At 43.0% G+C, this 144,179-nt stretch overlaps 2 protein-coding genes and 1 long non-coding RNA gene across 3 annotated transcripts; 2 read left to right on the plus strand and 1 right to left on the minus strand.

Moving 5' to 3' along the window:
* Positions 1 to 4,664: 4,664 nt before the first annotated feature.
* LOC144607454 (insulin gene enhancer protein ISL-1-like) lies at positions 4,665 to 34,582 on the plus strand. The gene is made up of 6 exons (XM_078424318.1): positions 4,665 to 4,698; positions 24,695 to 24,884; positions 27,296 to 27,552; positions 29,443 to 29,717; positions 32,795 to 32,920; positions 33,906 to 34,582. The coding sequence occupies exons 1-6, from the start codon at positions 4,665 to 4,667 to the stop codon at positions 34,020 to 34,022; spliced, it is 999 nt and encodes a 332-aa protein (XP_078280444.1). The 3' UTR covers positions 34,023 to 34,582.
* A 3,326-nt stretch (positions 34,583 to 37,908) lies between these two features.
* LOC144607383 (uncharacterized) lies at positions 37,909 to 79,419 on the minus strand. The gene is made up of 5 exons (XR_013549098.1): positions 79,291 to 79,419; positions 55,341 to 55,467; positions 53,004 to 53,089; positions 39,691 to 39,783; positions 37,909 to 38,030 (listed from the first exon to the last, which is right to left on the minus strand). It is a non-coding gene; the product is annotated as an uncharacterized LOC144607383 (long non-coding RNA).
* On the plus strand, positions 78,902 to 116,980 carry bsg (basigin). The gene is made up of 8 exons (XM_078424192.1): positions 78,902 to 79,109; positions 98,975 to 99,152; positions 102,621 to 102,709; positions 106,935 to 107,071; positions 107,728 to 108,001; positions 113,390 to 113,414; positions 113,502 to 113,584; positions 115,332 to 116,980. Exons 1-7 carry the CDS (start codon positions 79,034 to 79,036, stop codon positions 113,560 to 113,562), a joined length of 840 nt encoding a protein of 279 aa, XP_078280318.1. The 5' UTR covers positions 78,902 to 79,033; the 3' UTR covers positions 113,563 to 113,584; positions 115,332 to 116,980.
* The last annotated feature ends 27,199 nt before the right edge of the window (positions 116,981 to 144,179 follow it).

Consider the following 144,179-nt stretch of genomic DNA (forward strand, 5'->3'; position numbering starts at 1 on the left):
GGTCACGGTTTACCTTCACGGTTTTCAGACTCCTGTACCTTCTTCCCAATAACTAGTGAAAGGAGAGTTTGGCCAGAGTTGTCTGGGTCTTTGGTGGTCTTGGATGTTATTGACATAATATAGTGTTTACACCTAAAGGCAGGCCATTCGCTCCAGTGGTTTTCTACCAGGGTGCATGATAACGATCGTTTTCTCCCATTCGTCTTCATCTCACCCAATGAAATCATAGAGTCATAGAGTGATACAGTGTCGAAACCGGCCCTTAGGCCCAACTTGCCCACACCGGCCAACAATGTCCCAGCTACCCTAGTCCCACTTGCCTGCGTTTGGTCCATATCTCTCCAAACCTGTCCTATCCATGTACCTGTCTAACTGTTTCTTAAACGATGGGATAGTCCCAGCCTCAACTGCCTCCTCTGGCAGCTTGTTCCATACACCCACCACCCTTGTGAAAAAGTTACTCCTCGGATTCCTATTAAATCTTTTCCCCTTCACCTTGAACCTATGTCCTCTGGTCCTCGATTCCCCTACTCTGGGCAAAAGACTCTGTGCATCTACCCGATCTATTCCTCTCCTAATTTTGCATACTATAAGATCACCCCTCATCCTCCTGCACTCCATGGAATAGAGACCCAGCCTGCTCAACCTCCGCTTATAGCTCACACCCTCTAGTCCTGGCAATATCCTCATAAATCTTTTCTGAACCCTTTCAAGCTTGACAATTTATTTCCTATAACATGGTGCCCAGAACTGAACACAATATTCTAAATGCGGTCTCACCAACGTCTTATACAACTGCAACATGACCTCCCAACTTCTATACTCAATACTCTGACTGATGAAGGCCAAAATGCCAAAAGCCTTTTTGACCATCTTATCTACCTGCGACACGACCTTCAAGGAACCATGCACCTGTACTCCTAAATCCCTCTGCTCTACAACGCTACCCAGAGGCCTACCATTTACTGTGTAGGTCCTGCCCTTGTTCGACATCCCAAAATGCAACACCTCACACTTCTCTGTATTAAATTCCATCAACCATTCCTCCACCCACCTGGCCAATCAATCCAGATCCTGTTGCAATCGTTCACAACCATCGTCACTAGTTGCAAAACCACTAACTTTTGTATAAAACAAACCTGCTAATCTTGCCCTCCATGTTCTCATCCAAATCATTGATATAGATGAAAACAGTAACAGGCCCAGCACCGAACCCTGAGGCACACCACTAGTCACAGGCCTCCAGTCTGAGAAGCAACCTTCCACCATCACCCTCTGCTTCCTTCCATGGAGCCAATTTGCTATCCATTCGGCTATCTCTCCTTGGATCCCATGCAATTTAACCTGCCAGAGCAGCCTACCATGTGGAACCTTGTTGAACGCCTTACTGAAGTCCATGTACACAACATCTACATCTCTGCCCTCATCAAGCTTTTTGGTCATGTCTTCAAAAAAATCAATCTGATTTGTGAGACATGACCTCCCACGTACAAAACCATGTTGACTGTCCCTAATCAGCCCTTGCCCATCCAAATGCCTGTATATCCTATCTCTCAGAATACTCTCCAGTAACTTACCAACTACAAATGTTAAGCTCACCGGCCTATAGTTCCCAGCATTTTCCCTGCAGCCCTTCTTGAAAAGAGGCACAACATTTCCCTCCCTCCAGTCTTCCGGCACCTCTCCTTTATTTAAGGACGACTCGTAAATTTCAACCAGGGCTCCCGCAATTTCCTCTCTAGTTTCCCGCAATGTCCTTGGATATATCTGATCAGGCCCTGGTGATTTGTCTACCTTCAACATGACAGTACCTTCAGTACTTCTTCGACGGTAACCCTGACTGCTCTCAAGATACTTCCATTGACTGTTCCAATTTCCTCCGTCCTACTGTCTTTCTCCTAGATAAATACAGAGGAGAAATACTCATTTGGGACCTTGCCCATCTCCTGGGGCTCCACACAAAGGTGGCTGCGTTGATTCTTGAGAGGTCCCACTCTCTCTCTAGTTACCCTTTTGCCCCTTTTGTATTTATAAAATCTTTTGGGATTGTCCTTAATGCTACCCGCCAGACCTGGCTCCTGGCCCCTTTTTGCCCTTCTGATTTCCTGTTTTAGTTTACTCCTTAGTTCCCGAAACTCCTCCGGGGATGCACTTGATCCCAGCTGCCTGTACCTGTCCCATGCATCCTTCTTGTTGTTGATTAATGTCTCAATTTCCCTCGTCAGCCAAGCTTCCTTACGTTTGCCTGCTTTGCCTTTCACTCTAATGGGGACGTACACATCCTGACCTTTCTTCAATAGATTTTTAAAAACATCCCACTTGGCCAATATTCCTTTCCCCTCAAATAACCTGCTCCAGTCAACTTGAACGAGACCTTCTCTCATACCCTCAAAGTTGGCATTATCCCAGTTAAGCATTTTAACACGTGGACCCTCTCCATCCCTTTCCATAACTATCTTAAACCTAATCGAGGTCCCAAAAGGCTCCTCCACACACACTTCATTAACTTGCCTTTCCCAATTTCCCAACACTAGTTCCAGCGTTGCCCTCTTATGTGTGGGGGCATCCACATACTGCTTAACAAAACTCTCCTGAACATTTTTGAGGAATTGCACCCCATCTAAACCCTTCACGTTATGATTTTCCCAGTCTATATTGGGAAAGTTAAAATCCTCTACTACAACCTTATTTGACCTGCAGCTGTCTGCAATCTCCCGGCACATTTGTTCTTCTAATTCCCGTGGACAATTCGGGGGTCTGAAGTACAACCCCAACAAGGTGATCATCCCTTTCTTGTTCCTCAGCTCCACCCATATAGCCTTCCTAGACGAACCGTCCGTAATGTCACCTCTGAATACAACCGTGACATCCTCTGTAACCAACCGGCTGCTCCCCCTCACTCTTGAGGATGCCGTGCAGCCGCTGCGAGACGTCTTGGACTGTGGCACTAGGGAGGCAGCTCGCCATCCCGGAGTGTCGCCTGCTGCCGCAGAATCTCCTGTCCACACCTCTGATGATGAAGTCTCCCACCATTGTGGCTCTGCCTGACGTCACTCTTCCCCGTTTAGCCTTGGCATCAGGGTTGGAATCACAGCCCTGGCTATTACACAATCTTGTCGTTTCGTCCGCTCCCAAGAGGGTGTACCTGTTTTCAGTAGGTACAGCCACCGGGGTCTCCTGCACTCCACGTGTGCTCCTCTATCTCATAGTCACCCATCTTCGCTCTTCCAGTATCCTCGGTGTGACAACCTCACTGTAGGTCCTGTCCAGGAAAGGCTCATTTTCCCCGATGGCCCTGACGTCATCCAGCCACTGCTCCAGTTCCCCAACACGTTCATTCAGGAGCTGCACCTGGGCACAATTTCTGCAGGTGTAGTTGTCTATCTTGTAAGGTTGGGAACATTGGCCACCTCTTTGCTCTCTTCGACACACATCACAGAGTAGAAAGTGGCAGAATAGAACAATTGGGAAATTGGAATTAAATACAGAAATATTACAAATGAAGTCCTTCAACAGGATTGATCAGACACCCAGAGCGGTGATTGAAACATGAACTGCAATCTACAGTCAGTGTACCTTCAAGAACTGAGGGTACCATGTGATGCATTATTGTAAGTGCCAATGCTGTTATTTTAAGATTTGGCTGTCTTCAATTTTCTTGATAGGTCTACCCTTGCTATTTACTATTTTAAACAGTAAAACTTAAGATAGACACTAATTGAGGATGAATGTTTTTGTAATGTGCCAGATGATAGTATAATAGCTGGATCGCCCCGACGAGGAAGGCCCACCGCCGGCTACGGGAGTCAAGATTGTCCCGTCAACGGAAGGTTAGAGGCCCCCGGCCGCTGGAGGACAAAGAAGGGGGAGATTGAACTTTTTTTCGCCTTCCATCACAGTGAGGAATGTGGAGGAGTCACTGTGGTGGATGTTCATGTTTAAATGTATTTTGTGTGCCCTATTGCTTTTTATTGTTATGGCAAATGAAGTTCCTCGTATTTTGCAAAAACATACTTGGCTAATAAAGTATTATTGGGATTGGGATTTTGAATAAATTTTCCAGTGAACTGGAAGGGAGTTCAAAGGGAATCATAAACAGAGTTCCACTGAGTTTAGATGGAGTGCAGGAAAAAGATGACTGTGACATTTTGGTCGAAAGTGTCACCTTATAGAAGCGCCCAGCCCACACTCTGGATCCTGGCCCTTGTCACAAACCTTCTGTGCTCCTGATCCCTCGTGTTCCCCTGTCTTCGGCTGCAGTAATGTATGGCTGACTTGCGAAGAGTAGGTCCAAGGATAACGAGGATTTAGTGTAGCAATGAATGAGCCGGACGATGAACATTGGGATTTCTGAACAATCGAGATACTGGATCGTTGGAATGTTGCATTCTTCAAAATCAGGGGGATTATAGGGTTGACAGTTTGGGTGTGTCCCAGCAAGATTTGGACACATGTCTACATTATTGGTGGGCAACAAATAAGACAACCATGACATTATGATGGTCTGGGTGAGCTCATCATGGGAATTTGTGAGTCCAAGAGAGCTGGCCATGGAGATTGGTGGGTCTAGGGAAACTGGCCTTGGGGATTGGTTGGTGAAGCTGGCCATTGGGATTGGTTGGTGAAGCTGGCCATGGGGATTGGTTGGTCTGGGGAAGCCAGCCATGGGGATTGGTTGGTGTGATGAAGCCGGCAATGGTAACTAACAGGTGCGGAGATTAATGAGTTGGGTGAGGCCAGCCACATTCTTCTTCTTCTTAAGCCCTTTGCTCCTCTAGGGAGCATTGGCAATTGACAAATGTCCTCCACCTCACTCGGCCAGCCACATTGGTGTAATAAAAAATTACCATAACTCAAGGCATCTTAAGTAAGGACAACTTGTGCCGCTCTCTCAGTTACCTGCCTGTCTTCAATGCTCCTGCAGTGGGATTAAAAGCATGTTCTCCTGGAAGTTCCCTGAATTGGGTGCCCAAGGGCAGCATGGTTCCAATTCTCCCACAATGCTGCACAAGAAATTGCATTATTGCATGCATCCATGATAAGGAAATTATATCAGATTGGCGGATGTAAATTATGCTTTGGCCAACAATGGGATTTACTCCAAGTTAACTTTAATTTTTAACTGTGTGGCTCTGAGATAACCACTGAACTTCTGACAAGGCGGTGATGTAAAATTACTTGTAAATCCATGGTTATTTTAGGCTTCAACGATAACACGGTAAGTTACATTGAAGGGAATATAAAATAGCGAAGTGTAAATGAAAATCAATGTCAGTTTTGTTTATATGACATTTCAGTTTATCATTTCATGATTTTCATTACTAAAAATAAATTAAAGAGAAGCAGAACAAAAGGTTATAGGAACCTTTAGAGAGTGCACAACGGAAATTCCTCATGTTGCACGGGAGAAGATTAAATAATCCACCTCCTTGTCAACTGGGCTTATGAGCTGATATAATTGATAACGTACCCTCAGTTGCCGCACACAGTACCTTTTTATGAACTTAATTATCGGAATCCTTTGCTGAAAGGTCCTCACTTTGCTCCCAGCTTCAAAATACAAATGAGAGAGAGACATAATGTATCCCGGCAAGTTCTCATCCCCACTGTGACATGGCGTATGTCTAGTGAACGGCTGAGATTAACATGTTTATATTAAGAACTGACAATGATAAAATTAGTGCTGAACAATAATAAGATGAAATGGATCCTCATGCAAAGTGCCTATTTAGCATTTATCTTTATGATAGAAACCAATATTTTATCATATTTAAGTGTAGATCCTTCTGTATTTAATCAGAACACCAGATAAAAGACTAAGGCTCGTAAATTTCACTGCCCAATACTTAAAGTAGTTCCTTAATATTCCTGTCGCTGTTTTTCTCGTAGGCAAATGAGGAAATATAAAAGACCTGCTTTTGACATTGGACTCGCTTGCCATGTTTTCAAAGCCCAAGCCATTATAGACTGGTACAAGCTGTCGGAACAAGTAAAATGATCAGTTGCTTATTTTCTGTATTGTTCTCTAATTACCAGAAGTTGCCTATACTTACCCTACCTGTATGTGTATCTGGGAATTACTTGAATCCCTGAGCTCATCGTCTACAAGTTGGGAGCTGCCTATATTCCACCAAAGTCCTCTTGTGAGATTAAGAAAGCATCAAAAATAATTGCTAATGACACAATTCTGAGCATTAGGTTGTGTAGGAAAATAACTGCAGATGCTGGTACAAATCGAAAGCATCACAAAATGCTGGAGTAACTCAGCGGGTCAGGCAGCATCTCAGGAGAGAAGGAATGGGTAACGTTTCGGGTCGAGACCCTTCTTCAGACTGATGTCAGGGGAGGGGGCAGGACAAAGAAAGGATGTAGTTGGAGACAGGAAGAGAGTGGCTTCAATTCTGTGCATTGATACTAACGGATTATTATTAATTATTAAGTAACAATTATTAATTTAAATAATTATTCATTATAATTAAATATTGAACTACATGCACCTGACTTTATATTGTTGTCTTGCAAAGTGCAGATGCCAAATTATAAGATTTAATTATTTTCGCAATGTTGATAGGAATCAGTGGCAAAAATTAGCAGTTGCTAAACAGTACATGCTAAGTAAATATATGAAACTGCATTATGTGGATTGAATTGCGAATCATCTTATCGAGGAAAATTTTAAACCATAAATTTAAGAAAAAGAGTTGCACATGCTGGTAATCTGAAAAGTATTTTTAAGGCGGAGATTGACAGCAGAATTAAAGTTTCAGTAGGTTTCGGACACTGTCTAAAACTTGAACTATAGCCGCCATTCATAAACCAGAGGACCAAAACCACACCCCAAACTCTGATTATGCATTTCCATGTAGCTTTAACTGAGGTTGTAGCACTGTTGCACAATGAGACCAGAATGTAAAACCTTGTGTAAAGAATGCTGTAGTGACTTTTTTTCAGAGGAGAATGTATAGCAAAAATAATCACTGCATGAAGCTTGGTATCCACACAGTGTTTATCATCATCAGATTACTGATGATTACAGTGGCACAATGATGCAGCTGGTAGAGCTTCTGCCAGAGAGCGTCAGAGACCCGGGTTCGATCCTGACCTGGGGTGCTGGCTGTGTGGAATTTGCTCGTTCTCCCTGTAGGTAACCCACATAGGTTTCCTCTGGTTGCTCCAGTTTCCACCCACATCCCAGACATGAACTAGTGTGAATAGGTGATCGATGGTCGGCGTGGACTTGGTGGGCCAAAGAGCTTCTTTCTGCGCTGTATCGCTAAACTAAAACTAAACTAAACTAATACCGGCTAGAAAAGACACATTTTACCATCAGAAACATGTGATCAGTACCATCATGCATTGTCTACTCGGATGATTCTTACAAAATCTATTTAAATCTTGACAATTCTTGAAGCATGAATAAAATAAACAAAAATGAAATGTTGTGGTACTGTACCTGTTACTCCAATATAGTACTGGTTTACATTGGAAAAATAGAATAACATTTCCCATTCAGAGAAGGTTAAGGACCAGGGTGCACAGATATAATTTTATTTATTTTTTAAATGACAAGGGGGTGTTTGAGGAGAAATTACTTTTATTGCGAGTACTTATAATTCAGAATTCACTGTCTGCGCAAAGGTAAAAACAGAATCAATCACTGCTCTCAAAAGGGAATTTGTTTAGGTACTTAAACACAAATAAATTGCAGGATTGTGAGAGAAGAGGGGAAGAATGAGGCTGATAGGATTTTTCTACCGGGAGCCAACAGATTCAATGAACTAAATGGTCTACTTCTTTGTCTGGACAATTCCATGACAGTATTAAATATTTGGTGTGGAATCTTTTAGCAAAATGGATCATTCTATAATTTTAATTTGGTAGGTCATCTTACTTTTCAATGTACAATTCTGAGAACTCTAACTTTTACATAAATGTATACTTGCCCTCCTGTTTGTCTTTGTATTGTGCTCTAAATTTAATAAGAGGATCTGCTGAAAAAATGCAATCCTTCTCTGGGTTTGCAAGGACTTCCCCGCCCCTTACAGTTTCACTAATCAAGAGGCGGGACACGGCTATCGACTCTGCAATACCCCACTGAATGAAAGTGAATCAGGAAGACAGATAGTGAAAGACAGAGGTTTTCAAAATACTCTGGTATTATTCCGTCAACGTCAGCAAGGTAACCATCGGCCTCTCAGAACACCAGAGTACCAGCTTCAATGACAACTTCACCTGATACCAGAGAGGCCATACAGGATCTCAACTTAGGGAAACTGGGAAAACCTTCTAAAAGTAAGATGCGCTTTTTTTGTTTTCAAAACTGCCATTATTTTATTGCAAACTGTTTTTAAAATGTGGATCTAAATACAGACAGCTCGATTTTTTAGATACAGCAGGCTATATTTTGTACATAGATAACACGAGAGAGAGAGAGTATTTTAGATGTGTTCTGCTAACAAGTATTCTCTCGGACAAATGCATAAGTTTTTTCTAACTGTTCTCAATATCCACCGGTCATAAATATGTTTTAGAAATGTTCTATGAATCTCAATACTCATATTTCTTGATCCTGATGATGGTTAAATCTACATATAGTCTTCACCAGGGAGTTATCTCATTTATGTGCATTCAGAATCTGAAGGTAGGAAGTTGTAACAATAAAGGCTGAGTAATTTTATAAATAATATTTTTCTACAAAATACATATTGTACTAATCTGGGAGTGTTGGTAGGTTAGCAGTCTTTTTTTTAGAGAGTTAGATATTAGTTATTCAGTCATGTCAATAAGATTGGAGGAAATATTTATTACTTTGCATCGACATAACATCCTGCAACATATTAATTTATCTTTATGCATTATGATCTATTTCTTTTGAAAAACATTTTTTTGCTCTACAGAAATCACCAAATCTGCTGCTAAATGTTAAATATGTTTAAAGATCTATTTCACCACAAAATATTATTATATTTTTATGTTCCAGAGAAATCACCAAAAATGCTACTGAATGTTAAATGTGTTTAAAAATCTATTTCATTCCAAAAAAATTATAATATTTTTATGTTCCAGAGAAATCATCAAAAATGCAACTGAATGTTAAATGTGTTTAAAGTTTGTCAATATTAGATTGACAGGATGATAATTATTTGTTTAGAACATATTATAAAATTCATTGGTAGACACAAAATAACTCCGCGGGTCAGGCAGCATCTCTGGTGAGAAGGAATGCCTTATAGAATTCATTGATTTGTTTTGTGAGATTGAGTTTTGTGACTCTACCTTTCAAAGTATACACACAAGATGACCCATCAAACATCTGATCGGCTTGTTCGTGTGATAAATGACTAATTTAATTTCTATAAGATCTGGTTCAAGGTACACTGGTCAGAAATTATCCAAATCTAAGAACTTAAGCTGCACCTCCAAGTATTAAAATCCTAAATAGCTTAAATAGCATGACAACTTCACAGTGCAACAAAATCCAAAATACACACTGTTAAAACTAAAACTAAGATCATTGCCACCCTGCCAATGTTGTTCCTCTTTTTTATCTTTCTGAATTATTGACAATAATTCAATCAATTCTGCTGAGTGGTTTTACTGAATGTGATTTTAAAAAAATGTATGTACAGTACATGGCAAGGGAGATATGCAGAAGGTAAATTAGATGAAGCTAAAAACCACTGTCAATTGTCAAGTCAAGAGTGATTATCATATGTACCACTCGAGGAACAATGAAATTCTTACTGGCTGCAGCTTAAAAGGCCTGTAAATGCAATAGTACATAAATGTATAATAATCAATAATACAAGAAAGTAATAACGGTAATGCCAGGTAACATAATAATACAAAACATGGGCAGGGAGGTGGGGGGAGGTGTGTGTGTGTGGGGTGGGGGAGGTGTGTGTGTGAATGTGTGGGGTGTGGGGGGGGGTGCAGTTCTATGAGGATATTGTCTTCCTTGGGACATAAAGACTTGGACATTTTCAGCACATAGTGGGAACCCTTGAGCTCAACATGCCCATTCCAACCAAAAACGATTGTACTCATGTTTATTCCACTTCCCAGTTCTCAGTCCATATCCTTATAAACTTTCACATTTGAAGTGCTCACCTGATTGTTCATACAATACAATAGAATACAATATACAATACAATATCCTTTATTGTCATTGTACAAGTACAACGAGATTTTGAATGTCGCTTCCATATCGATGCTAACAAATCAGATATATAAATAAATCACGGCGAACATGAAAACAACAAAAATGGGGGGGGGGGGAAGGAAAAAAAAGGGGGGAACGAGGTAAAGTGCAAAAAAAGGTTCATGCAGGGGTCAGTTGTGCCAGATGACCCTGGGGACAGAGACAGGTCATGGTGGGCTCTCAGCAGGACCGATTCAGAGCAGCTATAGCTCTCGGGATAAAGCTGTTCCTTAGTCTGGAGGTGCGGGCGTAGAAGGCTTTGTAACGTTTGCCAGATGGAAGTAGTTCAGACGGTGGCATGGGTGTGTGGAGTCCTTGTAGATGCTGGTGGCTTTCCTGAGGCAGCGTGCCTTGTAGTTGTCCTCCAGGGCTGGCAGCTGTGTCCCAATGATCCTCTGTGCTCTGCCAACGACCCGCTGAAGAGCTCTCCTGTCCGCTACCGTACAGCTGAGATACCACACATAGAAGCCATACGTCAGAATGCTCTCTATGGTGCAGCGGTAGAAGGTCGTCAGAAGCTGTTGTGGCAGGCTGACCTTTTTAGCGTTCTCAGGAAAAACAGCCGTTGCTGTGCTTTTTTGACTAGCGCAGTGGTGTTGGTGGACCATGTGAAGTCATGTGAAATGTGTGTGCCCAGAAACCTGAAGCTGGACACTCTCACCACTTCATCCCCGTTGATGAGGACTGGAGCGTATTCCTCATTATGTGACCTTCTGAAGTTGATAATTAGCTCCTTGGTCTTAGTTGTGTTCAGGGACAGGTTGTTCTCTGAGCACCAGCTCGTCAGGTTCTGCACCTCCGCTCTGTAGGCTGATTCGTCACCTTTGGAGATCAGCCCGACCACCGTTGTGACATCCGCAAATTTGACGATGATGTTGGTAGCGAATGCAGGGACACAGTCGTGTGTGAAGAGGGAGTAGAGGATGGGGCTCAGTACACAACCCTGCAGTGTGCCGGTACTCAGGGTGGTGGTGGAGGACAGGTGGAGGCCCATTTTCACTGCCTGAGGGCGCTCCGTCAGGAAATTCAGGATCCAGTTGCATTTTTGCGAGCTGAGGCCTAGCTGGTGGAGTTTGGAGCTGAGCTTGGTGGGGATGACTGTGTTGAAGGCAGAGCTATAGTCTATGAATAGCATCCTCACCTCTCTCCAGGTGAGTCAGGACGGTATGAAGAGCTAGAGAGATGGCGTCCTTTGTGGATCTATTTGCTCTATTTGCTGTGATGAGTGTTCTTGCCTCCACTATACTTTTAGGCTGTTTGGATGATAAAAATAAGCTCATTTAAGTTCTATAAAACCTGTGTCTTCTAGTTATTGACTTCTCTGCCAAGGATTAGAGATCAATCCTGCCCAGTCCGGATAATCTCTCTATAGTCTCCTTTATTCCAGCCTTTTTGGTCTCTGCTCATAACTAGAGTTCACCCGCCCTGCAGTACCATTGTAAGTTATTCTTGCACCACTTCTAGTGCTACCACTTCCTTCCCGTAGCGTGGTGACCTAAGCCATATGTACAACTCCAGCTGTGACCTAGTTTGTGTTATAAAGTTCCCGCCTGACTTCTTTGGTCTCACACCCTAATATCTTCTTTTCTACTCCAGTCTTTGTCACTTACTCCACCTTCACCTGTATCCATCAATCACTTTCCCCACCCCCCTCTCTTTTGCAGCTTTCTGCCCCCCAACTCCATCACTCTGATGAAGTGTCCTGACTTCAACTGTCATCCCTCCACAGATGCTGCCCGACTCGCTGAGTCCCTGCAGCATTTTTGTTTTTTGCTCAAGATTCCAGCATTTGCAATTTTCTATGTCTCCCTTCCAAGTCTTGTATTCCCTGCCTCAGGTAATAAAGGCAAATGTCCCAAATCCTTCACCAACTTACAAACTTGTTCTGTTAATTTCAGGGATCAGTGGACACCCAGTGGAGATTGCACTGTTTACTTAAAAAAAACTATAGTATTAGAGCATTTATCAGGCAATCCCTTACCTGTTGGCCCTCTTGAAATGCATAACTTTACACTTCTTCAGATTGAATTCCATTTGCAATGCCATTTGGATGTAATTTATTTTTTGAATAAAAATATTAAGGTAGAAATCAATATTAATACTAGCTTTGATGGTAGTTTGCACTAATTTAAATTTATGTTTGCCACAACAAAAGAACTGACAGGCACATAATGTCCCATGAAGCAGTATAATACTTTGCAGTATTATAGATCAAGATTAATAACGATCGTACTGACATATTATTATGCATTGAAATGTATACATTCGGTGAACTGCATACAGTCACTGATGACTGAATTACTGTCCGTATGGCCACATGACGTGTTTTTATTTGCAATCTGGTTTGAGACTGAATACATGAGCTGAATCTTTCATCTATATACTAAAACTCTTGTTTGTTTGTTTGTTCCTGAACTACAGCCAAAACGGTACACGATATCACAACAATTTTAGACCCACCTTACTCACCGTCGACCCTTTGATGCTAATGGAAGAAGTTTCATTGAAATCGATGTTATATTTTTTAAGTTATTCACATTTTCAAGTTTAAATCTATCTCCCAGGGAGGGACGGGGGTTGGAGGGAGGGAGGGGGTGGAGGGAGGGGGGAGGAGGGAGGATAAGGGGGATTGAGGGGGATGGTGGGGGAGGGGGAAGGGGGGAGGGGAGGTAGGGGAGGGTGAGGAGGGGGTGAGGGAGGGGAGAGGGAGAGGGGAAGGAGAGGGTGCTGCACCAATGCAGGAGAGGTTTGGGCCCAATGGGTCCACTTGGTCTAATTACAGTTAGTTTTGGATTCAGTAGATAAAGACTGCAGTACAATCTCTATAAGAACAGCAGCACTATTGTGAATGTGGACAGATGCATTACAATTTACTCAAGAGCCTTTTTGCTGTTGTCTAACATTAACTGAAGAATGCACATAACATGAACGTGTTACAGATATTAACTATGAAGCTGAACTCAAGGATTTCTCTCGTGCCTGAAAATATCTTAGTGATTTTGAACCATTTATTTCCATTCATGTTCTTTATAGGATAACAAATATGTCAATTTGTGAAATGGTTTATGTGACAATAATCAGTGTCTAAAGAAGCTTGTTTAATTTAGTTTAGTTTAGTTCAGAGATACAGCATGGAAACAGGCCCTTTGGCCCAATGAGTCCACGCCAACCATCGATCCCTCAGGACGGCCGACTTGGGGCTACTCACTATCCCGCGGTCTAGGCTTAAGCTCAGGGGTGACCGCGCTTTTGCGGTTGCAGCTCCTAGACTGTGGAACAGCATCCCTCTCCCCATCAGAACTGCCCCCTCCATCGACTTCTTTAAGTCCAGGCTCAAAACCTATTTCTACTCCCTAGCGTTTGAGGCCCTCTGAGGGGGCGCTGTGAACTGTTTATGTATGTGCTGTTATGTTTGTGTGCCATTGTATGTTCGTTCTTATTACCTGAACTGATGTACAGCACTTTGGTCAACGTGGGTTGTTTTTAAATGTGCTATACAAATAAAATTGACTTGACTTGACTTGACACACTAGTTCTGGTCGGTGCGGATCTCGAAAACTAACCTAAAAAATGCTATCCCATTTTTGCATTCAGTCCCTAAACATTCAAGGCAAATTTACAGAGGCCAATTAACCAAGAAACCCACTTGTCTTTGAGTATGCGGGAGGAAACTGGAGCACACGGAGGAAACCCACGTTGTCATAGGGAGAATGTGCAAATCCCACACAGAGAGGATCCGAGATCAGGATCGAACCTGGGTCTCTGGTGTTGTGCTGCCCAATGTTCAAATGTATTGTAATTGTAGGTTTTTAATTTTATTCAAAAGAAAGAAAAGCAAACTTTAGAAATATTTTAAAAATCAGAAAATGCTGGAAATAATCAGTAGAATGAGCAGATGCTGTGGAGAGCAACAGAATTACCATTTTTATTATATATTTGTGCTGCTTTAAACTGTGTCTGAACGTAGTCATTGAGGCTCATTGATAACACTTTGAGCTTTCAGTTACATGGTTGTGGATTCATTTTATGACCGAGTGAGCATATAATCTGAATTGAACTAAAAGAAAACCATGGAGGATTAAATTGATGGCACATTTGTTCTCTTTGACACATGTTTCTTCATGACGTTCTTCAAAAAATAGCTAGTGATTTTGGTCAATATTCTATCCTATGCTCATCCCTTAAATTAAAAAAAAGATAAGCTTGCCAACATCTCAGTGCTATTTTGTTGTCCACCACTTCATTCCCTTTCTCAAGTAAAAAACAGGAACTCAACAGATCAGACAACATCTATGGAGAGAATGGACAGATAATGTTTCAGATCAGGAACTTTCTTCTGTCTGAAGAAGGGTCGCAGACTGTAACGTCGTTTGTCCATTCTCTCCACAGATGTTGCCTGGCCCATTGTGTTCCCCAGCACTTTTTTCTTCCAAGATTCCAACATCTGCAGTTTCTTGTGTTTTGATTCCCTTTCTCCCTACATTACAACAGTAATATAATTATAATAGTAATAGTAACTACATTTCAAATGATACTTAATTGTTTATAAATAATTTATTGCATGGAATCATAGATTTTACAACACAGAGTGGAGATTATTTAACCTACTGTGTCTACTCTGACTAAAAAAAAGTTGTTTAAACTATACCTCTTTGCAGCTATTTGCTAAAATGAAATAATACTCAGTTTAAAACTAATTAAAATCATTCATTCTTGAGATTGACACGAGTAACTGCTCAAAATAAGTAACAATTGAAATTTTCAATTTTAACAAAAAAGGAAAATAGCCATAGAAAATTAGTGTTTCATTCTTTCACATTCATAAAGTTATGTGTTCGCAATATATTAATCAAGCATCTTGGTTTAACATTGCATCTTTCAATATGTGAGTATTGCCTCTAGGAATACTGACCAATTGCATGTGTTTATGGATACATAACAGACCAGTTCATGACGCAACGATTTGCTGCCTTACAGTGCCAGAGACCCAAGTTCGATCCTGACTACGGGTGCTGCCTGTACGGAGTTTGTACGTTCTCCCCATGACCACGTGGGTTTTCTCCAGGAGTTCCGGTTTCCTCCCACATTCCAAAGTCGTACAAGTTTGTAGGTTAATTGGCTTTGGTAAGAATTGTAAATAGCCCCTAGTGTTCTCAAAATCTCTGTAAAGCGTCTTTGAGTATATGAAAAGCGCTATATAAATAAAATGTATTATTATTATTATTAGTGTGTTGGATAGTGTTAGTGTATGGGGATCACTGGTCGGTGCAGACTCGGTGGGCTGAAGGGCTTGTTTCCAAGCTGTATCTCTAAAACTAAACTAAAACTACTGAGGTGATAAGACTTGCACAGTAAAAGAGCAGGTAGCCGAGAAAAACTTTCATTGCTATCATTATAAACTTGGTTGCAATATATCATAAGAACAAAATATTTATGTGTTTAACTTTTTTTAATAACTGGAAATGCCTCATTTTGAATAGCAACATCTTGAATGATACAAGAAATAGTAATAGAATTATGTAAACTCGATGAACAATTTAATAATTCTAGCAGATGACACACGAGCAGCTACTCACAAATACTTGAAAGTTATATTTCTGGAAAGTTATAGTCTGGATACTGACTTGAATTATTCAGTGTTAGATTTCATCAGGTGCACTTTCCATGCTGGAAGCTCAATACAGTCAGCACCTTATCATAATTATACTGGGGTATAGTGAGTGAAATGAATATTTCCTCAAAATCTCCAACCCTCCTTCACAATGTTCAACATATAGTTAACAAAATAACTTAAAATAATTCAAAAATAAAATGAAGAAAATAGGGATAATTAGAATGGAATTTTCCGCGATCGTTCCACTTCAAGATTCCTCTGACTTTCATAAATCATTTGATTGAAACATTGTATTCTACCACCACCTATCCATCTATCTGCATTGAAACAGAAATATGAAGGATGGGTTGTGGGCAGTGATGTGATATAATAAATATCTCTGCAAGTCATGCTGGCTGGATAACTCAGAATTAAAAATGTCACAGAGTATTATGACCGGCCTTATGAATGAGGAGATTTGTCATATTAGCCTGTTGGTCGGGATTTATTTGACATGGGTAAGCTATGGAGGAAGTGAAATCTTGAACAAGACATCAGAATCACAAAACATTTTCCTGATGACACCGACCAAAGTATTGATTGATTTAAAAAAAAACGCAAGTTAACTTGATAAATTGAGATGAACAAGTTCACTCTACCCAACATATCCATCCAAAAGGATGCAAGAATTCTTAACAACCAATCCATCTAAAATGATAGCCTGTGCAACTCCAGAAGTCAAATCTATATATTCATACTTTCTTTTGTGAAGAAAGACTTGTTGACTTAAGTCCCAATTTCTTTTTCCCTGTTTTGAACTTATAACATTCATATCATTTTCACTTCTAGCCATTGCCATTTACTCCACCCATCTGCCATTTAAATCCGTCTCATCTACATCCACCTATTACTTGCCAGGCTCAGGCCTGCCCCAGCCTTTCTTTTTCGGCTGTCTCCCTCCCTACTCCAATCAGTCTGAAAATGGGTCCCAACCACGTAGCGTGGTTTGTCCATTCCCTCACAGATGCTGCCTGGCCCGCTGAGTTCCTCCAACTCTTTGTGGTTTGTCCAAGATTCCAGCACCTGTAGTTTCTTGTGCCTCCATGTTATCATTATCATGATTCACTTTGAAGCAAGCATTTCAGGTGTATCTTTCTCTAATGTTCACTAAATCTCAACATTGGCATCGTTTACTTTCTTCCTTAGTAAGATGACAAATCAAAGTTTCTCAACTCCTTTCTTAAAAAGAGAATCAACTTTGGGTTTCTCTGGGCTGCCTTAAGGACTTGAACACCTCTACTGTCCACAGATAGCCACAGTGGCAAATAGTTCTCAAGTTATAATCTGACCAGACAACTATACGTCTTCATTTCTTCTGAATTGGATTCGATATTTTTACAATATATTTAAACATTCTGTCTGCTTTATTAATTGCTACTACACTGATAACAACATTGAACATCAGGCTCGTGTAAGGGCAGCGCAGTGGAGCAACTGGTAGAGCTGCTGCCGCATAGTGCCAGAGACCCGAGTTCGATCCTGACCTCAGGCTCTATGTGTGCGGCCTTTGTACGTTCTTCCTGTGACCGTGTGTGCTTTGTGCGGGTGCTTTGGTTTCCTCCTCCAACTCAAAGACAGGTATGCTTGGAGGTTAATTGCGCTCTAAATTGCCGCTAGAATGCAGGGAGTGGATACAAAAGTGGGATAACATAGAACTAGTAAGAACAAGTCAATTGTCAATAGTCAATAGTCAATTTATTTGTCACATAAACATAAATGTGCACTGAAATGAAAGATTACCCACAGTCCAACAATAAGACCAATAAAAATAAGCAATAAAAAATATGCAATAACACACAATCATAAACCAACACCAAACAAAAAGAAACATCCATCACAGTGAGTCTCCTCCAGTCACCTCCTCACTGTGATGGAAGGCTAGAATGTCTTTTCTCTTCCCCTGTCGTCTTCTCCCGCGGTCAGGCTGTTTGAAGTTGCCATGTCGGGGCGGTCATGGCTCCCAACATTGAAGCCCCCGCCGGGCAGAGAAAATCCCGCGGCCGGTGAAAGGTCCGCGGCGGGCCGACCCAAGCCCCACGATTCGGGGTGGGCGAAGACGCTGCCGCTGCCGGGGCTCCCGATGTCGGCCCCCACCCAGGGGCCTGCGAGCTTCTGACATCCACGCGGCCCGCGGCCGAAGAAGCTTCAGGAGACAAGTGATTGATGGTCGGCATCGTCTCAGTGGGCTGAAAGGCCCGTTTCCATGCTGTATCTTTCAATCAATCAATTAATTAAATGAATCAATAAACCACCAATATCTCTTTCAACCAAGTCATAATAATAACTTAATAATAATAACTTTATTTGTATAGCACTTTTCATACAATTGAACACATCCCAAAGTGCTTTCCACAAAAACACAGGTCTAAACAAAAATACAATTTAAAACAGTAAGGACAGTTAATAGCATAAAAAGCACAGATTTATATAAAAATATAAAATATAATATTGAGAGTGTAAAAGAACAAAAAACAAAAACACTGAGGTCAAATACAGAGTCCCGGATACTATATGAGAACACAAGCTTTATGCTGAGATAAATACAGCACAAGAGAATAAAGGTAATTTTTACAATGTCATCAGAAGTAAAGTCAGTTAAAAGCTTAAATTGAAAAGTTTTTAGCTGCCGTTTAAAAATGTCAGCTGAGTGGGCGTCTCTCATAGCCTTGGGTAGGGTATTCCACAGCTAGGGGGTGTCTCTCATAGCCCTGGGTAGGGTATTCCACAGCTAGGGGGCGTCTCTCATCGCCCTGGGTAGGGTATTCCACAGCTAGGGGGCGTCTCTCATAGCCCTGGGTAGGGTATTCCACAGCTAGGGGGCGTCTCTCATAGCCCTGGGTAGGGTATTCCACAGCTAGGGGGCATCTCTCATCGCCCTGGGTGGGGTATTCCACAGCTAGGGGGCGTCTCTCATAGCCCTGGGTAGGGTATTCTACAGCTAGGGGACGTAATTGAAAAAGGCTGCTTCACCAATTTTCTTATTGCTGCGGCATTGAGAGGCTAACAAGCCGGCATCAGAAGACCTGAGCGCTCGAGTAGGGGCATAGGGAAGGAGGGACTCTGTAAAATATGCTGCTCCGAAGCCATTTAGAGCTTTATAGACAAGAAGGAGGACTTTATAGTCTATCCTGGATCTCACAGGGAGCCAATGAAGAGAGTATAATACTCGGGTTATATGTTCCCTTTTCTTGGTGTTTGTTAAAAGCCGGGCTGCGGCATTTTGAATTAGCTGTAAAGACTCCAAAGGGCGCCTAAACAACTTTACAAACACGTCAAAAAACACGCAGTAATGGTCAGAAACAGTCAAATCAGACACCAAGATGTTATCAATTTTTAACCCTCGGGATATCACCAGATCCAGTGTATTTCGTATAAGATTATTCAGGGGTTGGACACGTTAGAGGCAGGAAACATGTTCCCAATGTTGGGGGAGTCCAGAACAAGGGACCACAGTTTAAGAATATGGGGTAGGCCATTTAGAACTGAGATGAGGAAAAACTTTTTCAGTCAGAGAGTTGTGAATCTGTGGAATTCTCTGCCTCAGAAGGCAGTGGAGGCCAATTCTCTGAATGCATTCAAGAGAGAGCTAGATAGAGCTCTTAAGGATAGCAGAGTCAGGGGGTATGGGGAGAAGGCAGGAACGGGGTACTGATTGAGAATGATCAGCCATGATCACATTGAATGGTGGTGCTGGCTCGATGGGCCGAATGGCCTCCTCCTGCACCTATTGACTATTGTCTATTGTCTATTGCCATGTTTGTGAGTGGCCTCATTTACATGTTGAGTAAAGTCAAGGGTGTCAAGTAAGCTCAGAAACTCTGTCATCTTGGGGTCTGTGCTTACATGAATGTTAAAATCTCCATTTAAAATCACTCTGTCATATCTCATTATGAGCAGTGAAATCAATTCAGAGAATTCTATATGGAATAAGGACAACTGCCTGGGTGGTCTGTAAAGTGTTGGAGTGAGCAGAGTTTCATCTGTTTTAAGGTTAATGGCAAGATTTTCAAAAGACCAGAATCTCCCAAGGTCAACAACTGGTGCACATTAAATCTTTTGTAAAAATCACAGCTATACCCCCACCCTTCCACTTCTCCTGACAGATTGGAGGAAATTATAGTTAGGCGGGCAAGCTTCAATAAGTGTTGACGCTCCATCAATCTTCAACCGTGTCTCCACCAAAAACATATAATGTAGATTATTACCAGATATGATATCATTGATGATAAAAGTCTTGTTGGTTAATGATCTAACATTGAGCAGACCCATTTTATACTGTTTCATGCAAGTGATTTCAGATTGTGGGGAAGAGGTTATCGCAGTTGATTTTTTTTATTGGCACTAGATTTAATCTATCCACAGTGTGCAGAGATCTATTTAAAATGGATCTCGGTGTAATCCTTACGGGGATAGTAATTGGTTGTCCAGAGAGTCTATGTGAAATTGAGAAAGAACTACATCTGAAACATGAGCGAGCTGGGCAGAGATTTTTTGCCAGGGCAGAGGGAGAGGGAGTGTTTGTGGGCTGTGGACTGTGGCCGTAGGTATGTCCAGATCATGGCCAGCTTGTGGGGACAAGTTCATTAGTCAGTCAAGTGGGGTCATATGCACTGTGTGTAATAGATTATGAGACAGCTTTCATGAGCCAAGTCTGTTAGGGTGAATGCCGTCTTTCATAAAAAGCGCAGGATTTCCCCAGAAGAGATTAAAATTGGTGACAAAAAGAAAGCTGTTTGAGCTGCAAAATATCTGCGACCACCTGTGGAAATGTAAAATCCTGCAAAGGCGCAATTTCCATGATTAAAAGTGTGAATTGGTCCTGAGACAAAAATATGTTTCTCTGAGTCCTTCAATAAGTTTAAAATGGAGACGAAATCGCGTTTCAGTTGCCCGGATTGTTCCTGGGTTGTGTCATTTGTGCCCACATGGATAATGACATTTTTCACATCTGGATATTTATCAAGAAGGCTCGGAATCTGCGTTAAGACGTCCAAGACTTTAGCTCCAGGGAAAGAGGAAGTTACAGCTGAATTCACCCTGACGCTTTTCGTAATGGAGTCACCAATTATAAGTGACGTCGGAGGAGGGGGCGAAGGATTTGGGCCCACTGCTGCTGAAGATGTCGTTGGATGACCCCTCTTCGTGGGGGGAGGCCTTCTCTTGAGTCCTGCTGGAACCACAACCTGAGAGGCACCTCCTGTGGGAGGGGGCGGACGCCTTTGGGCCTTCGCTGGAGCTGCAACGTGGAAGGCTGAAGCCGTGGCGAGGGGGGGGGGGAGACTGCCCGGGATCGCCACCGAGGCTACAGGTGGGGATGCAATGGACAACTCCGGACGGGCAGGGCCAGCAAGAGGCACCGGAGCATAATCGGCGGGTGCGATGCATGCCTGGTTGCAGATGGCAGATCCAGGAGAGATGAGCCAGGAGGAACAGTATGGCTATGCAGTGATGGGAGTTCATGCTCACCCAGGATGTTAAATCCATCGCTTAGAGAGTTTGCGATGGTGGGAGGCGAGAGGGCCGTCTTCCACATTGCTTTCCTCTACAGACTACAGACCACGGCTTTGATGGACAAGGTGCAGAGCTGGTCATAGCCCTGGGTCTGGCTCCATGCTGTGTCCAGGGCCAAGGGGCTTTGTTCTGTAGTGGATGGTGCAGTAGAACACGGGACAGTAGAGCCCGACTCCTCAGCACCAGTAGTGGGTCCAGCAGGACCTAAGGCCACTAGGGGGTCGAGGAATTTTTCATTCTCGCGTAGGACGGATAATCTGCTGCGATTTTCTTACTCAGGCAGACACAGCTGTCACATGCAGACGTAGAGGGGAGTGGGGGCATGATGAAGTAGAGTGATCCATTGATGTCTGGCTCGGCCTCCACGCCGCTCCCGCTCACTCTCTGGGTCCACGGGTTGACCTTGGGCGACGGAGCTTCAACGGACTCCATCCTGCAGGTGCTGGCGGTCCGCGGCTCCGTCCCCGGCCTGCCCCGTGGGCTGATGCCCGGCGTCGGGCCCAGGCTGTGTGGCAGGCCCGGGGCTTGGCATGCCCCCCTCACTGGCTCCACGAGTCCACCTCGGGCGGCGGCGCTACCATCAGGCTCTTGGTGGTGCCCTGCGTGTCGGTGGGCTCTGGGGCTGGACCGGCGGCGCGGTGAGGAGGCGGCGGCAGACTCTACGCCTGCTGTACCTGTTGCCGGGAGCGGAGCCGCCTGAGGATGATGTCTGTCATTTGACAAACATTGACAGCCATACCATTATTTCATACCCATTTGCATGGTATTTATGACCCTAAATTTGCAGTAATCTTCATTTGATCCATGGATTTCCTTATTTTGACCAAATTTTGACCCAGATTAAAATTCCCTTTCCAAGTATCTATACATTAAATCACTTTACAGAAAGGTTTACTTTCAATTTGTTGATCCCAATTAGAAAGCCATTTGAAATCATATGATAAGTGATATGCCAGTAGATTTTCAATAATTATTTTCATTAATTAAGGGAATGTAAAGAAGAATGACCTTGCATTCATAAAGCTCTGTTCACATTCTCTGAATGTTCCATGCACTTCGTAGCTGATGAATTATGGTTGAATTCATCATCATTACTGTAAGAAAACCCTGAAATTAATTTGCACTTTTTCTTTCAAGTTTATTAACTACAATACCTCACTAATGAAGATATTTAACACATTTGTTAGGTAATTAGAGAAATTAGCAAAAGTGCCATTATCTGCCTTGAGTGTTCCCGCTGCTCCACTGATTGTCCACCTACACTGCCTCGGCTAAACATAATATCCATCTGGCCTTCTATTACTGGTTGTGAATCATTGCAGCTATAGTAAAATAAATTTGACTTGACTTGACTTGACTTGACCAATGCACATCCATTTAGTTTAGTTTAGAGATAAACAGGAAGTAGGCCCTTCGGCCCATCGAGTCCACACCGACCAGCAATCCCTGCACATTAACAGCATCCTACACACACCAGGGACACTTTGCACTTATACAAAAGCCAATTAATCTCCAAAACTGTACATCTTTGGAGTGTGGGAGGAAACCAAAGATCTCGGAGAAAACCCACGTGGTCACGGGGAGAACATACAAACACCATACAGACAGCACCCGTAGTCGGGATCGAACCCAGGTCACCGGCGCTGCAAGCGCTGTAAAGCAGCAACCCTACCGCTGCGCCACCGTGCCGCACCTTATGTGAAATGTTTAAAGTTTCTGTCTCCACAAATGCTGCCTGGCTTACTGAATATTTCCGTCATTTTCCTTTTTAATTTCAGATTTCCGGCATCTGCATTTTTAATGCTTTTTTTAGTGCAGCTATGATAATGGGCATAATATCACTCTTAGTTGTCATTGATACCATGTATGTTTCTTCTGTGCCGCACCACTAGAATCAACAGTTTATCATATCACCTACACCTTAGTGTTTCCATGTCATTCTGCTTCCACGCATATTGACCCAGAACTAAGTCAAGTACTAACGCCACATGATCCTCCCTGCCGCCACAGTGAAGTTCTATGGTTCGATCAGCAAAGGTTTTTTTGGGCAAGATATCAGAGCAAGCCACCACCTCAGGTAAAAATACTTTCATGCCACTTGAAGAGGTGCAGCGAATTTCTTCCAATGTCCAACCAAAATGTATTCCTCAACTTTTAAGGTACAAAGAGAGAGCCAGCCACTTGATGCAATGCCAACTTAGGGGTTTGCAAAATGACAATGTCAAAAGAAATTAATGTACAAGTAAGAATTTAATTGGTATCACAAAATGCTGGAGTAACTCAGCAGGTCAGGCAGCATCTCAGGAGAGAAGGAATGGGTGACGTTTCGGGTTGAGACCCTTCCTCAGACTGAATATTTTCCTACACAGTAAGAATTTCATTGTTCTGTTTGGGACATATGACAATTAAATACTCTTGACTCTTGACTCTACTGTGATTCAAGCAGACTTGAGGAAAAACTTTTTCATTCAGAGAGTTGTAAATCTGTGGAATTCTCTGCCGTGGAGGCCAATTCTCTGGATGCTTTCAAGACAGAGCTAGATTGAGCTCTTAAAGATATGGGGAGAAGGCAGGAACGGGGTACTGATTGTGAATGATCAGCCCTGATCACATTGAAGGGCGGTGCTGGCTCGAAGGGCCGAATATCCTGCACCTATTGTCTATTGTCTAGTGACTTTGGAAGATTTAAACCACCTTTCTTTCTCAGGTATTTACTCATTATTTCACTCATAAAATTCAGACTGACTGTGCATTCTGTGCTTTGACCATTATGGTTTCGATGTTGAGTCAATTTCTTATTCTTTTTTACTACAGTTGAACAAGCCAGTTAACACAATAACACAGATAGATGTAATAATAATCCAATAAATCAATAACAATGATACGAGGCAACCATAATAGTGCACAATCGAAGACTGTAGTGCAAACCAAACTACAGTCGGATTTCTTCTGATTTCATCTGCTAAGTTTAGCTTAGTTTAGCGATACAGCATGGAAACAGGCCCATCGACCCGCCGAGTCTGCTCCAACCAATGATTACCTGCACACTAGTTCTTTCCTACATACTGGGAACAATTTACATAAGCCAATTAATCCACAAACATGCATGTCTTTGGAATGAGGGAGGAAACCGGAGCAACCGGAGAAAACCCACACGGTCACAGGGAGAACAAGCAAACTCTATATAGACAGTTCCCGTAGTCAGGATTGAACCCAGGTCTTGCTGTAAAGCAGCAGCTCTACAGCTGCGCCACTGTGCCACCCTTAATGCCTCATTTGGTTGGTTAATATCCAGTCTAAATTCATTATGGTTTTTATCTGGGTTGCAGAGGATGTCCCACTGTCTACCTGTAGGGGCTGTAGTAAACACATTACCGACCCATACATTCTGAGAGTCAACCCTGACCAGGAGTGGCATGCAGCCTGTCTCAAGTGTGTGGAGTGTAACCAGAATCTGGACGAGAGCTGTACTTGCTTCATCAAGGAGGGAAAGATATACTGCAAGACTGACTACTTCAGGTGAGCAATAACATTTGTCCCATCCTTGCTGTCGTTCATATATATGTGTTAAATACTAGTTAGAATGCCATCTGCTTCACAGAGAAGTCAAAATCAAATATAGTCTAAATGGAAATAATGTGAAGACACAAAGAACTGCAGATGCTGATTTACAAAAAAAAGACGCAAAGTGCTGGAGTAACTCAATGGGTCAGGCATCATCTTAATTTATTTATTCACAAAATGCTGGAGTAACTCAGCAGGTCAGGCAGCATCTCGGGAGAGAAGGAATGGGTGACGTTTCGGGTCGAGACCCTTCATCAGTCTGAAGAAGGGTCTCGACCCGAAACGTCACCCATTCCTTCTCTCCCGAGATGCTGCCTGACCTGCTGAGTTACTCCAGCATTTTGTGAATAAATCGATTTGTACCAGCTTCTACAGGCATCATCTTAGAGGTTTAGGTAGCTTCCCTGTGCCCCACCTGTATTTGCGCCCTTTTCTTGCCTTCCCCCTCCACCCATATTCCTTCGTCTGGCTTCGTACCATATTCTCATCTCATACTTTTTGTCTTTCCATCCCAAATCCAATGAAAATCCACCTTCGCCTCTATCCACCTTTCTCTCACAAGGCTTTGACCTGCCCGCACCTCCCCTCCAGTTTCTCCCCACCTCCCTCCCCCCTACCACCAACTACAATCAGTTTGAATTTTTGTACAGTATTCTCACTATCCTGTAGGTTAGTGCTATCTATGGGGGTGATTGCTGATCGGCATGGGCTCGGTGGACCGAAAGGCCTGTTTCCACGCTGTATCTATAAAGTCTAAAGGCTAAGCATTGGTAAATAGGTCGAACATACTGAGTTATAACACAATAGAAGAAGTGCTCTATTACCTGAAATCGCATCAACATATACTTCTTTATGTAGGTAAGTAAATATTGCTGCTTCGATTAGTGTTTACTCCTCAGCAGTCAACTATGGTACTCGAAAAAATTATTGGCCTACACTACTGCAAAATAACAGTAACTACACAGCCATGCAACATCTATTTCTTTTCAGCTATTTAATCGGTTTGATACCCATAATCAATATTTCTATGATTCCCAATGACCATGTGATATTTTGTGCAGCTCGATCTTGTTCATCTGAACCAATTTATCAATGCCCATCGTTATCTTGTACATGTCAATAAGGTCACATCTCATCCTCCTCAGCTCCAAAGAAACAAGTCTCAGCCTATTCAACCTCTTCCTATAATTCATGCCCACAAGCCCAGGCAACATCCTGGTTGCAAAGGGTGCAGTGAGGTTTTATGAGGGAGCTGCCAGGAGGCAAGGACTTGAACTATTGAGAGAGGTTGGGCAGGCTAGGACTTTATTCTTTGGAGAGCAGAGGTTGAGGAGTGATCTTATGGAGATGTATAAAATAGTCAGGGGAATAAATAGGGTGCATGCAGAGGTTGGAGCATCATGAACTAGAGGATATAGGTTTAATAGACAATAGACAATAGGTGCAGGAGGAGGCCATTCGGCCCTTCGAGCCAGCACCACCATTCAATGTGATCATGGCTGATCATTCTCAATCAGTACCCCGTTCCTGCCTTCTCCCCATACCCCCTGACTCCGCTATCCTTAAGAGCTCTATCTAGTTCTCTCTTGAATGCATTCAGAGAATTGGCCTCCACTGCCTTCTGAGGCAGAGAATTCCACCGATTCACAACTCTCTGACTGAAAAGGTTTTTCCTCATCTCAGTTCTAAATGGCCTACCCCTTATTCTTAAACTGTGGCTCTTGTTCTGGACTCCCCCAACATTGGGAACATGTTTCCTGCCTCTAACGTGTCCAACCCCTTAATAATCTTATACGTTCGATACGATCCCCTCTCATCCTTCTAAATTCCAGTGTATACAAGCCTAGTCGCTCCAGTCTTTCAACATATGACAGTCCCACCATTCCGGGAATTAATCTAGTAAACCTACGCTGCAGGTGAGAAGGGCAAGATTTAACTGGAACCTACACAGAGGGTGGTGGGTATATGAAACAAGCTGCAAGAGGACTTAGTTGAGGTAGATAGAACATTTAAATGAATGTTATTTATTTAAATAACAACATTTAGAAGATATTTGGGCATCTTTGATAATAAAGGCTTATGGATGATTAAACGTTATTCCCCTATCATGTATCTCTGCAAATAGCTCGATTGTAATCATGTATTGTCTTTCCAGTGGCTGGTTAGCATGCAACAAAAGCTTTTCACTGCACCTCGGTACACGTGCTAATAAACTTAACCGATAGGAAAGATTTAGAGCAATATGGGTCAAATGCAGGCAAACTAGCTTGGATGGGGCATCTTAGTCGAGCTGCACCACAGGACCTGTTTCCATGCTGTATTGCTCTATGATTCTAACAACTTTACTCTCCTGTGTTGTTCCTTAGCAAATTTTCCGTGAGATGCGCTCAGTGTCAGGCGGGACTGTCACCCTTAGACCTGGTCCTAAGGGCTGGAGACCTCACCTATCACCAACGATGTTTCTGCTGTGTGGCCTGCAGTCGGCAGCTCATGCCTGGAGATGAGTTCACGCTGCGATTCGACGGACCATACTGTATTCAGGATGGTGGACTTCAAGATTCCAGCTTTAACCACAAGGGTGTTTTCAGCCCTCGAGCCAACACCAGCAACTTACATCTGTCAGGTCAGTTGATGCTTGCACTCAAATGTTATCATGCAGGTGAACAATAGCATATCTCTTACATTCCTGGAGCAGTATCCAAAGGTATGTGCTGTTCATTAAGAATCTAGTTTAGTTTTGAGTTTAGTTTAGAGATACAGCATTGAAACAGGCCCTTAGGGCTGCCGAGTACATGCCAACCATCGATCACCCATTCACATATGTCCCACGTTATCTCACTTTCTCATCCCCTCCCTAGGGGGAAGTTTGCAGAGGCCAATTAACCTACGAACACGCATGTGTTTGGGATCTGAGAGGAAACCAGAGCACATGGTCACGGGGAGAATATGCAAATTCCATACAAACAGCACCTGAGGTCAGGATTAAACCCAGGTCTCTGGCACTGTGAGGCAGCAGCTCTACTATCTGGCATGAATACAAGAGGCATGTTGAAATCCAACTACGGCAAGGATAACTTAGAATTTAAGTCATTAACTAGAATCATAGTGCTGTGTAGCATGAAAACAGGCCCTTTGGCCCAGGTTGGCCAGGCTGGGCTACACATTTGCCTACATTTGGTCCCTATCTCTCTATTCCCTTCCTATCCATCTATCTACCCAAATGTCTTTTAAAAGTTGTAGTTGTATCTGCTTCTGTAGCTTCCTCTGTTGGCTTATTCAAGATCCAGGCTTCCGCAAGAGTGGAGAAAGTTGTCCAAAGTCTTTTAGCACAGGGTTTCCCCACATTACAAATGACCTGATTTGACCACACAATGAAATGACCACAAAAAATCTCTCATGCACTTTTAAAGCATTTTTTCAAGCTAGAAATATGAATAATAAAATGTTTAATTGTGTTCTTTAATGACTGAATATTGGTATATATTCTGTTCGTTTAATTATGGTTGGTGTGAGGATGATTTTTCAATTAATCTGAAGAGTTATAGCAGGTGTATGTAAAGCGATATATGTTACCATAGAACACTATTGTTTCTGACTTAAAGAGAAATCGGCTTTAGGACAGTACTCAGGAACAGTATCATGACATAAGCTGCGGACTGCCTTTAATGGTGAACATGAAAGTACTACATTGTCATTTACACCACACCTGTGTCACCAATGTTCTCTAGCAAAACCTGGTATTCTGGATTATGTGTGGAGAATTATCAGTCATGGTCTTAATAAATGATTGAACCAGCATGAAGAACCACATGACCTCACACCACCAGAAACCTGGGTTCGTTCTTGACCTCAGATATTGTCTGTGTGGAGTTTGCATATTCTCCCTGTGACCATGTGGGTCTTCTCCAAGTGGTCTATTTTCCTTCCAAGGACATGTACAATACGATACGATACGATAATACTTTATTGTCAGATCAAGTCTAAATTTTTTCTTTCTTCTCAGCAGCTCCACTTGCAACGTCAACAAAGACAAAGAATGTAAGACAAGGATCGAGGATACATATATTCACCATAACATTACAATCACAAATGATGACACATTCAAGACTCTTCAACGTACATTTGATCTGGGATTAAGTTCTATGTTTAGTTTCAGGATTGACTGGTGCACAAAAGAGTGCTTCAGTCTAACCTTATTAAAACATGGTACCCTGTACCTCCGATTTGATGGTAACAATTCGTGTTCACTGTTCAGGACATGTGGGTTTGTAGGGCTTCTTGATCCACACCTAGAGGTCCAACAGTATTAATAAATCTGCCAATAGAATCATAGAGTCATACAGCTGGAAACAGGCCCCTCGGCCCAACTGGTCCAAATGCAGACCAAGGTTCCCCATCTAAGCTCATCCCATTTGCCCGTATTTAGTCCATATCCCTCCGAACATTTCGTTCCCATGCACCTGTCCAAATGGCTGACATTTTTTTTACGTTGAATGTTTCTATATCATGGCAGAAAAACTCAAAGCCCACCAGTCAGCAGCGCATTCTGCAAAACGCTCGGATAAGATAACGCGCATACGGACGGTGCTGAACGAGCAGCAGTTGCTCACGCTGCAGATTTGCTACGCGGCAAACCCGCGGCCGGATGCACTCATGAAGCAGCAACTGATAGAGATGACGGGCCTCAACTCTAGGGTCATCAGGGTCTGGTTTCAGAATAAACGGTGCAAGGACAAAAAGAAGAATGTTTTGCAGAAACACACAGACCAGTGCAACAGGGACAAAGCAGTAAGTGGATCTTGTCTTAAACTGTGTGCCGTGGAAATGTTTGCATTAATATTGTTTTGATTCCCTCTACTTTTCTCCTGGCTCAGATGGAGTTTCAGTCTTCCAATAGCAAAACCAAGTCTGAAGAAGGGTTCCAGCCTGAAACGTCACCCATCCTTTCTCTCCAGAGATTCTGCCTGACCCGCTGAGTTACTCCAGCACTTTATGTCTATCGTTTATTAGTTTAGTTCAGTTTCCTTTAGTTTTGTGTAGTTAGTTTAGTTTAGTATAGGTTAGATATACAGCGTGGACACAAGTTCTATAGCCCATTGAGTCCACACTGACGACCGATCACCCGTTCACACTAGTTCTATGTTGTCCCACTTTCTCATCCACTCCCTACACAAAGGGGCAATTTACAGAGGTCAATTAACCTATAAACCCACACGTCTTTGGAGTTGTGGGAGGAAATCAGAACACCCTGAGGATGCCCACTTGGTCACAGAGAGAACGTGCAAACTCCATACAGACAGCACCTGAGGTCAGGATGGAACCCGGGTCTCTGGCACTGTGAGGCAGTAGCAACACCAGCTGCTCCACAGTGACAATAGACAATAGGTGCAGGAGGAGGCCATTCGGCCCTTCGAGCCAGCACCGCCATTCAATGTGATCATGGCTGATCATTCTCAATCAGTACCCCGTTCCTGCCTTCTCCCCATACCCTCTGACTCCGCTATCCTTAAGAGCTCTATCTAGCTCTCTCTTGAATGCATTAAGAGAATTTGCCTCCACTGCCTTCTGAGGCAGAGAATTCCACCGATTCACAACTCTCTGACTGAAAATGTTTTTCCTCATCTCCGTTCTAAATGGCCTACCCCTTATTCTTAAACTGTGGCCCCTTCTTCTGGACTCCCCCAACATTGGGAACATGTTTCCTGCCTCTAACGTGTCCAACCCCTTAATAATCTTATACGTTTCGATAAGATCCCCTCTCATCCTTCTAAATTCCAGTGTATACAAGCCTAGTCGCTCCAGTCTTTCAACATATGACAGTCCCGCCATTCCGGGAATAAACCTAGTTAACCTACGCTGCACTCCCTCAATAGCAAGAATATCCTTCCTCAAATTTGGAGACCAAAACTGCACACAGTACTCCAGGTACAGCGCTGCCCTGTAACCTTATTCGTCAACCATATTTCTCAGATATGTTGTGGTAAATCAGGTATGTGATCTGTGGTTGCTGCATTGGCCTCATCAGCCACCCCCAGAACCCACAGAACCAACCTGGAAGCAAGTCATTCCCAAACTTGAGACATTACCTGAGAAGCAGAGGATGAGTTGATATTGCTAACTGTATAGAAGAATTGAACATTGTTGGGAGTAATTACAATGGAGCAATCACTTTCCTTCTGCTGTTTCTTAATGGAATGCTTTAAAGCATTTAAAAATAAAAAATAGTTATCGGCTAACTATTGATCAGTGCAGTTTAAGTAAACTGATGGGCAAATGTCTGGTTACGATGCCTCCCTGCTGAGCTGTGGGGCAGCTACAGAACATAAGAACACTGGAGGATAGGGGAGGTGGGGAGGGAGAGGAGGTAGAGAGGGGAGAGGGACTGGGGAGCAGTGAGTGCTCAGGGAGGGTACTGTAGGGAGAGGTTGGGGGTGAGTGGTAGGAAAGGGAGAGGGAGTGGGGAGGAGAAAGGGGGTAGAGAGGAGAAAGTGGGGGGGGGAAGGGAGGGGTTAGGGAGAGAGGGAGTAGGGAGGGGCTGGGGAGCGGAGGGGGTGTGGGAAGGTGAGAGGTTGGAGAGAGAAGAAGGGCTGGGAGGGGGGAAAGAGGGCAGGGAGGGGAGAGGTGTTAGGGATGGTAAATCTTTTGATCTCCTTAATATCCAGAATTTCCGCCCCCCTCTGTGCTGGGAAAGGTTTCTGACTGTCTACCCTATCAATGCTTCTCATAATTTTATATATTTCCATCTGGTCTCTCCTCAACCTCCGGCATTCCAGGGTAAACAATCCAAGCCTGTCTAATCCCTCCCTGTAGCTAATCCAGGCATTGTTCTAGTACACCTCCGAGGTACTCTCTCCAACGCCTCCTCATCCTGCCTGTAATTGGGTGACTAGAACTATCTGTAATATTCCAAATGTGGTAAAGCAAAGGTGCAAAGCTGCACAAAGTAGTCCTAATGTGATCGAACCAAAGTCCTACGAAGCCGCAACATAAGAGACTTCCTGACTCTTAAAGTCAATGACCCAACCAATGAAGACTAGCATTCCAAATCTCTTCTTTGCCACTCTATTTACTTGTGTTGCAACTTTCAGACAGTTGTGGACTTGATCCATATCCAAGATCCCTCTGTACATCAATGCTGTTAAGGGTCTTGCCAATGGTGTTAAGGGTTGAAGAGGAGTGAATGACCTTGTGGCCTTCATTCCCTCTAACAGCCCTTGAGAAAGTGTGTTAACCACAGCCATCCTTCTGGTGAAAGGCATTCCTATAGTGTTGCAGGATCGCAGAATTTTGTTCATGAGAATGGCAATGAAAGAATATCGACATGTTTTACAAGTCAGGATGATGTGTGACTTGGAAGGAAACCTGCAGGCTCCGTGCATGGCGGCACAGTGGCGCAGCGGTAGAGGTATTGCCTTACAACGCTAGAGACCTGGGTTTGATCCTGACTACGGGTGCTGTCTGTGCATAGCTTGTATGTTCTTCCTGTGACCGCATGAGTTTTCTCCTGGTCCTTCAGTTTCTCACACTCCAAAGATGGACAGGTTTGCAGGTTAATTGGCTTCGGTAAAATTGTAAATTATCCCTAGTGTGCGGGATTGTGCTAGTGCATGGGGTGATCGCTGGTCGGCGCGGACCTGGTGGGCGAAGGGTCTGCTTTCACATTGTATCTCCAAAGTTTAAAGTTGGTGATGTTGCCGTAAGCCTGGTGGCCTTTTTCTAGGAGGTAAAGATTGTGAGTTTGCTAGATATTGACAGAGTCATTCTAAACAAATCAGTGCAAATCATTTTTAAAATGTTGTAAATGAGGCATCGCTCCAGTTTTCTTAAGAAAGCTACAGTGCATTTTTCTTTGAATTTTTCAACAGGATATCCGAGGGTTGATTGGAACCTTGATGGTAGCCATGAGTCCACTAACACAGAAAGGTGATTTGCACTGCAGTCCTATTGAGGTTCACACACCATGGGAAGATCTAAAGGACTTTACACAGCAGGTAACCATAACCACAATACCTTTACACTTCCCTTGCCTGATTGTTCCTGGAGCAGGCCTGGTTCTTACGCATTGTGTGCTGAGTAGTCCATGATAAACCAATATCCACAACACTGACCAACTCTCCCCTCCCTCCGGCATGTGAGTGCCCCTCTTCTCAATGGAGATGGAATCGATCCTGACTACGTCCAGCAAAAAGGATTATCAGAGGCAGTGGCACGGATGGTAGGGCTGCTGCCTCCAAACATCAAAGACCCGGCATTGATTCTGAATGTGTGTTGTGTGTGGGGGGTTTACATGTTCTCCCTGTGACTGCATGGGTTTCCTTCAGTTGCTCCAGTTTTCTCATCTATCTGTCTTTCTGTCTGTCTGTCTGTCTGTCTGTCTGTGTATGTCTGTCTCTTTTCTTTCTATCTATCTATCTATCTATCTATCTATCTATCTATCTATCTATCTATCTATCTATCTATCTATCTATCTATCTATCTATCTATCTATCTATCTATCTATCTATCTATCTATCTATCTATCTATCTATCTATCTATCTACCAATCTATCTACCTATCTATCTACCTATCTGTCTGTCTGTATCTGTTTGTCTGTCTCTCTGTCTGTCTGTCTGTCTGTCTGTCTGTCTGTCTGTCTGTCTGTCTGTCTGTCTGTCTGTCTGTCTGTCTGTCTGTCTGTCTGTCTGTCTGTATGTCTGTCTGTCTATTATCAACCAAGAACACTTGCCTTGCACGAGGTGGATGGAAACTTGAATTTTGGAAAATCCTCAAAATTACTAAGTCCTGGCAATCTCCTTGGATCTTACATGGTGATTATCTTCCCATCTTCTCCCTTTTCTCCCAAGATACTTACTCTACATCCTATGCCACTTTTCTTCAGCAATGTAGCAGTATATTATTTTTCATGGACATTTTCTTTCTTTATTTTGAGGATGCTTTGGCCCTATTACAAAATATACTCTTTTTTTTCTCCACAGGCAGCCTTTTCTGGTGGAAGATGCCACTCAAACTGCAGTAGTGGTGAGGTGTCAGCTCCAAGCTCCAAACTTTCAGACACACTGAACAGCGAAGGATCCCAAGCAGCAGGTTTCTGACTTTGTAACCTGTCATTAACCAAGACTTCATTGGAAAACCAACACGAATGACTTTCATAAAGACACAAGAAATTGCAGTTGATGGAATCTCAAGCATAAATGGTGCTGCAGGAACATTAGTTGAGGCAGCACCTGTGGAGTGAAAGGAACAGACAACGTTACGGATCAGGACACAGTCCTGTTTCTATTTCTCATGTTCAGAAAGATGAAGCAAGTTTAGTATTTTTACAGTTGTGGTGAAGCTGCATTTGGGGTATTGCGTTCAGTTTTGGTTACCATGTGGTGTTGGAAAAGTGCCATTGTGGAAGGGCTATTCAGAAGCCTGATAACAGAGGGAAAGAAGTACGTAAGGGTTTCATTGTTATGTTGACCGGCAAATGAACATTGAAATTCTTGCTGCAGGTTTTACAGGCCCATTAACACAACGCAACAAGTAAAGGCCATAAATTACAAGCTGAAGTACTTGGTGTAACCTACAAAAAGTCCATAGAAGGCATAGCTTTAAGATGAAAGGGGCAAAGTTCAAAGGAGATGAGCAGGGGCAAGGTTTTTTACACAGAAAGTGGTGGGTGCCTGGAACACATTGCCAGAGGTGGTGATGGGGGCAGGTATGATAGTGTTGTTTAAGGAGCTATTAGACCGGCACATGGATATCGAGGGACCTGGATCATGTGCAGGCAGATGAGATTAGTTTATCTTGGCATCATGTTCAGCACAGTCATTGTGGGCCACTGGGCCTATTCCTGTGCTGTACCGTTCTTATGTTCTAAATTTAAAATGTGAGAAGAGCAAGAATAGAAGTCATCAAAAAGGAGTTGCACAATTTTTATGTTAATCCAGTTCAGTAAATGCGGTCACTGCAATGATGACCTTAAAGAATTCATATACCACTTCAGCTTTGAATCAGAAGTACATGATTTCGAAAACTTCTCCTTGAATTTCACTAGCAATCATGGTATTAATTGAAACTGGTAACTATGGGCTAATCCCAGATTATGTTATTCTCATTATTTGATTTAATCACATTTTTTTAATTTTTTTAATCCTTTAGAATTGAAATGTTATCAAATATTGTGTAAAAGAAACCACCCACATTTCAGCAGGTTTGCGTAAGATTCCATGTTTTAATTGTGTGCACTCATCCACCAGAGGACATTAATAAGAACGGGAATCAAAGTCCAAGAGGGACCCACGCTACACATTCATAAAACTCATCTGACTCTAGCCAGAGAGTTGAGGTTTCAAGTGAGGCAGGAAATGTAACCGAAACCGTCAGACATTTCAACAAATAAAGAACCAAACCAAGATCAACACATCCCTATTTCAATGGTACTGGGTTACTATTGTCATGTGTATTGAGCTACAGTAAAATGTTTTTGTTTGCATGCAATCCAGTCAAATGAAATCATACTACCCATGACTACAATCAAGCCGCAAGTGCAGCAGGTAGTGCAAAGAATAAAATACCAGAATGCAGAATATAGTGTGATAGCATTTTTGTCTGACAGTTCCAGAGGGAAGGACTAAGGTCCACAATGAGGTAGGTTGGAAGATCACCCTGGCTTATGGGAGGACCATTCAATAGTTTGCTAACAGAGGGGAATAAGCTGTTCCTGAAATCAGTAGAAGGCTTTCAAGCTTTTTTCCCAACGGGAGAGGGGAGAAGCGGGTATGACTGAATGAAAATTGATTATGTTGGCTACTTTTCCAATGTCAACATGAAGTGTGGACGGAGTCAATGATGGGGAGGCTGGTCTGTATGATGGGCTGCACAACATCCACACTCTCTGCTCAAATAACCCTTCACATTTTTATTGAACCATTGAAACACAGATGAAACTATTTCATTTATAAGCAAAAACGTGAAATTAGTTTGGTCAGATGTAATTTTGGTTTCTTGATGAGTGGATTTAGAATGTAGAATGGATTTAGAAGTAAAACATAGAAACCTAGAAGCACAGGCAAAGGGAAGCAGAAGTAGGTTCTTAGGTCATGGAGCCATAAAGACATACAATGTGGAAACAGGCCCTTTGGCCCAACTTCTCCACACCAACCAACATGCCCCTTTTACTCTAGTCCTATCTGCTTGTGTTTGGCACATATCCTTCTAAACCTGAACTATCCATGTACATGTCCAAATGTTTCATAAACTTTGCAATAGTACCTGCCTTAACTACCTCCTCCAGCAGCTCGTTCCATACACCCACCACCCTTTGCATAAACCTTCAGGTCCTTCAGGATCATGGAAGACACTACAACTGATTTCAGGAACACCTTCTTTCCCTCTGTTATCAAATCTCAATACCATACGCCTTGTGGCCTTTTGCATTGGGAAATCTATCTCCTCCTTAAGCTTGATATACAAGGAACTGCAGATGCTCGTTTACACAAAATGATTCACCCTTAAACATATTCAGCCACGTGTCCTCCTGAGCTCCCAGTGGTGGAAAAAGGAAGTTCTGCATCGTTATTCTGACATCACAAGGATACCTCCTTTCAAATTGGTTACCTTTATAAATTATAGACAAAATTAATTACAATCTTTTAATCACAAGAAATGAACAAGGGATAAAACAAAAAATATATATTTTTGCTTCTCACCTAAATTTTGATGATAATATACTTCAAAAAACATTTATTCAAAATTCATCCATTAATAATACATTATTAAATTCTGCATCAATTCAATAGATTCTACTCGTCGTGTACCCTCTAAACCACTATTCTATGTGTTAGAGAGAAAAAAAATTAAGATTCTTGGAACCAAAAGCTGAAGTTTCATTCTTAATAAGGTGACTGATATCACGCTACGGAAGTGAGTCATTCCCAGCTTGAACACGATAGTTACCTCCAGAACAAACCTTTGACCACACATTCTTAACCTCAACCTCTGAAGAGCAGCCTTTTACAGATTCAACACAAACATTTAATTCTTCACTTCAGGAGCCCCTGTGAGATTGCCAATTTACTTCAAATTAGTTTAGTATTACGAATATAAATTAGTTTTATATATTGAATATCACTCCATTGGAACAAAACCCAAATCCTCTGGAGCATGTTACAGTCTTAACAGATAAAAGGGATTAAGAAAAGATCATGTTATGCTGTTTAAAAGTGCCAATTGAGAGAATATGATGCTTAAGATACTCTCATCTCTTTCCTGAAACATCTCCTTGGGATATTTTATGTTCACTTGAGTGAACTGACATTTAATGTCACATTTGATGGATGTCATCCTTGGTGCAACCTTAAAGAGCTTTGGTCAGACCACAATTGGAGCAATGTATGTAGTTCTGGTCGCCTTACTTCAGGAAGGATGTGGTGGCTTCTGGAGAGGGTGCAGAAGTTTACCAGAATGCTGCCTAGATTAGAGGGTATTAGCGATAAAGAGAATTTTAGACAAACTTAGATAGTTTTCCCTGGAATATCAGAGGTGGAGGGGAGACCTGATAGAATAATATAAAATTACGAGAGGCATAGAGAGGGTAAACAGTCAGAATCCTTTTTTTTCCGAGGCTGATGATGCCAAAGACTACAGGGCATAGCTTTAAGGTGAAAGGGGCAAACTTCAAAGCAGATGTGTGGGGTGTGTTTTTTTCCGCAGAGGGTGGTGGGTGTCTGGAATGCGGTGCCAGAAGTGGTGGGGGAGGCAGATATGTTAGTGGCATTTAAGAGTCTTTTAGATAGGCTAAAGTATATATGAGGTTTAGTTTTGTTTAGAGATACAGGCTCGTTGGTCCACCGAGTCTGCACCCACGATCCTCGCACATTAACACTGCCCCACACACACACACTAAGGCCAATTTTTACATTTATACCAAGCCTATTAACCTACAAACCTGTATGTCTCTGGAGTGTGGGAGGAAACTGAAGATCTCAGAGAAAACCCACGCAGGTCATGGGGAGAATGTACAAACTCCGTACAGACAAGCACGTGTCGTCAGGATCGAACCCGGGTCTCTGGCGCTGTAGGGCAGCTGCTCTACCGCTGCACCACTGTGCCGCCCTCTGTGTGGAAATGAGAATTATTTGAAATTTCACTTTAACTTAAAGTTTAACTTAGCATCATGTTCAGCACAGACATTGTGGACGACCAAAACTTCACACATTACTCCAAGTATGGTCTCTCAACAACAACCTGTACAGCTGAATCGTGATGTCCCGACTTTTTAACTCAGTACCCATCTCATTGATGGCAAGTGTTCCAAATAAGGAAAGTAAAGAAGAGGTGGAGTCAGATAAGGAGAGAACAGAAGGAAGGTAAAGCTGCGGTGGCGCAGCGGTAGAGTTGCTGCCTTACAGCGAATGCAGCGCCGGAGACTCAGGTTCGATCCTGACTACGGGCGCCGTCTGTATGGAGTTTGTACATTCTCCCCGTGACCTGCGTGGGTTTTCTCCAAGATCTTCGGTTTCCTCCCACACTCCAAAGACGTGCAGGTTTGTAGGTTAATTGACTAGGTAAATGTAAAAATTGTCCCTGGTGTGTGTAGGATAGTGTTAATGTGCGGGGATCGCTGGGCGGCGCGGACTTGGTGGGCCGAAAGAGCCTGTTTCCACGCTGTACAATCTAAATCTAAAAAATCTAAAGGGAGGAAATGTGGGGAAGGCATGTCTTTACCATCCTATGCTGACTTATTAGTAGAGTGCTGTGAAGACGCTGCACTGGTGGAAGTACCGTCCTTTGGATGAGATAATGAATTAAGGCACTCTCTCAGATGTCTGCATAAGATCCTCTGGAATCCTTATTCAGCAAGGAAGTTCTCCTTCATATCTTGGACAATATTTAACCCTCAATGGATAGTTTGAATCCTCATTCGTAGAGAGCTGAACATTTAATGAATAGGACTTTACTGGAACTAAATGATATTCCCTTTATCATGAATCAGAACTCTGTGGGTAGCTCGGTTGCAATCATGTATTGCCTTTCTGCTGGCTTGTTAGCGCGTAACAAAAGCTTTTCACTGAACCTTGGTACACATGACAATAAACTAAACTGAACTAAATACTTCTCCAATAATCCTGTTGCTACCTGCAGATTATGCTGTGCATATACTTGGCTCTCACGTTTCCTGGACATCAGAAGTATTTAGTTAGTTGTAAAGTCCTTTGGGATTTAATGCAAATACTTTCATTCGTTTTCCCCTCTTATTCCAGAGCCAAAAATGCTCTGGAGAACATTGGTTATCTCAACACAATGCAAGAACTGAGCTTGCCAAATTTCTCCTTTGTAAATCACTAGGCAAAGATTATTTGACTCAGATACATTTTACTTATAGCAACTTTACTTCTTTAGAGATACAGCATGGAAACAGGCCCTTCGGCTCACCAATTCTGTGCCGACCAGTGATCACCCTTTACACTAACACTATCTTACACATTAGGGATAATTTACAATTTATAGAAGCCAATTAACCTACAAACCACTATGTCTTTGGCATGTGGGAGGAAACCTGAGCACCCGGAGAAAACCCACGTGGTCACAGGGCGCATGTACAAACTCCGTACAGACAGCACCCGTAGACAGGATCGAACCCAGGTCTCTGGCGCTTTAAAGCAGCAACTTTACCTCTGTGCCACCCTTGCAAATGAAGCAGGGCAGTTCTTCGACAAAATGAAAAGTTAATCTTTCACACAATATAAAGTTATGTTAGAAAAATTCTGAACTCACAAAGCAGATGACATATTCGCTTCATTTTCCACCATTGGATGATGTGGCTGGAGGTGGAATCTCTTTGAAGGTGATGAAACTGTGGAGAATGATCTGTTGAAAGAGAAGAAAGGGTGAGAACAGAGGTGTGGGAAATGGATCTGACACAGTCAAGGGCTTTGTTAACACTGGTAAAGGAGAAGCCAGGTTTCAACCAGAGAAAGGATCTTTGCTATTTTCTTGGTGCAAGTTAATATTACCCAAATTCTCCTCCAGAGGTCAGTAGCACAATGAAGATCTTGTTGAATGTCAAAGATCTATCTAATTACTTACTTGGCAACACAATTTTAGGCCCGTCCATGGATGCCTTCAGCTTCCTCTGAAAAATGTCAGCGATGTAGATACATCAAGTGTCCACCCCTTATCCAGCAGGAAAGTTAGTGGAATCTCCCCAATAGGCAGGTTAATTCCAAGAAATTATTCCCTGAAAGAAGCCTCTCCCAGAGACAGACACAAAGTGCTGGAGTAACTCAGCAGGTCTATGCAATAGCCAATAACATCAAAGACCCACACCAGCCTAGCCACGCTCTCATTTTGCAACTACCATCAGGAAGAAGGTGCAGGAGCCTGAAAACCATAATCACCAGGTTGAAGAGTAGCTTCTTCCCAGCAATTATCAGGCTCTTAAACACTGCGCAACACTTTCTCAACATCTATGGTCTTTTGTGCAGTATGCCCTTGGTTGCACTACGGACTTTGGATTTGTTTAGAGTTTAGAGATACAGCATGGAAACGGGCCCTTTAGCCCACTGAGTCATGTGACCATCGATCACCCTTACTCTAGTTCTACGCTATCCCATCCTGCACACTAGGGGCAATTTTCAGAAGCCAATTAACCAACAAAGCTGCACATCTTTGGAATGTGGGAGGAAACCAGAGCTCACGGAGGAACCCATGTGGTCACAAGGAGCATGTATAAACTGCACAGACGCACCCATCGTCAGGATCAAATCCATGTCTCTGGCACTTTGAGGCAGCAGCTCTACCGCTGCGCCACTGTGCCCCGACTTGCTCCATTATGGTTACCTCAAATTACTGTTATTGATTCATTGTATTATTGATTATCATATATTTATTTTTGTGCGTTATTGAGTTAACAGGCCTGCAAAGCTGCAGCAGTTAAGAATGTCATTGTTCCGTTGTCGGTTCAGAGGCCAATTAAACTCTCTTGACTTGACTCTTGACTCGACTTGAATCCGTTGTTACCTGCTCCCTCTAGTGGTCAGACTACAACAAAAATAAACGGCTTGTACAAAGATACACATGGGAAATACCAATGAACTACAAGTACTCTATGTACAGATTCCACATGGTGGCCAAAAGGGGAACTTGTAATGTCAAAAAACAGTTGTTACAAAGCCCAAGTACAAAGTCTGTTTTTGCATTCTTTGTTGTTTTTGGTAGGAGCCTTTTTCTTTTCAATTATCTTGGGAGGAGTTGGCTGCGCCTAACGGCTGCGGCTCTCTGGCAGTCTGTTGTCTTTTTTTCTTTTTTTTTTGTTTGTGTCGGTGTTGGGATGGTTTTTGTTTCTGTTTTTGGCTGTGTATGTGTGGTGGGGGTGTGTGGTGGGGGTGTGGGGTGGGGTGGGGGGGTGGGGCGGGGGGAAACCTTTATTTTATTAGGTCTCTTCCCCGGGGCGCGGCTCGGCTGCGGGCCTTAACATTGCCGGCGCAGCTCGGCTGCGGGACGTTTCAGTGCCCGGTGCGGCTCGGCTGCGGGCCTTAACATTGCCGGCGCAGCTCGGCTGCGGGACGTTTCAGTGCCCGGTGCGGCTCGGCTGCGGGCCTTAACATTGCCGGCGCAGCTCGGCCGCGGGACGTTTCAGTGCCCGGTGCGGCTCGGCCGCTGGACTTAACATCGCCCGGTGTGGCCGCGGGACGTTTCAGTGCCCGGTGCGGCTCGGCCGCGGGACGTTTCAATGCCCGGTGCGGCTTGGCCGCTGGACTTAACATCGCCCGGTGTGGCCGCGGGACGTTTCAGTGCCCGGTGCGGCTCGGCCGTTGGACTTAACATCGCCCGGTGTGGCCGCGGGACGTTTCGGTGCCCGGGGCGGCTCGGCCGGAGGGCCTTCCATCCCCTTGCGGGGGCTGTGCGTGTCGTTTGCCTCGGTAGGGGTCGAGCTGCCTGTCCGTGGGTGCGGGGGGAAGAGAGGGGAAGTTTTGTTGCCTCCATCACAGTGAGGGGGTGTTTGGAGTCACTGTGATGGATGTTTGTGTTGGGGTCGGGTGTCCTGTGTTCTTTTCTTTTTTGCTGTATTTTGTGTGACTGCTGAAATTTCGCTCGGTGTTGTGCCGAGTGACAATAAAGTGTTGTTATGTTATGTTATGTTATGTTATCTTTCTCTGTCACATTGCTTTTTTTTGTCTTTTTTGTTTTCTTTTATGTCACAGAGCCATAGAGTCATACATCGTGGGAACAGGCCCAACGGCCAAATCTCCCACACCGACCACCATGTCCCATCTACACTAGTCCCACCTGCCTACGTTTGGCCCATATCCTTCTAAACCTATCCTATCCTGTCTTCTCCCTTCTGGTTCCATGCATCAATGCTGGACCTTGAAAGAAAATATGTCATTAATTTGGAAAGGTTGCAGAAGAGATCACCAGGATGTTTCCTGGGTTTGCGGGCTTGTGTTATAGGGAGAGGTTGGATAGGCTGGGAGTTTCTTCTGAGGAGCATAGGAGGCTGAGGGGTGACCTTAATGAGGTGTACAAGATCATGATGGTCAAGGATAATGTGAATGGCCACAGTCTTTTTTCTCAGGGTAGAGGTTTCTAATACTAAAGGGCTTAGGTTTAAGGAGCAACGTGAAAGATTTAAGAGGGACCTCAGAGGCAATTTTTTCACTCAGAGGGAACTACAGACGTGGAGACAATTATAACCTTTAAAAGACATTTGAACAGATACAGTATATGGATAGCAATGGGCAAATGCAGGCAAATGGGACTAGCTCAGAATGACAATTCAGTCAGCATGGACGTTGGGCTAAAGGGCCTTTTTCCATGACATATAATATCATTACTCAATGATTCAGTGGTGAGCAAAGGGGAAGAAACTAAGGCTTTGATCTTGTTATCTCCACTATCCAACGGTGCAAATGTTGGTCAGTGACAGAATTAGGGTACCACAAATCTGCCCTTGTTACCTCAATAATAAAATGTTTTCATTTATATATCAATTTAATTGCCTTTTCATGAAAATAGAAGCAAGTGGCATTTGAGATGAATGTATTAAATGTTCATATGTTTAAGTTTTTGCTGGAAGTTTTCAATCCTTTTAAATTACATTAAAAAACACAAGGTGCTGGAGTAACTCCGTGGGTCAGGACGTTACTGACCCACATAGTTACTCCAGCACTGTGTGTCTTTTTATGTCATTTAAAAGGATTGAAAACTTCAAGCAAAAACTTGTGTCTTACATAAAAACATGGAGAACATGGATAGGTGACGTTTCGGGTCGGGACCCTTCTTCAGACCATATCCATGTTCTCCATAGATGCTGCCTGAACCACTGAGCTACCCCAGTACTTTGTGTCTTTTTTTGTCTTTTTCTGACTTAGATCGTTTTTTTTTAATGTTACAGCAGCTAATTTGTTCCTAATCATTATTTTAGCTTTTATATTTGTTTTACAGGCAAAGATTTTTATCCAGAGAGGCAATCATCCTCTCGAATCTGCCAAAGATACGTCATCCATAGTTAACTCACAATGTGCTGCCAATCACATTCTCAGTGGGGGGACTTGATTAAAGTGGGACAGGTAGCAAAGGTGACATCTACAAGCTATTTTAGTAGGTGGCTCATGTCGTCTGAATTCTTCAATATCTTCTTTACTTCTTGTATGTTTGAAAGAGCTAAAAGTATAAATGTATAGAAAACTCCATTGAGTGTGAAAATGTGGGTTTTAATTTGTCCCAATTTTGTTGTGGCAAGTAAAAATCTTTCTGATTTAACAATTCAAGCAGAGAATCACAATTCTTGGAAGCATATCATGAAAATTTGGGCACCCACTGAATCAGATTTTTCACAAATAACTTAAATGGCCAGAAATTATATTATCTAGAATCCAGTTATAATAACTGTTCATCCTTGAAATATCTCCATAAAATGTATTTTGAAGAAATCGTACATCATACATCAAAACTGTGAACAATATTAAGAATGTCTTTACTAATCAGTGAAATAGCTTGTGTGACAAATGTTCTCACAATATTAGAAAGAACGAACTGCAGATACGGATTTACAAAAAAAAGACAAAAGTGCTGGAATAACTCAGCAGGTCAGGCAGCATCCTGGATAGGTTGATGTTTTAGGACTGCACTGAATAAGGGTATTGGAGCCGGATTAAAAAGTAGAAAAGATGCAGATAATCTGAAATAGAAACATAAAATGCCAGGGACATTCTGTAGGAGGCAGCATCTGTGGAGACAGAAAAGGTTGATTTTTACATGTCCATGATATTTCATCAGAACATCAAACTGAATTGTTAACCCACAGTTTTACTTAGCCTGCCGATAACAGTGTGTTAACTGGGTGTTTTAGTGTGCAGTTGATAACGATCTTATAATCATAGACAGACCTTCTCACTTTGCCAGACTACTTTTCATATTTGCTATTACTCACAAGTATCATTGTATTACAACTAGGATCAGCATGGTGGCACAGCGGCAGAGTTGCTGCCTTACAGCACCAGAGACCCGGGTTCGAACCTGACTACAGCTGCTGTCTGTATGGAGTATGTACATTCTCAACCGTGACCGCGTGGGTTTTTTCTGGGTGCTCCCTACTCCTCCCACGTTCCAAAGATGTACAGATTTGTAGGTTAATTGTTTTGTTTAGTTTAGTTTAGTTTAGAGATACAGCACGGAAACAGGCCCTTCGGCCCACCGATTCCACTCCGACCAGTGATCCCCGCACACTAACACTATCCTACACAAACTAAGGGCAAATTACATTTATAGCAAGCCAATTAACCTACAAATCTGTACGTCTTTGGAGTGTGGGAGGAAACTGAAGATCTTGGAGAAAACACACGCAGGTCACGGAGAGAACGTACAAAGTCCGTACAGACAGCACCCGCAGTGGGGATAGAACCCGGGTCTCCAAAGCTGCAAGCGCAGCAAGGCAGCAACTCTACCGCTAAGCCACCGTGCCAAATTGGCTTCAATGAAAATTGTAAATTGTTCCTAGTGTGTAGGATAGTGCTAGTGTATGGGGATCGCAGGTCGGTGTGGACTCAGTGGACTGAAGGGCCTGTTTCCACGCTGTATCTCTGAACTAAACTAAACTATTAGCTGAAGTTCGCCCAGCATTCCTTTGTTACAAACTTAAAGACAAGCTTGCTTCTCATATGTGATACTCTATCTCATTTGAAAGATTACATTGAACTTTATTTGGCTGATAGAAGATGAGATTTGTTGGCACTCGAGGGAACAACAGGATCTTATTGGAGACACAAGAGGACACAGTTGCTGGAATCTGGAGCAAAAAAATTAAGTGCTGGAGGAACTCAGTGTGTCAGGCAGCATATGTGGGGGGGGAAAGAATGGTCGACATTTTGGGTTCAAACCCACATCAGTCCTAATGATAATTCTTTTCCCTCCTTAGAAGTGCTTGATCCACTGAGTTCCTCCAGCAGTTTGTTTATGTTCCAGGATGCTCCATATTTCTAAGTCGATATCTCAGAGTTGTAAATCTGTGGAATTCTCCTCCTCAGAAGGCAGTGGAGGCCAATTCTCTGGATGCTTTCAAGAGAGAGTTAGATAGAGCTCTTAATGATAGCGGAGTCAGGGGGTATGGGGAGAGGGCAGGTACGGGGTACTGATTGTGGATGATCAGCCATGATCACATTGAATGGTGGTGCTGGCTCAAAGGGCCGTAGGGCCTATTCCTGCACCTATTGTCTATTTTCTATTGAAAAGCCTCCAGTTTCTCAAACTCAGTTCAAGACTCCTAATGCACGGTCTCAACATGAAACATTGACTGTCCTTCTGCCTCCTCAGATGGTGCCTGACCTGATAGATATAATATCGCGTGAGGCATAGATCCTATGCCTGATAGATCCTGATAGATCCTGAAGAGGTTGGACAAATCTGATTTTTTTTAAATGTTGAAATGAGACCTGATAGACGGGGTGGGACAGTGGCAGAGCGGTAAAGTTGCTACCTGACTGCGCCAGATACTCGGCTTCAATGGTCACTGTCTGTACTGAGTTTGTACGTTTTCTCTGTGACCGCGGTGATTTTTCTCCGGGTGCTCCGGTTTCCTACCGCACGCCAAAGACGTACAGGTTTGTAGGTTAATTGGTTTTGGTAAAATTGTAAATTGTCCCTGGTGTGTAGGACAGTGTTAGTGCACGGGGTGATCGCTGGTCGGCGCGGACTCGATGGGTCGACAGGCCTGTTTCCGCGCTGTATCTCTAAAGTGTAAAAGTCCAAAGTTTATAAAGTTATGTGTGGCATAGATGGGGGAGACAGTCAGAATCTTTTTCCCAGGGTGGAAAATGTCAAATCCTAGAGGATATAACTATAAGGTTAGATATTCAAGGAGATGTGCGGAACAAGTTTCTTTTGCAGAGTGGCAGGTGCCTGGAATGTGGTGGTGGATGCAGATGTGATAGTGGCACTTAAGAGGCTTTTAAATAGGCACATGGATATACAGGGAAATGAGGGAAATGGATCATGTGCAGGCAGTAGGGGTGAGTTTAGTTGGCATCGTATTGGGCATGGACATCATGGGCCACAAGGGGCCTGTTCCTGGGTTGTATTGCTCTATGTTTAATGTAATATTTGGATCAGATAAGCTAGCATATTGCTGAAGCAATGACGTAGAAGGGCGGGCTTCAGATTACTGGGCTACTGGATCTAGTTCTGGTATAGGAGGGACTCTTCAAGGTGGAAAATCTGAATCTCAACAAAGCCATTACACATGTCATGATGGATTAACAAATGTTGCGAGTGAGACTTTAAAGCAAGTTGGCAAATGATGATGAAGAAATACTTAAAAGGAGGAAAGGGGAAAAGAAACAGCAAAGAGTATGGTAGTAAAGGGGCCACAGTTTAAGAATAAGGGGTAGGCCATTTAGAACTGAGATGAGGAAAAACATTTTCAGTCAGTGAGTTGTAAATCTGTGGAATTCTCTGCCTCAGAAGGCAGTGGAGGCCAATTCTCTGAATGCATTCAAGAGAGAGCTAGATAGAGCTCTTAAGGATAGCGGAGTCAGGGGGTATGGGGAGAAGGCAGGAACAGGGTACTGATTGAGAATGATCAGCCATGATCACATTGAATGGCGGTGCTGGCTCGAAGGGCCGAATGGCCTCCTCCTGCACCTATTGTCTATTGTCTATAAAGAACAGTTCCAAAACCACTAGGATCAGACAGGAGGCAATTGTGGCAAGGACTGCATTTTAAGGCCCCAGATAGAGCCGTGAGACAATGGTGGGTTGTATCCTCGGCATGTTTGATGGGAGCATTGTTTAATGAGGCTACATAGCGGCATTTGTGCTTTATACAACGTATTGACTAAAAGACATTTTTGGATTAGCACATCATGTGTGCAAAATGACTGCCGTAAATATAATTGCTGAGCCTCACTCACAAGTCGTCACCTGGAACTAAAATACAATACAATACAATACAATATATCTTTATCGTCATTGTACAGGGGTACAACGAGATTGGGAATGCGCCTCCCATACGATGCAATAATTTAATTAATTTAAACAACAACAACTGAACGAAACAAATTGTAACAGTTTTAAGACAGAATAAAGTGCAAGTAGATCTGTGCCAGATCACTGTGCGTTTTGAATACTGTAGAATACTGTAGAATAAAAAAGAATTGGTTCATACGAGGAGATTTGGGAGCTTGGTATTCCTGAGCTGAGGGTTATATGGGACTGATAGAAAAGGGCAAACTATCAAAGTAGAGTGGAGCCAGGGACCCAAAAAACAGGACCTTTCTGGTTGGAATTGAGGAGATGTGCTATTCACTGTGGGCAACTAACAGCGGGAAGGAGATTGTGTAGGAAAATAACTGCAGATGCTGGTACAAATCGAAGGTATCACAAAATGCTGGTGCAACTCAGCTGGTCAGGCAGCATCTAGGAGAGAGGGAATGGGTGACGTTTTGGGTTGAGACCCTTCTTCAGACTCTGAAGTCTGAAGAAGGGTCTTGACCCGAAACGTCACCCATTCTCTCTCTCCTAGATGCTGCCTGACCTGGGGGAAGGAGATTAAGGGGTAAATGTGTTAATTAGAAGGGAATGCAAGATATGTAATACTGATAAGAAAGGATTTCAATTGTTTTTTTATAGACTGAGATAATAACAGTGCAGAGGGCACAAATAATGGATGTGTGAACAGGAAGAGCCTCGATCAATGTTTGCAACTCAATGAGAAAGGAAGCAATAAAATGGCAGAAAGAAAACCAGAATGTTTCCTGGCTGTTGTTATTCTTGTTATTCTTTTCAGGATGTTTAATATATACTTTTAAACTTACAGCAGACACAAAACACAGCCATGTCCCAAGACAAATAAACTTGACTTGACTTGACTTGAGTATTGAAGAGGACAGTAACAGTCTTCAGTCAACTAGGGCCTGCTGTGGTGCAGCGGTAGAGTTGCTGCCTTACAGCGCCGGAGACCCAGGTTCGATCCTGACTATAGGTGCTTGTCTGTATGGAGTCCATACATTCTCCCCGTGGGTAGGTTTTCTCCGGGTGCTCTAGTTTCCTCCCACACTCCAAAGGAGTACAGGTTTGTAGGTTAATTGGCTTGATGTGATTGTAAATTGTCCCTAGTGTGCGTACAATAGCATTTGTGTGCGGGGATCGCTGGTCGGCGCTGGCTTGGTGTGCCGAAGGGCCAGTTTCCACGATGTATCTCTAAACTAAACTAAACTAAACTATGCATAAGCAAGATGCAATTTTATTTAACACTGCAGAGAAAAGTGATAGGTACTGAAAGGAAACACAAAAGGAGTCAATGAACAGCAATTTGTGGCCAAAAGCCCACAAAGGTATGATATGCTGAACTTTCCTCAGCATTTTATGTTTCTGTGCATCTAAGTATTTCACTATATTTATACAAGCCTCTGGATGCTGCTCTGTGTATTACAATCCATATATTAAACTAATTGCACAACTAGATTGTTAACTTTCAATTCTTACTAATTATGCCATTGTTAGAGTGAGTTATTTGGTCACTTAAAGTCAAATCATTTAGAAAATAACATACAACTTTCAGATGATTTTTAACTTGAGTGATTTATGAGTTATTTGAAGTAAGAAGTTAATGATGGGAAAGCAAATGAACTGTGCTGAATAATTTGTCCTCCGTCGTAATGAGGTCTTCAAAATGCACTGACTCACAGTATCACACTGATTCCACACAATATTCTACATTCGCAAAAATGTTGGCACAGTAGAAACATCACGTGCTATTAGATGATTTGATGGATAATTTGTGAATGGTACAAATCTCATTACATGCATTGAGGAAACTTCCCAGGGAGTCGAGCCATGATGCATTGATGATTCTCTCTTTATGCTGGCACTAATGAATATGCAATGGGGCATACATACCCTTGACCACACAGTTTGAAAGCAATTGGAAATCCTGGCTGCTTCACTGAAGCCAGACTGAACTGTTTTTTGTTCAGATAGTGCAATAATAAAGATTATGATTTAAAAAAAATACGGAACAAACTATGGGCATCTGTTTGGGCATCTGACAATTTGGGCAGCTTACTAATTTTAGGTAACATTTAACAATCCCCCCTCCCCTTTCTCGCCCCACCCTCTCCTTTCATCAACCCCCCTCCCCTGTACCCCACCTAGACTCACACATACTTCTCCCCTCTCCCTCTGTGTCCACCTACATTCCTTCCCCATGCTTTTGTCTCACACCTTTTTTCATCTCTGACCTTTGTCCAACCTTCTGCCTATCAAACCCTCCCCGGCACCTGTGTTCACCTACTACCTGCCTCTTCTCTCTTCTAGCTTTTCTCACCCCGCACCCTCGATCACCCCCCCACCATGGCTTTCTTTGTAGAGTGTCATACAGCCTACACATGCATAGTGAAGTCAATATATTGATATCGTCTTCGTTAATACATTCCAAAGCACAAATGTCGCTTATGTGGCCTTATTAAACAATGCACCCTTCAAGCGTGCACAGGACACAACCCACCAGTGTGTAATGGCTGCAGGACCTTAAATTGTAGTCCTTCCCACAAAGCCTTTGCATTGGTTGCACCAAGCTTCAGTGTGGCCCTTGGCACACAACCTGCACACTGGAATGTGTCAGGCAGCAGCATTCGCTTATGAACATCTCATCACAATGGAAGACCAATGGGTTTCGAGCCGATGATCACCGGCAGCACTATGCTTATCTCGATGTGTGTCTCTGGCAACAAGGTATAGATCAAAATCCTCCGGTACACAGCATCTCGGGACAAACCTTGACAAGAACTTTTCCATCCTTTCTCACACCCTCTTTGCAACCAATGAGGACAGTGTTACTGCTGAGCTTTGGTGATGAGTCATTTTGTCAAGTGGTTTCGAAACCATCCCACAATATGTATTGTGTCCTTCTCCCACACAGCCCAAAGGGCATTTTGTGCTGATCGCTGCCTGGTGGCCATGGTCAAAAACATTTTTCTAAAGGCACTTTTTTGCAAAGAACAAGCAGTGCATCAAAGTCTCAAGGCTTTAGCAACCAAGCTAATCTTAAAGTAGCACCTTCATTTGCAGTTATCATATCATATATATACAGCCGGAAACAGGCCTTTTCGGCCCTCCAAGTCCGTGCCGCCCAGCAATCCCCATACATTAACACTATCCTACACCCACTAGGGACAATTTTTACATTTACCCAGCCAATTAACCTACATACCAGTACGTCTTTGGAGTGTGGGAGGAAACCGAAGATCTCGGAGAAAACCCACGCAGGTCACGGGGAGAACGTACAAACTCCTTACAGTGCAGCACCCGTAGTCAGGATCGAACCTGAGTGTCCGGCGCTGCATTCGCTGTAAAGCAGCAACTCTACCGCTGCGCTACCGTACCGTTAACAGACTTAGCACACTAGACTAGTCAGCTAAAAGGGGAATCTTTTAACGTGAAAGTGATATTATCTGGTGTTGCGCATGAGTGATTCCAGCTAAAGAGAATTAAGAGATTGTCTGTATTCTATACGATAGAAATATTGGGCTTTAGCGTCGTGGTAGATTTGCTGCCTTACAGCGCCAGAGACCTGGGTTCGATCCGGTCTACAGATGGTGGCTGGGGAGCGGAGTTTATGCGTTCACCCTGTGACCACGTACATTTTCTCTGGGTGCTCCAGTTCAAAGGTCTTTTATTGTCATGTGTACCAATTAAGGTACAGTGATATTCGATTTACCATACAACCATACTAAAAAAAGCAATAAGGCACACAGCTACATAAAAGTTAACATAAACATCCACCACGGCGGATTCCCCACATTCCTCACTGTGATGGAAGGCAATAAAGTCTAATTGTCTTCCCTCTTTATTCCCCTGCGGTCAGGGCAGTCGAACCATCCGCAGTCGGGACTATTGGAGCTCCTGCAGCCGGCGATCAAAGCTCCTGCGTCGGGGCGGTCATAGCTCCTGCGGCCTGGAGCTCCCGAAGTCGGTCCCTAACCAGGGACCACCAGCTCCACGATGTCCACAAAGTCCACAAGCTTCCGTGGTTGGAGTTTCCGAAGTCGGTCTCCTGCAGAGGCCGCAAACTCCTCGATGTTAGGCTGCAGTGCGGACGGAGATACAATATGGAAAAAAGTTGCATCTCCGTCGAGGTAAGAGATTTTTAAAAAAATCCCCAAACCCCCCCTTCCCCCAAAAACCCACATATAACAAGCTGAAGAACACTAAAACATACATTTAACACATACTAAAAACAACAAAGAAGGAAAAGGACGAGACAGACTGTTGGCAAGGCAGCCATTACGGGCACCATCTCTCCCATATTCCAAAGACGTGTAGGTTAATTGGCTTCTGTAAACTATCCCATGTGCGTAGGATAGAACTGGTCAATGGGTGATTGCCAGTTGGCATGGACTCGTTTCCATGCTGTACCTCCAAGCTAAGTTAACAAGATATTAGATACACATTTCCAAGAGAGACAATCCTAAAAATAGATGGTTAAATGGGAATCTAAACAGAAACACCAAAAATGGCAAACCCGATGCTGGAAGACAATGGATCCAGATCCAACATGGGTTTCTTTCTAAATGGCACGAGAAGCCATCAGATTGGAAGATTATGTGTGCATATTATGCCACCTACTGCATGGTTAGACTTGCATTGCTTACATGGATGAATATATTATAGGTAAAGCCTGGCATGAACATAGCCACAGATGATAACATTTATATCATAGAAGGATTGGGAAAATTGGCTGTTTTTCATTGACTACAGCTTGGCACTCAATACCAAAATTCCCTCCAATCTCAGGAAACCAGATCTCTTTTCATCTTTTTGCAACTGGATTCTCATCTTCCTCATCGGCAGATCACAATATGTATGAATTTGCAACAATACTTCCTTCTCGATGACCAATAGCACAGGATCACCTCAAGGCTGGATGTTCAGTTCCCAGCTCCACTCACTTTAAACCCATGACTGTGCAACCAGGCACAGTTCCAATGCCTTCATTAAATTTGCCAACTGCACCACAGTTATTGGATGAATAATGAGCAATGATGAGTCAGAGTTTCGGAAGGAGATTGAAAATCTGACTGAATGGTGCCAGAACAACAATCTTGTTCACAACGTGAACAAGGCCAACAATGGGCTGAATGTTGACTTTGTAAGGGTCTGAATCTATGGGTTGGCAGTGGAGAGAATCAACAACTTCAAGTTCCTGGGCCCCGTACACTGAAGCAATCATAAAGAAAGCTCATCAATTTCTCTACTTCGTTAGAAGACTGAGGGTGATTCAGTGTGTCAACGAACACTCTCTTGGTGCACATTAGAGAGCATATTGACTGGTTGCATCATGCCCTGGTTCAGCAACTCAAAACACCCAGGAACAACGAAGATTACAAAAAGTGGTTGACATCACAGGTACTGACCTTCCCGCCATTGAAGGGATTTATAGGAGACACTGCCTCATAAAGGCAGCCAGTATCATCAAAGACGTACACCATCCTGGCCATGCCCTTTTGGGAACCTGGAAACCATGGCCACCATCTTTATGAATAGCCTCTTCCCAACAACCATCAGGCTCGTGAAGACTGCACAACACTAACCTCACCAAAATGTTGCCAGTTTGGCTCGTCAATAGAGTAGGAGCAGCTCAGTGGAATAAGCTGTAATCCTCAGAAATACTTCGGTCCTTATGAAATAAAAACAGAAAATGTTAGAAACACTCAGCAGGTCAGGCATCAAAACGCAGTTAATGTTTCAAATTGAAGACCCTTTAATCTTTAACACTCCTGGTATTAAATTCAGGAAGAGATTTGAGTGTCTTTCTGTGAGATTATGCTGCTTATTCCTGATAGCGAAGTGTGATTTTGGCACAAAGTGTGATAACTACTTGTTGGATCCGGAAGCAAGCAGCGCAAGAACTTACTAAAGTAGGTTTAATGAAGCTTAAAATGGTGAAACGTTAATCCATTGTTACATGCAGAGCAGCCCTCTCACATTCAATGTGGTATTTCTCTACTGGTTTATTTCTTACAGTTAGTATTCAGATTAATGCTGCTACTTTACAAAAGCTACTTCCTATTTTCTTAAAGCTGCATGAAACCAAAATGCTTATTCCAGATCTTTAAAACATCCCTATGGAAAAGCGTCTTAGTGGAGCTTAAAACATCAAACCCCTTTGCTAAAGTACTGGTACGCCTGTATCAACACACAGGACACAGAATGTTTGATTGCATGTTTGAGAAAGTAGGTCATCTCAAGGCAAAGTTCTAACCACAAATGTCAACTGCAATGTGGTGAGTGGAGTAGATCACGCGTGCTGTAAGTGAAGACTAATCGTTGAGGTTAAACATAGAAAATAGGTGCAGGAGGAGGCCATTTGGCCCTTCGAGCCAGCACCGCAAAGGTTGAGTGTTTGAGCAATCAATGATCTTTGTGGAGCTGAGTATCACTGTTATGCATTTACTAATTAAGACATGGGACATCAATTCAACACCTATGGTAATTTGAAGAAGGGTCCTGACCCGAAACATCATCTGTCATTCTAAAGCAGGGTCCTAACCTGAAATGTTGTCCGTCCATTCCCTCCACTAATGCTATCTGACCCGCTGAGTTCCTCCAGCACTTTTTTGCTCAAGATTCCAGCAACTGCAGTTTCTTGTGTCAGCACCTTTGTAATTGGTAGTCAGACATAAACTAAAGCTGCAAACATGTTGCAGCAAAACTACGGGTTACACATTTTCAATGTCTTTTATTTCAAAGATAAATTTTATACCTAAAATAATATGTACAAAAACAAACATAACAATACATGCTTTCTTTACATTCAGAGGGTAATCCAGTATACAGGTCAGTATATTGATAATATCTTCAAGTGAATACATTCAATGTACAAAGCACCAATGCCACTGATGTGGCTTCATTAAACAATGCACCCTTTAAGTGTACACAGGGCACAGCCCATCAGTGTCCAATGGCTCCAGGAGCTTAAGTCAGAGTCCTTCTCACAAAGCTCTTGCGTTGGTTGCACCAAGCTTCAATGTGTCCCCTGGCACACAACCTGCAGCCTGGAATGTGCCAGGTAGCAGCATTTACTTATGGACATCTCATCGCAATGGAAGATCAACATGTTTTGCGCATGCAAAACCATGCCTTTCATGAAGGTGATGAACTTCCGGCAGCACGATATTCATCTCAGTGTGTGCCTCTGTCCTCTGTTACCCAGCTGCTCAGGACAAACCTCGACAAGGCCCTTTGGTCTCTTTCTCACACCCTGCTTGCAACCTATGAGGGCAGAGTGCATTGAGACTCTGGAAGGATGGGATGGTGAGAGTCCCTCTTACTCCCAGACGAGCAAAACTCTTGGTGCTTGCTGATGAACTCTGGCGATGAGGCCTTTTGCCAAGTGGATTTGACATTTGGGAAACAGTCCCACAAGATGCATTGTATTCTTCTCCCGCACAGCTGACAGGACAAGCTATGCTGATCACTGCCTTGTGGACATGGTCACAAGTGTTTCTCTCAAGGCACTTTTCTACAAAGTCTTAAGGTTTCAACAACCAAATCTGCAACCTTCTCTTGCATTTAGCTAAAAGGGCACTCTTTTAATATGAAAGTAATGTTAACTGGTGATGTGCATGGGGCGGTCATTCCAGCTGAGTAAAATTAAGAGATTGACTGTACTCTACACAATAGATATTAAGTGCACAATTCCAGGAGAGAGTAATCTACAAATAGATTGTTAAATGGGAATCTAAAGAGAAACACCAAAAATTGCAACCCTATGCTGGAAGACAATGGCTTGAAAAATAACTATTTCCAACAAGACTAGATCCAGAACTAACATGGGTTTCTTTCTACATGGTATGAGGAGACATCAGATTAGAAGATCATGTGTCCATTTTATGCATGGTTAGACTTGCTTGCTTACATCTACATACCTGGCCATTTTTGTTTGGAGAGAGTGGGTTACAATTGAACGTAAAGTTTCTGATCACCAATTTTAACATCTTCAAATGTTTTTTTCCAAAAGTGACTAAACGGGGATCTTCGGCAGTGCTTCAGTCCCTGTGAATTAAAAACAGAAAATGTTACAGAGATAGTACATTAGAAATAACATCCACGGTAAAAACTGACAATTCCAAGCAAAATTCACTCCAGCTGGGTGAAATATTTCCCAGTGTCATCAGAATCAGAATCAGAATTACCTTTATTGTCATCCAAAAAAACCCCGTCTTTTGGACGAGATTTCGTCACCCACAGTCCAACAATAAGAGCAATAAAATAAGCAATTACACACACAACCACAAACCAACACAAAAAAAAGAAACATCCATCACAGTGAGTCTCCTCCAGTCCCCTCCTCACTGTGATGGAAGACCAGAATGTATTTTCTCTTCCCCTGCCGTCGTCTCCCACGGTCAGGCTGTTGTAGTTGCCACGTTCCAGGCCACGCCGGACGGTGAAAGGTGTCCATGTGCCCATTGACACCATCAGTGTGTGACTCAGCCAATTCTTACTTTAATTACATAAACCGGGATAATCTTTGGTCACGTATTTGGGGAACATAGGTTTCATTCATAAAAGCAAGCCAGAGATAAGTCTTACATCAAAAAAAGATGAAACTGGCAATTGTTCAAAATGCATAGAGCTCGATTGGCAATCATCTCCTACAGGCTGGTAGAAGATGAAAGTGATGTATCTGACCAAACTACACTTCATGGTGATGAGGAGAAAGATTAGGATCACATGTTCCAAGTATGTAATTGTGCACAGGAGTATGAAACTATACTATTTTAACAATTTATCTCAACCATGGTGTCCATTTTTCTGTCAGATGTAAAGCTGGCATTGTGGATCACTTAAATACAGACAGAAGAAACTGCAGATGCTGGTTTACAAAATAAGACACTGAGTGCTGGAGAAACTTAGCAGGGTAAGGCAGCATCTCGGGGGAACATGGATTGGTGATGTTTTGGATTGGGGCCCTTCTTTAGACTGATTAAAGTTAAATGTTGAATGACATTTTTTATCAGTTGAACTAAACAGCTTTAACATCAAAGCATGGGCATGTGAAATCTTGTGACTTTCTTTTTAATTTGCTCTCAGAAAAAATATCCATGGGCCAAGCCCGCATTGCCGTTTGTACAGTTAACCTCTTGATTTAGTGGTCAATTCTTTCAAAAGATGGCTTTGATGAATAATTTGTGGAACAAGAGCAATAAAGTGAGACCAAAACTATAGAAAGCCATTAAATTGAATGCAACTCTTAATGAATGACATGACAGAAAGCTTAGATAGAGTGGATGTGGAGAGGATGTTTCCAGTAGTGGGAGAATCTAGAACCAGAGGGCACAGCCTCAGAATAAAAAGATGTACCCTTAGATTGGAGAAGAGGAGGAATTTCTTTAGCCAGAGGGTGATTAATCTATGGAATTCATTGCCACAGATAGCAGCAGAGTCGAAGTCATTGGGTATTTTTAAATCAGAGATTGATCGGTTCTTGATTAGCAAGGACATCAAAGGTTACAGGGCGAAGGCAGGAGAATGGGGTTGAGAGGGGAACATAGATCTGCCGTGATCGAATGGCGGAGCAGATCCGATGGACAGAATGGCCTAATTCTGCCTCTAAGTGTTATGGTCTCATAGTCTTAATGTAAATACTGATAGTTTATAAAACATTTCATAAACGTACACAAGGTAATAGGTTATCACATCAAAGCCCTTGGCAGAAGGTCACGGAGCGTGCTGGTAATGTTAGAGGTGTGATCGCGACTCAGAATTACATTTGATTGACTTCTTCTGCATATCAAGGGCACGAGATTTTATATCACCTTAACTTGCAAACAAAATAATGGCAGCAATTTAGGGACCCTCTGCTGTGTTGAACTTGTGCAAACACATTACTTTGAGTTGAAGGCACCTTTGGGAAAATGTGCTGGGATACACAAAATTTAAATCAAGCTGCACCAAACTCTATTCACTGTACTCGGGGACCTGACTCATGGAATCATTTAGCGCAGGAGAACACTCAGCCCATTGTGCTAGTGCCAGCTCGTTCAACGAGATACCAATTACTGCAACTAGTCTTCCCTTTCCCCATAACTTGCAATTATTTCCTCTCTTCGACCATGTATCACACATTTAAATTTACAGGCCAAACATTTAAATTCAAAATAATTATTTCACAAAATAATATTCTTCTTTTCTGTCACTGAATCTTTTAAAAATATTTAAAATATGTTACCTATTACAAAGGAATATGCATGAAGAAACATACATACAGAAACAGGGCTGTCATCTTACTGAGTCCATGTCAGCCATTGGACTCAGTCGTCAGTGCGGACTCGGTGGGCCAAAGGACCCGTTTCCATGTGGTATCTCTAAATTGAATTCAATCAGGCACACATTCACACTAATTTTACAATAATTCTATTTATTCTCTCCACATTTCCATCGACTTCCTGCAGATTTTACCACACACTGAAACACTAGGGCAAATTTTGCAGTGGCCATTTAGCCACAAGTCTTTGGGATGTGGGAGGAAATCAGAGCAACTGGAGGAAACCAACATGGTTACAGAGATAATATGTATACTCCACACTGACAGCACCGGACGCAAGACTGAACCCGATCGGCTAGAGTTGTGAGGCAGCATTTCTACCACCACTGTCACTGTACTGCTTCAAAGCATCGAGGATTTGAATTAAAATGCTGGAGTAACTCAGCGGATCAGGCAGCACCTCGGGAGAGAAGGAATGGATGACGTTTCGGGTCGAGACCCTTCATCAGACTGAAGAAGGGTCTCGACCAGAAACGTCACCCATTCCTTCTCTCCTGAGATGCTGCCTGACCCACTGAGTTACTCCAGCATTTAGTGTCTACCTTCGATTTTAACCAGCATCTGCAGTTTTATTCCCCTAAATTGAGCATTTGAATCACTTGTTCTTAATTCAAGGATGGAGGAGGAACAAATCAGCTGCAACCAAGACTAGAGGCAGCATTGACCTGTACATCTGCAGGAGACCCATGAGAAGCACTTTAAGGAAATTAATCGAGCAATTGTGTGCATTATTTAGTATATGAGCTCTGAGTTTATTATTTTTAAACTGCATGAACACATTCTCAAGATCATATTTATTTTGAAACTTTAAAGTAATTAATCTCTCAAAGATTTTGTAGTTGGTATCTTCAACAATCAAGTACAGTGTTCGCTTTTGTATTCAGAGAATTTTGGTATAATTCTGCTTAATTTGTGAGGTGGAAAATGCTGGGATGACCCACATTCTTGTACACAGTTTAGCTGGCAGCCTACGATTATAAAAATACTCTCAATAGCAGGATTTGGTAAATAGTTCAGTCATTGTATTTGTAGGGCATAATTATCAGCAGTGACTATTCTATTCCAGTTCATATCCCCCGGATTCATTAAAAATAATATAAATGCAAAATAGGAACAGGCGTTAAGGACTAGTTAATCTTCCATGGTGCTGCCAACAGGGATGAGGCCAAGGGCAATATTCAGGTCAAGGCAAGATAACTGAACCCAAACCAGGGTACGGGATGAAGCAGAGCGATGGGCGGCAGGGTGATGCAGCTGGTAGAGCTGCTGCCTCACAGAGCCAGAGACACAGGTTCAATCCAGACCTCGGGTGCTGTTGGTGTGGAGTTTGCACATTCTCTTTGTGATCTTGTGGGTTTCCTCTGGGTGCTACGTTTACTCCCACATCCCAAAGACATGCAGGTTTGTAGGTTAATTGGCCTCAATAAATTGCGTCGAGTGTATAGTAGACGAAAAAGTGGGATAACATTAGAACTAGTATGAACAGGTAATCGAAGGTTGGCGTGTGCTCGATGGGCCGAAAGTCATAAGGTCCGAAGTGGATAGGAGTAGAATTAGGCCATTCGGCGCATCAAGTCTACTCCGTCATTCAATCAGGCTGATCTATCTCTCTCTCCTATCCCCATTCTCCTGCCTTCTCCCAATAACCTCTGGGGTCTGTTCCAATTCCGTATCTTTATCTCTAAACTGATATGGTAAGAGGGGGAGTTGAGGGAAATAAGGAGGGCACGTGCTAGGTATGAAGATGGAATGTGGAACATGGAGAGAGTGATAATGGAAGAACACTAACTGGAAGTATATGAAATGGAAGGATACAGGAAATAAGATTGATAGGAAAGATGGTGAAAGAGGAGGGGCAGAATAAAGTTGTAGACACTGATTACTTAAGTATATATTCAGCCTCATAGGATAGGGCATAGGAGTTCTGGAGATCTATAAGACTGCAAATGCTTACGCAGCATTTTTAAAATTCCGGCCTAATCCTTCCTCAATTGTTGAAACATTAACAATACTATGGTGTCTGACACCTGTGCTTTGATATCCTTCAGTTGATTGAGCATAGATCCTGGGAGAAAAAGGACAGGACATAGGGTCCTGATTTGAACCCATCAATTTCTTGCCTGCATCTTAATTATGGCAGTTGCATCTATAACCTTCACCATACTTCTGGCATAACTGGTAAATCAGCTCTCTTTCTTCCTTAGGCTCCAAATTCCACAATCAGCCCCAAATGTCTCACGGCAGGGCATGTTTTGTATTGCTAATTTTTATCCTTTCCCCTCGATCACTGGTTTGTTTGCCTGGCGTTTTGCCTGTTGAGTCTTAGTTTCACTTTGGCCGAAAATGAGATTGCAAATAGAAAGCTATCCATTTAAGTTTATCGCAAACAAGCATTACACAGAACAAAATGACGCCAAAATTTCAATTAAATTGATATTTATTTGGTAAAGAATGGATAAACAGAATAAATATGCTCGTTTACACATGCTCTTTTTTTCTTGGGCAGTTCTTCGAGGATGGGTTGTTTTGACTTCAGTTCTAAGGCTGATGAATTAACATGGCTGTTGTCATTATTAACACAAAAGACACAGAGACAGAGGGGCTTAAAATGATAGGCATGTTTAGGTCCAGGTTTATGATTGTTACCTGTACCGAGGTAAAGCTTTTATTTGTGTGCTATCCAATCAAATCAGGTAATACTATAAATGAATACAAGCAAGCCAAACACAAATACAAAGGGCAGAACAAAGAGAAAGATAACAGAGTGCAGAATATAGTTCTCACCATTGTAGTTTAACATTTCCAGATAAAAAAGTCCAACGTCCACAATGAGGCAGGTTGGAGAATCGGGAATGTACCCTAGTTTATGGAAGGACCGTTCAGAAGTTTACTACAGAACATCTATGCTGAATTTCGGCTCGTTCCTGATGAAGGGACTTGAGGTCTGAGTGACATCCAAATGCTCCTCCATTTTGAGTTGTTATGTACCAGTTATATATTTTCAATGGATGCTTTGAGAATAATTTCTTCTTCACATTGCAGTCCCTTGTCAGAGTATGGGAGTCTGATCTTAGGCTTGCAAATGATATACCTGCCCACTGGAGCCAACTAAGAGTAATTAGAGCCTTAAAGGTGAAGAAGTTGGCATTGTTTTTCTTATCCTGCAAGTGAATTTGGATAATTTTGCAGATACAGCGTTGATGGCACCTCTCTTATGCTCTGAGGTGCCTTGTGTAGAGAGAGTTAAGGATCTCTCAGTTGAGATGCCTGCGGACTCCAGGCACAGCTCTGCAGACTCCTAGCTACAGAAGTTCTCTGACGACTCTGCCATCGTCGGCCTCATCACGGGCGACGACGACAGGGCGTACAGAAAATTGAACAAGGAGTTTGTGGACTGGTGCCAGCAGAACTGCCTCCGGATCAACGCAGGGAAAACCAGGGAGATGGTGGTAGATTTCCGCAGGCGCAGCCAGGTCCCCCCGACACCGGTGAACATCCAGGGAATGGACATCGAGAGGGTGGATTCTTATAAGTACCTGGGTGTCTACCTCAACAATAAACTGGACTGGACTGAAAACACCGATGCACTATACAGAAAGGGCCAGAGAAGACTTTATCTGCTAAGGAGACTCAGGTCCTTTGGAGTGCAGGGGGCACTCCTAAGGACCTTCTACAACATGGTGGTTGCATCGGCCATTTTCTATGGAGTGGTCTGCTGGAGCAACAGCATCTCAGCGGCGGAAGGGAAGAGACTCGACAAGCTGGTCAGGAAGGCCAGCTCTGTCCTGGGTTGCCCCTCGACTCAGTGCAGGTGGTGGGAGAGAGGAGGATGATGGCAAAACTAACATCGCTGCTGGACAACGACTCCCACCCCATGCAGGACACTGTCACTGCACTGAGTAGCTCCTTCAGTGACAAACTCTTTCACCCCAAGTGAACGGTACGGTAGCGCAGCGGTAGAGTTGCTGCTTTACAGCGAATGCAGCGCCGGAGACTCAGGTTCGATCCTGACTACGGGTGCTGCACTGTAAGGAGTTTGTACGTTCTCCCCGTGACCTGCGTGGGTTTACTCCGAGATCTTCGGTTTCCTCCCACACTCCAAAGACGTACAGGTATGTAGGTTAATTGGCTGGGTAAATGTAAAAAATTGTCCCTAGTGGGTGTAGGATAGTGTTAATGTACGGGGATCACTGGGCGGCACGGACTTGGAGGGCCGAAAAGGCCTGTTTCCGGCTGTATATATATGATATGATATGATAAGTGCGTGAAGGAGAGATATAGGAGGTCTTTCCTTCCCGCTGCTGTGAGACTGCACAACCAGCACTGCTCCCAGCAGACGAGTCAACAATAACAGCTAAGAACACACAGAAAACTGATGACAATTTATGTATCTTTTATTTATAATGAATGATCTCTTGCTCTCTTGCTATCCACTTTGCTGCTGTAACACTGTAAATATCCCTGGTGTGGGATGAATAAAGGAATATATTATCACTGCTGTGGTAGATAATAAACCTTGTGCTGGAGCTGACGTTTTTTCAGTTTGTTTTAGTTGCAGGGATACAGTGCGGAAACAGGCCCTTCGCGCCATGAGTCCGCGCCGACCAGCAATCCCCCATACACTAGTACTAACACTAAGCACAATTTACAATTCTTACCGAACCCAATTAACCTACAAACCTGTACGTCTTTGGAGCGTGGGAGGAAACCAGAGCACCCGGGGAAAACCCACGCGGTCACGGGAGGAATGTACAAACTCTGTGTGGACAGCACCCATAGTCAGGATTGAACCTGGGTCTCTGGCGCTGTAAGACAGCAACTCTACTGCTGTGCCAGATAAGGTCTCCAGCTTCCGATGTCCTTCTCCACAAACATACACTGTGCAGCACCGACAACTGCTCAAACAGGACTAAAATCGAGACCGAGTACGCACGTACGATTTACTGATTGGCACTACCCTTGAAAAATGTTGGCTGTGCTGTAAAATGAGCTTTTGTTTACATAATAGGATTGTGCTAATAAGATCCAACACCAAATAGTTTTGAATTCAATTGAGGCCCTGTCCACAACAAGCTGCTAACACATCGAAACTTAACGCGTGCATTGAAATCAGGCCGAGCTGGTTTTGGAGCTCCTTTAAAGGTTGTCATTCTTCTGTGTAATTGTAGTGCTTTAGCTGAGCAAACGATTACACAGTGCAGACTGCACAAGTAAAAATTGTCCTCATTGTATACTTCCCTCCAGCACTGGCTATTATCCCCTACAGTACTACATAGGACCAAGATTGATAGAAAATGCCAACCTTTTCAACTCCCCTTCCCATTCCTATGCTGACCTTAGATAGACACTAAAAGCTGGAGTAACTCAGCGGGACAGTCAGCATCTCTGGAGAGAAGGAATGGGTGACGTTTCGGGTCGAGACCATCCTTCAGACTGGTTAGGGATAAGGGAAACGAGAGATATAGATGATGATGTAGAGAGGTAAAGATCAATGAATGAAAGATGTGCAAAAAAGTAACGATGATAAAGGAAACAGGCCAGTTAGCTGTTTGTTGGATGAAAACAAGAAGCTGGTGTGACTTGGGTGGGGGAGGGATAGAGAGAGAGGGAATGCCGGGGTTACATGAAGTTAGAGAATTCAATATTCATACCACTGGGCTGTAAACTGCCCAAGCGAAATATGAGATGCTATGCCTCCAATTTGCATTTAGCCTCACTCAAGATTCAAGATAGCTTTATTTGACATCCAAATTGGACGAAATTCAGTCACCCACAGTCCAACAATAAAAGCATTAAAATAGGCAGATTACACAATAAAGCATTAAAATAGGCAAATTACACAACCCCAAAAACACACAAAAAAAGAAACATCCATCAAAGAAACATCCATCACAGTGAGTCTCCTCCAGTCCTCTCCTCACTGTGATGGAAGACCACAATGTCTTTTCCCTTCCCCTGCCGTCTTCTCCCGCGGTCAGGTTGTTGTGGTTGCAGGCCGCGCCTGACGGTGGAAGGTCCGCAGCGGGCCGACCCAAGCCCCGCGATCTTCCTCTGACAATGCAGGAGACCTAGGACGGAAAGGTCCGAGTGGGAATGGGAAGGAGAATTAAAGTGTTTAGCAACTGGGAGATCAGGAAGGTTCAGGAGGACTGAGCGAAGGTGTTCAGTGAAATGATCGCCCAGTTTACGTTTGGTCTCGCCGATGTACATCATCTTGAATAACAGATACAGTAGATGAGGTACAGATGACAGACCTCTCTGTCCTAGGTATCCTCCATTGTCAGAGGAAGGCTAAATGCAAATTGGAGGAACAGCATCTCATATTTCACTTGGGCAGTGGTATGAATATTGATTTCTCTAACTTCAAGTAACCCTGGTATTCCCTTTCTCTCTACCCCTCCCCCACCCAAGGCGCACCAGCTTCTCGTTTTCACCCAAGAAACAGCTAACAATGGCCTGTTTCCTTTATCATCGTTACATTTTTGCATATATCTTTCATTCATTGATATTTATCACTCGACATCGTCTATATCTCTCATTTCCCTTATCCCTAACCAGTCTGAAGAAGGGTCTCGACCCAAAACGTCACCCATTCCTTCTCTCTAGAGATGCTGCCTGTCCCACTGAGTTACTCCAGCATTTTGTGAATAAATACCTTCGATTTGTACCAGCATCTGCAGTTATCTTCTTATACTTTCTGTCCTGGGCCTCCTTCATTGCCAGATTGAGGCCATGCGCAAACTGGAGTAACAACACCTCATAGGGCAGCTTACAACCTAATGGTATGAACACTGAATTCTCCAATTTTAGGCAACTATCCTACAAACACCCCCCCCCCCATCCGTTCTCATCAAGTCATAAAGTACCATTGAGCCATTGTAACTGCACAATGACAAACCTGCATGCAGGCAGGTAAGTGCACAGGAATTTACACTTCACTGCATGTGAAGGGGTTATATTGGTGGTGCAGGTGGTTGGGGTGTGAGGACAGAGACAGGTAACACCTATCCCAAAGTAGTCCATACTTTAATATTTTTGGGTTTATTATTGGATTATTGTGGGAGCGACAGGTTTTGTATCTGCTTGCCCCATTTCATCTCCAAGTGATCACAATGAAATATGATGGAGATAAAAACTTCGGGAGAAGAAGCCAAAGTAACTTCTCCCATTTGCAAACAACTGTCAGAGTGAGGCCAAATGCAAATTGGAGGAACAGCAGCTCATAATTTGCTTGGGCAGCCGACAACCTAGTATGAATATTGATTTCACTAACTTCAAGTAACCCTTGCATCCCGCTCTCTCCGTCCCACCCCCACCCTAGTCGTGTTGCTAGTTTCACTGTATGTCCTGCTGAGTTGTCCTGTTATGTTGTCCTGCTGAGTTTCACTGTTTGTATCACTCATTATCACCTTCTCCACAACCAACAATGGACCATTGTGGGCTCCACTTTTCCTTCATCAATGTTGCTGGCTTTAATTTGTCCTTTTACATGTCTTTCATTAATTTGTTCTCTAGACCTTTTCATATCTCTCATTTCCCCCCTCTACCCTGATTCTCAGTCTGAAGAAGGGTCTCGACCAAAAACGTCACCTATTCCTTTTCTCCAGAGAAGCTGCCTGACCCTCTGAGTTACTTCACTGAGTTACTTCAGCTTTTTGTGTATATCTTCTTTTGTTAGAACCGTAGTTGGTACTGAGGTTACACTTGGAACTATGAGCTCTTACCAATCTCCAGCTCTCGCTAATTCACAGTGCCACTCACTTGCTTCAGGGAAGACATTAAAAATAAGGCCTGGCCTGTGAATGACAAGCTCAAGCCTCTTAACAGCAGGAGTCTACCACATGACCCTATTGTACCAACAATGTCTTGCTCCAGATATTCACTATAGCTTCTGCTCTCTAAGCGATTTGATCTATTTTCCACTTGTGGGAGAGTCTAGGACTAGAGGTCATAGCCTCAGAATTAAAGGAAGGAGACGAGGAGGAATTTATTTTGCCAGAGGATGGTGAATCTGTGGAATTCATTACCACAAAAGGCTGTGGAGGCGAAGTTAATGGATATTTTTAAGGCCGAGATTCAGTAGATAGATTCTTGATTAGTACGAGTGTCAGGGGTTATGGGGAGAAGGCAGAAGAATGGGGGAGGAGATAGATCAGCCATGATTGAATGGCGGTGTTGACTTGATGGGCCGAATGCTCCTGTCACTTATGATCTTCTTACCTTATGACTTTATTTGTGTATAACCCAATCCAGAACAAGAGCCACACAGTTGCACGTTGAAAAGCAAAGCTCCCAAGTCAATAATGTAAAGTGACAGTTTCTCAACCATTGCACATTGATTTTCTTATTCCATTTTATAATTTAAGAACATATTTGTTCATATGGAAATTCAAAATTTCCCTCTGCCGAGTCAACTTTTAACCATTGTTAAAGTTACAAAATCAATTTGAACATTAACCAGAGAAATTAATGAAAAAAATTGCTCCTATAATCTCAAAGGAAGATTTTCTATTCCAACAGATTTTTTTAACAACCCTAAGATGTTTTTCATTGATGAATTAATTACTGAACCTGCTAGGGATGAAGCAGACAGATTGTACCCAGTAAGATCCCAGGAACATCAAGAAGATAATGATCAGATAATCTGTTTTTTTAGTGATGTTAATTTGGGAATAAATAGTGGATTGGATCCTGAAGGGAATTCTCATGTTCTCCTGGTTCCAGAGTAATTTACCAGAGCTAACACCTTAGGTTATCGGCGCACCAATCTAAAATTTTTAGTGAATTGAAATATATTACCAGTTATATTGCATCTGAATATTTGATAAAAGTTAATTGAGAGTGTGCGTTCTAAGTAAACCAATTAACTTGAAGATCTATGCCTGGTCACATATATGATCCAGATCTCTATTCTTGAGATTATCAAAGTTTATAAAAATATTTAGAATCAACACAATGGGAATAGAAATAGTTTCTGAGTATGCCTCATTATAAAAGTATGATTTTCTTCTTCACAGCTCACTTAAAATTTCACAAAAAAGATCCATGCTTCCCTCAGTATTACATGACAACAGGACACCTTGAAGATATATGGAAAATAAACATATTCGACGCAGAAGTACAAATATTAATATGCATAAGTACAAGTTGATATTAAATACTATGGAGATGGTACAGAGACTAAATTGAATATTTTGGTCAATAAACTAAAACTCCAGATATGATGCCATTTGTAAATTCCCCAGTCACTAATTGATTATTAATAGCTTGGGCTCCCAAGACAAGATGTACTATAAGACAGCACGAAAAAACTAGAGCGTGGGGTTGAATTCTGTGCTAGAGCAGGTGGCAGAAGTAGGATGAAGAAAATCTACTGTACATATCAGAGTCCAATAACATGCTATCCAAAAAAGGATTTTCATGCCACTTTCAGCAGTACAGTGGTGCAGCTGGTAGAGCTTCTGCCTCGCCGTGCTAGAGACTCAAGTTCGATCCTGACCTCAGGTGCTGTCTGTGTGGAGTTTGCACGTTCTACCTGTGACTGTGTGGGTTCCTTCTGAATGCTCTGGTTTACTCCCACATCCCTCTACTATGTGCAGGTTTGTAGGTTAAATGGCATCCGGAAATTGCTCCCTAGTGCGTAGAGAGTGGATTTGAAAGTGGGATAAGATAGAACTAGCATGAAAGGCTGATTGATGGTTGTCATGGGTGGGCCGTTGGGCCTGTTTTCATGCTGTATCTCTTAGCTAAGCTAAAAGCTTTAAAAGAATTAGAACACGTGACTTATTCCTATGTCTATTCCAATCACCACACAGAGAACCATCATGGGTAAAGAAGTCATTCATTGTTACAGTGCACTACTCTTTTGAACCAAATCCTAAATTGAAGTGACTAAAAACAAGAGGCTTAACTCACTTGCCGATTGTGAGTGACCATGTTGCTAAATTTATCATTACTATTTTAACAATTTATGAGGATTGATGCATCCATCTCATCTAAAACAGGCCATCAATCATCCATCGTGTGGGGGTCGATGCAAAACAATTCCCAAATGCACAGCTCACTCTCTATGCTACTGACCTGAATACTCTATAATATTAGGATGGAGAGAACAGTTCTTATTCAAGCCTTGAATGTCTGCTCTAATTCATTTTGTGAATTAACTAGAATAGGAAAAGAAATGCAAAAGAGCCATTTTATGATTGTTTAAATCTTGATGTTAAATTAGGCAACGCTGGAAAACTTCAAGATCCAGTTGAGTGCATAAATGTACATCAACACAGCTGTATAAGAAAATAACTGCAAATGCTGGTACAAATCAAAGGTATTTATTCACAAAATGCTGGAGTAACTCAGCAGGTCAGGCAGCATCTCGGGAGAGAAGGAATGGGTGACGTTTCGGGTCGAGACCCTTCTTCAGACTGATGTCAGGGGGGCGGGACAAAGGAAGGATATAGGTGGAGACAGGAAGATAGAGGGAGATCTGGGAAGGAGGAGTGGAAGAGAGGGACAGAGGAATTATCTAAAGTTGGAGAAGTCGATGTTCATACCACTGGGCTGCAAGCTGCCCAGGCGAAATATGAGGTGCTGTCCCTCCAATTTCCGGTGGGCCTCACTATGGCACTGGAGGAGGCCCATGACAGAAAGGTCAGACTGGGAATGGGAGGGGGAGTTGAAGTGCTCGGCCACCGGGAGATCAGTTCGGTCAATGCGGACCGAGCGCAGGTGTTGAGCGAAGCGATCGCCGAGCCTCCGCTTGGTTTCGCCGATGTAAATAAGTTGACATCTAGAGCAGCAGATGCAATAGATGAGGTTGGAGGAGGTGCAGGTGAACCTTTGTCTCACCTGGAAAGACTGTTTGGGTCCTTGGATGGAGTTGAGGGGGGAGGTAAAGGGACAGGTGTTGCATCTCTTGCGGTTGCAGGGGAAAGTGAACACTGCTGTATGGTGTGGAATTATCAGTGAGACCTTTTTCAGCTGTGATGTCAAATTAACATGGCATCTGCTCTTTAATTTGGATGCAAAGGTTCCCATGACAAAATGTTGTGAAAAAACAGGGTTTATCCAAAGTTTCCATCCAATATTTATGTTACAAAGAAAATATGTTGGTTGCAAATTGACTGCCACATTTACAGCATTGCCGGATTACGAGACTTCAAGACAATGTTGGCTGCAGAGTGCTTTGGGAAAGACCATTGCTGTGAAAGGTGTCGGAAAGTTGGCATGTTGTAATAAAAATGAACCGCAGACGCTGGTTTGCAAAGGTAACAGGCACAAACTGCAGGAGTAACTCTGCAGGTCTGGCAGCATCTCTGGAGAAAATGGATTGGCGACATTTGGTGTCGGGATCCTTGTTCAGACTCAGAGTCTGAAGAAGGATCTCGAACCAAAAGGTCACCTATCCATTTTCTCCAGAGATGCTACCAGACCGGCTGAGTTACTCCAGCACTTTGTATTTGGAAAGTTGTGTTTACCATGATTTGTCCTGAGCAGGAAGAAACACCCAAACAGAAATATCACATGGAACTGAACTATATATATTTACATAATATATACTTCTAACAGTGCTTGGCATTATCCCTACCGTGCAGTTCAACAATTCTCAAAATACATAAATAGATTTAAAGGAAACAAAGGCTTGAGCGGTGGAGACTGTTTCCTGTGGTCTGACAGCTGTAACAGCATACCATAGGAAGCTATTCAAGTTGTTGTGTGCAAGCAGTGTTTATACTGCCAAATTAAATTGTAATTGTCACCTTCAGATACTTGTTGCCTTGTGTAGTTCTAAATCAACATGTTTTGGACAAATTTAGCAAGGCTACATCAAAGTAGGGCAGAGGAAAAAAAAACAAGAATCCTGAAATTACAATGCACTATTCAGTGTATGAGTTAGTACTTTGAAACTTATCTTTTTGCCCATGCTTTTTGTCATCTGGGCTAATCTCAGTGTGGTTTGATGTCAGATTTTGCCTTTAAACACGCATTGAAAAGCCTAGGGGTAAATTTACAATGGAACAATCACTAAATACATGTGACTGTTAACAGTGAATATATATATTTTTTGATCACCACAATGCCAATAGAATCTTTCTCACTGCAAACCATTGTGTTTGCATTAAATCTAATACTTGGAAAAACCCCATGATGTTGATATAATTATGGTCTTCATTGTAGTTTTCATTGAAACCTTTGTGAACATGATGTGCTCAGTTATTATCTGGGAGGTCAATGAGATCCAGCAGATATTCAACCTTTGTGTGCACACACCCATCTTTCACAATGGTGTTGCTAATGAGCATTTCCTTCAGTTCCGTTCCGTTCAGAGAGTTTAGAGATACAGCATGGAAACAGTTTCTTCGGCCCACCGAGTCCACCCAGATCATCAAACACATGTTCACACGAGTTCTCTGTCGTCCCACTTTCGCATCCACTTTCTATACATTTGTGGCAATTTACAGAGACCCATTAACCTACAAAGCCGCACGTCTTTAGGATGTGGGAAGAAACCGGAGCACTGGCAGCCATGAGGTCATACGGAGAACATGCAAATCCATACAGAACGTACTCAAGGTGTGGATCGTACACGGGTCTCTGGCGTGGTGAGGCAGCAGCTCTACCAGCTATGCCAATGTGCTGCCCTTAAACCCTGAACTATCAAAAAATATAACTAGATTATTTAAATTATATCAATAATTTTCATAAGGAGGGTGGGGGTGGGGTGGGATCCAGAGGCAGGATACTGGTAGGTGATGGGTGGAACTAGATGGGGAGTGGATATAGTGTGGAGAGAGGGGGATAGGAGAGGTGAACAAAGGGAGAAGAAAATAATGTGGATGGGTCAGTGTGCATTGAAGGAGAACTCAGAGGGTGTGAGTTACCTGAAATTGGAAAAGTCATTGCTCACACCATTGCATTGTAAGATATGCAGATGAAATATAAGATTTTGTTCTTCTAATTTGAAGAAATTCAGCCCTTTTGAATGGGGCAAGATGTTTCTTACTACCAATTAAGTATGGTTCATACATGTGTCGTGGGAATTAAAGGTGAAGTATTTCAAACTAAAGATAGCATTTGAAGTATTCAAAGTATTATTGTGATTGATTGTGATTGTGAATAAACTCTATCTTTGCTGTGCTCACATTTAGAACAGTGGTCAGAAGAGGGGGCAGGGCAGAAGCCACATACTTAGCCATCTTTCTCCTGGCACAATTGCTGCAAAACTCCAATAATCTGCTATCTAATTATCTGATAATCCTGAAGGTTTGGCAGTTTACTCCCTGGGGCTCCACCTTCCATGCCCCCTTTAAACTCACCTGCCTTTGCTCCCCATTCACCCTTTAAGCTTACTTTAAACTTACAGGAGTTTATATAGAAAGAAGATTAAAGGTAATATGGGGAAGGGAGAAACAAGTAGAAGAGAAGAAAAAACTTTATAATTATCTTGGTGGAAGGTGAGTAGGAAAGAAAACTGCAGATGCTAGTTTAAATCAGAGGTAGACACAAGATGCTGAAGTAACTCAGCGGGTCAGGCAGCATCTCTGGAGAGAGGGAATGGATGTCGTTTCAGGTCGAGACCCTTCTTCAGACTGTCAGGGGAGGGGGGCGGGCCAAAGATAGGATGTAGTAGGAGACAGGAAGACTAGTGGGAGAACTGGGAAGGGGGAAGGGGGAAGGGAAAGAGAGGGGCAGAAGAACTATCTAAAGTTAAAGAAGTCAATGTTCATACCGCTGGGGTGTAAACTGCCCAAGTGAAATATCAGATACTGTTCCTCCAATTTGCACTGGGCCTCACAAGGTGATGTTAATTTTGCAATACAAAATACAAACGTGAAACTGCAGAAGCCAGTCCATAATTACTCCAACAATAGATTGGATGAGTCTTGATATCCACAGGGATGCTATAAAAAGTAACATCTTGGCCCATTTTCAAGCTCTCATCAAACATGCACTTAATGGCATTGTGATATCAAGAAGGCACGGTAACCATTACCATTACCAAAAGAGGTGATAACAATAGGGCTACAGGGATGTGAACAGTGGAACTGCAGTGATTACTTGAAATTAGAGAAATCAACGTTCATACCGCTTGGGACTTAGGCTGCCCAAGTGAAATATGAGGCTATATATATATTGGCCTGTTTATTATCTCTGGGATCCTACATTCAATACTTGTCCACACCCAGATAAGTGCTGAAAGGACCAATCTCCCCATATGGGTGAGCTGTGATATTACTTTCCGCCCTCTGTACTTATTCCCCTATTATGTGATCATCTTGCAAGGCAGGTTCAGTTACCAACACAGATGCCCAGGTAAATTAACACATTACATTGCTAGCACCATAACAATTTGCAACCAGCATTTTCAGGAAGAGCTGGTCAGTGAGTTCTGGACGAGTCCACATATTCAAGATATCTACATTCCATATAATGCACGATGGACTCATTTTTCGGAACCATGGGCATCGTTATTCTCCATTTATTCTCCATTAACTCACCACCCCACAGTTCATGCTGATTACAACAATCCTTGTATATTAAGTGCCACGTTGAGACTGGAACAGTGGAGAACTAAAAAAAGTTTTGAAAGATACGGTGTGGAAACAGGCCTTCGACCAAGTCCCCGCCGACCTAGCAATACACTAGCTCTATCCGACACACTACGGACAATTTACCGAAACCAATTAACCTACAAACCTGCATGCCGTTGCAATGTGGGAGGAATTTGGAGCACCCAAAGAAAACCCACGTGGTCACAGGGAGAACATACAAACTCCATATGGACAGCACCTGTAGTCAGGATCAAACCTGGGTCTCTAGCGCTGTAAGGCAGTAACTCTACCACTGTGCCACCCCACATTTTATTGAATCCTAATACAAGCATACCTGCAGAGACATCAGATGGGAAGTGCATCCATGAGAATCAAATACAGCTCGGCGATCGTTTCACTCAAAACCTTCGTTCAGTTCCCCTTAACCAACCTGATCTCCCGGTGGCTCAGCACCTCAACTCCCCCTCCCATTCCCAGCCTGACCTTTCTGTCATGGGCCTCCTCCATTGTCATAGTGAGGCCCAGTGCGAATTTGGAGGAACAGCTTCTCATATTTCGCTTGGGCAGCTTACACCCCAGCGGTATGAACATTGACTTCTCTAACTTCAGATAGTTCCTCTGTCCCTCTCTTTCCCCCCCCCCTTCCCAGTTATCCCACTAGTCTTCCTCTCTCCAACTATATCCTACCTTTGTCTCGCCCGCTCCCCTGACATCAGTCTGAAGAAGGGTCTCGACCCGAAATGTCACCCATTCCTTCTCTCCCGAGATGCTGCCTGACCCGCTGAGTTACCCCAGCATTTTGTGTCTAACAGCGTGTTTTATATTCTTTAATTAATATGACAGGTCAGTGACAGCCCAGCAGATGTGACCATGACCAATTTTGGTGATGCTGGTGTTCAGATGGTTGCAAGGGACCACCAATGTCTTCTGCAAATGATTGGGGTAGAGGGACCCTTTAGGGTTAAGGTATCTATCATGATGAATGATACCATAACTCTCAAATGTATTGTGTTCCTAATGCCCGTCCATCCAGACCTTAACTGCTTCCTATTGATTATTAACCCCACTGATTAGTGTTGTAGTATATTTCCGATGAATGGTATGCAATCTGAAACATTAACCCGATTTCTCTTTTCACAGATGCTTTCTGATCTGATAAATGTTTCCAGCTTTTGTTTTTGCTTTAATATGTTTCACATCCAGTCACAATATCTGTAGGGTATCTGCAGATGCTGGTTTCCACCGAAGATAGGCACAAAATTCTCGAGTAGCTCAGCAGGAGAGGCAGCATCTCTGGTGCAAAGGAATGGGTGAGGTTGGGTGAGACTGAAGAGTCTGAAGAAGAGTCTCGACCTGAAAAGCCACCCATTCTTTCTCTCCAGAGATACTGCCTGTCCCGCTGAGTTACTCCAACATTTTGGGTCTATCTCCAATTACAGTATATTTAACTGTTGATACTTCTAACCTTAATTAATCAGTGTGCTCTTGTTCAGAGTTTCAATTTTTCTTTCAAATGCAAACTGTGGAGGGATGCAGCTGGTCAGGCAGCATCTGTGGAAGCAGAAGGGTAGTCAACATTTCAGGCCAAGGCCATGGATCAAATGCAGAGATATGACCTGAGATGCCGTCTATCTGTTTTGATATTTGATCTGCTGAGTTCCTCCAGCAGTTTGATTTCTGTTTGGGACAAATATGTATCTATTTACATATACCACAATACAACCAATCCAAGTTTGTATGGTGCAGGGGCTAATTTTTAGAACTCATTGAGTTAAGTGGCTGCCGTGCCTTATACATCATGTTGGGTTCAAGAAATGACTATGCTTGCAGTGTCATAAATATTTGTTATTTTGTTATCAATATGAATACAAAAGAAATAGGTTGAAGGCTAGCGTTTGCATACAATCAATGTTTTCTACTAACACCACCCTCTATGTTTCTCTTTCGCTCTCTGCTCATGACAACTGATATCATTCATCCAAAGAACATTGAGACAACTCTTGTGAATTTATTCAGGCTTCTAGGAAAGTTGTCAGAAATCATTTTAAGAATAACTTTTATAGACAATATACAATAGACAATAGGTGCAGGAGTAAGCCATTTGGCCCTTCAAGCCAGCACCGCCATTCACCATGATCATGGCTGATCATCCACAATCAGTACCCCATTCCTGCCTTCTCCCCATATCCCTTGACTCCGATATCATTAAGAGCTCTATCTGACTCGCTCTTGAAAGCATCCAGAGAATTGGGCTCCACTGCCTTCTGAGGCAGAGAATTCCACAGCTTCACAACTCTCTGAGTTAAAAAGTTTTTCCTCATCTCCGTTCTAAATGGCCTACCTCTTATTCTTAAACTGTGGGCCCTGGTTCGGGACTCCCCCAACATCGGGAACATGTTTCCTGCCTCTAGTGTGTCCAATCCCTTAATAATCTTATATGTTTCAATAGGATCCCCTCTCATCCTTCTAAATTTCAGAGTATTGTTTCATCAATTAGAGTCTTTATCTAAATATGTAAATGGAAGAATAATGTGTTGGAATTATTCTGCCTTGCCTACATGATCATCTCTCAGTGTTCAAAATAACATAATAATGAAGTTAAAGACACGAGGAACTACAGATGCTGGAATCTTGAGCAAAACACAATTGCTGTAGTAACTCAGTGGGTCAGGCAGCACCTGGGCAGGGAATGGATAGGCAACCTTTTTATCCTTGCAATGGAAAGGAAAGGCTGCAAAGAGGTAGATTGGAAGATCTGGAATTCATCCAATGCATATGAAAGGTCTGATCAAGAGTCTGATAGTAGGAGAAGAATCAGGCCATTCAGCCCATTAAGTCTGATCCGCTATTTGACCTAGCCTGATCTATTTTCCCCTTTCAACCCCATTCTCCTGCCTTCTTCTCGTAACCATTGACGCTCTTCCTAATCCAGAAACTATCAATCTCCACTTTAAAAATACTTAATGACTTGGCCTCCACAGCCATCCATGGTAATGAATTCAACAGATTCACCACCCTCTAACTGAAGAAATTCCTCCTCATCTTCATTTTCTATTCTGAGACTGTGCCCTCAGATCGTAGACTCTCCCACTATTGGAAACATCCGCTCCTCATCCGCAGTATCTGTTTCATTATTCGGTAAGCTTCAATGAGATCCCACCTCAGCCTTCTAAACTCCAGTGAGTAGAAAGCCCAGAGCCAATGTTCTTCCTACGTTAACACAATCATTCCCTGGATCAATTTCGGAAACCTCCTCTCCATGCCAGCATATGGGGCTCAAAACTGCTCACAATATTCTAAATGTGGCCTTACCAAGGTCTTATAAAGGCTCAGCATTACATCCCTGCCGTTGGCTGCTTTCCTGAGGTAGCATGTAGAGATGCTGTTGACACAGGATGGGGATGGGAGGTGGAGGGGGAGACTGGTTTATGTGAGGGACTAGGCTGTGTCTATAACTCTCTGCAATTTCTTGTGGTCTTGGGCAGAGCAGCGGCCAAACGACGAATTTATTTCCATTAAATCCATATCCTTCTATCCCCTGCTTATTCACGTGCCTGTCTAATTGTCTCTTAAATTTAGTGATTACATGTGACTCTGGCAAGAATTCCTGGTATCAACTACTTTTTGTGTAACACAAAATCTCCTCAAAACTTCTTTAAAAGTCCTTCCTTTCATCTTAAACCAATGCCCTCTTGTTTTCACCGATGATAGGCACAAAATGCTGGAGTAACAACGGGTTAGGCAGCATCTCTGGAAAAAGGAATAGGAGACGTTTCCGGTTGATACCCTTCATCAGCCTATCCTCGGTGTAAACCAGCATCTGTTGTTCCTTCTTACACACGTCCTCTTGTTTTTGATACCCTTGCCATGGGAAAAGTATTCTGACTTTCTAATCTATCTGTGCCTCTAAGATATCAATTTTATGTACCTTGATCAGGTCATGCCCTCAGCCTCCTCCACTCCAGCAAACCCTTCCTATCCAATTTCTGCCCAGAACTAAAATCCTCCAAACTAGGCAACATCCTCCTCTGTACTCTCCAGGACAACCACATCCTTCCCTTGGTGTGGTGACCAGAACTGCCAACAAAATTTCAATTGTGGTCCAACCACTGTTCTGTAAAGCTGCAAAGTGACATCTCATAATTTATATTCTATGGCCAATCTACAAAGGTGAGCATGCCATATGTCAGCTTCACCATCCTATCTACCCGTTTTGCAACTTTCAGAGAACCAGGGTCTTGAACCTCAAGGTCCCTCTGTTCATGTATTCCATTAGCCTCCTTGTACACCTATGTTGCTGTCTTTAACTGGTCATAGACATGATGCCTCTCAGAACATCTATTAACACATTACCTAGGTACAGGCAATTGAACCATCCTATCAACAACTAGAGAAAAGTCCTTAGCTACTAACTCGGTATACCTTGAAGGTATCACAGATGAAGTCTGAAGAATGGTCTCGACCTGAAACGTCACCCATTCCCTCTCTCTTAGATGCTGCCTGACCTGCTGAGTTACTCCAGCATTTTGTGATATCTTCGATTTGTACCAGCATCTGCATTTATTTTCCTACACCTCTGTATACCTTAATTATATATACCTCTGCATACATTTCCAGGGTTTTGTTTTAAGATGCTTAAAACAAAACCCTGTAAATTTATACAGAGGTGAGAATTTACTTGGTTTATTAATGCCTGTTGAATACTGAAGTTTACTAAATATGGTTTCACTTAATGAAAAGAAGCTATTTTCAAATCCCCATCAAAAATGTGAACACTACAACATAAAAATGCAGCAGCATTTAAATTATTTTGAAAGTCTTACTGTTTTATTAAATGCCAGTCTTTGTTTTCAAAATATGATATGTTTCATACCATTGATTGCATTCTCTGGCAATTAATGCTACCCTGCCTATTCAATACTGCGTTTTTTTTAAGCACTGGGAATGCATTTTTACTAGAAATGATGAAGTGAACGGAAAAATGGGAGAATGCGTTAAGAAAATCGATGAGTATTATTAATGCTTAGGAAGGAACTGCAGATGCTGGTTTAAACCGTAGACGCAAAAACCTGGAGTAACTGGGTCGAAACCCTTCTTCAGATGTGTTTCATTGGGTTGTTTAAATTAATACTGACTAGCTAATTAAATTATTGCATCGTATGGGAGGCGCATTCCCAGTCTCGTTGTACCCCTGTACAATGACAATAAAGATGTATTGTATTGTATTGTTACTGATGCGTTTCTAGTTTTGGGTTATGTGCTGCAAACGGAAGTTTAAACGGAAGAGCGCAGTTCCACACTTGGCAAGGCAAAACTACGCTCGATGACGGTACAGAGGGTGTAGTCTGCGAACACATCACGTCAATACAATGCATACGATCATATAACGTCACTGGATCAGTGACCAAAGCAGTCAATGCTGTGTGGAGGAAATGTAAACACAGGACACTGCACATATTTGAATCTGGAACCAAAAAAAGAGTTGCTGGAGGAACTCAGTGAGGCAGGATCTCAAGAGGCAAAGGAGATTTTCACTGAACAAAAAAAGCTTTTCACTGTACCTCGGTACACTGACAATAAACTAAACTGAGCATCATTTATGGAGGCAAAATGCTACCCCAATCCCTCCACAGAAGCTGCCTGACCCGGTGAGTTCCTGCAGCAGCTCGTTGTTTTTTGTTTCTGAGGAAATACAGTAATTGAGACAGATTTTTTATTACCATTTAAAACAACAGATGGCAAGGATCAAACAGAAACATAATGCTTAAACAAGACAGACAATTTGAACTATTTTGGAGCATTCGAACTCTTCTGGTGTGTGTTGTTTTCCTCCCCCCCCCCCCCCCCCCTCCCCCTCTATCCGTTCTGATACAGCAAACTCGTCCTGGGCTAAACTACCACGGGTTCCTGTAGTTCTCTGCAGACTGTACTTTTGGCCAAGGTGCGTCAGAAACTATGTGACAGGAGGCAAGCAGAGTCCATCTAAATCCCGGCCCTCAGCAAGGCACAAGGTGGTGACAACAGTCTTTCACTCAATTGTTGCAGTTCTATCCATCACCTCTTATGAAGCTCCCAGTTGCAGCCACCCCATCGCAACCCGACCAATCTGGTTTATTGACAGTTTGCCTCCCTCCCTCTCCTTTCCCCTCCTTCGCATCCTTCCCTCTCCCACCCCTCCCTCTCACATTTCTCCCCTCCCTCCCCTTCTACACTCTCTCACCTACTCCCTCCCTCACTCCCACAACTCCTTCCCTCCCAATTCCCCTTCCCACTCCCTCTCTTCCCACATCTCCCACTTCTTCACTCTCCCACATCTCCTTCCCTCCAGTTTCAACCCTCCCACCCCCTCATCTCCCTCCCTCTTTCTCTCCCACGTCTCCTTCCATAGAAACATAAACATTCCCTTCCCTTCTGCCAGATCTCCCTCGCCCCCTCCCTTCCACGCCTCCTCCCCTCCATCCAGCAGACGGATACATCACTGAAGAAGGGTCCCGACCCGAAACGACAGAGATGCTACGCTTGTGGTCGGCCCCGCCTCCCGGCCGTCTATTACCGGGCGGGCCCGCGCACGCACGCACGCACGTAGGCAGTGGGGTGGGGAGGGGCCTGTTCGTGCGCATGCGCGAGGACGGCCGGTTGGCGTGACCGCCGACAGCAGCCAGAGGACACACTCACTTCCCGCGGGCGGCCGAGCCGAGCGGGAGCGAAGCAGGGACGATCTTCACACTCTGAGAGAAGGGCAATGGCGACCATCACCACCACCTCCCTCCTCGGCATCCTGCTGATGTTCTTCCTCGACGGCGCCAGCGCATTCACCGGTAAACCGCGCCATTTAAAATCCCCCCCCCCCCCCCTTTCGACGGCTCGGTTAAAACGTTGAACGATTCGGCGTCGTGTTTGCTTTTATAATTTTAAGGAAAAAGTGGGCCACCGATCCCTGTGTTCGCGCCTCTCCTGCATCCCCGGCGGGTTTTTAAAGCAAAAACTTTGCACTTTTACCTGATTCCGAAGTGGCAAAGGGTAAGATTTTTGCGTAAACAGGTCGGGCCGAGGGCGCGTCGCTGAGGGAACGCCCGCCGCCCGTTGCCGGGCTGACCGGTCTGACCGGTCTGAGCCTGTTTCTAGGGATGGCAGCCGAGCGCCACCAAACGTCCCGGGGACGGGCTCGCCTCCGGAGTGGTGAAGGGTGGCTCTGGTGGTGTTGCTCCTGTGGAGTGTGGGTGTTGTACTTGGGGCGAGGGATGGGGGGGGGGGGCTGACCGCCAGCATGGGGGTCACAGTCCCAAACAACGTGCACTCTCGTTGTCAACAACAATTTGTAAATTGCCCCAACCATCTTAATAACAGTAACACTAAAACCAGGCGTCCACGGCGAGGTTTATAGCCAGTGAGGGTTGACTGGGAGCACAAAGAAACCTACAAACCTTAATGTGTAAGAGACTGAAGAAGGGTCTCGACCTGAAACGTCACTCATTCCTTCTCTCCAGAGATGCTGTCTGCCCCGCTGAGTTACTCCAGCATTTTGTGTCTCTCCCCAAACCTTAATATTCAAAGCTCGGATCAAATTCAACACCGAGACTTAATTTAAAAACACCCCGAGGGAGATGACCAAAGACAATTCGACACGTGGAGTCTCTGACATTTTATGGCCAATTCAGGTGGAAGCACATTTCATCCGAGCTCGGAATATTAAGGTTTTGGGGTTTCTTTGTGTTTCCAGTTAAGCATTGTAGGCTACAAAAACCTCGACGTGGAAGTCTGGTTTTAGGGCTATTCTTATTAAGATGGTTGGGGCATTTACTTCCTCTTTGCATATTGACCTTTCCGTCCTTGGCCCCTTCCATTGCGAGAGTGATGTCACACGCAAAATGGAAGAACAGTACCTCGTACCTTGCTTTGGAGTTTACACCCAACAGTATGAACAGTCTGACCTGTCAGACTGAAGAAGGGTCTCGACCCGAAATGTCACCCATTCCTTCTCTCCTGAGATGCTGCCTGACCCGCTGAGTTACTCCAGCATTTTGTGTCTACCTTTAATATGACCACTGAATTCTGCAGTTTCAATTAATACTTCCAATAAACTTCCTCTCAATCCCTATGTCCCCAATATTGGTGTGCACACATTTCTCCCATCACCCCAGTCATTTTACTCATTTCCCTTTAGTATGCTCATCTCCTATCCCTGAATCCCACATTTCCTTCTATCCCTTTTTCTTCCCCCTGTCCACGTACCATTATCCTTCCTTTGAGCTTACATTTCATGCAAAGTGCTGGAGTTACTCCAGCACCGTTTCTTTTTAAACCAGCTTCTTTGGTTCCCCATGTCTCCATTTTACATTTCACTCCTCTAATCTGGTGTCCTTTTGTTTCCTTTTCAAGCCTTTGTCACTTACATCACCTGACTATCTGCTAATCTCCCCTCCCCGCTCATCTCTATGCTATCACTTGCTTGGCTTTGCCCAACCCCCAGCTCTCTGCCAGCCTCCTTCCCCCTATTTCATTCAGTCTGAAGAAAGACCCTGACGTGAAACATTGTCCATTCGCTCCCCAGTTCCCCAACATGAGTTCCTCTAGCACTTTGTTTTATTTGATTGTCTGGGCATTTATTTGCTAAATTGTGATTTACCAGGAACATGTCTAAGAAACAGATGTGTGATTTTTGCCTTGACATTCTTCTGGAAGGCAGTGTGTTGAAAATAGCTTTGGGTGTAAAAGTGAGTTTGTTTCACTTGACTAAAATTTGGGGTATTTCTCAAAAGGGAACTGAGTGAATCCATCTATTGATGCATTGCCATACAGACACGCAGGAAGTTCTCAAAGCATATAGTTGCTTTGGGGGGTTTTGCTGACAACTGAATCGGTTGATGCAATTTGGTTTTCCATGGTGATTCTCTTTTAATTTACCACAATTACTGTTCTGTGCAGGCAATGTTTTGAACAGAATGTTCTGACTTGTAATCAAAACTAGGTTAATAATAGCTTCAATGCAGGCAGCCTTACTTAGTAATCCTTTTGTGTGAAGGTCCACAGATCATAAACTAGCATTGGAAGCTATAACAACATCAACCCTCCCTGAATAAAAGGGTTGGAACATTCTGTGCTTGCTGTTGCTTACACTTTAAAAAATGTTGAGTTGATTTATGAAACCCCCAAGAATCTGATTTTGCTTTCATGTGTTGCTTGCTGGGCTTTGAACTCAGACAGTGTATTGGCCACACAGAATTGTTCTAGTTTTGTTGTGTATTGGAAAAATATATTCTTATTAACCTAACATTAGCTGTGCTTATGCAGTTGTCAAAGAATATTGTATGGGATTAAACATTCATGAATATCTATGAAAAATGGCCAACCTTTATTGATGTGTGTAAGAGAATAGTGTGAGAGATTGTAGTGGTGCTTAGAGTTGATTAACTTGTCAGCTCAGGAATACCCTAATAAGTAACTAGAGGGCAAGTGATATAGTTCTATTTTTGTATTCAGTCCTGATTAGTTATGGTTTTGACCCTTGCTTGTTGGCGAGTTTGAATCCCATCACTGTTCAGCTTTCCAATATGCAAAAAGCTACTCCAATTTGTAAATTTAATGATAATGATTTAAATAATCTTGCACTCAGCTAAAATCATATTTTCTGCTTGGACAATTTATTTAATTTTTCAATATTTGATCAATGATAGTCAGCCTGGCAATTATTGCCTACCCCAATTGTCCTTCAGAAATTAGTGGCCTGTCACCTTGAACCTATGATGCAGTCTGTTTGGTGAAGCTATTCCTCTGTTGTCGGGAAAAGAATTCCAGGATTGCGCCCAGAGAAGATGATGGACAGCAATATATTTATAAATCAGGATTTTGTCAGCGTTGGAATGGAACCTGCAGGTGGTGCTGCATCCATGTATCTGTGGTGATGGAAGTCATGGGTTTGTCAGAATAATTGCACTCCATTTTGTCTCGGTCAAGGTATGCCAGTGGTTGGAGCAATTAATGTAGATGGTGATTGCTGTGGTGTCAGTTAAGCTGGCACCTTTGTTTGGTCCGGCATCGAGCTGCCCGACCACTGGAGCTGCAAGTGAAGTGTTCCGTCGCACCTCTGCCTAGTCCCTTTTTAATGCTGGAAAGCCCGTGCAGTGTCAGGAAATATTGGTATAGCATTGGTTATTTTCATGTGCCACAACTGCATGCTATCCAGTTGGAATCATACTATACATGTGTACAAACAAGCTGAACACGTACACGTTAAAGGGAAAGAAAAAAATGAATATCGAATGTTACCGCTGCAGATAAAATGCAGATTTAAAAAGTCCCCAAGGCCTGCAATGAGGTAGACTGGGAGATCAGGACTTCACCTGTTGCTTAGGAGAGGGCCCTACAAAAGTCTGATTTCAGCAAGGAAGAAGCTGTTCCTGATGTGGTGGTATGTGCTTTCAGACTTCTTGATTATGTTGTCAGTCTTCTGAGGAAATATAACTGTTGGTGTTCAACGTGCATTGACTTCGTGCATGACGTGCATGTTTGACTTCAACGTGCATTGTTCAGGACAATTTTGTTGGGAAGATTTATGCCTAGGATCATAAAGCTCTCCACCGTCTCCACTCCAGCACCATTGTGCTAACTGGTTGGTACACACCATCTCGTTTCCTGAAGTCATTAACTGGCTCCTTTGCCTTGTAGATTTTAAGGGAGAGACTGGTGTGACACCGTGCCACTATACTCTCCATATCCTTCCTATACTCTTGTCATTGTTCTTGTCTTTTGTGTGGAAAACTTTGAAGGATGCACTTTTGATTTGTGAAAATCCCTGTTGCATGACTGTTCAAAATGGAGAATTTGGAGTGCTCGTGAATGTCAAGTCCATGAATTGGGATCCCGCAGGAGCCTAATATAAACAGTGGAAGATGTGCATTAGCTTAAAAGCCACCCAACATGCATCCTACCAATGATCCTGTTGAATGTGGAGGTTGGTGAAATCATAGTTTAGAGTTACAGCGCGAAAACAGGACCTTCGGCCCGCATGACCTTCGGCCGACCAGCGACCCTCGCACATTAACACTGCTACACCAGGGCCAATTTTACATTTATACCAAGCCAATGTACCTACATACCTGTACGTCTTTGTAGTGTGGGAGGAAACCGAAGATCTTGGAGAAAACCCCTGCGGTCACGGGAGTACGTACAGAACTCTGTACAGACAGCACCCGTAGTTGGATCGAACCCCGGGTCTCTGGTGCTGCAAGCGCTGTAAGACAGCAACTTTACCGCTGTGCATCGTGCCGCCCTAGATGCAAAAAAAACCCGAAACCTTCAAAATGATTCTGGGCTGGGTCTAAGTTGGTGAATGCAAGAAATCAAACAGTGTTTGACTGTGGTGCAGGAGAATTAGCAGTTGAAAATATAGGTAGGACGTTGCTGTTAGTTCAGAGGTCAAGAAGGCTGAGAAACTAAGAATAGGATTGTGCCCTTTATAGAGAATATATATATATAATCAAAGAACTTTAGTCAACTTGAGACATGTTTCAGAAAGGAAGAGTTCAAAATGGCTCTTTTGAAGGGACTAGCAGTTGGAAATTGGCAGCATTTGGTCTATTACTGCAAGACTTGAGTTTGTAGCTTTGAATATCTGCCTTGCCCTGGTTTCATTAATAAAATTGGTAAATTACTATTAAGTAAGTTGGAAGGTAGAGATTGTGAGATAATCTTGATAGAGCAGAGAGAAAGGGATGGATGGGAATTGTGCTCCCTGAAACGGGATAATTCCATGTTCATGCCATTTGATTGTAGACTACCCAGGTGGAATACTGATAGACGAGTTTGGAGGATGTGCTATGTGAATTACTGTCTTATCTGGAAGAACTTTAGGTCACTGGAGGGAGGTGAAGGAGAGGTGCAACGACAGTTGTCCCACTTCTGGATGCTGGGGAAGTGCTTGGGGAGGGATGAGCAAAGCGGGGATTAACAAAGGAAATGGTCCCTTCCGAAAGCAAAAAACGGATGGGTGGGGGGATGTGACTGGTGGTGAGGTCATGTAGCTGGCAGAAATGTTGAAGAATGCTGTGGTGGATGTAGACTGAGATGAAAGGGAGGGATCATGGTAACTTTATCCCTATTCTACAGAAGGGAGAAGGCGTAGAACTAAGCTATTTAGTTCCACAATCCTCCTTCCATGTTTATCTGGCTGCAGTTTGAATATAAATTACATGACCTACTGAATAAACAGGTTCTTGCCTCTCAGGAAGTTTCCTCTCAATCTCCCTGATTTATTCAGACCTGTTGCTTGGCCTAGTGTGAAAGGGCAACATGATAAGCATTTCATTTTATTGGGTCAGTCCCTTTCAGAGAAGTGACTCTTGTTAATTCTTTCCTGACAAAACTTTGCATTTCTGGCTTTTTTGAAAATGTGTTTTCCTATCTCGTACATCTTGACTTGGTTTGATTAGTATTGAGCCAGACATATAATTGAAAATCAACATAAGCATGCTGACACAAACTGAGATAAACAAAAAATACACATTTTGAACATTGAACAAGTGTTACTTGAATTTGAGTTATGATAACAGATAACTTGAGTGCAGAATTGCTGCAATTCATCATTATATTGAAATTTGTGTTGTGTTATTGAATACAGTATTTCAGGTGGGGCAAGATCTTCACTGGATCATAGGAGCAGGATTGGGGCCATTAATCTCGAAACCTGGTCACATTTCTGCTTTTTTACCTTTCAAGAGTCAAGAGTGTTTTATTATATGTCACAGATGGAACAATTAAATTCTTACTTAATGCAGCACAGAATATGTAAGCATAGTATGCTGTAAACAATATAATAAACGAGAGAAGGGGAAAAAAAAAGTTCATTGTGTACAGACAGTGTCCATCATGTTTGGGACAAAGACCCATCATTTATTTATTTGCCTCTGTACTCCACAATTTGAGATTTGTAATAGAAAAAATCACATGTGGTTAAAGTGCACATTGTCAGATTTTAATAAATGCCATTTTTATGAGCTCTCTTATACCTTCATTAAGGGGGCCATTAAAAACACCTGAGTAATTACAAACGCCTGTGAAGCCATGTGCAGACCTCCCAACCCGTCCGAATTTGGGGGAAAGTTTCCACTTTCTTATTTCATTTCCGCCATTCCGATTTTGTCTCGCATTTTTGCACGAAACACATGCCTCGCCGTGTAGCGTGAGGGCCGTTGATGTTGAGGGGGGGGGGAGTGGAGGTGGGGGGGTGGGAGACATGGACCGTTGTGATTTGCTGTTGAAAACCACTGAAGCAAGTATGTCTTCAATGAAATTAGGTATGTGCAGTTTTAAATGAAACTCTTTCTTCATAACTTAGTCATACATTTTATGACCATTGTTTTATTCAATACCAAGAGAATTGGGATGTGTAAGGAGAAAGCAAAATAGAAAAACAAAATTATTTCTGTTCAATAACCTTTCTATAAATAGCAGATATATACTCATGATAGGCCTGATATTGTACATGTAGTCCAAGAACTACAGACTGTTGGAAATAACAGTCGTTTTTCACATGAATGTAGCGCAACGCATATGCGCATTTGGCGTGCATATTTTTTTTTGCTGAGAAGTTGCATTACTCACCATATTATGAATTTTCATGTAAAATTCTGAATTTTGGACATCAGAATTATGAATTTGTAAAATCAAATGTTGGGAGGTCTGCATGTGTCCCAAACATTATGGTGCCCTAAAATGGGATGGGGGGGACGACGACTATGTAGAAACATAGCTGTAATTTCCACATGGTGAAACCAAAATGTATAAAAATGCCCTTTAATAAAATCTCTCAAAGTGAACTTTACCCACATGTGATTTTTTTTTCTATTACAAATCTCAAATTGGGGAGTACAGAGGCAAATAAATAAATGATGAGTCATTGTCCCAAACATGGTGGGTACTCTGTACACATACTCAAGTACACATACACACACACACACACTTGCGTACACACAAAAAACAAACAATAGTAGTGCAATAATAACAATAGTCTATTGTAGTTCAGAGCTTATTTGTTGTAGTGTTTAATAGCCTGCTGGGTGTAGGGAAAATGCTGTTCCTGAACCAGGACGTTAGTACCAGGCTCCTGTACCTTCTTCCCGATGGCAGGAGTGAAATGAGTGTGTGGCCAGGGTGGTGTGGGTCTCTGATGATGCCGGCTGCTTTTTCGAGGCAGCGACCCCGATAAATCCCTTCGATGGTGTGAAGGTCAGAGCAGTTGATGGCAGTGTTCACAAGTTTTTGCTGTCTTTTCCGCTCCTGGGCGTTCAAGTTGCCGAACCAGGCCATGATGCAACCAGTCAATATGCTCTCTTCTGTACAGCTGTAGAAGTTCAAGAGAACCTTCTGTGACATACCGAATCTCTGTAATCTCAGGAAGTAGAGGCGTTGATGTGCTTTCTTTATAATTGCATCAATGTGCTGGGTCCAGGAAAGATCTTCAGAAATGTGCACCCCCAGGAATTTGAAGTTTTTGACACTATCCACCATCGTCCCATTGATATAAACAGGATTGTGGGTCCTCATCCTTCCTCTTCCAAAGTCCATAATCAGTTCATTGCTTTTACTGGTATTAATTGCCAGGTTGTAGTTCTGGCACCATTTGGTCAATCGGTCGATCTCACTTCTATACTCTGGCTCATCACCATCTGCAATTCGTCCAACAACGGTGGTGTCGTCGGCGAACTTGAAGATGGAGTTCGCACTACACAGTCATGAGTATAGAGTGAGTAGAGCAGGGGGTTGAGCACACAGCCTTGAGGTGCTCTTGTATTGTCAATGAGGAAGAAGTGTTTCTGCCAATTCGAACAGACTGGTCTGTGGATGAGGAAGTCGAGGATCCAATTGCAGAGGGATGTGCAGAGACTCAGTTCCGTGAGCTTGGCAACCAGCTTGGAGGGGATGATGGTATTGAATGCTGGCCGAGCTGTAGTCCATAAACACCAGTGTGATGTAAGTGTTTTTGTCCAAGTGGTCCAGTGCGGAGTGGAGAGCCAGTAAGATCACATCCTCCATTGACCTATTGTGACGGTAGGTGAACTGTAGTGGGTTGAGGTTCTTGTTGAGGTAGGAGTTGATACTTTGAATGGAATTTTTTTATTTTTATATTTTTATTTTTATTATATCAAAAAATACTTTATTCAAGTAATAAATATCATTTACAAAACATATTTTTTAACAAGCCCATCCGACATTTCCGGAGGTTACACATTCAATACAGGCATTTACTTCCAAATTTACATACATTTCCTTACATTTCCAGACATTAACCCTTATTTGGAGGGGCGTCTCTCCACCACACCCTGCCCCCCATGTCCATCAGCGGAAGGACCCTAGACTGTGCTCCTCCCCCACAGGGCCTTGGCGTTGGCTGCACCAAGCTTCAGTGCGTCCCTCAGCACGTACTCCTGCAGTCTGCAGCGGACCAGTCGGCAACATTCCTTGACGGACATCTCGCTCCGCTGGGAGGCCAACCAGGCTCGGGCAGACCAAAGAGCGTCTTTCACCGAGTTGATGACCTTCCAGCAGCACCCGATGTCAGTTTCCGAATGCGTCCCTGGGAACAGTCCGTAGATCACAGAGTCCTCTGTGACGGAGCTGCTCGGAATGAATCGTGACAGGGACCCCTGCAGACCTCTCCAGACTCTCTTTGCAAATCCACACTCTGTAGAGGTGGGCCACCGTCTCCTCTCCGTAGCAGCTGTCCCGAAGGCATCGTGCGCCGGTAGTGAGGTTCCGGCGGTGCAGGAATGATTTAACTGAGAGGGCTCCCCTCACCGCCAGCCAAGCCAGGTCTTGGTGCTTGTTGGTTAGTTCTGGCGATGAGGCATTTTGCCAGACCAGCTGGGCAGTCTGCTCTGGGAACCACGCCACAGGATCCATGGAGTCATCCCCCTGCTGTGCCTGCAGGACGTTCCGTGCTGACCACTGCCCGATGGACGTGGTCAAAGGTGTTGGTCCGGAAGAACCTTTCCACGAACGACAGATGGTTTGGCAATGTCCAGCTGACTGGCACATTGCGTGGCATCTGCGCCAGGCCCATCCTTCGCAACACCGGGGACAGGTATACCCTCAGCAGGTAGTGGCCTTTGGTGCCCACGTGCCTTGGCTCTATGCTCCGCCTGATGCAGCCACACACGAAGGTGGCCATCAGGATGAGGGCGATGTTGGGCACGCTTTTACCCCCGTTTTCTGCCGACTTGTGCATTGTGGCTCGTCGCACCCGGTCCATCGCCGACCCCCAGATGAAGTGGAAGACGGACGGCCCGGGTGATACCCCTGGTAGGAGGGGGGGACGGGCCACACTTGCGCCAGGTACAGCAGCCCCGAGAGCACCTCACACCTGATGACCAGATTTTTCCCCGTGATGGAGAAGGAGCGCTGCTTCCACAGCTCCAGCTTCTTCCCCACCCTGGCTATCCGCTCCAGCCAATTCTTGTTACACGCCTCAGCCTTCCCGAACCAGATCCCCAGCATCTTCAAGAAGTCGGGCTTGATGGTGAAGGGGATGGAAGATCGGTCGGGCCAGTTGCCAAAGAGCATGGCCTCGCTCTTCCTGCGGTTTACCCTGGCCCCCGTGGCCAACTCAAACTGGTCGCAGACGCTGATCAGTCTGCGGACCGACCCTGGATCCGAGCAGAAGACGGCGACATCGTCCATGTACAGGGAGGCCTTGACCTGAGTGCCCCCACTGCCTGGCAATGTCACTCCTCTTATGCTCGCATCCTTCCTGATGGATTCGGCAAAGGGCTCAATGCAACAGACAAGACAGGGGAGAGAGGGCAACCCTGCCTGACTCCAGACCTGACGGGGAAGCTGTCTGATTCCCACCCATTAATTTGTACTGCACTACAGATATCGGTGTAGAGCAGTTGTATCCACTTCCTGATTCCCTCCCCAAAGCCCATTTTGGAGAGCACGTCCCTCATGTACGTGTGCGATATCCTGTCGAAGGCCTTCTCCTGGTCCAAGCTGACCAGGCAGGCATCCACCCGTCTGTCCTGCACGTAGGCAATGGTGTCTCTCAGCAGCACCAGGCTGTCTGAGATTTTCCTGCCAGGTACAGCACAGGTTTGGTCCGGGTGGATCACCCGTCCCAGAGCAGACTTGACCCGGTTGGCGATGGCCTTAGACAGGATCTTGTAGTCTACATTTAACAATGTGATGGGTCTCCAATTCCTTATGTCATTCATCTCCCCCTTCTGCTTGTAGATTAGGGTGATGCTGCCCTTCCTCATAGAGTCTGACATGCTGCCGGCTAGAAGTATGTCGTTGTACACTTCCAGCAGGTCCGGGCCCACCCAGTCCCGCAGAGCCAAGTACAACTCTGCCGGTAAGCCATCGCCTCCGGGAGTTTTACTCGAGTCAAAGGAACGGATGGAGCCAGTCAGCTCCTTCAGGGTCAGTGGTTGGTCCAGACTCTCCCGCTTGCTGTCGTCCAAGACTTCCGTGATGGAGGACAGGAAGTTCTGGGAGGCGGTGCTGTCTGTGGTCTTTTTATCGTACAGATCCTTATAAAAGGATCTGCAGATCTTTAGCATGTCTGTCTGCGAGGATGTTACCGAGCCGTCCTCCCTAAGGCTTTTGATCACAGAGCTCCCCCTGTGAACCTTGTGGAAGAAGAAACGTGAGCACGTCTCATCCTGCTCAACATGACGGACCCTGGACCGGAAGATGATCTTGGAGGATTCAGAGGTAAAGAGCCGAGCTTGCCGACCCTTCAACTCTCTCAGTTCCTCCCTCACATCCACCCCTCTCTTCTGCAGAAGGAGCAGTTGCTGCAAATCTGTCTGGAGTTGACACAATTCCCTCTTACCCTGTCTTGCTCTCTGAACACCTTTGGAGACGAAGAACTTCTTGATGTTCTCCTTTGTTGCCTCCCACCAGAGTGTCGGGGAGTCAAAGAGGGGCCTCACAGTTCTCCAACATGTGTAGTCCCTCTTTAGCTCCTCAACATACTCCGGGGTCAACAGCTCCACATTTAACTTCCACGCCCCTCTGCCCGCCTTCCGGTCCTCCTGTAGGTGACAGGTGGCCTGAAGGAGGCAGTGGTCAGAGAAGAACACCGGCACGAGGTCGGTGTGTCTGACCGTGACGGCCCTCGATGTGAAGAGGAAGTCTATCCGGGACTGGGCTGAACCGTTTGGTCCTGACCAGGTGAACCGCGGCTGGGCTCCGTCTGCAGGGTCGCTGAAGGCGTCGCGCAGCTTTGCATATTTGACCGTCTCCACCAGGAGTTTGGAGGTGCCGTCCAGTCTGTGGTTGGCACTGCCGGATCGTCCAGCCGCATCGATGATGCAGTTGAAGTCACCGGCCAGAACGAACGGTCTAGACGTGGCCAGCAGCGGTGGGAGCTGCTGGAGGACGGCCAACCGCTCGCTCCGCATGGGTGAGGCGTACACATTAATCAGCCGGAGCGGAGAACCACGGTACATAACACCCACCACCAGGAGACGTCCCCCCACCACCTCCCTTACCTCAGTGATGGTGAAGCCCCCTCCCTGCAGCAAGATCCCCAGACCGGACGCACGACAATCATTGCCTCCCGACCATACCGACAGTCCGTGGGGCCACCATCGCGACCACCTCCGATAGCAGCAAAGGTGTGGCAGCCCGCACTCTTGTAAAAAAGTCACATCCGTGGCCAGGTACTGCAAGGCGTTGACACATCGCGCAGTGCTCTTCACACTGCGCACGTTTAGGGATGCCAGTTTCAGCTCCATTGTCCTTTAGAGTTCCAGGCCGTCCTTCTCCCGCATGAACATCGTCTGGGAGAGTTCCAGCACCTTTTCGTGGCACGGGTACTGGTACTGGGTGTTGACTTCCTCAGCACAGGGTGAGTTTTCTGGCGTGGCCACTGCGATGCTCCCGGTCTCCCGGAGCTGGGGCCCATTGGCCACTGCACGTCTCCCGGAGCTGGGGCCCATTGGCCACTGCACTGCTCCCAGTTTCCTGGAGCTGGGGCCCATTGGCCACCGCACTGCTCCCGGTCTACCGGAGCTGGGGCCCCTTGGCCGTTGTGCCGCTCCAGGTCTCCTGGGGCTGGGGCCCCTTGGCACTGCTCCCAGTCTCCTGGGGCTGGGGGACAACAGACATGTTCTCCCTCTTACCTTCCTCCTCCCCTGTTTTCTTCCTCTGCCTCCGTTGTCGGTTTCTCCCGGTTGCTGGCCTCGTCCTGGGAGAGGACTCTTTTTTGGGACTTGCTTGCCCCCTCCGGCTTTTTCTCTGTGCGCAGAGCCTTCAGGGTTTTCCTCAACTGTACCAACTTCCATTCCAACTCTTCCTGTTCCCCCTCTTCCATCGACTCGCCCTCGTGGGCAGGGGGCTGGGGGGCTCTGTCCTGCGGTTGGGGGCTCGAGGTGGTCGCGCTGTCATCGCCCCTGCTCTCCTTTCCCATTTGGGTCTTAGCTGTGGTGGGAGGCGTCTCGACCACCCTGGGGGTGTTGGCAGCGGCCCCTCTTATCGCCTGAGCATAAGTGCTAGCTCTTTTTGGGCAGGTCCTGTAAAGGCGGCCTGCCTCCCCACACAGGTTGCAGCTCTTGCTCTCCTTACAGTCCCTTGTCTCGTGGCCTTCTAGTTTGCAGTTTCTGCAGACGACTGTCCTGCATTCTGCCGCCACGTGCCCAGGTTTGTTGCATTTCCTGCACACCCTGGGCTGCCCCGCGTACGTCATGTAGCCTCGGTTCCCTCCAATAGCAAACACCGAGGGAGGGTGGGTGATGAATCCCTTCCCGTCCACCCTCAGCTTCACCTTTACTTGCCTCTTGCTCGTCCAGATCCCGAACAAGTCCGTTATGTCCACACAGTTCCCTGCCCCTTCGACATAGCGCGTAAGGAAGGTGAGGACATCCACGACGGGCACATGTGGGTTGAACATGTGCACCGTGATCATCCGTTCCCTCTGGGTGGGGAGGGTGAAGAGCGGCTGCACCTTCAGCAGCGACAGCGGGGCTTCATCCCCCTTCTCCCGGAAGTCTTGCAGCATCTTCTGCCATCCCGCCGGGTTCTGGAAGGTGACATCGAAATATCCATTACCTGGGAAGTCCTGGAGGCAGAAGATGTCCCCGGCCTTGAATCCACAGGCCTCCAGCAGCACCTTCTTGATGAAGAGGTCCCTTGAGAAAGGGGTCCCCTCCCTGAGGTCCTTTACTGATACTCGCAGGGTATTCCGGATACCCTGTCCTCCAGCTCCGCTAGCTGCTGCCATCCCACCTGGATAAGGGTGTTAGGTTGGTTACCCAACCAGCATGGATCCACCCCTAAACCAGACTCGTGCTCCTGACCTCCGCTCCTCGTCAATGATCCACGCCTCAATACAGATACTGCTCTTATAAGAACATTAGGGTTGTAGCTAATCCAACTCGTCCTGGGAGAACCTCCTGAGTGATCAAGGTGTCTCCCCTGCCAGGTAAGTATCCTGGAAAATTATGATTGCTCTTGATTGCTGTCAGTTGTTAAATTGGACATGGTTGCTTTTTTATTCTTGGTGCTGTTTGTCAAACATCCAGCTACACTACACAGCTAATAGTGAGTTTAATATTTGGTTTACTCAAAATTAAACAAATCAATTGATGCTGCAACAGTATTGTGTTGGCTAATGTGAAGTGGTAGCCTTGTTCATGATGAGTGCTCAAGGTGATTTTCACAGCAGCAAAACAAAAGCTCTGTGGCTGGCAGCTGATTTGTGAGGAGAGTCCAAAGAAAGTACTTAATTTTGAGCGTTCTCTAAATGAGCTCTCCTGATCATTGAACAACAGTGTTGAGATTTATTATAGCTATTTCTGACTTTCAGACATCCTTTTGGTTAGATTGCAATTGCCCTTTTGGTGACTGCAAACATGTTCTTCCATGCAATGAGCCCCAAAACATTGAATCCTTTGTCATCTTTTGTATAAACGCTTCTGACCTTTTGCTGGTTTTACTGATTTTTTGAGTTGGGACAGTGTTGTAAAAACACATTTTCAGTTGCTAATTCTATTCGAGTGTTTTTCCATTTGTTAACATGTCCCTTTTCTCTTAATTGCACAGAAAATGTTTGATGCCCTTGGCTTCATTGATTTGATCATGTTATACGTTTGCAAATTCTATTTTATCACCTGGTGTTTATTGATGATGGTAGCGTGGCAATGTAGTTTGGTTAGGAAAACAGCCCTGCAGGAACCCTGTTTTTGCTAGTCTCATTTATGGCTCTGTTTTGAACAGAATTTGTTTTTTTTTATTATTCACCCACACTTATACTCAACTCCGGTGTTCAACTTCTCCATGGCAAATGATGCAGCAGTTTAAAGGAAGTTTTCTTAGTATGCCACTGGACAAATTTATCACAATGGGACATCTAATCCTATATGAATATGTGGTTATATTATTAACATGTATATTTTGTTTTCCACAATTATACATTGGCAACTGACAAATTTTATAAGTACAATTTTTTTAAATCCGCACATGTACGTATAGATATCTCATAACACCATACAGGTTCGGATTCAATCAGCTTGGTCTATTTTTTGATCTTTAAAATTCTATCTAAGAGTGATGCTATGATACAGCTGGTAGAGCTGTTGCCTCACAGCTCCAGCAACCTGGCTTCAATCCTCACCTCGGGTGCTTTCTGTGTGGTGATTGTGTGTTCTTCCTGTGGCTGTGTGGGTTTCCTCTGGGTCCTTTAGTTTCCACCCACATCCCAAAGATTTGTGTGTTTGCAGGTTAATTGGCCTCTGTAAATTGCCCCGAGTGGGTAAGGAGTGGTGCTGACAGGCATGTGTCTAGGTTGTATCTTCCAAATTTCCAGGATCTTTAAAAATGTTAGTTGAGAGTTGGGAATAAAATGGAAAAACACTAGATAAAGAATGATTTTTTTTTTAACCTGATGTTTGTGGTGCTGCTGCTAAGAAACGGACAATGCTTTACCGCTACTTATCTTCCCTTGATACTTATCCATTCCCTGGATGTATTGGCAAGTGACTATAGATTCAATGTTTTTTGTGGGAGGAAATTCCGAAGATTCGCAATCTTTAGGGTGAAGAACTTATTTTTTGCAAACCTGCACGTCCTTGGGATGTGGAAGGGAGCTGGAGAGAAAACCCACGTGGTCACAGGAAACGTACAAACTTCGTGCAGACAGCGCCCATAGTCAGCATCGTCCCTAGGTCTCTGGCGCTGTAAGGCAGCAACTCTACTGCTGTGCTGCCTCGATATCTATATAGTATATTTCCACAAATACCATATACTCTGATTTTGTTTAGTCAAGTGACACAATGGTTGCTACCAGCAGCAAGATCCTTATTCCAGTGCATTTCACACTAAATTATTAAAGGCCATCTGAAAATCTGAATTTATCACATCAGCTGTTGTTATTGCCTAATCTGGGTATAACTCGTCTAAAATGTGACTTGCCTTTCATAAATCCATGTCGATTCTGCCTAATCCTATTTCTCTAAGTTTTGAAATATTTATAACTGCTACATACATCTATTTTCTTTTTCTCTCAAATTGTGGGTCTGCCATCTCTTCTGCAGTAATAATTCCAGAATATATAAATTCTGCCACTTGGTGTGATCCGTTATCTTCATAGCCACTTGCTTCAAAAGGCTGTGATGCAGGTCATCATGTCCTGGAGATTTAATATTTTTAACTTCCTTTAATTACACAAAATGCCAGTGTTTTCATTTGAGATTCTCATTCACCGTGGATGTATGATTTCTCCTCCCTTTCCTTAAAGGATTGTTTGACATGTTAATCTTATCATTCATATCATATGGTCTACGTCAAGATGCTTTTGTGCCCACTGATGTATTCTACTTCCCTTTTCCTTAACAATGCCTTGTCCTTTGACATTTTTCCAATCTTTTGGCATGCTGATTTTTTTTTTTCAGGCATCATTACTGATCTCTTCTCTTAGACCATTATGTATCTTGCTCTCTTAGCTGTAGATAGACATAATTACTGTTTGTTTCGTTCAAATGCAAGACCCTGCGTACAAATTGAAGTCAATATTTTGCAATGTTCCACAATGAACACAATTTTAACCCTTTAACTGCCAGATTATATACTAAAACTCTTAGCATGGAACTGAAGTCATTATGTGCAAATGGTAACAAGTGCTAAGGTTTGCAAGCTATTTATAACATTTGTAGTAATTATAGTATTAAATGTTTAGGTCATAAATGATAGGAGTAGAATTAGGCCATTCGGCCCATCAAGTCTAATCCGCGATTCAATCATAGCTGATCTATCTCTCCTAACCTCATTCTCCTGCTACCCATAACCTCTGACACCTGTACTAATCAAGAATCTATCTCTACCATAAAAATATTCACTGACTTGGCATCCATAGCCTTGTGTGGCAAAGAATTCCACAGATTCACCACCCTCTGACTAAATAAATGTCTCCTTATCTCCTTCCTAAAAGAAAGTCCTTTAATTCTGAGCCTATGACCTCTAGTCCTAGACTCTCCCACTAGTGGAAACATCCTCTCCACATCCACTCTATCCAAGCCTTTTACTATTCTGTATGTTTCAAATGAGGTCCCTCAGTCTTCTAAACTCCAGCGAGTACAGGCCCAGTGCTGACAAGCGTTCATCATTGGTTACCTACTCATTCCTGGGATAATTCTTGTAAACCTCCTCTGGACCCTCTCCAGAATCCTTCCTGAGATATGGTGACCAAAATTGCTCACAATATTCCAAATGCGACCATACCAGTGCCTTATAGAGGAGCCATTACATTCCTGTTTTGTATACAAGCCCTCTTGAAATAAATGCTAGCATTGAGTTTGCTTTCTTTACTACTGATTGCAGATTAACTTTTTGGGAATGCTGCACCAGCATTCCCAAGTCCCTTTGCACCTCTGATTTCTGGATTCTCTCCCCATTTAGAAAATCGTCTATGCCTTTATTCCTGCTACCAAAATGCATGACTCCACACTTTGCTACCCTGTATTCTACCTGCCACTTCTCTGCCCACTCTCCCAACCTGTTCAAGTCCTTCTGCAGAGTCCCTGCTTCCTCTGCACTACCTGCCCCTACACCTATTTTCATATCGTCTGCAAACTTGGACACAAAGCCTTCAATCCTCTTGCCCAAATCATTAATATACAACGTGAAGAGTAGCAGCCCTGGCACTGACCCTTGCGGAACTATAATGAACTATTTATTTCATTATAGGTAACTTGCTCAATTCTCAACTAGGGTTGAAAGTTGAGAATTAATTCATAATTGGCAGGTCTTAAGTAACTACTTCAAAAATGGGATAATTCCGAACGTTCTTGGGTACTGAAACTTACTTTTAAAATACTGGCTTGTTTATTGGGTAGAAACTGCAAAAAGTCTTAAGAAATGTTTGTATTGCATTAAAATGCAAAATATTTTAAACGTTATTAATCTGATATGGGTCGAGGCACTTCTTCAGACCCGAACGTCACCCATTCCTTCTCTCCAGAGATACTGCCTGTCCCGCTGAGTTACTCCAGCATTTTGTCTACCTTCGATTTAAACCAGCATCTGCAGTTCTTTCCTACACATAATTAATCTGATATGATGGCTATCCTGGTAATATAATACTTTTTCTTTTAGGATGTTATCACATGAAATGAGAGAGGGAAAAAATATTTTTCCAAGCCTCTAACATTTAATCATACACTGTACTTTGGTGTTATTTCATTGCTGTAACAGGTTTATAACAATCATAAGTGTTTAATGGATGTGAGATTTTCTATCTGTATTACTGGAAATCTATGTGTGGTTGCATGATTACTGAGTTCCTGGATAGAGTATTGACTTAAGCTCAAATTTTTTTAAAGCTTAATTTGTATCAAATAAGTCTATCGTTAACATTGCAGTATTTTGGGTGCCAAAGTCTAACGCATACTTTGCACATTTCTGAGCTTTCAGAGGAAAGCTACACACTGAAGGTATTTTTTTAAAGGCGGTAATTTTGTGTAGCCAGGGTCTTGTGCTGAGTCTGAACTGTGAACAGGATGTATTCACTCTAAAGTATAAGGATTTCCTTTTCAGCATTTTCTTTATTCATAAACTTTAATTTGTTCAGTTTGCTATTTTGTTGCAAATGATTTTTTTTATTGCAGCTGGTTTTATAAAGCCACCACTGTCTGACGTGAAGCTAATTGAAGACAGTATAGAATTGCACTGTGAGGTAATTGGAAAGCCCACACCTGAAATTCAGTGGTGGGCTGTAGAGGGAAATGACACTGAAGTCATGTCACAGCTCTATGATGGTGCGCGACAACAGCGGGTCAACATCAACCTCGCCTATGACCTTGATGCCAAGAGCACCATCAGCATCATGAATCTAAACATCGAAGACACGGGCATATATGAATGCAGAGCCAGTAATGATCCCTCCCGCAATGATTTAAAAACGATCCCACAAGTCAAGTGGATACGGTCTCAGGCCACAGTAATTGTTATTGAACGTGAGTGGTGGTAGCCAAGCCCAGTCAGAGATGTTTACCAGTAGCTTAGTTCAAGCACCTGGTATGCATTTTTCTGCCCTTTGTGTCACCCCTCTGAGAAAACCCCCATGTACGATTAAGGTTACTCCAGCCCTTTTTACTCCTTGTAGCTATCCTGCTCTGTTTTTGTCCTGTGACTTGTTATAAGGTTGTGAGATTGCTTTCCAAAATGTTGTTGTATTTTAAGTTATTTTGCTTACCATGAAGATTGGCTGTACATCTGATTTGTATCTGATATGGAATAGCAATTTAGAAAGCTGCTGGAGAACGCATGCTTTACATTTGTGTTTATTTAATATTAGCAGAAATTTTAGCTTCATGAGCATAAATATTAGACACCTCGCTTATCAATATTTACAGCAATACAACATAAAAAATGTAGATTATCTTTTGGTTACGTTACGATCTCACACTCTGTTACTGGTCTTTAGTTTTACCTTTATGATCAGAAGATGGCACCTGCAAGCTTTCTAGTGTTACAGGTTGGAATTGGATACTTCATAATTCCTGACGAAGCTCTGTATTTGGTTATAATATTGTGACTCCTGTACTGATTTGTATAATGGCTGCCATTTTCTACATTATCAGCGTTGAATGTTGAAGCCTCCTTTGATCCTTCCTTGCCTTAGACTGCATTGGTGCCCTTGTATTTTGATGGTTGTGTTACAGTGGCTGAATATTATAATGTAAAATATTTCAGTGGTGGTTTGGTATGGGGGTTGGTCCAGGAAACAGTAAACGGGACTCTAAACCTTTTGATAATTGGGCATCTTTGTGGCATTTACCTATTGTAGCTTGATAGATGACTTATATAAGAAAATAACTGCAGATGCTGGTACAAATCGATTTATTCTGGCAGCGGCGGTGGAAGCCTCAGGGGGGCCTGATGACTTGCCTGCTTTCATTTAGAAGAGTATCGCCTTTATAAAACACAGTGCTGGAGTAACTCGGCAGATCAGGCACCCTCGGGAGGACATAGATGGATAATGTTTCGGGTCAGAGCCCTTCTTCTGAAGGAGGATCCCAACCTGAAACACCACCTATCCATGCTCTCCATCGGTGCTGCCTGACCCACTGATTTACTCCAACGCTCCGATTGAATCAATATTCCATCTGTAGTTCCCTGTGTTGGCCATAATGCCTTTCCATTCAGTTTATCTTCATTCAAGCTCATACTTGTTCCTCTTTGCCATTAGACCCAACAATTATCAAGGATCCACCAATGTTGGAATTTAGTGACAATGTAAAGGATGCCATTCTACGCTGCAACCTGACAGAACCACCTTCTCCTATTGAGGGTCATGTGTGGAAAAAAGATGACGTGGAAATCCCAACAACGAGGGATTCAAATTCATCCCCGCTCATGGAATACAAGTATGTTCATTTTAACTGCTGGGGCAGCTTGTTTTATTTTGTTGCCGCAAAAGAGTCTGGCTCTACTTCACGATGGTTCTTTAAATATATTCATAACCATTGTTACGGTTTATTCTTACTATTCTACTTGACCTGTCTTTAGTTCCTGCTACAGGTGTGCACAGTTTTCAACCCTCCAGATTTTTTAGTGAAGTGTAGCACCTGGTGTCGTTTCACTTTAAAACTAGATGCTGATGCAGCTGGTCTGCGCCAGCGAGAACTTTACCCACTGCATGGTCTGGATACAACTATTTATGTGGCTCATGTTGTAGCCCCATGGTGACAGCGTTTTCTTCAGGCTGCTGCCACCGACAGAACATGCTCTGTCATTGTGGGGCCCTCCCCCTCACATGCTGCCGCTTCCAAGGGAGTGCACGTCGGCGACTCTTGGGGAGGAGGTGGCGAGGAGGCACCAAATAGACACAGCGACAGGAGGAGGAGGAAGCGGTGGTCGAGTGGGGAGCGACAGGAAGAAACAGCAGTTGGGAAGGAAAGGAGCGTTACGGTGCCTCCTGTTGGTGGCAGCAGCTTGAAGGAAATGTTGTCCCCAGTGGCTCAATGTGAGCCGCAACATTAGCCATCACAATCTGACTCTGTGGTGAGTGAAGGGCTCGCTGGTACACCCTGCATGCCAGTTAACGTTTTTGTAGAGGAAAGGAACAGCTTTCCACCAATTATGCTAACTAATTTTGGAGGTGGAGGGTAGCAAGAAGAGAGCATGTATCCAACTTGACCTTTAATATTTGTATGATATAATACACAGTAGAATAAATACAAGAGAAATCGTATTGATAAAGGTAACAAGTATACAATACAAACAAGTATACAAAAACCCCAAGAAAGACAAGTGTATTTAAAGACTATTTCAAAGTTGCATGCCACCTTTTCCTGAAGGGTTAAGAAAGGGTCAACCCTTTTTACCCCGCGCATCTAATTTAAACTTTGACCCTCTAACCTTAAAGCAATGCCCTCTTGTATTTAATTTTGCTATCCTGGTTGAAATGTTCTGATTGCATACCATATCTTTCTCTGCAACCTGTGACATTCCAGAGAAAACAATCCCAAGTCTGTCAAACATCTCCTAGCTAATATCCCCTAATCTAGGTGTCATTCTAGTATAATTGGCCGACCTAAACTGCACACACTACTCCAAATGCGGCCAAACCAAAGTCCTATAAAACTGCATCATAACATCCTGGCTCTTATACTCAACGCTCTGACTTATGAAAGCAAGCATACAGTATGTTGCCTTTACCACTCTTATCTACTTGTGTTGCCATGTTCAGGTAATTATGGACTTGGACCCCATGATCCCATTGTACATTAGTGCTGTTGAGGGTCACGCCATTGCCATTTTGTATGTTACCTGTACATTTAACCTCCCGAGGTGCAACACCTCACATTTGCTTGGATTATGCTCACAAATTTAGTATTTAAGAATCTTCTTGATGACCATAACCAGAGTGCTCTGTTAACTGAATATAGTAAACTGATCCTTGTGTATGTAATTTATTTTCCTTTCTCCTTGTAAATCATCTATTTTTGAATATTTTCTGGTCTTCGTGTATTGAGGATGCCATGGTCGCTGTTCCCACAGAATTCCACCAGCGTCCTGTGTTGTCAGTGCTTGCAGCAGCTGCTAATCATTCGTAAACCCATTTCTTTGTTGGCTTTGCTGTGGGATTATCTGCTTGAGGATTTGATACGTGGAAGGTGATGGTGGACGTGTTTTTGCAAACTTAAACACTACTGGCTGAGTTAGACGAATAAGGGATAATCGGTATTACTAGCTATGATATAGCTGATACTTTTGAGTTATCTGATTTGTGCAGCAGAATACATTTTGATAAATAGCAAAAAGCCATAGCCACACTGACATTATATGGTATTTGTGTAAAGACCTGCAAGAAGCTGGACTTGGGGTATGGGGAGAAGGCAGGAACGGGGTACTGATTGAGAATGATCAGCCATGATCACATTGAATGGTGGTGCTGGCTCGAAGGGCCGAATGGCCTACTCCTGCACCTATTGTCTATTAAGCTAATTCACTTGAACACTTACTCTGTGAAAAATAGGGTTTTAAATTTGATCCAAGCTTCTGAATTGTCTTTTATTGAGTCTGCAAGTGCTAACAAAAAAAAATAATGAGGTCGCGTTGTTTATTTTCCCCATCTATTCTTCAAAAAGCTTTTTGCAGATTTCTCGACTGTAATTGGTCCTCCTGGTTCTTGGGACTGTTCAAATGGCCATTCTTAACTAAGGGTTGTGGATGCTCCTAAACTCCATAAAAGGGCTAGCTGTTTTATTAAATATAATTGCCCTGATTGAATATAAATCTGAACTTCTACCAGGTGATCACCCTCCCACCACTGCCAAGGCTATTATTAAACTGTCCGATCTCAGGCAAGGATATATAAGAAAATAACTGCAGATGCTGGTACAAATCGAAGGTATTTATTCACAAAATGCTGGAGTAACTCAGCAGGTCAGGCAGCATCTCGGGAGAGAAGGAATGGGTGATGTTTCGGGTCGAGACCCTTCCTCAGACTGATGTCGGGGGCGGGACAAAGGAAGGATATAGGTGGAGACAGGAAGATAGAGGGAGATCTGTGAAGGGGGAGGGGAAGAGAGGGACAGAGGAACTATCTAAAGTTGGAGAAGTCAATGTTCATACCACTGGGCTGCAAGCTGCCCAGGCGAAATATGAGGTGCTGTTCCTCCAATTTCCGGTGGGCCTCACTATGGCACTGGAGGAGGCCCATGACAGAAAGGTCAGACTGGGAATGGGAGGGGGAGTTGAAGTGCTCGGCCACCGGGAGATCAGATTGGCCACAGAAGATGGAGGTGTAGGCAAGTCCCAAGAAAGCAGATGTGGCTCAGAAGATGGAGGCAAGGATATGACATTATTAAATAGAAAAGCAGTTAGGAGAAACTCAAAGTTTATTTTGTACCAGAACTGAAACAAGCTGTTAGGAATCACATTATAGTCCACTCAAAGACCAGGTTGCTGCAGGTTGGGTAGCAACCAGTGCAACAAGAATTGAGAGGTAGTGGAGCAGAGGAAGCAATAAAGAAGAGAAATTGTTTAATGGTGTGATTAATGTCACAGTTAACTCTTTATAAGCCATAAACATTTTTTTAATCATTTGCTTTGTTTTTTGTAGTTGCTCATCTCAGTAACTAATAACATTTCATTAAAATTGCCTTTCAGCTGTTGATAGAGCATGTTTCTGGCATTAGATAACCACAAGGCTGTAGTCTCTTGTCTTTTAGGCTTGTTGCTATGTAGCCATATTTTTAAGATGTAATTTCCTGGTAGAAAATGGCACCAAATCTGCTTGGTTACAAAAATGCTTCAGAAATGCCATTACTGTTTTTCATGTCAATGATTTGGTTTGTACATCAGATCTGTACTGTTTATTCTTTCAGACTAGATGCTGTTGATGCAAAACATTCAGGGATGTACACCTGCCAATATTTCACAACTCCTCCTGCCAATGAAACCATCACTGTGAAAGGTATGGAATGTTAAAAATGTTTTATTTCAACTGAACAGCCTAATAAAAAGTTTTTCCATTGATTGAAGAATATTTTGCTAGCAATGGAGGTTATAGTAAAAGGCAAGATAATCTCTGCTTCGTGGCTCTCTCACACCACTTTTGTTTGCTGGTGATTGTTGGGTGATTTTTACTTTCTATTTGCTGAATGGGACAGTTTGTCTGAAATCATAGATGGAAGTGAGTAAGAGGATCAGAATAGTAACTGCCGTAAACTAAATTAGTTGCATGCCAGTAGATGCAATGATGCACACACCAAGCATGTTTTTAATCTAGTTTGGGCTGTTGGGATGTTTAAATTTCTTGTGCAGAAGACTTCCTTTCAGCATCCTCGCTAAGATTTTTCTCAACATACCATCATCTGCATAGATTATCTGCGTAATTGTCTGCAGGAGATCACTATGTGCAAATTGGCTGCCTCATTTCCTATATACCGGTACCTCTCGTTTTATGCAGGGGGTTCATTCCTGAAAAGCAGTATGCAAATCAAAATCACACAAAATAAACATAAGCGAATGCGTAAATTTGAGCACCTTCTTTCAAAAGTACAGGGTGTAAATTAGATTTGGGTATTAAAGAAGCACTTTGTTTCTAACTAAGCTAAACAGTATTTTTATCTATCAGGTTAATTTACCTTTCAGCAAGCAACCAAGGTTTAGATGTCCTCTTAGATGAGTTGTATCGTGTTCCTGTGTCTGATCTCCCTGCATATTAGGGACAATTTTAAGAGGCCCATTAACCTGCAAACTTGCACATCATTGGGATGTGGGAGGAATCTGGAGAACCCAGTCTGTGTGTTTGGAATTTATTGCATTTTTCTGTTTAGGTCCTACTTCAGTCCCTTAGCACAGAATAGGAAGCCCACAAGACTAGCCAGTAAATTAATTGGAAAATGTAGCAAAGTGAATGGTTCTCTTGGTTGATCGGAAACACTCAATTTGCATATGCTGTTCTAGCAATGCACTCAGTGTGCTTTGTGTATTGTGTTGCCTTTTATGGCACCTGCCTGGAATAACATCTCCAAAGCCATTAAGCTTAAGTATAAGAGAGATACAGTGGCGTAACTGTGGAGCTGCTGCCTAGCAGTGCCAGAGACCCGGGTTTGTTCCTGACCTCGGGCTGAATTTACAGGTTCTTCTGGCCACATGGGTTTCCTCTGGGTTCTCCGGTTTCCTCCCACATCTCAATGATGTGCAAGTTTGTAGGTTAATGGGCCTTTTAAAATTGTCCCTAATGTGCAGGGAGATGGATCCCAAACAACTAATGGGTGATCGGTGATCGGCATGGACTTGGTGGGCCGAAGGCCCGCTTCCATGCTTTACCTTTAAACTCTAGTGTGCAGTATTTGAACATTATTTATTTCAATTCTGTTCTATTTTTTGGCACTGGTTTACTTTAATTTGCCTACTGTATAAGAATTTATAACAGGGGACTTGAGGTGCTTTACAGTGAGTACCTGATTATGATAGTACTAAAGACTGCGTGATAAAAATTAGCACAAATGGGAGTCTTCTGGCCAACCTCAGGCCATGTTGTGCAGCAACCTGGGTTATTTTCATAGAGCCCAGAGTATCTTTGTTTTATAAGAGTTGAGCAAGTCTCCCTGGGGAGATCTGACCACAACATGATCCATCTCCAGCCTGTGTACAAGCCTCTTGTACACAGGCAACCAGCGGTGATCCGCACAGTTAAAGGATGGTCCGAGGAGACTGAGGAGGCTCTGAGAGACTGTTTCGAAACAACTGTGTGGGGGGAACTCTGTGATCCCCATGGGAAGGACATTGACATCCTAATCCAGTGCATCACGGACTATATTAACTTCTGTGTGGGTCAACCCTGACATAAAGGATCTCCTTAAGGAGAAAAAGAGGGCCTTTAAGTCGGGAAATAAGGAGGAGCTGAAGGCTGTGCAAAAGGAAGAAGATGGAGGACCAGCTGCAGAGGAACAACATCAGTGGAGTCTGGAGAGGCCTCAAAACCATCTCTGGGTACAAGGAACCGGACTCCCGGGCTGTTGGGGACCAGAAGTGGGTGAACGATCTGAACCTTTTCTTCAACAGGTTCGATCAGTCACCTACCCCTCCCCCGGTCCAGTCACCCCTGCTGCAGCCCCCCTTGTCCAGTACACTGCCCCACCTCCCCTCCCACAGCACTTGGGTCAGTCATCACCCACTGCTTCTGTTTCTCCTGCCCCAACCCCACCACCCACACCCCCTCCTCTCACACCCTTGAGCACCCAGCCCCTGTGCTCCAATCTGTCCTTCTCCACAGACCAGGTGAGAAATGTGCTCAGGAAGATCAATGCGAGGAAGGCGGCTGGTCCGGACGGCATCAGCCCGAGGCTACTCAAGTCCTGTGCAGACCCGCTGTGCGGAATAGTGGAGCATGTCTTCAATCTGAGCCTGAAACTGGGGAGAGTTCCACAGCTGTGGAAAACATCCTGCGTGGTACCGGTGCCAAAGACGCAGCACCCGAAGGAACTCAACAGCTACAGGCTGGTGGCACTGACATCACACCTGATGAAGACACTGGAGCGTCTGGTCCTCTCCCATCTCCGCCCCCTGGTGAGACCATCAATGGATCCACTGCAGTTCGCCTACCAGACTCGCATCGGGATGTAGGACACCATCATGTAGGATCACCACCTCACATCCTGTATTCTGGACTACCTCACCAACCGATCACAGTATCTTAGCACAAACGACCTGGTCACGGACAGGGTGGTCTGCAGCACTGGGGTTTCGTGGGGAACAGTGCTAGCTCCATTCTTGTTCAGCCTGTACACAGCGGTCTTCAGGCACAGCTCTGCAGACTCCTATCTACAGAAGTTCTCCGATGGCTCTGCGATCGTCGGCCTCATCACGGGCGACGAGGACAGGGCGTACACAGAACTGATCAAGGAATTTGTGGACTGGTGCAATGCGGGGGAAACCAGGGAGATGGTGGTAGATTTCCGCAGGCGCAGCCAGGTCCCCACGACACCGGTGAACATCCAGGGAATGGACATCGAGAGGGTGGATTCTTATAAGTACCCGGGTGTCTACCTCAACAATAAACTGGACTGGACTGAAAACACCGATGCGCTATACAGAAGGGCCAGAGCAGACTTTATCTGCTAAGAAGACTCGGGTCCTTTGGAGTGCAGGGTGCACTCCTAAGGACCTTCTACAACATGGTGGCTGCATCGGCCATTTTCTATGGAGTGGTCTGCTGGAGCAGCAGCATCTCAGCGGCGGAAGGGAAAAGACTCGACAAGCTGGTCAGGAAGGCCAGCTCTGTCCTGGGTTGCCCCTCGACTCAGTGCAGGTGGTGGGAGAGAGGAGGATGATGGCAAAGCTAACAAGGCTGCTGGACAACGACTCCCACCCCATGCAGGACACTGTCACTGCACTGAGTAGCTCCTGTGTGAGGGAGAGATATAGGAGGTCCTTCTTTCCCGCTGCTGTGAGACTGCACAACCAGCACTGCTCCCAGCAGACGAGTCAACAATAACAGCTAAGAACACACAGAAAACTGATGACAATTTATGTATCTTTTATTTATAATGAATGATCTCTTGCTATCCACTTTGCTGCTGTAACACTAAATTTCCCCGGTGTGGGATGAATAAAAGGAATATATATTAAGTATTTCATTGTTCCAATGCCAGTACATACAACAATTAAATACTCTTGACTCTTGCTAATTCTTTTTTTGTAATCATGTGAGAATGAACCTAGTTTATAATTTTGGCTGAGGTCCATAATGAGTAGTCAAGGCTACTTGATAAAGAGAGCTGTAAGATGGCATCAAGGAGTTTGCTTTGTGTTGAGCATAAACTATGTCCAGAGGTTAAAGAGCAAGTAATTTGATTTACAATATCTTAAAAACAGCTTAGGAAACCAACTCTTATTATCTTTTAGGGTTGGTTTTGAGATACAGTGTGGAAGCAGGCTCCACCGACACGCACTAGGGACAATTTACAATTATACCAAGCCAAGTTGTGGGAGGAAACAAAAGATCCTGGCGAAGCCCCATGTAGGTCATGGGAAAATATGCGAACTCTACAGACAAGCACCGGTACTCAGGGTCTCTTGTACTGTAAAGCAGCAACTTTACTGCAGTGCTGCCCTTTTGCGTTACCCAAGAATGTGTCTGTCAAGGGAAAACAGCAGGGATTGATTGAAAATGTGACTTTTTAAACTAGCTCCACCTGGTGTGAATGCCGACAAGAAATCTGAACATGGAAACGAGGGAGATTATGGAGTATTGACATGCCGGAGCAGTGGGTTTCCATCGGTTGAGAACTGGTCATGGTCCCGGCAGACCAGCGCTGGTATTGAGGTAAATTGCACTATTAAGCAACTACTAATTATTGTGGGTGACAAAGTTGCTTATTTGGTTTGGCTTCATTTGTGTAATTTTTTTAAAGATGAAATGTTATTTCCTCTTGACTCTTTCTGATGTGGAATCCAGCATTGTTTCCAGCCGATTAAATTTTTGGTTAATTCTTCAAACATTTATTTTATGTGGTTGAGTCCAGTCACTGATTAAAGTTGCAGAAGCTTTAAGGGTAATAGTCCGATTACCATGATTTGGCTTATTTCTGTTACACTTTATAACAAAGTCTAAGACCAGAATTGGTTTTCTGAGCAGACCAAGCCTCTTTTTTTCTTTCTGACATACAATTATATTTAGGTTGGTAAAAAGCACTGTTTGGTAATAAGCAAAGTGTATAATTTTAAGTAAGCAGTTAACGGGGGTGTATTTTTCCATTTATCCAGTCTCTTTTTTCTTGCTAAAAATACACCTGTGTTTTTGATCAACAAGAAAATATATCAATAAGGAAAAATGTTGGTCGCTGGACATTTTAGACAAAAGTGAGTTCTCTCGGGTTGCCTTTTTGCTTAGAATCCCCTCATCAGAGCTGCACAAACCAAGAAAGCTTGAGTATTTTTATTCTTTATTGGAACATTTTAAAATATTTCTTTCAATTTTAGCTTATTGTCAATGGGACAAAGAACTTTCACATCAAGAACATGGGAAATAAGACTGAGTTGCGCATCTCACAGCTGGATATTGAGCAAGACCAAGGAGAATATTTCTGCAACGCAACCAATGAAATAGGTGCAAGAATTGAAACCATTCATCTTCGAGTTCGTGGCCGTTATGCTGCTGTCTGGCCTTTTTTGGGAATTGTTGCTGAGGTGATTGTGCTTGTCGCAATTATCTTCATTTATGAGAAAAGGAGAAAGCCTGATGAAATTTCAGATGGTAAGTTAATAACTTTGGTCTTTTAGGTTTATGCTTGCATAATACATTGCAGGCTTTTAGCTGGTTCAAGAATATTGGTATATCCTTTTCATAATTAGAACTGACTCAGGGAATCTCAAATTACAAACTGTAAATTCGAAACTAATGCTGAGAATCTACTAAAGAACCATCATTTTCAGTACATCCTTCAATTAACCCTGGTTTTTTTTACCTGTTCTTTCCCCGGTGGTATTTCTGACTGAATGTTATCGCAAAACATTCAGTGCAAGGTGAATGCATTGAATGTATTTGCAATCGCTCAACTAGCAAAATGGAGACTTGACAGTTTAAATGTCTATTCTTAATGCTGCACATGATGTGCTTTTTTTAAACCAACTAAAATCATTGAAATATTGAAGATCAACTTCCTGAAATTGTGGTGGTTAGTTGAGAGAATCTGTGCACAAATGATGGCCCTATTTGTATTTAAAAGGGCAGATAGTCAACTTTTTGCATAGTGCCCTTCGGAGTCAAACAGCTCTGGATGCTACAAACATGGATTAAATTAAAGGCCACAGAACAATGCAGATGTTAGAAATTTTAAATTGACTAGAAAATCTTGGAAATGTGTGCCAAGTTGATAAAGTCTCAAACAATATACCATTAACGTTTTAGCCAATTAATGATTTTAATTTGAAAAGGCCTTTGCCTTGATGAAGTATTAACTGTTTCCCTCTCCACGCGTGATACTTGACCTGCTGAGTATTTCAAGCATAATGTTATTATTTCAGATTACAACAGACTTGGTCAAAGAGGCTTGGTTTAGTTAGAAGCTCAAAGATTGAGGGGGATTTTTTAAGGTAGGAACTCAGAGTGGTGTTTTTGCAAATAGAAGTGTAGTTACCGAAGTAGTCATAACATAAATGAGTGAAAATTATCAATGTTTTGGACTTGCAATATTTTGAACTTGTAATTCTCTATGAACTTCAGCAATGAAAATTGAGACACATGCATCATTTTTTGGATCTCGCTTGATTATGTCTGAACAGAAATGGAGAAGTGCTCATGTGTGTGTTGTTGCAGTGTCATTAATTTTGAGTCAAAACAATTCCATTTTATTTCATAGGATTCCTGCATTTTTTAACTGTTTTGAGTCCATTATACTGGAATTTTTGACAATGGTAGATTTGAAATAAAACCAGAAACTAAGAATCTGAAAGTGTGAAATGATGCGATTTGAATATACCTTTTGTTAGTATGTGGAAATGCAAAAAAGTCATTTTTAACAAATTGGAATTTGTTAGACATTTGTAATTTTCACATTTGCAAGATTTCAATTTGAATTTTGAAAGAAAGGGATTTTTAATCGACATTTTTCATCAATCTATGTCGATCATGGGAAATAGACACTAAATGCTGGAGTAACTCAGCGGGACAGGCAGCATAGCATCAGAGAGAAAGAATGGGTCGAGACCCTTCTTCAGACTGATCATGGGGAAGTTAGGTCGACTTGTAGTTAACCTTCTATGCAAATAACTGGCATCTAAGATGAAAACATGATTTTATCTGTTTATCTTCATCTTCATTTTTTCTCATGTTGGCTTTATCTTCAAATCAACAGATGATCTCAATCAATTTCTTGGTATTTGCAATTTTTGATTTGATTTCTCATTAGATTTTGACAAATTAATATAGTCCTTCACTAATGTGAAGCACTGTAGAGGAACCAATTATATTTTTCACCAAGTAATTGCATTATTGTGATTGAAAAGAATAAGTTATTACGAAAAGTTTACACTGTTACTATTGCATCTAGCGTTTATGATGGTTTTGGCTAGCAATTGGTTGAGCATTTTCAGTTCCTTGTTCTGGATGTAATGGTAACAATGTCTCAAGGGAGGTACATTTTGAAAAGATGGAAATCCTGCCAACTATTGTCAGGTGGAGAGTCTGGATGGGCCACTGTATGGCAAAGTCTGTTGGTTAAGTTTGTAGCTAGATGAGGGTAGAGTCCATCTAGGGAGATGGCAGAAGTTGTCTTCTTGGGTAGGGATCTGATTGCAAAAAATAAAAGAGAGATCTACATGTCATTTTCCTTGACCTTGCCAACGCGTTCAGGACTGTCCCTCACAGTTTCCTCTGGGCATCCTTTGACTTCAGGATACCAGAGACTATCGCAAGCCTTGTCAAGGCTTATTTTCAAGATCTGCAGCTCTGTTTCACCACGCCAGACTTTAGCACCACATGGCACTGCATGGAGATTGGCCTTAATGGCAGGGTGTACCATCTCCCCATTGATTTTTACCATGGCTATGGAAGTCATCAGAAGGGCCTCCAAGTCGGTAGTGGGTGGCGAGCGGCTGAAGTCTGGAACCCATTAGGGCCTACATGGTTGACATGACAATCATAACAACAACAGCACCTTGCACCAGGCGCCTTTTAGGGAAGCTTCAAGAGAACATCACTGGGGCCAGAATGAAATTCAAGCCGTCCAAATCAAGAAGCATTTCTATAATCCAAGGCAAACTGACAGATCAAAGGTTCTTCATTGATCTGATTGCAAAGAATAGTGTGCATAGTGTTAGGTGTGCCTGGAGACTTCAATTCTTGGCACCTTTAGAGAATTGGATAGCTGTTGGATCCCACAGTTCTTGCATTTTCAATTATCTGTTAAATTGATACCTTTTTTGAAGTCTAGCCTCTATCTCGGGTGTAGGCACAGTTGAGACAGTTTATGACTGCTTTCCCTCGTTATCTTGTTCAAGAAATCTAAAAGTAGCCATCTGGTGGGAAGGATTGTGCTTCTCGTAAATAGCAAAATCACCCTTGCAGTAATTTCAAAATTGGATGTGACATTGTTTTGTAACCTGCATATTTGACAGACCAAAGAATGAATTCTACATCAAATTATCAGTAAGGGCACTTGATTAAATTCTGTGCCATGCTCAAGGCCATTCTGATATTTACAAGGAAACAAAAATGGGCGGCATGGTAGCGCAATGGTGGAGTTGCTGACGTGTAGCGCTGGAGACCCGGGTTCGATCCCAACTACAGGTGCGGTCTGTATGGAGTTTGTGCGTCTGTGACCGTGTGGGTTTTCTCCGACATCTTCGGTTTCCTCCCGCACTCAAGACGTACAGATATGAAGGTAAATTGGCTTGGTAAATGTAAAAATAGTCAAAAGACTAGGTGGACTGTGGCATTGTCAAGTAAACAAGGCTGGTTGAAATTAGACATGATAGCTCAGGTTAAGCAGAACATCTGAGTTTCCATTCATTTTGGAGGAAGAAAAGGTTATGCATGGTGTAAAGCAGATAGTTTCTGATGAGCTTCCTGGTACTGGCAAAGATAAATTTCATCACCATTGAGTACCTGAAATGACTAGAGTAGCTGTCAAGGAATTTTGTGGAGAATTTACATTTTAAGCCTTCTATTGACTCGTGTACAAGGTCTTTACATAATTCAAGCAAAATATTTTATTTCTAGTTTGCTGCTGGTCCATATCCTGTGGTAAGTGGAATAACCCCAATGGATGGGTTGCTCAGAATTCAGGTTCTTGCCATCTTTGCACAGTTGTGCCATCCATGGGTTTAGTATTAGTTTACTGTAAATCGAATAACTTGCTGGTTGAACTGGCCCTTTTCCATTATTTATGCCTGAAGGTTGTAAAGTCATTTACTACAGCCACTCTTGATGCAAACTCTGTTGAAAAGGTGCAGTGTCAAACGTAGTACCTGTTTAAATTTCTCAATATTCAAAACCATCTAAAATGTCAAAACTTTGTTTAGTGTAGTTTAGAGATACACCGACCAGCAATCCCTGCACATTAACACTATCCTACACACAGGATAATTTACACTTATACCAAGCCAATTAACCTACAAACCTGCATTTCCCATCTTTCAACAAGTCACCATTAATCGTATAAAGTGCACTCCCCGCAGATGATAAATGTTGGCTGAAATGTGATCATCCTGTAAATTTTATGGTAACACAGATCTGATTTGCTTTCAGAATTTATGTAAATATATTTAATGTCATTTGGTTTATTTCTCTGGGAGTGAAATAACCAACCGGTTATGACTGGTTTGGGCAATAATAATCACTCCAGCAACAGTTGTACAAACAAAATTGCTCGAAGATCAGAAATTGTTTGAAAGTAGAAAAGCCTGGTGGTAATAATCTTATCACTTCAGTTTCCAGTCTTGGCAGGAAAGGTTAATGATTCAACCATGCAATGGTGTAACACAGAAGGAAGGCTTTGTACCTTCTGGTACTACAGTAGAAGTTCCCATTTAATTTCCCACCCTTGGTTTTTCCTTAGTTCTGTAAATGTTGAGTCGTTAAAAATTGCAGGGTTGCGTCCTGTCACCATCTGACTTACTATCTTTATGAACTTGGCCAAGAGCGACCAATAACATGATTTATCCTAAACGGCCACTTACAAGGCTCCAAATTGGCAAAACAATTTATTGGAATTAGATTGTTAATAGAATATTTTTGTTAGCTACACAAATTGTATGCCGAAGTATGTTCAGGCTTGGTTTTTTGTTTTGTTTAACAAAGGTCAGTTTTGGGCAGGTGTGCTTGGTTTTTAAAAATTTAAACTCAACACATAAAGGCTCATTTATGTGTGAACTTGGTCTACGTTGAAAATACTTTCGGGTGCTTGCTTCCCAACAAAATCTAACTGGGAAGTTGGCTGTAAAAATGGTCTTTAAATTGTATTTCAGGCAAAAAAATCAATGAATGGTGTCAAGCTCGTGCCGAAGTAGATTTCATTTAAGGAAAACAATGCTAAACGGCTTGCCTTATGTACAAACTGCTCATCTACAGCTCCTAGTGTTGATAAGACATCTACTTATTTTAGTGTTAAATTTAGAAACAAAAGTGCTGCTTTTCTGCTTTCATACTTGGAATAATACGTTTGAGAACTCCAATAAAAATGTTGGTATGAATTCATGATTTTAGAGACTGGAGTCTATATAAAACTTTACAAATAATATTTTATTAGGTAAAGATGTAGTATTTGGCGTCTGAAGTTTGGAAATATGACTTGCAAAATGTGAGAATTGCATTTTTCACATGACCAGAATTCAAAAATAAGGATGAATGCGAGTATGTGAAGTACTGGGACAGATCTTATTGGCATTTTTATTTTATCTTTAAACATTAATCATTCATCTCTGTACTGTAACACCAAACCGGTTGTAAAAGTCTCCCACTTTGTTATCAAGTGACTTCACCTTGACTCAAAAATCTCCAATTACTGCTTATCGAGAAGCTTTTTTACAGAAATTACTGATCAGGTTTTGAAAAGTTAAATGCCAAATGTAAATGTATTAAATATCTTGATATGCATATACTAAACCAATTTTTGTTTTTGCATGTGAATTTGATGCTGAACAGATGATGAACAAGGATCTGCTCCTTTGTAAGTTTATCTAACTTCCATATTTAAGATGTTTTTGAAATTAGTCATAGTAGGCAGTCTTTCACAAATTCTTCATTTCTTGTCCAGGAAAAGTAATTCATCCACAAATCATAAGGATCAAAATATCAGGCAGCGAAACTCCAACTGATTTGATTCATCCTTCACTGCAGGTCAGTAGATCATTTATGAATGGCAACATTCATTTGAAGTTAATTTTCTATTTCACAAAGTTCCAGTTTCATGTTCCCAATCATTGCCTAATCTTGGTGATCTATCCCTCTCTTCTAAAATGGCTCAACGTCAGAACTGTCACTTTTGTTGTAGGCATTAGGGAATTATTTTAAAGTGAATGTAAGCTTTCTTTCTGTTAAAATGACAAAAAGATAACGGTCAATTTTTAACTCTGCTTAAGATAAATTTACTGTTAATGGGCTACTTTTGAAGTTCAGACAAGGCAACTAATAGGCAAGATGGCAACCTATTTGTGCACAATAACGCCCCACAGAAAAGCAACGTGAGAACAACCATGATATGCTTGGTGATCTTGCTTGAAGTCACTGTTGACCGTACAAGAGGTATTGCTCTTTGCACGACATGATCTTTAGCATCTGCCTGCGAAGTCATCATAAACAGGCACCTGATGGTACAGAGTGTTTATTGGTATGTGGTTTTTGAAACAAGGCCTTGAATCAAATCTTTATACAAAAAGGGTTCAAAAGACTATCTTTAAGTTGGAGTTTTAGATGCATTCTAGGAACACCCCATGAGGTATTGAAGCTGGAGTTCCTTGGATGACCAAAAAAAATGTAAAATAGAACTGAAATAAGTATATGATAGGTGATTAACTCAAGATAATTAGATTGATTACAGGAAATTCAAAGGGAAGGTAAGAAGGAAATTATCAGCAAAGAGATGCAATGATAAAAGAGAAGCAACAATTGTAAAATGTAATGCAATGCAAAGTATTATTAAGGCACATGAACAGCAAAGGCACAGTGAAGCAGCTGGGTAGAGCTGCTGCTTCACAGCGCCAGATTTCCTGGTTTGATCGTGTCTTTGGGCGTTGTTTGTGTAGAGTTTGCACATTCTCCCTGTGGCTGCTTGGGTTTCCTCTGGGGGCTCCATTTCCCCCCCCCCCCCCCCCCCCCCACGTCCCAAAGGTGTATTGGTTTGTAGGTCAATTGTCCTCTGTGAAATTGCCCCTGTGGAGTGAATGCGAGAGTGGGATAACAAAGAACAAGTGCTAATAGATGATTGGGCGGCATGTACTCAATGGGCCGAACAGCAGATTTTCCATGCTGTATCTTTCATCAATCCGATCAACAGCAGAATGTGAAAAGAGTTATCAAGCTCCATGTGTGGTCTCTAAGGGAAGAGTAACCATAAAACTATCGTAAGGTGGCTGGCATGAGGCTTGAGATGACCAAGATAGATTAACGGACTTTGCTAAATGGATGATGGATACTTTTTAAAGAATTTGTACAAAAGATTACCAAATAGTAATGAATGCTAACTTCAGGTTACAAAGGATATGAGATAATGTTTGATGCAGAGAAGCATACAATCGCCAGAAAAAATCAGCTTGCCTGAGGAGCGTTTGCGTAGACAACAAGTTTGTCTGAGAAAACGAAGGTGAGGATGGAGTGATTTAGTGTGGAGCATAACAAAAAACTCTAAAAGCTTCTGTGGAGAGGTTAGTGAAGACAAATGTTGGGTCCCCTGCATTCAGAATTTTTTTTAATCTGCTCACTCACGTAACACGATATTTGGAATTTCTTGCTCATTGAAAATGCAATTATATCACCATGGAGCTGTTGAACAACATTCAAACTTTTGGGTTGGGATTTACTTTTTCTTTTTCGTGACGTTCTGTACAATGATCAAATTTATTTAGTCAAGATCATTTTCTCTCCCTAGGAGGAGACCGACACAACTTTAAGCAAGACTGCAAAATGGCTGGGTTTTCTCGTTGGCATAGAGAATGTCACCTTCAACATGATTCAAGTATTTGATTTATTCACAGATCCTAAAGCAATTGGATCTACAAAAAAACTTAATTTAATTGCTGGTGGCTTTCAACAAGAGCATAATGCCATTAGCACCAGCAATCACTTAGTTAAAGGAACCTGTAAAGTTTTTGGCCTATCTTGCCTGTATAAACTGGACTAATGTTCTTCGTAAACAATCTGCTTTTTCTTTACTATTAGATTGAAACCTGTGTGTTCTGTTACACATGAGCAGTAATTTAATATTTATCATCCTGCTTTACATTTACAGATTACCATAATTATTTTGGCTGGAATTTGTAAATACAAATATTTCACTCTTAATTTATCACATGTAGACCAACAGTAATGATGCAGTCTAATTATTCTCATATTTTTAATCTTGCATGTTTAAATTTACAAATTGGCTTTTGATGTAGTGTGAAGGTGATGAGTTCTCTAATGTTGTCGTGTTGTTCTCTCGATTGATGTATACCCAAGAAAATGGTGATTTGCAAAGTATATGGTTAAATTCAATGTTTGGATGTGTGGAATGGGGTAGTATTTTGTTAGCTTTCATTATGTGTCGAGGTCATTGAAAAGTGATGAGATAAAACGCTAGTCTATCCGATTTGTATTTTAATGGGTATAATGGAAATGAGATGAGAATGCCATTTGCTGATGGTCAGATAGAATGCTAGTTAAAATTAATACAATACTGTTTTTTCTGACGTTGTACACAGTTGCTGATTTTCTGCCACTGGTTAAATTTTATACTTGGGATCCTACTCAATGAGGACAGCAATTCACAAATACTTTGCAGTTTAATGACAAAGGGGTTGAATACCAATTTTATACTGTGCTGTAAATGTATGTTCAGTGGAACCCATTGGTCAATATTTTAGTGCCCTTGTTGGCAATTTGAGAAGACAATTGTTTATATGGCTCTAATAGAGAAAAAAAATCTCGATTGCTACCACTTGGGTTCGAAGAATTAGATTGCATCAAGAATTGGCCTGAATCTAATAATCTGCTAGAGCCATCTAAATTGGTTTTGTTCAAATGATGACCGGGATTCCCAGACCTGCAAGCTTTCACCAATGCACCCTCTGGTTTTCTGTTGACAAATCGTTCTGTAATGGGGGTTTAAAAATGTTACGCATACTTGAGTTATTTGCTCATGCTCCATTATTGACATCAATATTTTTCTACTTCAGTATTACTGTTAAGATTGTGCATGAAACTGTGATCTTTAATGTTATTTTCTTGCTTGGTGGGCTCTGCAATTTCGAGTTTACTGCAGGTGAATATATAGTACGGTGTATTACTATTGTACTGTTAGTGCCATTGTTGTTGGAGCTTAATTTGCCAATATATTTGCTGCCTCTTTGTCCAGGAAAGAAAAGGCCCAATTAATATGGTGTTATTTTGTTGCTTGTGGTTTCTAGCTGTTTTAACCTTAAATGTTCCCCTGCAGGATCAGCTCACGGGAGCTCGAAATATGTTGGCCTCGGTCACACTGCATATTAATGTTATGTTCAGGTGTTTTTTGGAAAACAATAAAATTATTCTTTGCTTTTGGTGAAGTCCTCAGTTCAAAATTCATGGAAATGTAACTGATTTGAAAATGTATGATTATTATTATTTTTTGACTGAGGACAGTTTGCAGTATTTGGCCATCGTACGGCACCACTAATTGTACTATGTCGATTTTTTTTCCCTTGCTAAATCTTTATTGCTGAAGAATAACTCTAAATTTAAATTAGATAACTTTTTCAAATTCATTTTACCACACTGCTTGCTGTGAAAGTCGCCTAGACTTATCTAAGAAATAATTCAAAGAGCACAAAAAGCACATCCAGTAATTTTCCACAGTTCAGTAATTTTCCACAGTTACATGACATCATCTAGTCTTAACAATAACATAGTAAGGTTTCCATAGTATAGTTCTTTTAATTGTTAGGGGGACAAACAGGAGTAAAGAGGAGTTGCATAGCAAAGATGATTAGAGAGGCACCGTTAGGCGATCAGGAGGCACCATAGCATCTAGTTCAGAACATTGGAATGTCCAGTCCTCAACAAACCATGAAAAACAACTTCTAAACCCTGGGAAGCAACTTATTATCTGCAGGTGTCTGGTACTGTGAAGGCCGACTTCCCATGGGAGCGTATTCAGTATAATAGCACATTCAGCTTAAAATGTCTGCCATAGCTAGCAATAAATGGTTTTCACAGAATTAACTTTAACACTGCCAGTGAGTAATGCCTATGTCGGAATTTACATAATTAAAATTCTTTGATTTTTGTCAATTTCACCTGTATACTGTGCATTCTTTCACATTGTCTCAGTCTTTTACCCAGAACCAGAAGACTTTGGCATAAAGTGAGGGGAAAGATTTAATAGGAACCCGAGGAGCAACCTTTTCACTCCGAGGGTGCTGGATATATGGAATTAGCTGCCAGATGAGGTAGTTGAGGCAGGCACAGGAACAGCATTTAAAAAACACTTGGACAGGTACAATAATAGGGAAATCTAGAAGGATCCAGGCAAATTGGGACTAGCTTAGGTGGGACATCTTAGTTGGCATGGATGAGTTGGGCTGAAGGGCCTTTTTTCTTGTAACACTGTCAGATTTTTCTTATTACTGTTCCCCTCCAATGTTAACAGGCCTTGCAGCCCACCGGGTCTGCTGACCAGTGATCCCCTTACACTAGCACTATCCAACGCACTTGGGACCAATTATAATTTTTACTGAAGCCAATTAATCTACAAACCTGCACATCTTTGGAATGTGGGAGGAGACTGGATCACCTGGAAAAACCCACGTGGTCACAAGGAGAACATGCAAACTGTACAGACAACACCCGAAGTCAGGATTAGATCTAGGTCTCTGACACTGTAAGGCAGCAACTCTACCACTGTGCCACAATCATTGTTTCTTCATGTTCAACAAGGCTTGGAAGAAGTTGTGAGGGCACAGAATGTAATTTAGGTGGCAGGCATTAACATCTGCCACCAAGAATAATCTGGTAGTAGCATCACCAACCAAGTTGGCCAAGTCCTAAAGGATGTATATCTGCCAGGTTGAATCTGCATCAAACAATAAATCAACAGACTCATTGAATCCTGATTGCTACATGCTGTGAATGTATGTGCCTATCATAACATAGGGGGCAGTATTTTGATGGGATGCATTCACAGTGGCTTGTGTTCACCTGCACTTGTGTTCACCTGCAGAGGTGAATAGTGCCTGGTCTGTCTTCATGGTGCAGAGCGTCAGGGTGGTCGGAAGTATTATCAAGGGTGCTTTGCATCCTGGCCAATTCCATTTCTCTCTGCTACCTTCTGCGTGAAGATGCAGGAGTTTGAAAGCCTGGACCGCCAGACTTAAGAACAACTTTCCCCGCCACTGTACTCGCCTCGTCCTGCCGCTGGCCCAGCCTCGTCGCTCGCCTCACCTCGTTGCTCACCTTGTCGCTGGCCTGACCTCGTCTCGCCGCTGGCTTTGCCTAGCTACGGAGCATGATGTTGAGAGGGGATGGGAGGGGGGAGGGGGTTAGGGTGCGGGGGAGGGGGGCTGTGGAGCAGTGGAATGGGAGTGGGGGTGGAGGAAGGGTGGGGAGTGGGGGTTGGGGGGGACATGGACCGTTGTGATTTGCTGTTGAAGACCACTGGAGCAAGTATGTCCAATTAAATTAGGTATGTGCATTTTTTTAAATGAAACTTCATAACTGGTCATAAAATCATGACAAATCATAACTTGTCATAATTTTATGACCGTTCTTTTATTCAATACCAAGAGAATTGGGATGTGTAAAGAAAAAGCAAAATAGAAAAACAAAACAACAATTTTTTGGTTGTTGTAAAAAGTATTTCTGTTCAATAACCTTTCTATAATAGTAGAATATACTCATGATAGGCCTGACATTGTACATGTAGTCCAAGAACTACAGACTGTTGGAAATAATAGTCGTTTTTCACATGTGAATGTAGCGCAATGCGTACGCATATTTGACATGCATACTTTTTTTGTGCTGAAAAGTTGCATTGCGCGCCATATTACGTGCCTAACCCTAATGAATGTTGATGTAAAATTCTGAATTTTGGACATCAAAATTATGAATTTGTAAAATCAAATGTTGGGAGGTCTGCCTACCACCCTTTGTGTCAATCTGCCCCTATGATTCCTATTAAATCCCCCCCGTCTACTTTTAACTACCTCATTAAATTTTTCTGTTATTGCACTTTTATATCTTTATTTGTCTGCAATCTATGCACTGTTTTGTATTTGTCTTATCAATCATAATGTATATTGTTTACTCTGAGCTTCATGCAAATAAGGAAATTTGTTGCAGCCTGATGACAAACTAACCTAAATCTGAGATTGTAGTGTTTTTTTTAATGCAGCTCTCCTGAAATTTGTGAGTCACATTTGGAAGTTGCTTGAAGGCTGATTCTTGCTGAAATCAATATTACAAGTGCTCCCTGCCTTACGATGCTTCGACTTACGATATTTCGACTTTGCGATGGTGCAAACAGGCAGCGAGCTGCAGCTCGCTTCCGGCCACGTGATCAGGTGTATTAAATGCATTTCGACTTTCGATATTTTCAGTTTACAATGGGTTTCTCGGAACGCAACCCATCGTAAGTTGAGGAGCACCTGTACTTTATATCATAACTGGCCGCAAAGCAAAGTCAGGCAGCATTACTGGCGATAGTGCAGTCCTCCCTGATGAACTTAATGCATTCTATGCTCATTTTGAGCAGCAGGCCACGGCAATAACACCTGTCAGGTGAGACCCGTGTGCCTATTCCCAAGGTCCCTACTCCATTCTGAGGTACCCACCTACTTCCAGAAGACTGCTATCATTCCAGTGCCAAAGAAAAGCATGATCTCATTCCTTAATGACCACTGTCCAGTGGTCTTGACATCCACCATTATGACGAGCTTTGAGAGGCTGGTTATGGTACTAATGAAATCCAACTTATCAAGCAACCTTGATCCACTGCAGTTAACCTACTGCCACAACAAGTGCATGGATGATGTCATGATCCCTGGTCCTGCACTCATCCCTGAAACACCTGGATAAGAAGGACACCTATGTCAGATTCCTATTCCTATTTAATATCATTGTCCCAGCCAAGCTCATCTCCAGACCAGTGGAACTGCACATGGATCCTCGACCTCCTGTCCAACAGACTACAGTGAGGAAAAGTGACATATCCTCCACAATAATCCTCGGCAAAGGTTCCCCACAAGGATTTGTTCTCAGCTCCCTACTATACTCCTTATACACTCATGCCTATGCAGCCAAATACCAATTCAGCTCAATTTACAAGTTCACAGACGACACCACAGCAGTGGACTGATATTAAACAATGACAAGGCAGAGTACAGGAAGGAGATTTAGAACTTTGTAATCTGGTGCCAAGACGACAACCTCTCCCTCAATGTCAGCAAGACAAAGGAGATTGTGATTGACTTTAGGAAGCGAAGCAGTACACACATCCCCGGTGTATATGGTGCCAAAGCAGAGATGGTCGAAAGTTTCAAGTTCTTGAGAATAAATATCTCCAGCAATTTGTCCTGGACCAACTACATCAAAGCTGTGGCCAAGAAAGCACATCACCACCTCTACTTCCTTAGAAAGCTTAGGAGGTTTGGCATGTCTCCAACAACCCTCACCAACTTCTACAGGTGCACAGTAGAAAGCATTTTATTGGAATCCTTCACAGCCTGGTTTGGGGACACCTCCACCCATGACCACAAGAAATTGCTGAGTTGCGGGCTAAGCTCAGACCATTACGCAAACCAACCTCCCTTCCATTGACCCCATCTACACTTAAAGTTGATTTGACAAGGCCATCAGCATAATCAAGCGTTTTTGACTATACCTCAGTACACCTGATAATAATAAACTAAACTAATTATACCTTTAGACAGTTGACTCGCCAGTTTCTTATAGGCTGATACGTAAATGCCAGGCATTGACCATCCCTACCAAGAAACCCAACACTAGATTTGGCCTGCTATCCATCTACTGACCCACTTTCTCCACCAATTACATATAATGGCTGCATTGTGTATTATCTACAAAATGCACCACAATTTCCTGCCTAGTTTACTCAAAGGGCACCTCCGCAGCCCATGACCTCTACTGTCTAGAAGGACCTGGTCTTTAGATGTGTGGGAATTCCATTACTGGCAGATTGTTATCCAACTAGCACATCAACTTAAACTTGGAAATATATAGTGATTTCTTCTTCAGTACAGGGTGTAAATCTGGAGCTCCTTCCTCAACTGTACTACCGAGATGCCTACAGCAAAAGAAACTCAGCCCATCAAGTCTAATCTGCCATTCAATCGTGGCTGATCTATCTTTCCCTCTTAACCCATTCTCCTGCCTTCTCCCCGTAACCCCTGACACCCGTCCGTACTAATCAAGAATATCTCTGCCTTAAAAATATCCATTGACTTGGTCTCCACAGCCTTCTGTTGCAATGAATTCAATAGATTCTCCACCATCTCACTAAAGAAATTCCTCCTGCAACACCTTAAGAAAATAATTGGGGGTGAGCAATAAGTTCTGGCCATGCTAACAATGCCCAGATCCTGAAAAATGAATGAAGATAATTGAAGCATCACCATAGAACAAACATTCATCTGAGCACTCAGAGTCATAAGAGTCCGACAGCACGGAAGCAGGCCCATCAGCCCTACTTGTGCATGCCGACCAAGATGTCCCATCTACGCTCGTCCCACCTGCTTGCATTTGGCCCAATTCCTTCTAAAGTTTGGATAGACACAAAGTGCTGGAGTAACTCAGGCAGCATCTATGAAGAAAAAGAATGGTTGACGTTTTGTGTCGGGACCCTTCTTCAGACCAGAAACATGACCAATCCTTTTTCTTCAGGAATGCTGCCTGACCGGCTAAGATACTCCAGATATAAACCAGCATCTGCAGGTCCTTTCTGCACACTCCCTCTAAAGCTTTCCTCCCCATGTACCCGCCTATAGACGTTTTAAATGTTATAGTAACTGCCTCAACTACCTTCTCTGGCAGCTCATTCCATATACCCACCCAGCTCTGTGTGAAAAATCCACTGGGGCGAGGCGAGCGGCGAGAAGAGCTGATAAGGTGATTAAAAATTAGTCTTCACTCTACAGATAAGCAGGAACCTTCCAAGAAAAAGTATGGAATAAAAGGATCATTTGCCAAGACATTGTGCAGTTGCCTTGGGGTATGACTGCTTCCTCGTTACATTGATCCAGGATTTAATTACATTCTTAACTTCTGCTTACAATAAATTCAATGCGAGAAATGGGTTTGGTTAAATAATCTAGATAATTAGGTTTAGAAGAATATTCACACACAAACAAAACAAAAAGATATCTTGAATGATGCTGCCCTCTTGTGGCTTTTTACTGTAAGAACTCCAAGTCCTGTAAACGGGATAATTAGTGGTGGGCACATAGTTAAATTATTTATCCAACACACAAAGTGCTGGAGAAACTCAAAAGGCAGCCGAGGTAGAGAAACTTTAGAGATAAAGATACAGCGCAAAAACAGGCCCCTCCGAGTCCGCGCCGACCAGCGATCACTCTGTACACTAGTTCTATCCGACACACGGGGCAGTTTACAATTTTACCAAAGCTAATTAACCTACAAACCTGTACGTCTTTGGAGTATGGGAGGAAACCGGAGTACCCTGAGAAAACCGACGGGGTCACAGTGAGAACGTACAAACTCTTTACAGACAGCACCCGTAGTCAGGATCGACCCCGGGCGTCTGCTGTTGGCAACAGCTCTACCGCTGCACCACTGCCGTCCCACCATGGTTGCACAAAATATTTTCATGAACTTACCTACATTATACAGAAAAGGATTGATTCAATTCATGTATATATGCAGGAAAATACAAAATCACACAAACATGCCCATGACTATATGGATAATAAACAAGTGTTTATATCTCTGGGCACACATCAGAAAGGAACTTCAATATCCATCCTCTTTTGGACTGTGATTGAAATTGAGTTCAGGGAGAATCCAGTATGGGAGGAGAGTGTGAAGTGTTTGTAGCACACTGCGGGAAATAAAACATCAGTGAATTTTAACAGTATAACAGTATAACAGAACTTTATTGTCATTCGGTATAAATACCGAACAAAATTTCAGCAGTCACAAGACACAGCAAAGCTTTTCCCTTGGTCTTGATGTTTGTTGATGATTTCTAGATTTCAGAGGAATCGAGTGATATTTCCTGGAGATGGTCCAGGAAAATATTGAAGCACAAAATCAGCTCAAAAAATGTTAAATAACAGCAGGAATTAGCAGCCTAACAGTGACTCTTCCCCTTATTTCTTATGTTCTTACTACATCTTAAAGGACTTCTCAAAATGTATATATTTTAATTTTATGGATGTAAGAATGATTTAAACATTAGGGTTAAAGCCTATCCTATTATAGTCATGTAGTGGGCCAGGGTCATGGTAACATTAGCGGTAATGTTACCATGACCATGCCTTTCTACATGACAATAATAGTGCATTCCATTCACTAAATGAACAACAAGAGCCTGACTGATAAACTGACTTTGTGATTTAAATACTATAAAATCAATACAGTTAGTGCTGGGAAGGTTTATCCAGAAATTGCATTGTTTTATATACTGTAACATTATTTGTTTTCAATTATCTTACAGATACAGGAGCATAATTAGGCCATTCAGCCAATCGAGTACTCCGCCATTCATGGCTGATCTATTTTTCCCTCTCAACCTTATTCTCCTGCCTTCTTCGCGTAGACTTTGACACCCTTACTAATCAAGAATCTATCTGGATGGGATAGTTGCCTGTTGTTGCCTGTTCTTGGCATGATGGTGTAGCAGTAAGAGCTACTGCCTTACAGTGCCAGAGACCCGGGTTCAATTCTGACTACGTGTGCTGTCTGTACGGAGTCTGTACGTTCTTCCCGTGACCATTGTGGGTTTTCTCTGGGATTTTTGTTTTCCTCCCACACTCTAAAGATTTAAAGATTAATTGGCCTGGTATAAATGTAAAATTGTCCTTAGTGTGCGTAGGGTAGTGTTAATGTGCGGGGATCGCTGGTCGATGCGGACGTGTTGGGCCGAAGGGCCTGTTTCCTCGTTGTATCTCTAAACTCAACTATCAATCTCTGCTTTAAAAATACACAATAACTTCCTCCACAGCCATCTGTGACAATGGATTCCACAGATTCACCTCCCTTTGGCTAAAGAAATTCCTCCTCATCTCCATTCTGAAGGTACGTTCTTTTATTCTGTGGCTGCGCCCCCTGGTTCTAGACTCTTCCATTACTGGAAACATCCTTTCCACGTCCAGTTTATCTTGGCCTCTAATTATCATTTCATCATGCTATTATCTTGTCATGAAGACTGCCTTCTGCTGAATCATAATGAAACATAGATACTGCTTCTCTTCCTATTCATGCATGTTGCTTTTGAACAATCATGCCTGCATCTCAATCTAAATACAGAGCATTGGAGGAACTCAGTAGGCCAGGCAGGATTTATTTCAGGTGCCACCCCTGCTCCCGCCCCCCCTTACCTGTTTCCACCTATCACTTGGTAGGCTTCACCCCCCACCCAATCAGTCTGAAGAAGGGTTCTGACACGAAACATCTGTCCATTCCCTCCACAGATGCTGCTTGACCTGCTGAGTTCCTTAAGTACTTTGTGCTTTGCTCAAGATTCCAGCCTCTGGCTGCACAGAGGAGCAACTGCCACTGAGCACCAGAGACCTGGGTTCAATCCTGATCTCGGCTGCTGTCTGTGTGGAGTTGGCACATTCTTGCTGTGACCGTCTGGGTTTCCTCCAGGAGCTTTGGTTTCCTTCCACATCCCAAAGACGAGTCGGTTTCTGTAGGATAAATGGCTCTCGTGTGTAGGGAGTGGATCCGAAAGTGAGATAACGTAAAACTAGTGCAGACGGATGTCGATGGTTGGCGTTGACTTGGTGGGCCAAAGGTCCTGTTTCCATGCTGTAATTTTCAATCAATTCAATCTGCAGTTTCTTGTGTCTAAATGAGAAATTGAAACTTTTGCTCTTTCAAACCCATTTACTTTGGCGCGATTGTTTCAAGTCGTGTGTTGCTTACATCCTTTGACTATCACAAGTTCATCTCATCCATGTCAAGTTGTCTTGACAACACTTGCATTTGCTATAATTAGATGAGAAGAATACAAAGGGGTGTGTACAACAGACAGATTTTAATAGCATATTGCCAGCTTTCAGATGATTTCAAATTTGTGTCGAAATAGATGTTGGTGCAGTTCACAATAATTAAATACTTATCCAGGGCCATATTTTCCTTTCTTCAATAATTACAGCTAAAATGTATTGCCTAAATATACTGTCTTGATCTGTAACTCTAAACTTACTATCTGGTTATGTAAGGGAATGATCTTTAGATTTTTTTTAGATTTAGAGATGCAGCGCGGAAACAGGCCCTTCGGCCCACCGGGTCCACGCCGCCCAGCGATCCCCGCACATTAACACTACACACACTAGGGACAATTTGTTTTTGTTACATTTGCCCAGCCAATTAGCCTACATACGTGTACGTCTTTGGAGTGTGGGAGGAAACCGAAGATCTCGGAGGCAGTTGTACAGGGCCTTGGTGAGACCGCACCTGGAGTATTGTGTGCAGTTTTGGTCTCCTAACCTGAGGAAAGACGTTCTTGCCTTAGAGGGAGTACAGAGAAGGTTCACCAGATTGATCCCTGGGATGGCGGGACTTACATATGAGGAAAGACTAGATAGACTGGGCTTGTACTCGCTGGAATTTAGAAGACTGAGGGGGGATCTTATAGAAACATATAAAATTCTTAAGGGGTTGGAGAGGCTAGATGCGGGAAGATTGTTCCCGATGTTGGGGGAGTCCAGAACCAGGGGTCACAGCTTAAGGATAAGGGGGAAGTCTTTTAGGACCGAGATGAGAAAACATTTCTTCACACAGAGAGTGGTGAGTCTGTGGAATTCTCTGCCACAGAAGGTAGTTGAGGCCAGTTCATTGGCTATATTTAAGAGGGAGTTAGATGTGGCCCTTTTTGCTAAAGGGATCAGGGGGTATGGAGAGAAGGCAGGTATAGGCTACTGAGCTGAATGATCAGCCATGATCATATTGAATGGCGGTGCAGGCTCAAAGGGCCGAATGGCCTACTCCTGCACCTATTTTCTATGTTTCTAAAACCCACGCAGGTCACAGGGAGAACGTACAAACTCCGTACAGACGGCGCCCGTAGTCAGGATCGAACCTGAGTCTCCGGCGCTGCATTCGCTGTAAGGCAGCAACTCCGTGCTTGGAGGTAGATTGCAAGATGCTAATGCAACTATATAATATGTTTATTGCTGCTGCCTGCAGATGAATCTTCAGGAATTTATGTACAACCACGTATTGTAAGACCGTTCAGGAATATAGTCGTAGAAGTTGGCATGAGAATCTTCCACCAAGCAATGTTGGAATCTTGAGCAAAAAATAAAGTGCTGGAGTAACTTAGCAGCGGAGATGAGGTTGGGATGTGGGGTGGAGGTGGGCAGGCAATTACTTGAAATTGGACCATCTGGGAGAAGGGGGGGTGAAAGGGAGGTTGCACTGGGAGGGGGGGGGGGGGGGGAGGGAAGAAGGTGATGCGATGTCGCAGTAGGAGTGGGGCAAGGGAAAGTGGGGGAGGGAGGAGGGGTAACATCAGGGTGCATGGGGAGTAGTGTGGGGGGGGGGGGGCAGAGGAAGCTTAAGTCCTCCTTTCAGAGAGGAAATCTGCAGTCCTAGCTTTGTGGCCTAAACGTGACTTCAGACTTTAAAATGAACTCGCAAGCCACCCTCTTCAACAACAGTTGTGAATGGGCAATGCGACTGATGCTCATGTTTAAAAAAAATCAGTAAACAATGTTCATTGCAAAGATTTATGAGGATTTTGCCAGGACTCGAGGGCCTGAGCTATAAGGAGAGGTTGAGCAGACAGGGCTTTATTCCTGAGGGCGCAGGAAGATGGGGGGTGATCTTGTAGAGGTTATTTAAGGTCATGAGAGGATTAGATAGGGTAAATGCACAATCTTTTACCCAGAGTGGAGCAATCAAGAACCAGAGGATATAGGTTTAAGATGAGGTGGGAAAGATGTAATAGGAACCTGAGGGGCAACCTTTTTACACAAATGGTGGCAGATATATGTGCTGCTAGAGGAGGTAGTTGAGAAAGATACTATCACAACATTTAAGAAACATCTGGACAGATACATGGATAGGAAAGGTTTGGAAGGATATGGGCCAAACGCAGGCAGCTAGGACTAGTTTAGGTGGGGCAAGTTGGTCGGTGTGGGCAAGTTGGTCCAAAGGGCCTGTTTCTACGCTGTATGGCTCTTAAACACTGCATTATCTTGAACATGTCACAATGAATTGCATAGTCTCTGTTCCTTTCCCACAGACTGCACATAGATTGAAAGGCACCCTGTGCTCATTTCTTGCGGGTTACCTGACCGTAGCAGCTGGAACAGGCCGTTGCTGGGGTGGTAGGGGTCCCCCATAATGTTGCTGGATCTGCACCTCCTGATGTATAGGTCCTGCAGGGGGGCGAGTATAGTTCCCATAATGCGTTCAGCCGAACAGAGTACTCTCCGCAGAGCCTTCCTGTCCTGGGCAGAGCTGTTCCCAAACCAGATTGTGATGTTCCCGGACAAGATGCTTTCTACAGCCCCAGAGTAGAAGCACTGAAGGATCCTCAGAGAGACTCTAAATTTCCTCAAGTGTCTGAGGTGGTAAAGGCGCTGCCTTGCCTTACTCACCAGTACGGCAATGTGTGTTGTCCATGTCAGATCCTCTGTGATGTGGACTCCCAGGTATTTAAAGCTGCTCACCCTATCCACAGTAGTCCCATTGAACTCCAGCGGCGTGTACGTCAATAGACAATAGACAATAGGTGCAGGAGTAGGCCATTCAGCCCTTCGAGCCAGCACCGCCATTCAATGCGATCATGGCTGATCACTCTCAATCAGTACCCCGTTCCTGCCTTCTCCCCATACCCCCTCACTCCGCTATCCTCGGATGTTGAGCCCTTCTAAAGTCTACAATCAGCTCCTTAGTTTTTGTGACCTAATAACCTATGAACTGAAATGCTATCGTGGCAGCAGAGCTATTTAACTTCAGCATGTTAAATTAACCTGAATGAAACAGTGAATATGAAACTGCCAGAATATTAAATCCCACTTGGATCACCAATGTCATTTTAAAACGGAAATGGAATATCCTTATCCATTTTGGTCCAAATGTAACTCCAGACTGATACTCCAAGGTTGGGAAACCCCTAAGATAGATATTTAAAAGACAGCATGCCATTTTATTTTGGGTTCTGACATAGAACTGTTTAGGAGCTGCAGTGGTATGATAAATTGCCTCTGATACTCCTTTGCGACAATGTATTGAGAAGCAGCTAAAGCCTGAGTTTGAAAAATTCATGTTGATCGATTGTTTGAAAGATGCAGCATGGAAGTAGGCCCATCGAGTCCACGCCGACCATTTAAGACCATACCTTCCTTTTCACTCTAGCTCTATGTTATTCCACTTTTTCACACCTTGAATACTAGTGGTAATTTGTGGTGGCCAATTAACCTACAAACCCGCACTTCTTTGGGTTGAGAGAGGAAACTGGAGCACATGGAGGAAACCCATGCGGAGAACGTGCAAACTCCACGCAGACAGCACCCAAGGCCAGGATTGAATCCGGGTTGCTGGCGCTGTTTTCAGTTGCGCCACTGTGATAGATAATTGAAACATGAATTTTGAACTGGCGTCAATGGGTTCATTACACCATAGGTTCTTAAGCAACCCTAGTTGGAACAAATGTGCTTCTAAAGAGTTTTTTGGGCCAGACTCTGGTTTTAATTGTCATTGCCAAATAATTAATAATGGAGCTGGAGACTAGGGCAGAAATGGGAGCTTGGGGAAAGGTAATATAAAGGCCATTTAGCTCACAACAGACTACCTTGGCTTTGCTCACATTGAAGGGGACTGCATCAGTTGGCTCTGAGTTTCAGTATGCTGAATTAAATAAGTGACTCGACCTGAAAAGTCACCTGTCCATTCCGCCCCACAGATACTGCCTGATCTGCTGTGTTCTTCCAATATTTTTTTGTTTTTTGTACTGTGTATTAATATTATGGTGCAAGAGTGCATATTGCTGGAGACTCGATGTACACCTGTCCTGAATAGAACACTCCGAACCACCACCATAGATGGACACAAAATGCTGGAGTAACTCAGCGGGTCAGGAAGCATCTCTGAAGAAAAGGAATAGGTAACGTATCGGGTTAGAAGCCTTCTTCAGACTCATGCAAACAACCACTTGTATAGACATGGAGTTGCTTTTTATTTTCTTTGTGGTATGCATTCATTTCTTATTTTTTCTTTTACCTGTCTTGCAGAATTTTATGTATAATTTATGTTCTTGTATATTTGTCCGAGTCTATGTGCTTGTGAAGGTGCTGCAAGCAAGATCTCTCATTGTACATGTACCTCACTGTACTTGTGCAAACAACAGTAATCTCTGCTTGAAATCAATCCTGTAATAGCATGTTGTGAAACTGAAATCGATAAATCTTGCAGTCTGAGGGCTGGTATTTTCTAAGAGCTGTAATTTTCTAAAATACTTGGCTTATTCACGAATAACCTTCAGATAAGGAAACCTACCACTATTCCCAGCAGGTCTCCAGTCCCACATTACACTTCAAATGCTTCGTACAGTGATCTAGTAAATCACTCAATTATAACAGCAATTGATGTTCCCAATGTTGGGGGAGTCCAGAACAAGGGGCCACAGTTTAAGAATAAGGGGTAGGCCATTTAGAACGGAGATGAGGAAGAACTTTTTCAGTCAGAGAGTGGTGAAGGTGTGGAATTCTCTGCCTCAGAAGGCAGTGGAGGCCAGTTCGTTGGATGCTTTCAAGAGAGAGCTGGATAGAGCTCTTAAGGATAGCGGAGTGAGGGGGTATGGGGAGAAGGCAGGAACGGGGTACTGATTGAGAGTGATCAGCCATGATCACATTGAATGGCGGTGCTGGCTCGAAGGGCTGAATGGCCTACTCCTGCACCTATTGTCTATTGTTATCAGAGACCATTGTTTTCCTTTTTTACAGTGTTAATTGCATTATTAGTGCCAGTGATAATCTGGGATTCTCCAAGCAATATGGACATCTATAAATTTTGCATTCGTTGGTAATGTTCTAGCAGATATGTACTATGGCATCTAAATTGCTTGTCATAAGATCATAAGCGATAGGAGAATTAGGCCATTCGGCCTATCGAGTCTACTTCGCCATTCAATCACAACTGATCTATCTCTCCCTCCTAACCCCATTCTCCTGCCTTCTCCCCGTAACCTCTGACACCCGTACGAATTAAGAATCTATCTATCTCTGCCTTAAATATATCCACTGACCTTGCCTCCACAGCCTTCTGTGGCAAAAGAAATCCACAAATTCACCATCCTCTGACTAAAGAAATTCCTCCTCATCTCCTTCCTAAAATAACGTCCTTTAATTCTGAGGCTATGACCTCTAGTCCTAGACTCTCCCACTAGTGGAAACACCCTCTCGCCATCCACTCTATCCAAGCCTTTCATTTTTCAATAGTGGTACATTAGAGGTCCAATGTAAATGAGGGTTCAATGTAAAGTACTCTTGGAATTTTGGACCATAATTTATTAACCTTGATTTTTCTTCATTGCAAGGTACTGATGCGGTCCAATAAAAACTTCTACATTCAACAATGAAATGATATGGATCAAGTTGCCAGAGGAAGTAGTTAAGGCAGGTATATCTGTGGAGAACAGGTGACGTTTCGGGGCTGGACCCTTCTTCACACACATGTATATATATATATATATATATTATACTCCATATAAAATACATATGCATATCATGTTTCAATGTTTGAAATCTTTAATCAATTTCTTGAGATGTTGCTAGCAATGGATTAAGTTTGGACCAAAAACACAAAGTGCTGAAGTAATGCAAGGTCAGGTAGCATCACTAGAGGACATGGATAAGTGAATTTTCGGGTCAGGACCCTTCAGAATTAATTTTTGAAGAGTGTTCATTATAAACATTGCACCAAAAGTACACATTGGAAATCCTCATCGACAGCAAATGAATGTGACCTATTCTGGCAGTGCCGATTGATGGAGAATTGTTTACCAGGTCACAAGATAAAAATCTTTTATTGGTTTCATTGGTTGAAGGGAGCGCTTTATTTCTACCAGGTGGGGTCTATGAAAGATCATCCGTGTGATAATATAACACTCCTTCAGTGACGCCTGAAGTCTCAACTAAAGGAGGTGCTCACGTCCGTAGCAGACCCATAAATATTGGTACGTTAGTCAATAACCTACATTGTTAATCCTTCCAGTTGATGAAAAATACAATTTCTGCTGAGTGAGATATACCTTTCTCTGCTAAAACATGTTTACTCTGTTGTATATTTTGAAAGGAATAATTGGATGCTTAACTCGTGTTTGGACATGTTTGAAAGAGTCCTCAGAAATCTAAGACAAATGAAATGGTGCAGTGCCAGATGCTGTCTGAGCAGCCGGTTCACCGTGCTTGATCGATTACTTTGACCACCCACGTTCTTTGAATTTTCAAACGTTGCACATTTCAATGCAAAACCAGTGGAAGATGTCAAGTTGCAGCATGGTTAATTCAAATTTAAATTTTTTGATTACATGTAAAATGTCTTTCATTTCTCTTAACCATGCCTTAATCCTTAACCATCTCTTAACCCTTCTGCCACAGTCGGCAGAGGCCGCAAACATATTTTGTCGATTTTGTGCTGTTATTCTCCCGCCTTCTCTGTCCTCTCGACATTCTAGAGCACATTGAAATAGAAGAGGGTCCCAACCCAAAACATTGCCTATTCCCTCCCTCCACAGACGATGACCTGACAGGTTCCAGCACTCTGTGTTTTGCTTGAAATAGTGAAGGTTTTTTGAAATGCAGTCAATTCAATTTGGGGTGGCATAGTGGCGCATCGGTACAGTTGCTGACTCACAGCACCAAAGACCCGGGTTCGATCCTGACTACGGGTGTTGTCTGTACAGAGTTTGTACTTTCTCCCCGTGACCTGCGTGGGTTTTCTCCGGGATTTCTGGTTTCCTCCCACACTCCAAAGACGTACAGGCTTGTAGGTTAATTGGCTTGGTATAAATGTAAATTGTCCCCGTGTGTGTGGGATAGTGCAAGTGTACAGAGATCACTGGTCGGTGCGGACTTGGTGGGCTGAAGGGCCTGTTTCCGCGCTGTCTTTCTAACCTAAACTAAACTAAATTAAACGTCGTAGTTAAATTATGCAATGCAAGTCCTCGCTAACAGTGAATGAATGAACAAGCGGGTTTTTAGTAGTGTTGCATGATGGAGAAATGTTTAGCAGAAGGTGATTTAAACAGTTCATGGGATCCTTTTCATGTCTACTAGATGGAGCTTCAGAAAGGCCAAACTAGTAGCAATGTAACATCTCTTCAGTCATCAAATCATGCTTACGTTCAAAGTAGGTATAAACCCATAAATATTCCTAGTCAATAGCATGACATATTAGTCTTTTGTTCATAAAAAACACTCCAGTTTAGTGATATACCTCTCACTTGTTGAAACATGTTTCCTTAGCTATTTATTCTGAAATGGGTAATTTGATGCTAAGCCCTTGTTTGAACATGCTTGATAGATTATTAATCAATCTAAGTCAAATTAAATGGTACACGTCAACCATGCCTAATCCACTGCCTTGGTCGCTAATGCTGATTTGAATTTAATAACTTGCACATTTCAACACACAACTTGTGGGATACGTCATGTTGTACCTTAATTTTAATATTTGTATTTTTTTTAAAGTCTTACTAATAAACCTGCCTTACCATTGGGTCTCACCTCACAAACCCACACCTCCCACAACTTAAAAATCCCAGTCTGTAATTTGTCTTGTTTGACCCGTCCAGAAGTTTTAATTCCTTAAAACTGAGTTTGGAAAGTTTTGGTGCTCTTGTGCCTAATGGGACTGCAACCCCTGCTGCTTCTGGAAGTGTTCTAAGTAGCACAGTGGCGCAACGGTGGAGTTGCTGCCTTTAAGCGCCAGAGACCTAGGTCCGATCCTGACTGCGGGTGCGGTCTGTACGGAGTTTGTACATTCTCCCTGTGACCGAGTGGGTTTTCTCTGGGTGCTCTGGTTTCCTCCCACACTCCAAAGACCTAAAGGTTTTATAGGTTAGTTGGCTTTGGTAAAAATTGTAAATTGTTCCTAGTGTGTGTGTAGGATAGCGTTAGTGTATTGGTGGTTGGCGTGGACTCGGGCCAAAGGGTCTATTTCCATGCTGTACTTCTAAAATCTAAAGTAAAGTCTAAAGACAACAAACTAAGTCTTTCAACTTCAGGATCAGCATTTTTTTAAAACTTTTTATTATGGGGACGACACCAGTGGTTTCTTCGTGACATGGTGACAGGATGCATTTCCATTCTTGCAGTTGGTGTGGATTGTCATTCTATCGTAAGCTGTTTAAGGGCCTGACCACCTAATTTAATGAAAACATTTTATTTTATTAAACGTTTGTCGTTTTTAAACTTGTGAACTTTTTCAAGGACATAACCATTGGAAAGAAAGCTCTCCTGTGGAGGCCAAGACAGTGGATATTTTTAAGGCGGAGATTGATGGATTCTTGATTGGTACGGGTGTCAAGGGTTATGGGGAAAAGGCAGGAGAATGGGGTTGAGAGGGAAAGATAGATCAACCGTGATTGAATGGCAGAATAGACTTGATGGGCTGAAAGGCTTAATTCTGCTCCTTTGATTTTTTTAACGTACGAACTTCAATCCGGAATCGTTGAGGCTGATTGAATTGCCTGGCAACTTACTCAGTTCAAAAGCAGTTTTGGGATGCAGTCCAGGGATTCCCGTGAATAGAACCAAGGCCTTAAATGCCCATGCCTTGTGGATGAACAAACAAATAATACAAAATTGTGCCATTTATGGTGTTAACTATTTATCAGGGGGTGGAGTTTTATTGAAAATAAAACTTTTCCTAGGGTGGAGGGTTTCATTTTGATTTTACTGCTTCAATTCTTGGACATATTATCAGACTGAGTTTTAGTTCACTGATCCAATTTTCGTGAAAACTAGACTGAGACAAATTGAACTCAGAGTATCTCGGCAGAATTATCCATGCGGACAGTTATTGGTTTTTCCATTATTGCAGCCAAGGGACTCCAAGTCCCAAGTTTGAATTGCAGTACACCAGTCAGTCTTTGTGTTTTGTAAATTGAGAATAGTCTTACAGCCTTTGACCTCGAAACAGATTTGAATTGCAAAGCCAGAGATTTGCAATCGGGTGGCTATAAATCAGATATTATCAGTACCCCCTGCATTGGGCCGCAGTAGAATTGAAAATTGGGAATTGTTTTAAGGTCCTGAGAGCATCCTGGAGTCGTGCCAAAAGTCAAAATGACTCTTTTTGAGAACGATTTCCTTGTTCCAGCTCCAGGGGCTGTGGGTGCTGTCTGCGTGGAGTGTACGAATTTTCCCTTAGACTGCACACATTCCGCTGCTAATGTTCTGGTCTTATCATATCATATCATATCATATATATACAGCCGGAAACAGGCCTTTTCGGCCCACCAAGTCCGTGCCGCCCAGTGATCCCCGTACATTAACACTATCCTACACCCACTAGGGACAATTTTTACATTTACCCAGCCAATTAACCTACATACCTGTACGTCTTTGGAGTGTGGGAGGAAACCGAAGATCTCGGAGAAAATCCACGCAGGTCACGGGGAGAACATACAAACTCCTTACAGTGCAGCACCCGTAGTCAGGATCGAACCTGAGTCTCCGGCGCTGCATTCGCTGTAAAGCAGCAACTCTACCGCTGCGCTACCGTGCTGCCCGTTTTAGAGAGATACAGCGAGGAAACTGGTCCTTTGGCCCATCGAGTCTGCGCAGACCAGCAATCACTCCGTACACTAGCACTATCCTACACAGTAGCGACAATTTACAGAACCCAATTAAAATGCAAACCTGCACATCTTTGGACTGTGGGAGGAAACCGGAGAACTCGGGGAAAACCCACGCGGTCGCAAGGAGAACATACAAACTCCATACAGTGTCCATTGTCAGGATCGAACCTGGTTCTCCGGCGCTGTAAGGCAGCAACTCTACCACTGCTCCACTGTGCTGCCCACCCAACAACCAAAAGATCTGCCGATTGATTGGTTCCTGTAAGTTGTTTCAGGTTCATAAGAAAAGAGTAATTTCACAGAAAGAATTTGTTTACATGAATTCCAAATAGCTTCAACGTGGATGAAGTGTCTAATACTATTTCCAATGAGGAAAGTATTGACTCCAGGATGCTCTCAGGACCTTAAAACAATATCTCGCCTGAAACGCAACACAGCAACTCTTCACGTGTGTATTAATGATTTAGATGAGGGAATTGTAGGCTTTGTGGCCAGGTTTGCAGATGGTACGAAAATAGGTGGAGGGGCAGGCAGCGTAGTGACTGCAGGGACTCTGCAGAAAGACTTGGAAAGGTTGGGAGAGTGGGCAGAGAACTGGCAGATGGAATACAGTGTAGACTATTTTCTAAATGGGGAGAGAATCCAGAAATCAGACGTGCAAAGGCACTTGGGAGTGCTGGTGCAGGATTCCCCAAAAGTTAATTTGCAAGTCGCATCAGTAGTATGGAAGGCAAACGCAATGCTAAGATTTATTTCAAGAGGACTAGAATACAAGAACAGAGATGTAATGCTGAGACTCTATAAGGTGCTGGTCAGGCAGCATTTGGAGTATTATGAGCAATTTTGAGCACCATATCTGAGGATGGATGTGCTGGCTCTGGAAAGGGTCTCGAGGAGGTTTACAAGAATGATCCCAGGAATGAGTGGGTTAACATATGATGAGCGTTTGACACTAGGCCTGTACTCACTGGAGTTTAGAAGGATGAGAGGGGACCTCATTGAAACTTACCAAATAGTGAAAGGCTATGGATAGAGTGGATGTGGAGAGGATGTTTCCACTAGTGGGAGTGTCTAGGACTAGAGGTCATAGCCTCAGAATTAAAGGACATTCCTTTAGGAAGGAGATGAAGAGGAATTTCATAAGTCAGAGGGCAGTGACTCTGTGGAATTCTTTGCCACAGAAGGCCGTTGAGGCCAATTCAATTGATATTTTTGCGGCAGAGATAGATTCTTGATTAATACGGGTGTCAAGGGTTATGGGGAGAAGGCAGGAGAATGGGGGAGAGATAAATCACCAATGATTGAATGGCAGAGCAGACTTAATGGGCCAAATGGCCTAATTCTGCTCCTATCACTAATGACCTTATGACCTTAGTCTGAAATGCAGTACAATAGAAAGTTGTACTGCAAAATTGTAAAATAATTATTGTAAAATAATTTGTCCAATATCTAAAATTGAAGTGGCAGAGTTAATATAGAGCATCAAACATAGAATAGTACATCACAGGAACAGGCCATTTAGCCTGGGTGCCACAGTGGCACAGCTGTTAGAGCTGCAGCCTCACAGCGCGAAGGACCCAGGTTCAATCCTGACATCCCAAAAAGGGCGGGTTTGTCGGTTTATTGGCCTCCGTAAAAATATACCTAGTTTGTTGGAAGTGGATGAGAAAGTTGGATAACATGGAACTAATGTGAATGGGTGATTGATGGTCGGCGTGGGCCGAAGGGCCGATTTCCTTGCTGTATCTTTCAATCAATTCAATTCAAAGCCCACAACTGTAGCAAACATAATGCCAAGTTAAACCAATCTCATCTGCACACGGTCCATTTCCCACCATTCCTTGCAGATCCATGTACCTGTTTTTCTACATTGGCTTTGTAAGGTGACATCTGCTGTACGATTTTACTAGATTGTATGCAAAAACATAGAATTTCACTCTACCTCGGTGCATGTGATATTAAAGTATCATTGACATTAAACTAATCTAATCAAATCATTCCACCAAATAGAAAATATCAAATTATAGAATAATTGTTTTAGGAATAAGGTCTGAGTTTCGATTTTAAAAAAAATTGTTTTTATTCCAGTTTGTAGTCGGAAATTTGAGCAAATGATTATATCCTTCATCTTTAATAGAGCCTTCCTAATTATTTATCCATCATCCATTTAAAACTTAAGACAAAAGTCAAAGCTTTGTTAGCTGCCAAAAACCCTTATGTTTGTTGGGAGTTTCTATTATTCCTGCGTATAGTTAGCACAACTTTTTATTTGATGCAGACATCATTGACCCATGAGAACAGAGATCTGTTCCATGTGTCCTTCAGCCAGCATGTCATATCTCATCCATGGACCAGAAATTAACATTCTGTGAATGAAAATAACACAAAGTGTGGGAGGAAACTGAAGATCTCAGAGAAATCCCACGCAGGTCACGGGGCCTGCAGCAACATTGTCAACTGTAATAAAAACAGTCAACATGTAGAGCTACTGCCTTAAAATGCCAGAGACCCGGGTTTGATCCTGACTACGGGTGTTGTCTGTACGGAGTTTGTACGTTCGCCCCGTGACCTGCGTGGGTTTTCTCTGAAATCTTCAGTTTCCTCCCACACTCCAAAGACGTGCAGGTTTGTAGGTTAATTGGCTTGATGTAAATGTAAAATTGTCCCTAGTGCGTGCAGGATAGTGTTAATGTGCGGGGATCGCTGGTCGGTGCGGTCTCGGTGGGCCGAAGGACCTGTTTCTGCGCTGTATCTCTAAACTAAGCCAAACTAAACACGCCTGGACAAAGAGTTAACATCTCTGACAAGGGATCTCCATTATCTCTTTCTACAGCTGCTGCCTGACCCATGAAATGCTTCCAACAGTTTCTGTTTTTGTAACCTAACGTGCAGCGTTGCTAAGAGCAGACAATATCACAAGCTCTGAAATGACGCAGAATGGCAAATGTTTTATGATCATATTGTTGCATGTTTTGTCATGTTAGCACTTAATCTTTCACGAATCTTTGCGCCACAATTGTTTTTGATTATTTATTTTCACTTCAGCATTTTTAACGGGTAGTCTGTCGACAACCTTTGAGTGCATGATCGTCAGATACGCGGAGGGAGGTCAGGATGGTCAAACTACTTGTTCATTCCCAATGACTGCCACACACATAGAGTGTGAAGATATTTTATTTCCTTAACAGTTATATCAGCAGATACTGCTTCTATTTCCTAATAGTAATTGTACAACTAATAGATGACTATTTAATGATGATCACAAGGAACTGCAGGTGCTGGTTTGCAAACAAAAAATGCTGGAGTGTTGGAGCATCTATGGAACTGCTGGATAGGCTGCATTTCAGATCGGGACCCTTCTTCAGGCTCAACATGGTCAAAGAACAGGAGAGCAGTAGGAATCACAGAGGGGGAGGAGTGAGAGAGGATCTCACAGAATGCCCGTTAGAGAGAGGAGGGAAAAATAGGCATACGTAGAGGAGATTTCTCAGTGGAGCAGTAAAGGTAGTCACAAAGAACTTCTGATGCTGATTTACAAAAAAAATTAAAGTGCTGGAGTAACTCAGTGGGTAAGACAGCATCTCTGGAGGACGAGGATTGGTGATGTTTCAGGTCAGGACTCTTCTTCATACTGAAGGTCGGGAGAAGGTTCCCGACCCGAAACACCTATCATTTCTTCAAGAGATGCTGCCTTACCCGCTGAGTTACTCCAGCACTTTGTGTCTTTTTTATACTATATAATGATAGTTATTCTCCTGATATCACCACAGCAAACAAGTACTGCACGAAATAACAGGAGGATCTGAAGTGTTTTATGATTGGAATGGAAGGGGTTAGTCACCTGCTGCATAGAATACAGAATACAGACATTTCCAGGAACATCCAAGGGCATGTTACTCCAGGTAGAATTGATATTGCTAGGTGTTCCTTACAAACATAATGCTGTGCTAACTTTTTCAGGTTGCTCCGATGGTGATAGGAATAATCCTCCTGATATATATTACTTGCTGCAGCCATCTCCATGTCAATAGGCCCATGCTTCCTTTAAAAATAACATTGATTGTACTGGTTATCAAAAGTGGCAAACAGCTGTGGGCACAAGTTCAACCAATTCCTCATATCCGTCTATTTTAGGTGTCATAACCTATAAACTGGTGATAAACAGAAAACAGCCCCTGAAAAAAAATCTTAGTTGCTGATCAACTGCAAAGTCTAATAATAAATTGTAATCTCCTTGTGCTACTGCCAGCTGCTTGAGCTATTTGAAGCACAGAGAATATGCACAAACTCATGAGTTTAAAATGTTTAAATGTTTCTTTAAAATATGGTTATTTAATACCTAAAAAAGACACAAAGTGCTGTAGTAACTCAGCGGGTCAGGCAGCTTCTCTGAAGAACGTGGGTAGGCAACGTTTCAGATCAGGGTCTTATTCATATTCTCCAGAGATGCTGCCTGACCTGCTGAATTACTCCAGCACTTTGTGTCTTTTTTACAAACCAGTACCTGCAGTTCATTGTGTCTCCTCTTTATTTAATATCTAGGAATAAATGTACTTTGATTTTAATTGTCTCTTGATTTTTATCATCAGTTGAGCTCGACTCTCTTTCAATTCTGATTATAATGTGAGCCTGTCAATTCCACTACAATCTTGAAATTGACTGCCTGATATCTATCTGCAGACACAGAGAGAAAGACTCGACCTATGCTCCGAGTATATAATTGCTTTTCATTGACCCTCTTTTCACTGGAAGATATGCAGTGCGGACTGTCGGTGTGAAACGTATCAGAATGGCTGTGAGTTCATAAGTTCATAAGTGATAGGAACAGAATTAGGCCATTCGGCTAATCAAGTCCACTCCGCCATTCAATCATGGCTGATTTATCTCTCCCCAATCTCCTGCCTTCTTCCCATAACCTCTGACTCGTACTAATCAAGAATCTATCTATCTCTGCCTTAAATATATCCACTGAATTTGCCTCCACAGCCTTCTGGAATTCCACAAATTCACCATCCTCTGACTAAAGAAATTTCTCCTCAACACCTTCCTAAAATAATGTCCTTTAATTCTGAGGCTGACCTCTCCCACTAGTGGAAACATCCTCTCCACATCCACTCTATCCAGGCCTTTCACTATTTGGTAAGTGTTAATGAGGCCTCCCCTCATCCTTCTAAACTTACCAAGAAGCACTTAAAAGAGCAACCACAGTTTTGGAAAGAGGTCTTATGGACAGATGAGACAAAGATTAAATTCAATCAGAGTGATGGCAAGAGCAAAGTATGGAGGAGAGAAGGAACTGCTCAAGATCCAATCTGTGAAATACGGTGGTGGGGGTGTTATGGCCTGGGCATGTATGGCTGCTGAAAGTACTGGCATACATATCTTCATTGATGTTACAACTGCTGATGATAGTAGAGTAATGAATTCTGAAGTGTATATCATGTTATCACAGGTAGACATTCCTCGGGCTATCGTTCTTTTCAACAAGCTCTTCATCGTGCCTCCTAATATCTCCACATTTGGTGCAGTGCCATTTTCTACCCGATCATATTAAAGTGTCTTGGGACCTTTCCTGCTGATCAAGGTGCTGTGTAACTGTGACAGTGTTGAGTTATTTGCATTATAGAATGGTGAAAGTAAGCTATTCTGCAATGTTAGCTTGATGGGATAAAGTTACACTGTAAAATTGATGATAAACAGGCAACAAAATCAATGCAGTAGAGATACATTTCAAATACATGTTCTAGAACTATAATCAGATATCAATCTCTGACTAATACATCTTGCATTACGATTTTTTCCATTCCCAACCATCTGTATACTAAAACTCGTTTGTTTGTTTGTTCGTTCCTGAACTACAGTCAAAACGGTACACGATAGCGCATCAATTTTAGGCCCACCTTACTCACCGTCGTCTTTGGTGTTAATGGAAGAATTTTCATTGAAATCGGTGTTATATTTTTTAAGTTAATCACATTTTAAAGTTTAAATCTATCTCCCAGGGAAGGAGGGGGGAGGAAGGGAGGGGGTGGAGGGAGTGCGGAGGAGAAGGGGGGTTGACGGGGTTGGAGTCGGGGGGAGGGGAAGGGGGGAGAGGGAGGGGGGGGGGAGGAGAGGGTGCTGCACCAATGCAGGAGAGGTTTGGGCCCAATGGGTCTCCTTGGTCTACTCCAATATAAAACGTGCACAAAATGTTAAATGAACCCATCATTAAATTGCAATACCTGAACTTAATATTTTTCTTCCAATCCCTGGGCGGCAATATACTGTGAATATTGTAAAGCTGAAAAACAACAGAAATGTTCATTATCTTTAATTGCTGCACTTCATGTTCAGAAGTTAGGTGATAGGAGCAGAATTAGGCCATTAAGTCTACTCCACCATTCAATCGCGGCTGATCTATCTCTCCCTCCTAACTCCATTCTCCTGCCTTCTCCCCATAACCCCTGACACCTGTCCCAATATTGAGTCCAGAGATCATTAGAAGGGAAAAAATACTGAAGGGTCCTGACCCGAAATGTCAACTGAAGGGTCCTGACCCGAAATGTCATCGGTCCTGACCTGAAATGTCACCAAAGATGGTGTCTGATCCATTGAGTTCATCCAACGTTTTGTGTTTTTTTTCAAGATTCCAGCATCTACAGTCTCTTTGTGCTTGTGGTCAATATTTAATGCTGTTATTTCAGATTTCCAGCAGGCACCGCACATTATATATTCTGCTTCCTCATTTGCCACCACTTTCTGATTATCTTTTTCTTGTCCACCTACTTTTAAATTATACTACCACCCCTTTAGTCATTTAATCTCTTCTGCCTTTCGCCCGATTATAGACCTTCCCTTAAGTTCCCCTTCCGCTCTCTCTGCATCTTAAAACGTTCTTGTGTCTAACGTTTCCCAGTTCTGATGATAGGGCATTGATCAGAAAAAAAAATCAGTTTCACTCTGAATTAACTTGAATACAGTTGTAAATGAGAGGCACAATTGTAAGAGTGTGTCTGTATAGAGAGAGGGTAAGCAGAGCACTGCATAACTCTCTATGGCCTGGCCTTGTAAAGTGTGCATGAGCAATACAGCAGGGAAGATAAAAAATTACATTGTTATACAAGACATCGGTGAGGCCACAGCTAGTGTATTGTGTTCAGTTTTGGTCTCTGTTTTCGGAAAGATGTTGGTAAGCTGGAAAAGCTGCAGAGGAGATTTACAAGGATGTTGCCAGGACTGGAGGACCTGAGCTATAGGGAGAGGTTGTGAGGGCTAGGGCATTATTCCTTAGAGTGAGGGGTGAACTTCTAGAGGTGTATAAGATCATGAGTGGAATAAATGGGGTAAATGCACAGTCTTTTACCCAGAGTAGGAAATCAAAAACAATAGGTTTAAGGTGAGGGGGGGAATGATTTAATAGGAATCTGAGGGGCAACTTTCTTACACAAATGGTGGTAGGTATATGGAATGAGCTGCCGCAGGAGGTAGTTGAGGTAGGTACTATCAGAAAGTTGAGAAAGCATTTGGACAAGTACATGGATAGGATAGGTTTAGAGGGATATGGGCCAAATGCTGGCAGGTGAGACTAGTGGGGTTGGGGCATGTTTGTCGTCGTGGACAAGTTCGGCCAAAGGGCCTGTTTTCATGCTCGATGACACTATGACTGCTTCAAGACATTTAATGATGCTGTTAAATGCATTTCCCAATTTGGATACAGCAATATCTCCCAGAGACATGATTAGTGCACTGCTGATCAATTCTTTGTGCACAAAAACACCCAGTTTTCCACTGAAATCTTGTTATACAGGAGCTTGAAAGCCCAGACATCCAAACTTAAGAATGGCTTCTTCCCCAATTCCCTCAGGCTCCTGAACCAATCACCCTTCCCAGAGGTGCTGCCACATACTCTTACTCTTAATTCTACCTCATTCAATTAGGTATTCCATTATTGTACTTTAATATATCTCTGCATTTTTCAGGATTGTCCCAATCTGCTGTTTTGCACTCGGCCTTGTATTTCTTGTTGTATTTATCATTATTACAGCATATATGTGTGGTTTACTCTGTGAACAAGGTCCCTCTCTTTCCTCTCCCCCTTCCCAGTTCTCCCACTGTCTTGGATAGGATAGGTTTAGAGGGATATGGGCCAAATGCTGGCAGGTGGGACTAGTGGGGTTGGGGCATGTTGATCGCCGTGGACAAGTTGGGACATGTTGGTCGTCGTGGACAGTTCTCCCACTGTCTTCCTGTCTCCTACCACATCCTATCTTTGTCCTGCCCGCTCCCCTGACATCAGTCTGAAGAAGAGTCTCGACCCGAAATGTCACCTATTCCTTCTCTCCTGAGATGCTGCCTGACCCGCTGAGTTACTCCAGCATTTTGTGTCTACCTTCGATTTTAACCAGCATCTGCAGTTCTTTTCCGACACAAGGAATTTTGTTGCAACTTGGTGCATACGACAATGAAATAATCAGAATCTGAATTTAAGAACACGATGCGTTTTCCTTTGAAGAACACAGTGTATGTTGGAGCAGGTACAAAGAATACATGAAGCTAAGGAAAGTGCAGGAGAATTTCTGCATGGATTTAATAATTAACATAAGTGCTAAATCACTGGAGTTCATGTCACATGAACTACTGAGGCAATTTGACTTCTACTTCATACTTGAGTGCTTCGGATAATGCATCAAACCAAGGAACAAACAGCTCGGACCAGGAATATGCTATATAATGTTGTACAAATACTTCAGCTCACAGTGTGAACTC

Source organism: Rhinoraja longicauda, chromosome 28 (assembly GCF_053455715.1).
Source record: "Rhinoraja longicauda isolate Sanriku21f chromosome 28, sRhiLon1.1, whole genome shotgun sequence".
In the NCBI taxonomy this organism is placed as follows: Eukaryota; Metazoa; Chordata; class Chondrichthyes; order Rajiformes; family Arhynchobatidae; genus Rhinoraja; species Rhinoraja longicauda.

What these genes read in the sequence shown, in the direction of transcription:
- LOC144607454 (XM_078424318.1), top strand. Translation starts at nt 4,665, where the DNA reads ATGGGGATTGGTTGGTGTGATGAAGCCGGCAATG. An exon ending in CAGCAACTTACATCTGTCAG is followed by an intron (nt 27,553 to 29,442) that starts GTCAGTTGATGC and finishes ATATCATGGCAG; the next exon opens with AAAAACTCAAAGCCCACCAG. An exon ending in AGTGCAACAGGGACAAAGCA is followed by an intron (nt 29,718 to 32,794) that starts GTAAGTGGATCT and finishes ATTTTTCAACAG; the next exon opens with GATATCCGAGGGTTGATTGG.
- bsg (XM_078424192.1), top strand. Translation starts at nt 79,034, where the DNA reads ATGGCGACCATCACCACCACCTCCCTCCTCGGCATCCTGCTGATGTTC. An exon ending in GCCTGATGAAATTTCAGATG is followed by an intron (nt 108,002 to 113,389) that starts GTAAGTTAATAA and finishes GATGCTGAACAG; the next exon opens with ATGATGAACAAGGATCTGCT. An exon ending in GAACAAGGATCTGCTCCTTT is followed by an intron (nt 113,415 to 113,501) that starts GTAAGTTTATCT and finishes TTTCTTGTCCAG; the next exon opens with GAAAAGTAATTCATCCACAA.